The sequence below is a fragment of the Pelmatolapia mariae genome, linkage group LG4 (genome assembly GCF_036321145.2).
Source record: "Pelmatolapia mariae isolate MD_Pm_ZW linkage group LG4, Pm_UMD_F_2, whole genome shotgun sequence".
Lineage (NCBI taxonomy): Eukaryota > Metazoa > Chordata > Actinopteri > Cichliformes > Cichlidae > Pelmatolapia > Pelmatolapia mariae.
Window position 1 is genome coordinate 25,785,955 of NC_086230.1, and position 144,179 is coordinate 25,930,133.

At 37.2% G+C, this 144,179-nt stretch overlaps 1 protein-coding gene across 1 annotated transcript; it reads left to right on the plus strand.

The window, feature by feature from the left end:
- The first annotated feature begins 6,766 nt into the window (after positions 1 to 6,766).
- hs3st4 (heparan sulfate (glucosamine) 3-O-sulfotransferase 4) lies at positions 6,767 to 98,495 on the plus strand. The gene is made up of 2 exons (XM_063472178.1): positions 6,767 to 8,092; positions 95,469 to 98,495. Exons 1-2 carry the CDS (start codon positions 7,497 to 7,499, stop codon positions 96,121 to 96,123), a joined length of 1,251 nt encoding a protein of 416 aa, XP_063328248.1. The 5' UTR covers positions 6,767 to 7,496; the 3' UTR covers positions 96,124 to 98,495.
- The last annotated feature ends 45,684 nt before the right edge of the window (positions 98,496 to 144,179 follow it).

The following is a 144,179-nucleotide window of genomic DNA, read 5'->3' on the forward strand; positions in this document are numbered from 1 at the left end:
TCTCATTACCCCTCTGCCCCTCAAGTTACAGAAAGCCAGCTAGTAAAGGGGAACCAAATACAATTATATTGGTGCAGTTTATCTAATAGACCATAAGTCGCTTTTTCGTAAGATGCCAACATAACCATCATCATTAGCCACTCCTCATAGGAAGGGGGTTTCTTTTTCTGCCAATGTCTTAACAAGACCTGTTTTGCCGTAGTAAAAGTCAGGATGATCCATTTTTTTTGTATAGCAGGAAAAGTCTCCATCAGAAACTTCTGTAGTTATACCAAGTATGGACAATTTTCGTGAGATGCCAAATCTTCTTTTCAAAACACTGATAATGACCTCCGTTGACCTCCCACCAGTTCCGAAGTGCCGAACAGCTCCATAAGATATGTGAAATCGAAGCATTTTGACTCCAGCAATCGTCCATGGGGGCCAAGTTCCGTTTATACAGTTGTTGCGGTGTTCGATGCCACCTATGGATTATCTTAAGTTGGATAAATCTACTGCCTATTTCTTTATACATAGTATTAACATTATGGAGACATGAGTCTCATTCAACTGAAGATATGTCCAATGCCAGGTCCTGGGCCCAATAGCCCATAACTTTAAGGGTGCATTCTACCTTTTATATATGAAGGGAAAAAATGATGAGATAAAAAAAGAAAAAGAGGAATATACATGCTATCTTTAAAACATTTCTGACAGTAACTTCCAAAGTCTCTCAGTTTTCTTGGTCATCCAGTAACAAGAAACCTCTACTGTTCCCCTTCTAGAATCCAGTTGGCTTATGCCTATGTCTGTTCCTCAGTCTGCATTTGAATCTGCATGTAGATTTGTCAAATTTCAGACCCATTTCATGGCCTGCCAATGCAAAGACTGTTCCAGAATCGCTAACATTTGTGTTCACTGATCCTGGAATATGTCTACTTTCATCTTCCCTGTTTCTGAGTCTCAACTGGCAAATGTAGATGGCTCCTGAGTTATTGTTTGGAATTGCTGTTATTTCTTGTTATATCTCTTTCAATCTTTGTGTCTTTCGGTTTTTAATTATTGTTTGTTTTGCCAATTTAGTTTTGACTCGTATTCAATGAATTCATTGTGTATTTAATCCTGCCCTTGTTACTTTGTGTGCATACTTTTTCCATAATTGCCTCTCTTTTTGTTTAGTTCGGTCCTTGTTTTTTTTTTGCGACTTATTTTAAAGTATTCATGTTCTTTCAACAACCTTCCTTCATGTCTCTGTGTCCTGTATTTGGGTCATCTCTTGAACTGAAATCCTTGACAAGACAATTAACTGAAGTGCCAAGTACTGATGAATACTGAGGGCCATAGATGATGTGTTCACTGTGTCAGAACAACGCTGCCTTTCCACTGCCTAATCTGCTGTAGACTTTGAAATAGGACAGACCATGCCCATCCGTTATGATATATTTATTTTAAAAATGCAAACTTTTAAAGATAAAAATTCCACAACTAGGACATGGCTACACGAATCTCCAGTGACGTCTGTAATGCTAGAACAAGCAAATCAATACTGCCAGTTAGTCATTCTGTCAGGTGCCCCAGCCGAGTTGTGCTGGCAAATTCAACACTTGCAAAGCAAGTGTTTTAAAGCAACAGTTATCTGTTCTAAGACAAAACGCTCAGCAATTGTGTTTGCAAAAATTACAACAAAAGCACAGGGGAAAGTGTAGCTGTCCAGTGAGTGCACCTCATAACTATACACAAGTCTAATGACAATGAATCATTTTAGTGCCAAAAAATTTAATATACCTTGATTATTCTGGTGAGTTCATTAAGTTAAATAAAAATGTTGTATAATAATGGATCATTAACATTTAAATGTTAATTTTAATGTCTAAACTTTGATATGCAGATATGACCCCCTCCCCTCGAAACCACCCGTTCTGGAAACAAAAAGCAGCTCATCTTTATTGCCTTTCACACTTATTAAGGTGACTGCATTAAAAATCGATCAGTAGAGTTTTTACACTTGACCTTCTAAACTGAATTAAGGTGCTTCCAAATTCCTTAGTATGCTGGATGAAAAAAGGGACACCACTTTACAGTGCAGACCTTGAGATCAGGTTGTGATTTTGCGTTCGAACAGGGTGATAAATTAAGCTCACTGCATAATCCAGGGATGTAGCTTGGTGTTATAGGATCAAAGCACTAAAGAGGACTCTAGTCTGCCTCCATTTGGTCCTATTCAGTCACTAATGACTCTCTATATTTGTCTCCATTCCAAAATGTATCGTGCATGTGTTACATAACCAATAACTGATTAACCAAAGATTTAATAACCGACAAACAAACCAAAGTTTTTTGAAATGCTTTCATGAGACAAACGTCTAAATGTCTGCATAGAAAAAAAACATAATATTTATTGGTATTTAATTTATCCAAAGCAATAAAGAGACATAAATGCAATACATAAATAAGTAAATAAATAAATAAGTAGATTTTTATGCACATGGGGAATAAAAGTGCACACAATAAACACCAGAAAAAAAGAGAATGTTTATGTCGTACTCCAACTTTGTTTTTTGTTTTTTTTAAATTAAGCAAACCCAAATTTTCATGAAAATGTACAAGACGTTATATCTAAGGATATATTTTAATATTATTTTCATGGTTATGCATCCCAAATTCGGTGTTATATGTAGGCCCACAGGTTTAAGTCTCAACGTGTTTTAATGTGGCCCATGTTATTGTTTACCATGCCTACATAAATGCATTAACCAAATTTCCAATTATGTTTGGGTTGCTTACCATAACCAGATGTTTTTTTTTCCCCACATATGATTGTGTGATACTTGTCCGAATGTGTTTACCAGGCCCCAGAAATAAAGAAGGACAATCTAACGTTTCTGGCATAATTAAAAGGTGATTTTTAAGTGTGTCATTTTTGCATAAGGAAATGTGGAAATCTTTTTTTCCCCCTAGTACTCTTAGGTGCTTCACATTGTTGTTCTACATAAAAAGAACAATAAAAGTAATAATAAAAACAAAATAAAATAAATTCATGCCTTAAAACAATCTTTCTACTCTAGGGCGAACACAAAATCTTTATATTTCCAATCTTCCTGCTGAGAGATTCCACAATGAAATTCATGAGGAAAATGCCTTCAAGGATCACTCAGGGGCATTTTCCTCATGAATTTTATTATCTTCATTAAAGGAAGACAACAAGGCAAGAGATTCTCCTGAACCTGCACCAGTCCTACTTAAGGTAGATTGCTGCAAAAGTTTCTGTATCGAGATTGCACATGCTTATGCTTCGGCACCGTGACATTGCAGTCTATGATTAATTCAAAGGTTCCATGAAAGAGAGAGAATTAAATTACAAGGTCATACAAATATTGATTTACTGATTTGTAGGCCAAAGGCAAGTTTGCTCTTTTTGTGGTATTTTCTACTTTCTTTTATCACTATCAGGATGGTCACTTAAATCCATTTTGTCATTTCCTTTCTAAATGTAGCCTGATAAACCATTTTTGCAGGTACGAGCCCCAGCGGACAGCAGGGTGTGATTCTGCTGGCCGCAGTACTCTGACTTTAATTGCACTGAGCCCCGTAACAGTTTGAGCATATACAGTCTGCCAAAACCTTCCCACAATAGCCGTTCATCTCAGCTCCACCAGACAAGCTTAGACTGTGGCAGAGTTCAGAATCAAGTCATTTCATATTAGTAGACTCAAATCTCAAAGGTGGAGCTGCAGCTCCTGAGCTGTAACTATATTGAGAAAGTGCCACAGGCCTGATGTAGTTTGCACTGGCAGAACAGAAGCTTCGTGTGTGTGTTGTCACAAGAATTATTTTGCAGTCTTTGGGGTTTCAGCATAAGACTGTGTATTGCAACTTCAGATACTCAATCAGACACAGAAGAGCCTCTGTTGTCACATTAATTCACCATAGAAATGATGTGTCTTGCAGGAACTGGCTCTTGGCTAACTAGGCTGCATCCCCAGTACACCGTGGAAAAAAATGCACTGGGCATTAGTTGCTGGTGTAAAAGGCATTTGTTTACATTTTAGATTTAACAATTTGTTGTCAAGATATACAAAACACAATACATCCTTTATGCTGATTTAAATCATTTTAGATTTGCTTTACTTTTAATCTAATTCCTGTAATAAATATTTTGGTCTTTAACTAATAATGATGGCATGTTTAAACATCATGGACTAGATGTGTCCCATGTGTATATAGCCTTTGAAATGACATTTATTTTCTGAAGATCCAATATGGATAATTCATATCCAAATACTATCTAGACATGAGGCAAGTGTTGATGTGAGCTGCAAGGAGTAATAGCTCATTTGGCTCAGAGTCTTACCCTGATGAACACTAAATATGTGGTGGTTCACTGTGTGGCACTCTTGTGCTAGTTACATAATGAAATAATGAGTTAGGTCTGTTAGAGTAACAGCAATGCTGTAAAACCTGTAGCATAAATTCCTAAAAGACCTACTGCCTATGGGTTAGGAATATATCTGAGTTCTGATTTTGGCCTTTGACACAACCAGTAGATCTGCAGCTCTCTCTCGACTATCAGAAGTAAATGTCAGTAAACATTTTTTTTTTTGAACAACCACTTATTTGTAAATGCAAATAGACACAATCTGAACACTCAGTTTCCAGAGGGAAAGACAATGTCTGAGCAATTTATGAATGGCTCAGATAACAGACACAACAAAGGGAAGATAAAATGACTTAATATATTTTCTCATGTGCTCGTGTGATAATCATTTATCATCAGCGGCAAGTCGAAGCTTCCTTTTGAATACCATTTCACTTGTGTTATTATTAACAAAGGAAAATTCTGCTGCAACTACTTCATGGAGATTCTGAACATGCCCAGAAATCTCTGACAGAGTGACTCTTAGACAGGTAGATGGTCTGATAACAGTGGGAATTCACAAACGGTGCAGTTCGTGTTTGAGAGCTCTCTGATTCTCCGAGTGGCAATTTATGAATACAACAATTTCAACAAACCCATTGAGCTCTCCTACACTCTCTTGACTGCCAAACACCTAGTAACCATTGTGCTCTAAACACTTGTTCATACTTTCTTCCCACTCAGCCAATCACCTGCATTGCTTACATGTAGTTTTGCTTTGTGGGTTTACTTGTTTTGTTTTAATTACTAAAACCCATACACACATATACACACATACATATACATATACATTTATTTATGTGTCTGTGTGTGTGTATTTCAGCAACTTATAGCCCATTGAATCTCATGATACTATCTATTGTGTAAGTGAGGTTTATTTTCCAAGGAGAAACTCAGATTTTTTCATATAAATGTATATTGATAGCAAACTGTTGCTTAGTTACACACCCAAGAGTTAATATTATAACCGCTCTGTTTCTGACATTGTGCTTGGTCATCTTATGGATGCAAAGTTCAATACAAAATTCAGTCTTCTCTTTCTGAGTTTTTGCTTCCCTACTCACTGCTGAAATAACTAAATGACCCAATATGTCAACCAGTCACTACGTGTACCTTTTCTAACCAGGAGTAAATTTTTAGACCTCAAACATTCACAACAACCAAAATGACCAACTCTTAAACCCAAGGTGAGCTACAGATTTGGCTTTGTAGGTTGATTAATATGACAATGTGATTATTATTCGTATTGATAATCACATTGTTTGTCCAAATGTCAATTTACATCACCTTGTAACAAAAGTATAAATTATTACAGCTTTACACTAATATGGCACCTGTAAAAGTCTTAGTCATGGTAACATGTATTTTTGTGTGTAGTAGTAGCTCCCATAATCACAGTTTTTAATTCTTATTTAGTGGAAATGCACTGGCTGAATATTAAAGAGCTCCTTTGCTATACTGCAGTCCTTTACCGACACTATAATATGACTTGGTATCACCCCTGGTTTGCATGCCCAGCCAGCTACAAGCATTAGAAATGACAAATCTGGTCAAGCAACATATACATAGAAATATTTTTTTTCCTATTACGACACAGAGATCTTTAAATATAGCAGGGGCGCGCTGTTCTGAGAAGCAGGCATTGCAAATTGTTTGTGACCCAGTACTTATTGTGACGATGGCTCTCCTGGTGTGTTGGAGGTGTGTGATGAATGAGATTCTCTAATACAGGGAGACATTTCGGTGGCATGCAATTTTAGATCCTCATATTGTGGCAACAAAGTGTACAAGTTAAGGTCTACTGAATATTCTCATCAGTAATTATAGTCTGCAGCCCATGTATAATAAATTCAGTGAATAATACGCCTAAGCAACATCCTCAGCACAATGCAAAACGCGGGATTGTTTTCTGCCTGTGGATTCTTTCACTTAGAAATGTGTTAAGGAAAACTGACTTCACCATCAACGTTGTTAATCTAAATATCCGTTTCCCCTCATATATCAGGTTAAACTTTGTTTCCGTTTCTTTCTCTGTCATACACACTCTCTCTCGTCTTTTGTAAATTAATGCGCCGCAAAAAACCAGCAGGGTGCAGACATGAGCTTTCTGTAAAAAAATAACCTCTATCAAAATAATCTCTCTGATATTGAATTTAATAGTGAACTTTATATGGAGCAAATCACACTGCAATAAGCTCTCGCATATTCCAGCGTCGAGTTTTATATCTCCACGAGTAGGTCTATAAAGGAATAAAGATGAGCTTTTTTCCCCACACAACTCCCTTAGATTAGGAAATCTGACGTTTCTAGCACTACTTGTGCACGGACAGAGGAAAAGTGGGTGTACACACTAGTTGTGCTGTGTGGCTCTGTAGTGCCTCAGCTCAGATGAGCTCACCCAGCCGATGCGCACATCGTAGTATCCTACCAATGTGAGAAGGCGTAAGGACGGCGAGCAGCATCCTGTAGTCAGTGGGAAGTGTGGATGCTTTGGTACAAAGGAAACCGAGTTTCTACTACGCAAAGTAAATAAAGGGACGCGTAAAGGATTGCGCGCCAAACTGCCTCATGTTGGAAAGATTTAGTGGCTTTGTAGGTTGCCTCCACCGATGGGAATCTACTCTTTTGTGGGAGACGGGACTGGACTTCGGGTTGAGCGGTTGAAGAGAAGAAGCGTACTTTAAACACTCTGTTTTTCATTGCCTTTTTTCTTTTTCTCCTCTTCACAAAATGCCAGGATTTCGTCCATCATACGCTGCCCAGTTCCAGTCAGGCTGCTAATTTGGAAGGACGCCAGACCTCCAGCCTCTCATATCTGCAAGTTCAGTCCAATAAATTGTGACATTGTCTGTCAGCCTTGGAATTAGAAATCGATACTCGAGAAAAGGGACGTATTTTTTTCCTTCGGAATTTTTACGGTCTAGTTCCAGCTATCCTTATAAATATGCGGTTTGGTTGGATTAGGGTGGTTTGGTCCAGCTTCACGCTTTTTTAGCTGGAGCAGCGTTGATAGTGACTGATTATTGCTGTTGAATTTGTCCATGCAAGACTCGGGGTGGAAACATGTCTGACCACTTCTTTGAGAGGATCGTTGCTATCAGAGATGGCATTTTGGTCCAGCACTTCGGTTTTCACCTCTAAAGTGCCCCGGAAAATCTTATTCATGTTCACCCTCTCCCTGTCTGTCACCTACTTGTTCTATAGCTTGATGAGCTGCTACAACTCGCTGCAGTTCCCTCTGCAAGAGACCTATGTGTATCAGGGGAGGCTGGTGACAGAGGAGACAACTTTTGTGACATTGAGAGAGAAACTTTATTCCACTTCCCAGGGCTTTTCTGAATTCACCGAATCCGAGAGAACAACCCCGGTATCCATCGCGAAAGAACATGCTGAGGCCGAACAAAGGACAGTGGAGTGGATTAGGACTCAGCCGTCTCCAACTAAATCGGCGGCGGCGTATCATACCACTGCGCTGGAGAGGGAGCACCAGGAATTCAGCACCACGGACAGCGAACTCAGGGTGAACTGCACCTCGGATTACGGAGAGAAGAAACTTCCCCAAGCCATTATCATCGGGGTGAAGAAAGGGGGAACCAGAGCCCTGCTGGAGGCTCTCAGGGTGCACCCGGATGTCAGAGCAGTTGGAAATGAGCCACATTTCTTTGATAGGAACTACGAAAAGGGGCTTGACTGGTACAGGTGAGTTACCTTTTCAATCACGTGCAGTTGTTTGTAGAAGGTCACGCATATACATATATATATGTATATATACATATACATATATATATATATATATATATATATATATATATATATATATATATATATATGTATGTGTGTGTGTGTGTTTCATTAGTTAATTTTTCCGTGTAGAAATGACATGTATATAGATGACCGTGTATAGATGACATGTAATCCCATTCACGGAACATAATTTCAGCCTTCACGGCCAAACTTTTCCACTTGTCAATCTGCACTTTCAGTTACATTAGCCTACTTACGCTAAAATTATAAAGCAGAGCCTAAAAGGAAAAGCATCGCACTGTTATTCTCTATACCGATTTTTCGTACATACACATTGGAGACAACGGCATTGCTGAAAGTGTCGGAAAAATCGAATAGAGCAGCTTTAGAGAGTGGTTACTGTACCAGTAATACACACATGATTTATGACATTTGTCTAGAACATGATGTGGTCCTTTAAAAGAATCAATTTGAATTCTTTTCCTTCTCCACTACATGGGTTAAGTGAGTTCTATGACTTTTTATCAGACAAAAACGAGACGTGGTTTTACTGTTTTTATTTGAAGCTTCCCCTGGCTTAATCATAGGGTTTATAATGAAAACATATTTAATCCCATTAAAGACCCACAATAGTATTAAAATTAGCAAAGAGTTATACACTGTACACCTGGTGTCTGCCATATACTAGTGGATGTGCTGTCACACAGGAGGTTAAAGGTTAGACAGGGGATCATCATCATATATTTTTTAAGATTTTTAAGCTATTTATATTCATCTTATACAACATTTTATTTTTACATTTTAGGTAATTTGTTTTGAAAGAGCCAATGTGGGCTCCATTCGTCTGCCTTTATCGACCAATAAAACTGAAACACACAACACTTTGGAGAAAAAAAAGATTAAAGAAAGCCTATCATAAATAAACAATACATCGTCGATAAATTGTAAGAAATTTTCACATTTACATTTTGACTGTGAAAATATGTAGTTAATCATTTCTTAACTTTAGTTTTTCTTACAATTCTGTACACAGTCACACTCATGCACACAAACCGTTGCCGGTTTTTTAAAAAAGGGTCAGATTGGTTTTTTTGTACATATTCTTCTTATTACATAAAGATATCCCACACATATTTAAATATATGTCAGTTTATATTTTGATTTTATGAGTCAAAACATAAAACCAATAAAATGAAACCATGAATTGCTGTAACAACTGCTTTCTTTTATTGTCCTTCCATCTACTTGACGAATAGTACCATAAAAGCTTGATTTCTTGAAACACTCTTTGTTTCCAGTACAACCAGTTCTCGGTTATGTGAGAATTATTTACACAACCTTTCATGTGTGGTAGTTGACATTCACTTTGACTCCAGGTTTATTTGCCAGTGAAGAACCTGTTTATCTCTAATGTGTTTATAGGAGAAAAAAAATCAATTTAGGAGTTCATTCATGGTCAGTTGGTCATGGCTCAGTTAGGCGTTGTTTTCACATAATGATGTTTGACCAGGGGAATTTTCTAATGGAGTCAATGAGCTGATGAGAATGACACTGACTCAAAGTCCCTTCTGTTCCTCTGTAGATCTAAGTCTGTTACACTGGTGTTTGGGTTGTGGAACATCTGCTTTCATCTCACTGCGTAGACATGGGAGCTCTCAGGCTGTTCATTTATCCTGTGCTAATGCAAGCTGTTTCATTATGCTTACGGTGAAAGGCTCATTAGACAGGAGGATGACATGCTCACATAAATAATAATAAATGCGCCTGTGTGTTTTAGGGCCCCTGGGCTAAATAATTCCTGAAGGGGCATTTCATTTTGAACATTCACCTCAAAATGACACAAATAAACACGCAAGAAATATTTTACGTCGATGGATAGGTTTCATGGAGAAGGGTGTGATTTTGACTTGTTTCGATGATCAAAGTAAATAGACAAATGGTTCAAAAGTAATTATGAGTTGAGTCACCCTTTTGTCATTGATTTAAACATTAATTCAGGCAAAGTTTGTTTGTTTCTAAACACTAAATGATGTATTATATTGCCTCTCTCTTCCCTGTCGGTAATGCTCTGGCTAATGCGCACTTAATGGAAGTGAAATTATGATCACATACTAATGTTTGCAACAGTTTGACATTGCTGTAGTTGAATGAGACCAGTAATCTCACAAAATGGAATTCATAAATTTGGGCCTGTCTCACTAACACCTGCTCTGTATTTTGACAGCTATGATAGAAGATCTATAGGGAATATATCAGTCTGACGACATCATATAAGTACATAATGAAATGCCTGGGCTCACTTTCTGACCATGTGTTTTTCTGCTGAGGGCTGGTATAAATACAAGATAACAGAGCTTTACGGTTTTCTACACATATCCTACAAATGTTGTTAAAGTGTCTTTAGAATGAATTGGGATTGTGTTTGTGTTTTTCTTTTTTTTTGTTAACTGCCTATGTCATATCATGGCATTGCACAGGTACATTTTACATTTACATATGTCTAAGCATTTTGATATTTTTCATGCAATTTTGTGGAATTAAAATAGGAATGAAGGATTTTTCTTGACACACAATGCATGTCTCTAGTTTAGTTTGGAAATACTGGTAGCACTAGCTTTTTTTGGTATATCATGCAAAAATGACAGATAAAATTCCAAGATTTTTCTCTGCGGTACCATCTATGAATATAAGCTTTAGTAAACTCTTGCTGGAGATGTTATCTTGTACACAGCCATTTTTTTTCTGGTATTTTCAACTGTTATACAATGTTTCTTTACAACTACTCTTACGGAATAAGGCATGTTGTAAAACAAGGTTATATGCATAATTACATGAGTCTGTTGGAGGCACAATCTTGCTAACCCCAAGTAAGTTTTGAGATTTGGAAGTTTAACTGTGGAGTTTTAGGACTACAGTAATGGTAATTTAGTTGTTGGGGCATAATGTTAACTTATGCGACACACGTAACTTGCTCTAGAGTATATTATATTCAACACAGCAGGTTAATGCATATGAAAACCAGCATCTACTGACCAATAAACTCTGCTGGAAAGAAACATTATCATCCCAGGAAAATCTCTTGGACATCTATGTCCTGATAACAGATTATATATAAAAAAAAAAAAAAAATTCTCCGCTCGCCCCTGCGGGCGGTTAATCCTTCAAGCTCGGGTCCTCTACCAGAGGCCTGGGAGCTTGAGGGTCCTGCGCAGTATCTTAGCTGTTCCTAGGACTGCGCTCTTCTGGACAGAGATCTCCGATGTTGTTCCTGGGATCTGCTGGAGCCACTCGCCTAGCTTGGGAGTCACTGCACCTAGTGCTCCGATTACCACTGGGACCACCGTCACCTTCACCCTCCACATCCTCTCGAGCTCTTCTCTGAGCCCTTGGTATTTCTCGAGCTTCTCGTGTTCCTTCTTCCTGATGTTGCTGTCATTCGGAACCGCTACATCGATCACTACAGCCGTCTTCTTCTGTTTGTCTACCACCACTATGTCCGGTTGGTTAGCCACCACCATTTTGTCCGTCTGTATCTGGAAGTCCCACAGGATCTTAGCTCGGTCATTCTCCACCACCCTTGAGGGCATCTCCCATTTTGACCTCGGGACTTCCAGGCTATACTCGGCACAGATGTTCCTGTACACTATGCCGGCCACTTGGTTATGGTGTTCCATGTATGCCCTGCCTGCTAGCATCTTGCACCCTGCTGTTATGTGCTGGATTGTCTCTGGGGCATCTTTACACAGCCTGCACCTGGGGTCTTGCCTGGTGTGATAGACCCCAGCCTCTATGGATCTTGTGCTCAGTGCTTGTTCCTGTGCTGCCATGATTATTGCCTCCGTGGTGTCTTTCAGTCCAGCTTTGTTCAGCCACTGGTAGGATTTCTGGGTATCAGCCACCTCCGCTATCTGCCGGTGGTACATACCGTGCAGGGGCCTGTCCTTCCATGATGGTTCCTCGCCTTCTTCCTCTTTCTTGGGTTTCTGCTGCCTGAGGTATTCACTGAGCATGCAGTCAGTTGGGGCCGTCTTCGTGATGTATTCGTGGATGTTCCTTGTCTCATCCACAGTCCATATATATATATATATATATATATATATATATATATATATATATATATATATATTAGGGGTGCAACGATACACAAAATTCACGGTTCGGTTCGGTTCGATACTTTGGTGTAACGGTTCGATATTTTTTCGATACAAAAAAATGTTCATGCTTTTTTAATTTGTCATTTATTAAAATTATAAATATATATTTTAACTCAAAAGTACAGTTTTTAAATTTAATGTTGCTGAAACGACAAAGTAATAAAAAAATAAATATCTCATGGAGAAATCACTCATCTTTGGAAAAGAGAGTTTATTACAGAGAAATGGCTCTTTCCAAAATAAAAGCTATACTATACGCTTCTTCTGGGCTATATTCTCAGCAGCATATTAAACATATCAGGTCCCCATAAGGAGAATCATGTGCTAACCGCTGTCTAAATGACACGGGTAAAGTTCGTAGCATGTGTGCTTGTTGTTTTTGTCTGCTTCCACTTGTCTTTGCACTAGGATGATGTTGGAGTAAATGTGCAGTCATATTCATTGTGTTCCCACTAGTGCTGTCAGCGTTAATCTGAAATGACGTTAACGCCACAACACGGCAAATCTCCGTTAACGAGCTACCGCGGATCGCCCCGTGCGTGGGGCTGGATGGCGTCAAAACGTTAACGAGCAAACTGCGCTAACGCAGTAGTTCCCACCCATGTAATTGAGCATTGCGTGTGACATCCGACATACTGTTTTACTTTTGTCCATGATGCGCTTACCTTCAGGGTCATACTTCACATGAAGACCAAAATAGTTCCAAAGGCCATATCTGAATGAGGGTGGGGGAGGTTCAATTTGCCATGCTGCAACAAGCTTAGCTTATGTCTCGCTAGCTTGCGCTGCGCTCAGTGGATCTGCGCTCGACAGTGTAGCCTAGGCGGAGTAGTCGAACGCAGATCCACTGAGCTCTCAACACAGACAGCATCGTCAGAAGAAAAGTTGATAAAATAAATTAAAAATTTTGTATTGTTCAATACACATGCGTACCGAACCGAAAGCACTGTATCGAACGGTTCAATATCGATACGAGTATCGTTGCACCCCTAATATATATATATATTAGGGGTGCAACGATACACAAAATTCACGGTTCGGTTCGGTTCGATACTTTGGTGTCACGGTTCGATATTTTTTCGATACAAAAAAATGTTCATGCTTTTTTAATTTGTCATTTATTAAAATTATAAATATATATTTTAACTCAAAAGTACAGTTTTTAAATTTAATGTTGCTGAAACGACAAAGTAATAAAAAAATAAATATCTGATCGAGAAATCACTCATCTTTGGAAAAGAGAGTTTATTACAGAGAAATGGCTCTTTCCAAAATAAAAGCTATACTATACGCTTCTTCTGGGGTATACTCTCAGCAGCATATGAAACATATCAGGTCCCCATCAGTGTTGCCAACTTAGCGACTTTGTTGCTATATTTAGCGAGTTTTCAGACCCCCTAGCGACTTTTTTTTAGAAAAAAAGTCGCTAAAAAAAGACGTGAAAGCGCGTATCGCTTTTACTCTCAACAAGCAGCGGGTGCTGTAACGCAGTCAGTTCTTCTTTTACTCTTTTACTCTTATGCTGTTTTGTGGATCACAAGGTTTAAAACAACTTATAAACACACACACACAAAGTAACTCCACCAGAGTGCCTATTTCGGGTCACTTTTGCCGGTCCAAGCCCGGGTAAAGGAGCAGGGTTGGAATTGTGACATTAAAAAAAAACAATAATTGCTAAAAGAAATTTAATTTGTAGTTCTAAATAAACTCTAAATGTATTTAGGACGTTTTTTACTCACTTTATGTCTCTTCCACGATGTTATTTCTCTCTCCAACAACATAGGTTACAATTATATTAGCATGACCAATTATGCAAATTAGGTGATGACGTCATTTAGCGACTTCTAGCGACTTTTAGGACAACCAATAGCGATTTTCCTTACTGAGGAGTTGGCAACACTGGTCCCCATAAGGAGAATCATGTGCTAACGGCTGTCTAAATGACTCGGGTAAAGTTTGTAGCATGCTGCTTGTTGTTTTTGTTTTCTTCCACTTGTCTTTGCACTAGGATGATGTTGGAGTAAATGTGCAGTCATATTCATTGTGTTCCCACTAGTGCTGTCAGCGTTAATCTGAAATGACGTTAACGCCACAACACGACAAATCTCCGTTAACGAGCTACCGCGGATCGCCCCGTGCGTGGGGCTGGACGGCGTCAACACGTTAACGAGCAAACTGCCCTAACGCAGTAGTTCCCACCCATGTAATTGAGCATTGCGTGGCACACCCGACATACTGTTTTACTTTTGTCCATGACGCGCTTACCTTCAGGGTCATACTTCACATGAAGACCAAAATAGTTCCAAAGGCCAGATCTGAATGAGGGTGGGGGAGGTTCAATTTGCTATGTTGCAACGAGCTTAGCGTCTGTCTTGCTAGCTTGCGCTGCGCTCAGTGGATCTGCGCTCGACAGTGAAGCCTAGGCGGAGTAGTCGAACGCAGATCCACTGAGCTCTCAACACAGACAGCATCGTCAGAAGAAAAGTTGATAAAATAAATTAAAAATTTTGTATTGATCGATACACATGCGTACTGAACCGAAAGCACTGTATCGAACGGTTCAATATCGATACGAGTATCGTTGCACCCCTAATATAGATATATATATATATATATATATATATATATATATATATATATATATATATATATATATATATATATTATATATTAGAGTCAAATAAATCCCTGATCTTACCAAAATCTGTGCTACTACATGTGTTTACATTACACCTAATAAACCAATCGTAATTGCTTCAAACACCCAAGCATAATAAAAATGCTCCATAAAGTCAGAGTAAGCAGGTCCAGATATTTCACAAGGTTGGTTTAAACCTTTTAATAAACTGATCCGAAGAAAAAAAATGTCCAGTGTCAATGACTGATCGTGATTACTTTCTGGCTGTATTCCTTCCGCACAGGACAGATCATGTTGTAAATGTGTGGGGACATCTGCTTCTCCACGTCCCAAAAATAGCAGCTTCCAAGCTGAACTTCTTCATTGCAGAGTTTCCTTTGAATTCAAGCTCGTAAATAATTAAAGAGCTAAGAGCAATGCAATAATGGCAACTGCTGTGCTGAACAAGTGATACATATCCATTTTCAGGGAGCTGATCGAACACATGTGAAAGAGAAAAGATAGCGAATGATAAAGATGGATGCTTAACATATTCATCACTTTTATACATGTCACACTGTTCTGCATCAGTGCACGTAAACACCAGAGCTTATTAAAGCTATATTCCGTGAAAAGAGCTGACACAACATTTTTAATTGGAATGATTTCACTCAGAATGAAATGTAAAAAAAAAAAAAAACACATGGATATAACCACAGTCAAAGGGAGTCATAGGTTCTCAGCAGGAATAAATTTTGTATTTTTTTTCCTGCTGGCTTCAAGCAGTTCATAAACAAAAGTGTAAAGCTTTGTGTATCTTGCCTTGATATTAGAATTTAGCAAGCCTTTCACTGGTTTCAGTTTTTTTAACGTGAATTTGTTAGTTATAGGACCCTCTATCTTGACAGAAATGGCAGGGCTAAATAACGCTAAAACCTTCTTACACACAATAAGAACGCATCTAGGCAATGTAGTACTTTAATTGAAAGACAAGAGTCAGTTGTATCCATCCTCAGTGATATATTTTGCATTTATTTAAATGAAAATAGCTTTTTTTTGTAGGAAATGTAAGGAATGCACTCATATAGACAAATGTATTGGACCATCTACTTATTACAGCTACAAAGCTGTGGCCTATGGCTAAGCAGCAGAGGAACTGAATTGAATAGTTATTGATCCAGCTGCATAGACATAGTATAAAAATTGAATGTAGCTACCATGATGTCACCTGTTGATGTCTGATATCCTGTTCTGAAGTCTTGAAATAAACACTTCTGTAATCGTGATCAAGAAAAAGGGAGGGTCTCACAGTTGAACCATACACTTACTGGCTAATGACTTGTGATTTACATTTTGTTAGCCAATGAGCATGCAGTTTCATAATCCTTCATTTCTGAACCATAGTTAGAGAAAATAAAACTTCCTTTTTTTAAATTAATATTGTCCAAAATGAGTGACTGACCCTGCAAACTCTACATGAAAGTTTCTACATGGGTCATGACAGAAAGCTAATTTCACATTGACTTCTATAGGTCCAGCTGTCTTTTTGCAGCCACAGTTATTGCCGTCAAGTGGCCGAGAAATAGAATGAATGTTTAATGCACTTCCACATTAGCTTCCGATCCAGAAGCTGCGTGCATGTTTTATACTGTCCATGGACAGCAGAGCACTGGAGACACACTTTACGCCTCAGTACTTGGCGATCCTGCTCTAAACTTTATGTCGTTTGCCATTTTGTGGCTAATTTGCTTTGGTTCCTAAACACTTTCACTTTGTAATAATACCACTTACAGTTGATTGTGGAATATCTAGGAGGGAAAATCTTTCTGGAACTGACTTGTTGCAGCACTGGCATCTTATTACAGCCAAACTCGATTCAGTGAGCATTTTAAAATGAGCCATTCTTTCACAAATGCTCATACAGGCAGACTGCATTGCTGTGTGGTTGATTTAGACACCTGTGGCACAGGGACTAAAAACACCTGAATGCAAAGATTAATAGGTATGGCCCAAGACTTTTGTCCATATAGCGCATAGTTAGATTTAGAAAAAAACTTGAGTTGATATGCCAAGTTGATAACCACTAGTGTTTGCTTACTGTTCATAGCTTTAGTGATGTAAGTGTTGAAGTATAGAAAATATATGTTGGTTAATCTACGTTGAAAGGGAATACATTTTTATTTAATCACTGTGTCTGTGTCAATAGGCTATGAATAAAAAAAACAACACAAAAAACACACTACATTAACAATGTGTTACCATGAAATCTTTCACTAGTGTCATAAAAAAGTCTGTAAATTATGGTTAATTTTCTTAACTCAGTTTGTATGTATGGTGTACATAACCTAACCACTTAAATCTAAAATTACACATAAAAGAAAGAAACAAAATGAACTTAATGCAGTTTTCTATGCATTTTCAATTACCAATTCCAGTATTTAGATCATATGGAGATCTAAATACCTTCTGAAATATCTATCTAGTGTCCTATAGTCTATGTTTTAGCGAAACAATATAAAATACCTTATTTATAATGTAATATATCATACTCTTAGATTGCTTAATTTGCATACAATTATACTAATTTATACTGGAGAAAAGTAACCCATTGCTAAAACCTTAGCAGCTGGAGAAACTTGATGGATCAAAATGCAAAACTAAGCTTTTTTTTTGTAGAGAACTTGGAAGGAAAATTGTAATTTCACACATTTTGTATATTTCAGAAGATTTTTAACTTTCTGAAATTGTAACATAAGCATACATTTCTTTTGCAAAAGATTTCTGACTGGATTTGAGGTTAAATAAGTTTTTAAGTTTTTCAAGACTATAAAAGTTTAGTTTCAAACCCACTACATGTGATATTCTGATTAGGTTTCCAAGTTTAGTGTAGGCCTGGTATAAACCTCCATAGACAGTCCCAGATTGGGGACTGGTGCCGCGTTCTTGTTTTTAGCACTCTTGGATAGTTTCTCCAGTGTGTTTTGAGCTTACTTGAACAAGCAATTTGCAATGTAGTGCCATCATTACTGCTCACAGAGGACTTTCATCAGCCAATTGGCACTTTTAATGCTGCCTCTATTTCTGAGGAAAGAGGATAAGCCATCACCACAAGGATTTAACTTATCTGTTCTCTTGAGCTTGAGTCAACCTGGTGCAAACGCCCATGCTGGAAAAGGAAGTGTTAGATGCTTGGTGACCAACACAGCAACTGCTGACTCCAGCTCTGCCTGTGCTCACGCATACAGTACTTCGGTGGAAAAAAATAATGTGCATCATAAATTGTGCTAAAGAATTTAATTGATTACCAGTCATTCATTAAGATTTGTGTCTGATGTGGGTAAACACTCAGCAGGAATTCACTTTACGCTGATTTAATGAGCACCTATTAGAGAGGTTGACTGTTTGGTATTTTCGTCACTTTTGCAAAATGTCAAACAATGGTGTTTACATTAATGTTAACTAATAGGGTTTGTGAGAAGTGACAAGCACAGCAAGAATCTATAAAGAAAACAAGGATGCTAAACTGCTGTCAAAAAAGCTTCAAAAAGTCATGTATCAGTAAACAAGGCAGAAAACTATCCATTTTTGGACTCACAAATGGGAAATGGACTAGTACTTACATAGTGCCTTTCTACTCAGTTGAGCACTCAGAGCTCTTTCTACAAGTCGCATATACCCAGTCTCACACACACACACACACACACACACACACACACACACACACACACACACACATTCATACAGCACTTTTATCTATGCCTGAGTGCTTTCTAACATTCACACAAACACTCACACTTTGATAGATACATCAGGGAAAATTTGGGGTTCAATACTTGCCCAAGGATATTTTGGCACGTGAACTAGAGAAGTCAGAGATCAGTCCGCTGACCTTCCAATTGTTCAATGACCTCCTGCACCACCTGACCCACAGCTGTCTGATTTTTATTATGCTTCTAATTTAAAGATAGTTAAAATATTAAATTCCAAAATAGAAAAGATATATTTTTCCAAACTCTTTAACATCTAAGGTGCATAGAATATTAATACTAGGAGTATCTACCTACTACACAGTGAAAAAAAACACAATTTTGGAACATGTCAGATTGTCCATTTCAGATTAATTCTATTTGAAAAGCATGTGTATCCAGATCAAATAATACAGCAGAGAGCATGAGGTTTCCCAATTATTGAGGCTCAGTGTAATTCTGTTCCACACTGATGAATGCACTGCAAAGTCAGTAGTTAGATTACTCTTTTCAAAAATCAGAATAGCTTTCTGCCTGCAAAAAAGAACATCATATGGAGCAATTATGTTGTGTATTATGTGATAAATATGTAATTAAATAATGTTAAATGTTGAAGCCAGAATGCAATTTGCGAGCAATTCCAAGATTCAAGGTAATTAAAAGTGAAATGCACACCAGTTCTGCCTGTAGACTCATATTAAATTTGTGCAGCCTATCTGTATTAGGTATAAAGGTGAACATTCGATAAGAGTCTGCTGTACAGCTACATCAACAGAGTAGATTCAAGCCAAATCCTATGTGAAATTCATCAAAAATCAATATGACTCTGAAACAAAGATGCTGGGTAAATTTCAAGTAGCTCTGTCTCTGTGTGCTAGTACATGCACCTCATGAGTACATGTGCTGTGTTTTTAAGGAATCCACCCTCCATATGTTTGGATAACCTGTTACATATTGAGTTTTCTTTGGAACACTGGATGTCAAATTTGTCAGAATGACCTACTTCACAGGGGGTAGGGTTATTGCCCTACCCACTTCAAGAGTTTATCATTCATTAACAATAAAAAATATATATTCAAATTCCATTCAAATTTTATGCAAATAAAGGTTACAAATAAGAATCAAAAACAAAATGTTATTTATTCTTTTTAATTTCCCAATAAAAACATACACATTTCCCTCAGTTTTGTGCCAAATTTTTCCTCTGAATGTCTGTGCTCAGTCTGCAGTGGCTCTATGCCCCACCAGTGGGTTCTGCCCCACATGATTTTTTAAACAGCTAGAAATCCACTTCCTGAAAAGTATGAAACTGTTCTGTGAAATGTGTCCAAAAGTAAGACTTATTGAACCATAAATAATAAAATAATGTAATACAACATAATTTAGATGTGAGGTACAGATAAACACAAATTGACTAACTTGAATACTGCAATGTACAATAAAAGAATCCTTGTATATGCCAGTTAATGGTTTTACTCACAGTCCCAGTCACAAAATAACTAATCAAAATATAGAATGTATCCTTTAGTCATATGGGAAAATATTGGAAAAATGTAATTCAAAGGTTTTCTACAGGTTTTTGAATCAACTTTGAAGATAATTAAATATTAATAAAATTTGTAAATTAAAAGAAAGTTCATGAAAATTACAAATGATGACATGAGTGGATCAACAGCTCAACACAGGTCTGCATGACTGTAATGTTTAAATATATTTAACCATATGATAAACTGGTTACCTGTGAGCCAGAACCAACATTTTTCTGAGATTTGGAAACTGTAATATGTCTGTGTTATTAAAATGACACTTTGCAATAAAAGCTAAAGAGACATACCCATAAATCTTTGGGAGATGGCCCTACCTTACCATCTCTGTGCTAAAAAAAACAAATCAGCATAGCTTTCAACTCTATAATTGTCCCAGCAGATGTAAGTTTTATTCCAGCAAATTTGAAAACTATTTTTGTTCAGCATCACTATGCATCACATTTAAATGTACTTGCTAAGTTCCATCCTTCTAAACCCAAGATTATTGTCGTGAAGATTCATCTTTCAGTCCAAATTATAATATTTTTCTGAACTTAATGTAGCTTCTGGTGCCTAAACCTAAATAGAGATGGACCGATCAGATATTACGTATCGGTATCGGTCCGATACTGACCTAAATTACTGGATCGGATATCGGTGAGAAATAAAAAATGTAATCCGATCCATTAAATATCAAAAAAGCACCTCACAAAACTTGCGACGCGGCGTAACTCGGCTCATAACCGGAGCACGTCGGAGCAGTATGCTCACGTGATAGAGCGGCTGTGTTTATTTGTAGCCTCGCTAGCAAACCAGCATTTCATCAAGTTATCCCAGAGAGAAGTAAAGCAAGTGTGTAAGTTCATCTCTGAATGTTTGTAAAGCATTCCCATGTTAAGCTTAACAACCGATATATGGAGCGACTGCCTCTCTCTCCCCCTACCTCTCCTGCTGCTACTTCAATCGATGATCAGCTGATCGGCTTTTCTGTCGCCAGTCCGTCTCTCTTCTTTGTTTTTGACCCACTTTGCACCAGAAAGAGGAAACCAGCGGCTGAACAACAGCAGTGCGTTTAAGCTTGATAAGCTGTTGTTAGAATTTATTTAATATCACTTTCTACACCAGGATCCTTTTCTACGTAGCTGACGGCTGGTAACTGTGCAGGGGCGGATCTAGCAAAGTTTAGCCAGGGGGGCCGATGGGGCATGAACAGGGAAAAGGGGGCACAAAGACATACTTTTCTTTCCTATTCTCATTTAAAATATCTAGCTTTTAATAAATAACTATCCAAATCTTACACCCAAAGTTTTAATCTGATGTAAAATGTATAGAAGTCCATTACTGTATATAGTAACTGTTAAGTCTAATATACCCTAGTAAGCTATAGTACATTTTCCTTTGGGAAGATACCATCTGTGAATTCTGCAATTCTGTTGAAGAAAGATGTTGAATCTATTTAATTATTCTTGAAAAATAATTGATTTCTGTGCATTTTTTTTCACCCTGCATCAAATTAAAGTTGATTAGGTCGATTAAGCATCATGAGGTGGAGGGTGGGGGGTGGTTCCCTATTTTTTTTTGCTAGGAGTTTGCAACCCTATTAGTTAGGTTGCTTAATATTTCTGCTAAGTACTCTTTGAAATACCAGAATAGGGAGGATGGAGTAGGTTTAAGTTAGGTTTTAAGTTAGGTAAGGTTTATTAGATTGATCAGTGTTGCTGAACTATGAAATATTTTGGGCACAGTGTATTTTTTACATACAGGTATAACAGAATAGCTTTAGTGTTGTTGTTTATTTAAACTTGAGTTTGAACTTATACAAAATGCAGCAAGATATTAAAAAAAACAGTTTTATTGATTAAAAAACACACTATATCGGATTCATATCGGTATCGGCAGATATCCAAATTTATGATATCGGTATCGGTATCGGACATAAAAAAGTGGTATCGTGCCATCTCTAAACCTAAACAAGTGAAAGTGCAAAATGCAATTCTGTCAAACAAGGTTACTGAACGACCACGACTCTAAAATCCGAATTCACACTTTGCTGCACAGGACAGGTACTTTTGCATCCTTCATTAACCGATTAATTCTTTTACTTACTATGAGGTTTGAAATGAATGAGGTTTTCAATTTTTACAAAGAAATGCACTATAATCAGTGAATCCTACACAGCTACATCCCTTTACCTCATCCAAGGTCATACAATAGAGTACGTTCAATCCTTGCCTTATCTTATCAAAGGAACATATCTATTTTCTGCACTGCACTGTGAAAGAAATCTTTCTTTTTTTTTAAATATTAAACTCAGTGGAAGAAGTGTCAGTGTACAATGTCTGATTTAGCTGCTGCGGCACGTCAAAGGAACAGAGTGTAACGCAGAATAGGCATCGGTGTACCTGCAACCTTTGGTCATAAGACAGGATTCGAAACAGGAGGTGTGTAATGGAGATGTGAATCCATGGCCAAGCACAGCAGCAGAAAGTCTAAATCCCGCATTTATCCCTTGTTTAGACCTGCTTTCCCTCTCTCAGCTGCTCCTTGGGCAGCTTAGCCCCTGACTCTTGCCACCTGACTGGGAGCCCATGACTCCACTCAGTGGGGAGATGGGAAAGAGCACGGTGGGCCAGATCCCCGAGTAGGCAGGATGCCATCCATTCCAGCTGGGCCTGTGTGCTGCTGCAATGCTTCCCTGTCCTACGCATTCCCAACATGGCAGAATCTGCCTACGCCCGATAAGACAGTGCCAAGACTCGCAAGGACGCACCTCTGAGTGCTCCAGTGCCAGTACTGCAGTTGTAGAATTCAACTTTTTAATTAGCAGCATACCCCTGTGCTGTAAAGACAGAGGACCGCTTCACTCAGGTCTTTCTCAGTGCCCACCCTCTTTCCACTTGATTAAACTCTCAAGGATCACAGAGCTCTGAGGTACCAGTTACCACAGGAGCAATCATGTTTATTTCTTGTTTCAGAATCTCTTCAGAACCTGCATAGCACAGAAAATTTGCTCTTTGGATCCTACAAACAGGAAGAGCAGCCTTTTCTTTTTTGTCTCTCTAATACACAATAATGTATAGGTCTACAACACTCGAGTGTTAATCTATCTTGTTGAATCAACAAAGCGATGAAGTCATTCTTTTTGTATTGGAAATGACTTCTTATTGCAAAAGGACAATCCTTGGTAATTTATAAATATGCTGCTGAATATAAGAGTGTAAAGGTAGAGTACCAGCAAGTAATTGTGCAATCTGAAATATGAAATAGTGTTTCACACTCTTTAATTTTAAGAAATAATCAAACTGTTACATGCCTAAATTTCAGAAACCTGCACTGTCATGAACAAATGGATGTATTTTTCACCAAAAATTTGAAAACTCGTGTTACATGGATTATTAGCCTAATAAATAATCTGTGTGTGCGTGTGTGTGTGTGGGGGGGGGGGGGGTTTATATTCAGTGTTAATTGAATAGGCTCAAAGTGTTAATGCTAGCTAATTTTAATAAACGACATTGACAAATGCAAAACTAGGGTGGCACTGGGATTGTTTTAGGGTGGTACATGGCACCCCATGCCACCACATTAGATCTGCCCCTGCTCCTGTTTCCTTTGAGCTGAACAGAGCTAGAGTGAAAATTGTGTACGCTCCGATGGGCTTTGTGTCGTTAATGTTCGCTAACTAAATGCAGTGTTCTAAAAGCAAAACACACGTCTTGCTGTTATTGTGTGATTTTATGCAACATGTATCATCAGGTTGTGAATTAGTTAACCTCGGGTGAGACCTCTGAATTTCAACAAGAACAGGCACTAAGCTACAACTATTCAGAATCGCTAATTAGTACGAGTATTACAACATGATTCTCTGGTGTCATATTTTCTGCAGCAAATATTCTAATACAGTGGATAAACACATACTGTACATACCTCAGTGTAGAATTACTTTTCAAGAGGTTTTTTTTTTCCACTGGTGATTTGTTTTGACTGAATAGAGGCTTCTTTCATTCCAGGACAACAGATAGGCTTGATCTTATTCTAGCCATCTGTAATGTGTCATGGGAATTATGGAAGAAGTAATAGCGCTTCATCTTTTCTGCATATAGAAGAAGGGGAAAAAAAACTCTTCAGCAGTTAATGGGTATAGCCAATTTCATCCTGCCTTTGGTTCTGTTCAGAATTCATGCACATACCTCCTCTTTTACACACACATTTGTCTCTTTCTCTTGCTCTGCTGTAGCTACACTCCAGTGCTTTCAAGTGGAAGTCTATTTTACTTATGGTTAGATTTTAATTCTCCATTTTTTCCCCTTCCATTGCTATGAAGTGGCCCCGGGTTATGGTTCGCCATAAAGGCTCATATCCACTTTTTTGTGTCCATCAAAAATAGCTAGATACAATTCGCAGCAGCCTTCTCCTCTGTTGTTGCTGGGATAGAAGGAAGGACTTGGGCTTGTGTGTTTGTTCCGCAACATGGACAGATTGTCTGAAAATGAAAGACATAGCTTCATCTGTTAAATTATTTATTTTGGACTGAAAATAAAGTATAAGCTGAAGTCATTTTATGCTCAAAGGGATTCATTTCTCCCAAAAGATTATTTGCATGCGACAGAATTGCCGTGATATGCTTCTAGTCTGGAGGAACAATGACTCTGTTCGGCAGAATGCTGGTTTACAGACGTCTTTAAATCTCTGCAAATAAGACTACCTTTGGGACAAATACGCATGTCAATCATACTTGTCAGGATTCCAATTTTCCTTTCCACATCTCCTGAAGCACTTTTGCTGCTCACGCTCCTTATTGGCTGCGAGCGATATGGTCTCAAGACACAAGCTGATGCATTTGTTCAGTCAAAGGGAAAACCTTGACAGGAATGGACATAGAGCCAAGATACAGGAACTGCTGGAGATATGTTTCAAGCATGTGTCTATGGGAACTGATGGGTGCTTTTGTATTATAGGCTGAGGGATGAAAAGAAGGAAAGTGCATATGATGATAAACGCAACGCATTAGGTGTTTGCTACAATGCATTAAATATCTTAACATATAAAATGGCCTGTTTGCTAAACATAGATGTCATAATTTTTAGAAACCATTTTTCCCCCACTAATTGCTATTTTTGGTATTTTATCGGAATGAAAAATGACCGTTTCTAGGGGTGGTCCTTAGAGTCAAATGTATCTTGTGCTCCTCATAACATCTACAGTTCAGCAACGACCTGACAGACTTAATTCAATTATGGCTGTGTGATGTGTTGAGACTCCGGAGGTGTGAGCTAATTCCTCTGTTTACACCCCTGAGTCACTGTCACAAACAAAGACAAACACATTCATTGGCTTCCAGGATCTTGTTTGCTGTGATTGTCCCACCGCCTTTGAAGTTTCTCATCGCTTTATGTTGTTTACTTATTCATGGTCTTTCTTTCCCTCAAATCACCATGGGGTATTCCGTTAGAAGAATTTTAGCACAGTGTGAAACAAAGTATGAGCCGAGTATTAGATGTGTAAACTGCTCTCAACACACTTCTTACATACAGTCAAGATGTTGCTATGCTGGATTGAATAGTGAGAAAATATTTTCACTATTATCCTGATTTCATAACTTGGTTGAAACATATTGCTGATGCAGTATGTGTTTGGTATATTGGAAGTCATTAACACAAGCTGTGGCATTTGCCAAACTCCTCTGAGACTTGGATTAAGCCAATGGAATGCAAAAGGAGGCTTTTAGGGATTATGCTAATTGCTAATTGCTATATCAGGAGGTGATTGTTTTTCCTGGGTAATTTGGATTATTGGTAATAGAGATTTAGGAGAAAGTTGACGAGTTCTGCTTTTCTAATAAGGCTCTTACCTGCTCTCAACCATAAAACCAACTCTTCTCTTGCAGAATCTGTGACATGTATTTGTATCATTTCTATGATTAATAATATAAACAGCAAAGCTGGTAACAATTTATATAACTGAATATTTTGGTTCCAACAGAATGTTTTAATCACAGCATAACATATTGTGTCTAATTGGAGTAAGGGTGTTTTTGTTTGTCTAATAAAGAACATATTGTTCTTTATTTTTTATTTAATTTTGTCTAATTTGATACAAACTATGGCCTGGAATTCTTTATTATTGCAAAGCAAAACAGAATATGGATAGTACCTTTTTACACCTAGACTACTGTCAACAACACAGAGCACAAAAAAAACAAACAAAAAAAAAAAAACGCTCAACACTCGTGTATAAATAAGAGTTAAGAAAAAGGAACGTTTACTAAAGAGGTAAAGTCAATTTCTTTTATTTATTTTATGGAGTAATAACTTCTTTTGTGCAAATTAGTAGCTAAAGTAAGAGCTTGGTTTCAGGGGTGTACGGGGAGCACAAAACATTAGGGGAAAGAACCCTAGTTTATTTTTTTAATTTTGTTTATAATGAAGCCCATACAGCCGATAGAAGTTCTTCAGTATGTGTTGAGTAAAATCAGGTGCTAACTTATTATACTTAAGTTTCTGTATTATTTAGTTTTATTATGTTTTTATATAAACTGAAAGAAACTATCTAACTTGTTAATATTAAAATCAACAAATAGAAAATATGCTGTCACTGTCTCCTAATCAGAGACATTTTTCCTTTGTTTCCTGAATCAACTTTTGTTTTCCTGAGAGATTTAGTAGTCAGACACAGACAGAATTGCAAAATAAAAACGGAGGCTTATAAAGAGCCTATCTAGATGTTGGTCATTGTTTTATGGCTTCAGGACATTTGTTGCCTAAACCTAACAACACGAGTGTCCTTTAAAATATCATATTCTTAGTGAACACTGGACTAAATGAATAGACTCTGCAACTAGTAAGATGAAGTGAGCGTTGCTTGCTCTCAGAGCCATGCAGTTCTGCACTGTCTATGATGAACTGTATACAGTTTACTTACAACAAAAGTATACAGCTTGCCGGCATTAGTCAAAGCCAGTCCATATGAATATTTTGTCTCATGAGAGAATATTTTTGTTGGAAAAAAAACATTTTTGCATTGTTTTTTTCTTTGCTTTTAAAAGTAATCTGTGATTTTATAGTGCTATACAGTTATTCAGTTATTTTGTAAAGTGGGAATGATTCTGCTGAAAAAAAGGCGAAGCTCTGGGAAGCTCGATTAGAACAGTGAAAGAAATGAACATGAACTCATTTTATATTTGTAGCTGTGAAATTAGATCAAAATGATAAACTGTGGAATGTGAATGTGAGCTAACCTGCTTGTACTACTTTTTCACCTTGTTCTTAAAAGTGTGATATTGCACTCAAAAATAATCATATGTAATGTGTTTTAATTGTCTACATATTTTCCCTATATTTGGATTTCACAGAATGTCTCATATTGGTCCGAAACAAGCAAACACAACACATTTTAACTGCATAAAAAAATAAGGCTTAATGACTCGTTTTAAATACATAACGCGTTTTTAATATGTAAACACACTGAGTTTATATTTATAATTTATTTATAAAGGTAACAATAACAGTGGATATGTTTTAGCACTTATTCACTTATTCATTAAGGGTTCATTTTAGAATTTATCAGCCATAAAAACCCATTCGTCCAAACTGTGATGAAGATTCATAACGGCTATGTTACATCGAGCTTGCACTAGTAAGATAAGAATAAGAACTTCTCTGCTTTCAAAAGACAAAGACCAAGTAAACCCTCTCCATCCTTCATTTATGAATAGACTGTTATTAAACTACTCATTGGCTGACACTTAATGGCTCATTTTAGCCATTTTATTGCTTTTATTTGAAAGAATATATTTATGACTTTTAATATAAAGAAACACTATTTTTATCTTTCAATATAGTTGAGAGTGCTTTGCTATTTCAAAGGCTTTAAATTATTGGATTTGACTGTACTGCTTCTGATTAGTAAGACACTGACCTCTTAAAAAAAAGAAGAAAAAAAAAGGCATGTCTATTTAGGTGCTTAACAAATACCAAATGGTGGGTACCTCAACCTCACTGCCAGCCGGTCAATACTGTGAGAGTGCAGTGAAGCACACCTCCATGTATGACGCTTTTTAATTTGTCATTTCAACCCTCACATGAGAGACTACAGGTCAGATCCCACATGGCGTGGGTGATATATAAATAATTTTTTTACACATTACTTGTTGTTTTCTTTTTAAAGTAAAACATTATTTTATGTAACTACTCACCTGAGAAAATAATTGGCTACATTACTTGTTATATTGTTTTCTAGTTACTTGTTGTAGCAAAACTTGAAATGTATTGTTACATAATTAACAGTTAACAATATAACCCTTAGGCTCCATTCCTATACACTGACATCAATCCCTATTCTAATGATCATGTACATGTGATCTTTTTTTAGCATTTAAGAGTAAAGACAAGGCCATCAACACAAAGTAAAACCGAAAACGAGCTCAGAGACTTCAGTTATTGCCGCTGGGATTCTACTGAAACATATGCAGGTAGAAATGGAGGCTGCAATGAAGGGTGGCTGGTCATCACTCTCTTTGTTACCTACTGAAGATCAGACTCTGGTACTGGTCTGGGACTGGCAGACACTCAGCCTTAACAAAACTCTGGGTTCTTCACAAGCTTTGTGCTGCTTTCTAGGAGCCAGTGTTGTGCTGTCTGTGTAATGTAGTTGCTACTGTTCTGCTTGCAGTTGGCACCACTCTTGCCATTTTATGTTATTGTAACATAAGTGTGCTGGTAAAAAGGCATATTTGATTTTTTTTTTCTATCCATTCATTTAGATAATTGACGAACCTTTGATACAATAGGAACATAATGTTAGCTGTAATGTGAATACTGAATTTAGTAAATCAATGCATAAAATGACATTATGTTACCAAAACATGTTATGCAATTACAATAATATATTTTTTGTAATGTGTTACACCGACCATTGGTCATTTGTATACTTTATTTCGTGTTACTTTTGCTCTTCAGTCGTTCTCTTTAGCCACTCTTTGGCCTGTATCTGTAACACGTCGTCCTGTCAGCATAGGAACAACCTGCACATCAATATCCATGAAGAATTTGTGTGACCGGCTTTAATTTTAGCTGTATAGTCCAGACTATGGCCTTCAAAGGGATATTCCCATCTTTGATTGGACATCTAGAAAAGCTCTAAATTATAAATCCCATAAATTCTGAAGTCTTTATGCACAATTTTACTGTTTTTCTAGAGAATCTATGACCAGTTTTTATATATAGGTTCCCTTATACCTTGTTATGTTATGCCAGCTGGGATGTAGAGGATAAATTATTCTGTTGCAAGTTTGAAAAAATGGGATTTTAGGTGTGTGGCTTCAGATAATGCCATTGTTTCCAAAGATACTTCATGCCAGAACCTACAAAAATGCTGTTGCATTGTTGAAAGTCCTACAACTTGATCAAAATCAGCAAGACTAAATTGGCTGCTAGCTCAAATGGCCTTTATAGCCTCTGAGGAAAATAAAATACTGACTAACGCCTTTAAAACTTGATGAGCTTTTAACATTAGATTGCAGTGACTGACATCTTACTATTCAATCAGTATCCACAATTTTGAAGGTGTTTTATTTGAATAATTTGTCGGGACGAAACCAGAAAAACACTTCACACAAGCCAAGAGCTTTAAGCAGATTTGTGAGTAAAGTAGTCAGGGATCCAACAGGGTCAGCCTGGTATCAGGCAACAGAGGATGAATAACAAGTCAAGATATTTTACATGGTTTCACTACTGATTTTTTGCTTTTTGCATGTCTTTCACACCATGATTGGCAGCCTCACCCTGACCCCAACCCTAACCTTTTCACATGCAGAGTTAAAATATGCGTTATTAATTTACGCGATATGAAAGAATCTTTGACTTTTAAATATGTGCCGCACGAATCTCCCAACAATCAATTTCTACTTATTAATTCAACTTATTTATTTTATGTCTATCTGACAAAAACATGCAAACTAACTACTAACTGATTTTTGAATAAGCACATATGTACTTTTAAGCAACTGCAGAATACATTGGTGCTGTGGTGTGCAGGAAACATTGTGTCTTAATTGATGTTAGTAATGAACAAAGACATGCCTTCCATCTTTTGTTTCAAGGTCACTTTGTTATTACAGTCTTAAGCTGTGTCCCCTGGTCTTTATAAAGGACCAACTTACCATGAAAGAGTATCTGGGCCGAGGTGAGAAGGTGGCTGCTGTAACTAATGGGTTTATTTAATTCAATTTATTGCTCTGGCTGAGGCATCATATGAGACATGCTGGTCACTGTAAGATTGAGAGTTTTTTCCATGAAAGAAAGAGAGATTAACCCTCTTTTCAAAAGGCCAGAATACACTCTCATGTCATGCTGTAATTTTTTTTGCCTAGATAGCTGGATGTATAAATCCGCAGAACTAAATGAATATAGGTTTGTGGTAAAATAGGGTTCTCAAGCGTATTTTGTACAAGCCTTCTAATCAGCGTCACACTGGGGCCATGCATGCTGGGCTGGGAATCTGTAATAAATGAGGGCTTTGTCAACATGTCCACTGTTGGATGATGTGAAGTTGCGTCTTTTGATTTCAGTGTGTAAGCTGAAAGGCACTCCAGCATATTTTTTTTTACAAGTAAATGTTTAGCATTCACTGCTATCTTTTTCATCTGTTAGGTATTTCTATGGATTGAGGAAGGCATTCTCTTTTTTTGCCTTGGGCGTATTAAAATAATTAATCTATCCTTAATACCATTATGGTGGCTACATGTCAGACCAGATCTCCCTCTTAACACATTGTCTCCAATTAACATTTTCCAAATTTCTGATACAATCTGCAGAATACAAATGAAGCAGTACCAACAGCTGCTAGCTCTGTGTTGTCTCTGCTCAGGGCAAATAGGGGTTTTTTTTCTTTCTTTTTTCCTAATCTGTTTTGTAGTACACCTCATTTTTACAGGAATAAACATGCATGCTCTGCACACTGGGTAAACTCAACAAAGGCTTCGGGGTTTAGAAAATTAATGTGCCATGATAATTAGTTAAGCAATGGAGCAATGCCAGAGGAAGGGATTTCACACCTTGAGTCTAATAATATATACCATAATTTTCCCTGGTTGTAATGTGCATATGTTTCTTCATGTTATTTCATGGTGTCAGTGTTTAGTGATCATCTCTTAACGAGAGAATGGGAGCATTTTTTTAAAACATTTTTATATGTAAGAATATTTTAATCCGTATCTAATAATGTTTGGATGTCATTAACAAATGTTATTGTTATACTTCATATATATGTATTCTATTTGGGGTGTCTGTATTTTTATTTTTTGGAACATCTAAACTCAAAACAAATCATATGAAAGTGTAAAATGCTAAAACATCTAGTAACAGGATGTTCAATACACAGCACATTTTCAATGTAAAACTATTTGTTATCTCATGGACAACACTGAATACAACTCCAAGGACACAAACCAATACTTCTTTCTATCCTGCTAGCTAGCTGATTGCATGTAATTTCCCTCACCTGGCATTCCAGGTGTAAAACACTTCCTGATTACATCTTCAAAGTGAAAACCAGCAGGCCTTTAGGTGCAGAGGGCTTGGAAAGCGAAGTACTGCCTTAAACACTCAGCTGCTTCCAGAACCATCAACTCTAATTACTATCGTCCATGCCAGTAAATGTTTTTCTTTTAAAAATGTCACTTAGTATTAGATTTTTTTATATAAATGAAAGACCAATTTTAATTTATTTTATTGAGACTTGTCATTCTTTACTTCACAGAGAAATGTCTATAGAGGTGCAGTGGCAAATTATTCAAATGGATAATGAGACAGTGGGTTGCACAGACACTTTGACATCAGACAGGCTTTGCCCCCTGCCCTGTGTAAGTGCTAAACCACAGAGTCAGGCACAGGTCTTTTTCTCCATAAAATCATTGCTTTTTGTTTCCTTAGTTTTTTTTTTTTTTTCCTTTCATTTGACTTTTGAAAGCTCTAACACTGAAAAGCACAACAATGTCCACCGCATGTTCTGCCAGTTTTTGAAAGTCGCCAGAGAAATCGTGCAGTGAAAATGAATGTAATCGCCTAACCTCCCATTGTTTTGATACCATTTAAAAAGAAGAACAAAAAAAGTTAGGTCTCAGAGCTGTGAACATGTAAAAAAAAATCACAGCCCAAGTTCTGTAATTATGTCTGTTTGTGTTCGCTATGCATTTTTTGTGTCTTTGTATGCCTATATCCTGCAGTTCATGTGTGAACCAAGAGTGAAATCTGACATATTACACATATTATTGACTTTTTTTAGCAAACACCTTTATACCAAACAACAACAATATTTAAATCACCAATGTTCTTTTGGGCAAGTCCTTCATGTGCATTTAGAACATCTCAGATCCACCAAGTGGGACTTCTGGAGGTATCCTGTGGTGTCAAACATGAGTACTTTGAATCTATTTTAATTCTGGTTATGGTTATGTTGCATTGTGGGCTTCCACATGAAGCACTAGATCAGACTTGTTCCAATACTTCCTGTGGAAGCTCGATCAGATTAGGATTTGAGGCCAGGCAAATGCCCTGAAGTCTTTGTCATGTTACTAAAGCCATTCTGCAAAGCTTTTGTAGTGAAGTTGCACACATTGTCTTGTAGGGGAGGCCACGTGGTCCAGTAGCACCATTGAATTAAAATTTGTTTATCTAAATTTCCTTACACACCTTACATACAATTTTGATTCAACTTCAAAACATTCTGGCCATGAAAAACAAAGAACTGTTTGGCCAGAGGGAGGGTAACCTCTTTGACCAAAGATAAGACCGTACTACCATATATTAGATATTATGATCAGCTTTGCCCCCATTATTGAGACATAAAAAGATTCAGTGCTCTTTTCCTGTTTGAATATTTTGGATATTGCTGAGGTGAATGATTGAGTCAGTGATTTTTTTCATGCATGTAAAGAAGAGGTTAACTCCATTTCTGAATCTGTATCGATGCCCACTCTTGATCATGATGTGGCTGAGAGGGCTCAAGCCAATGCAGAACAGCTGTGGTTGTTAGTAAACCTAAGTCATAGATTTCTTTGTAGTTAGTTCAGGAAGTGTATAGGTTAGCCTGCCTAGTCAGACTCTTGGGTGATTACTTTACTGAGCAGTAGCTGGTTTTCTAACCCTGATCCTGTTGTTTCCAATGCCCTTCTGAGCTTTGTTCATGCTCTAATCCCTGTGCTTACTCAGTGTTGCTTCCTGTGTTACTTAACAGAAGCCTTCATATTGTGGAGTGGCAGGTTATCACTCAGTATGTTGAAGGTGTTGTACCTTTGTGAGGATTCTTCATGGAAAAAACATGGTCTTTCTTAGCCAGGCTGGGTGAGAAAGCACACTTCCTTGTGCTGCCAGGTGATCATGTCACCTTCTTCAGCCAGCAGGAGTGGATCATGTTAGGTCCTGGTGCTGCCCAGCTCTTCATGCCAGGCTATTTATTTTCTTGGCCTCTGCTTCTCTTCTGTGTCCCACTAGCCTAGCAGCCAGAGCTGTGAGACTTTTGTTTGGTGAATTCTAAAGCCTTGTATTTCTTCATCTTCTTGTATTTCTTTTCCATCTAGCAATTGTCTATCACAGCACCCTAATGAATGAGTAACATCTTTTAGGGCTTTCTCGATCCCAGCTTTCAACCTGTTAAAGATCCATAATTTATATTGCAATGGTATGGCTGAGTTAATTAGCTTTCATGATTGTGATAGTGGGTTTTATTAGTTACTTTTGTGGTATAGTTCGAGCATTGATTTTTTGTAAGTTTTGCCACATATTTCACACTTGATCCAGTGAATGTATTTGTCATAATTGCTGGTGGTGTATCATCATGTTCTTTACCACTGTTCTCCTATATCAGTGTCACCTTATGATCTCCATACTGTTCAGTGGGGACATTACAAGCTCCAGCTGTAGTAGTAACATCCTTCTATGAGGTTCTGAGTCAGAGTGATGTAAATCTGGTCATTTTTTTTTTCCCTAGTGGATATTTTAATACCTGCCAATTTTTTGCGAACAGGTGGACTCAACCACAGACACTCTGTTATAATTCACTAACTACCCTTTGGATCAACTTCAAGCACACTTCGAAGAAATAAGAAATGACTATCCTTCTATGGTGTCTGAAGGCATCTGTGTCTGTGTTGATAGCCAAGTATTACCAAAGGTTTGCACTGATTGGAATTCAAAACCCATTCAAAACTCATTCCATTTCAATACTAAATAAAAAAACAAACAAACAAAAGATGGTTACTATAGTTATATTATCCTCTACGGTAACTGGAGTGATGTCCAGTTTTAATTTTAATAACTACCTAGACTGTGCCTGTCTAATATCTTAATAGTTTACTTTAATTTGTTATAATTTAATGTGATTGAAATATCTGAAACATTGCTGACTGTCTTAGCAGGATGTAACTTGTTCAGCAAGCTTAACAAGCATTTCAGATTAATTAGATTCTTTTCACCCTGGCACTGCTATGTAACAGTCCTACTTATTGTAACCAAGATCTTGTATGATTTTATAACTGAGGAATTTCATAAAGCTGCTGTTTTAAGCTGCTGTGTTCATCACCATAACATCAGATTTAAATATTTTGGTTTATGAAGCCTGTCAATGAAATTGAGTTCAGTTTTATTTAAAAATGATGATAACTGCCACGTCAAGGCACTTTATTTCATAGGGAAAAGACACTGGGATATTAGAGGGAAAACTCCAACAATGGGATGACCCCCTCTGAGTAAGCACTTAGTGACAATGGGAAGAAAAAAATTCTGTTTAACAGGAAGAAACTAGGCTCAGGGAGGGGCATCCCTCTGACAAATTGGAGGTAAGGGAAAACAGAAGAGAGCAGAGGTAGATAGGACAAAGTTAAGACATGGGAGGGAACCAGAGTTTAAAATTAATTAAAATAGATGCAACAGTGGTGTATAAATGCATGGACAGTGAAAAAGAGTGAAGAAAAAAAAATGCTTGCATCATGACAAACCCCAGCAGTCTAAGCCTATTGCAACATAACAAAGGTATGGTTTAGCATCACCTGATCCAAACATAACTACAAGCTTCATCAAAATTCAAAGTTTTAAGGCTATTCTTAAAAGTAAAGATGGTGTCTGCCTCCCTAACCCAAACTCAAAGTTGGTTCCACAGAAGAGGGGACGGGGGGGGGGGACAAATGGTCATCCTCTCATTCTATTTTTACCAAAAGTAAGCTTGTAATGTGAGCGTAAAGCACTCTATTGGGACAATATGGTACTAAGAGTTCTTAAGATATGATAGGTCAAGACCTTATAAGTGATAAGTAGGCTTTTAAATTAAATCTGGATTTTACAGGTAGCCAGTAAAGAAAAGCTAATATGGGAGAAATATGGTTTCCCTTTCTACTCCCTGTCTGAACCCTTATAGTCTTTTTCCACTAGTACCTAGTCGGCTAGTTACGCCTTGGCTTGGTTTTTAGGGTTTTCCTTTAGGTACCTGGCACCAGGTACTTTTTCGTACCTACTCAGCTTGGGTTCTAAGCAGGATCTCAAAATGTGAAGTCAACAGACTGCATGCCACCGATTGGCTAGTCACTTGATGAGTGTTACTTGATGAGTTATGATGGCATCTCCTTCACGAAAATCAAAGTAGGTACTAGTAGAAAAGGGTGATTACTGCCATTACTGAAGGCTTTTTAAGGAACTTTTAGAACAACCTGATAACAATGTAGTAAATGCAACTGAGTGTTTCCTCTTCACTCACCTTTTTTTTTTTTTTTTTTTTTTTTTTGTTTGGTTTTTATTTACTATATGTTTATACACCGCTCTGCATTTTATCATTAGTTATTATTAATCTATAGCTCTCTTCCACAGCATGTCTTACTCCTGTCTTCCTAATACCTGCGGTATGTTATAATTCTATAGCAAAATACTATAGTGCAACATGTATTCAATTAATTTTAACAGGATAAAAAACCGCTCTGAGAGTCCACTCTCAGAGGCCATAATAAGCCATTACTAACCTTCGCTAGTGCTGTATCTATACTGTAATGAATTCAGAAACCTGACTGGGATTCTTCAAATAAATCACTCCTCTACAGATGATTAGTTAGCTGTTTTAAAACTGCTCTTACAAGACTTTTTGAAATAAAATGAAGATTAAAAATCAGTCTATAATTAGCCAAAACACCTGGGTCAAGTAAAGGCTTTTTAAGTAATGCTTTAATTGCCACCATCTTAAAAGCATGTGCCCATAATAATAACCCATTAATAAAGATAAATATTTAAGGCTGAAGCATTAATTAATGGTAGGACTTCTTTGCTGTTTCCTAGGAATGGGGCATGAAGTAATTACTGAACTGAACTCAGAACCATCAATGTGTGAGAAAGATTTTAAATAAATATCAGCAGATTTAAACATTGCTGTACACAATATATCTGTGCCATGCGCATAATTTCTATCTCTAATGTTGAAAATGTAAATTTTCTTTACTAGTTAAAGACTTTAAAATGAGATGAATACTCAGTTTAACAGAGCTCTGACTCTTTTCCATCCTGACTACATTGCTGTACAGAAATCTGGGGTTATTCTTGTTTTAGAGAGAAAGAAATATTTTTTCCCAGCCAAACAACAGTCTTCTAAATTAGTGAAACTCCATTTTTCTCCTCCAGCTTATGGGTTATCTACTTTGCTTGTGAGTTATAACAGGCAGTCAAACACCTCTGATTTGAAGCTTTGTTTTTTAGAGGAACCAAAATAACCAGAGTGAAGATGTAACACTATTAACAAAACAATCGACTTCTGAGGGAGTATGGTTTAGGTAGCTGCTCCTCAGTCTCAGTTGTATGTTTTTTTTTCTAAACTTTTTATCACTAATACAGAATGGTTAGCATGGTACAGAATTTTACCTGCCAAATATCAACCTGATAGATTGTTGACCCTGTGTTTAAGAACACCCTAACACAGGTTTTACATGGACACATAACAGCTGCATGGCTGCCTACTGTGTTGGTGTCTTATGCATGAGATAAGCCTCTGGGTGTGAGTCTATCCTCTTCCGGGCTAGTGTTGTGGTTGGTTATTTATTTATTTACTGAGTGGATTCACTGACTTGCCCGGCCTCTTGATTACTGCATTCCCTAATGCCTTGATTTAATGCACTCTTGGAGCTCAGATATTGTGCTGGCAGCCACAGACCACTTCCTTCAACACTGCCCCATTAATAACAACAAATAAATCAGGGCATACTATGAATTTCCTCACTTGCATATTGGACCTATTTGAAAGTGCAATGGGGCCATCTTTATTACACAGGAGGTATAATGCCAAACAGTTATCTGTTTATACTTCAATCCCAAGTCCAAACCATGAAATGATCCATATCTGAATTAATTAAAGATGTTATTCCCCATTGGATACTTAAATTTATATTCCATTTAAAATCCACAGAGCGCCCAAAATTGATGTACTAAAATAAACTTATTTGATTTCTAAATGAATTTAGTGAGAGAATATAATCTCACATATGACAGTATATTTTTTTCTATGTAGCTCAGTATGTGCAAATATGATTTCTTTACTGGCCTCCTTGAAATCTAAAATGGGATTAAAAAAAAAAAAAGAAAAAAGAAAAAAAGAATCAGGTTTGGAAAACTGACGTGCAATAGATTTGCCTTTGCAGGAGCCTGCTTTCTGCACATACATATCAGATTTAATTTATCATCCAATGATACGGATGTGGTGAGACAGAAGAATTATTATTGTTGTCAGCATGTGTTTATCTTGATTTGGCCCTGTATAATAAACTTCACTCAGCAAACACCTTTCATTGTATTCAACTGCAAATGTGGGATCGAACCTTGTGTGTCTTGAGATGAAACTGTAAACAATGCCAAATATCTTCTTCTGTTACCTACACAGTCAGTTTCTTTGTAGCATGGATGCAAATTGTCTTTAAATCTGCAAAGCTATGTGTCTGTAAAGGACAGAACTGACTGAAAACAGGGCACCTGTTTAAATGAGAAACTTCTTAATGACTGAAGGTGTTCATAATTCCCCAAACTTAGATCTGAGTTATGCATATTTATTCAGTGAGCTGGTATTTGCTCTAGCTATGGCCATAAAGCCCAGCATACCATTCAAAAATGATATTAAGTAGAAATTTATAACAAATTTTGAAAAAGTGAAATTAAGGTCTGTGTAAACAAGTAATAGAAGATCAATAAATACAAACAAAAGAAAAAAACTGGACACCACTTATGTACTTATAGTCATTTGTATTGTTTATATACCATTAATCTCCCAAGTATTCCCTTTTTCCCTCTTCACGTTAAAGCATAAACTGCTGCAGGCTGCTCTTATGCAACTAGCTCTGTCCATCCTGTAACAGAGGAAACACCATGTTCACATAATCCTCCCTTTAAAAGAAAGAAGAAAAAATATAACAATATAGGACACTATTGTTCGTGGATGAAGAGATATTTTTATGTATGTAATTATGGCGTTCTGATTTTGCCTTGGGTCGAATGTCAATTTCAACCGCCCATTGAAATAAAGCTGAAGTAATTAAAGGCTCTGCATTAATTACATAAATGAACAAAGGGTTCTTGGTAATAGACATAAACACCATCAAAGTAACAGTAGAAACTTAATGCAAATGGGATCCTTAGAGAAATGGTGTGCGTAAGTGTGGGTGTGTGATTGTGTGTGTGTGTATGTGTCCGTGTGTTAACATGAGGACTTCTATATGATTCCTGATGACGATGATTCTGTTTTTTTTTCAATGAAATTCAAATATGTTGGCCTGCCCAGCTGAATAATCAGCATCATTAGCCATTCTTTCTTTTTTCGTTCTTTGCCATTTAAAATGTACAAACCCACTATAGAACAGATGATTCTAAAGTGATTTAAAGGTTAGCCAATGAAACGGCTTTAAGAGAGCAGATTTTCTCTGAGATGTTAAGATATATGAATTATGTAGAATGCAATTATTCCAGTATTTATCATTATATGTGATATTCTTTTCTGCATTTGGGGAGGCAGGGGGTGCATGCATGACATTAGATATATTTAGGTTTCAAAATTACCAACAGTTGATTTAAACACTTTAGTGACAAAAAAACATTGGCCAATTATCTGTTTTTCAGTTGTTCAATCACAATAATCTCATTACAACTCTGCAGTCAATGTAAGTGTATGCTAAGAATACAATTGGGAGACGGAGAGTGAATGGATCTCGTGTTTTCACTTCCATGCTCAACTAAATTATGCACTGGAGCATTGTTTATCCATCAAACTAGGCCCTGTTCCAGCAATCCACTCACAAAGAAATTCAGAATTAATTGGCAAGACTAAAGTAGAGGCACAGCAAACAGACAACTTTCTTTCTCTGTCCATGAGGCAAAAAATATCCAGTAAGGGAAAAGCCAGCACTTGCTGTGCTTTATGTCTCATCCTCTCGGTTCTTATGCCAGAACACAGTTGCTCTGTAGAGTGTTTAACCTCTGCACCTCCAGTTCCCTAAGACTCCAGCTGGAATATCCTGAGTAAAATTAATGTCATATGGAGAGCAGCGATTGAGGAGCCAAATGAAGGATCATGAATAACGGTCTGATAATTGGGCTCTGCTGCTGCTCTCTGTCGTCCCTTAGATCTGGGGACAGAGAAGGAATGGGAGTCAGGCAGGAAGAAAGTAACAGAGCTTACTCAGCAGAAGACCCATTTGAAGCAGAGTCACACACCACCTTCTACTTTCTACTCTTATAATTGGCCTTTAGTATACTCTTAAAGGACCTGCTGAGATATATTGCATGTAAGTCACCTGTTTGTTCGTTGTTGTTGTTTTTAAGTAATTCTTCAACTTTGCTGTCAGTGGACCTCGTAGACTGTATTGTTCATGCTTGAGAGAAAGCAGAGGGGAGGGACTGCTGAGGAGTGCACCTTGGTGAGAACTGTGTTTACCCATAAGTCACTCAGCACAGTGACACATGCTTTCACTTTGACTAATAAATCATTGAAAGTCTGATGTGCATCAATGGGAATGCAGTGTCAGTTTTGATACTTGATTAGCATTTCTGTCACTTCGCCTTACGTTTAACACAGCTCCAGCTGTGCAACTCAATTGACATTGCTCATGGTCATGACTATGACGAGCTATTCCTCAATCTGGCAGCTGATCGTGGCAACACATTGGCAAATGTGTAATTTCACTGAATATTTGAAAGAAAACGGTTTGTATCCAGTATACTGTAGTAATTAGAATATCTTGTTGTTCCTGGATTCTATTAAAGCATTTTTACATGATTTACAGTTCAAAATAAACCTTATTCAGCTTATGTTTTAAGACGCCTCTGTCAGGGCTAGCGGGTCGGACTCAAGCGTAAGCAGCGGGTCACGTTTACAATCTTTAACTTTATTGAACACCAAGTGCTATTTACAAAGTGAGGGATTTAGGGAAGGGCTCCAACGGGTCCACGAGTTGATGGGGAAAGGGACGGGTGCTCCACACTCGCGGGGTCTGAGCCCCTCCTCACACTCCGCTCACGCTCTCAGCTATCACTGACGCTCAATCCTCCAAACTGCAGGGAACAGGAAGGGTCCGGGAATCTGAAGACAGGAAGGGAAGCAATCACTAAAGGTACGCAATATTGGACACGAGTCTATAAGCCGGGATTCACACTAACATGGTAATTCAATATTCCAGTGACGAGAGGCTCTGAGCTGCTGCCTTTAGAAGTGTCCAGAAACAGTGATAAGCTACAGGTGAGTGATTAGTGGCAGGTGTGCATGCCAAAGGCAGGAGCCCGAGGAGAGCTCCGCCCTGGCCGAGTGATGCAGAAGCAGGAGGGAGGAGAAACGAGAACAAAACAAAAACACATGTAGCCTAGCAGGGCTGGCCGGGCAGACACAGGGACCATGACAGCCTCAGTTTATCCCTCGTCTCAGTTCAGCTGTTTTAACTTGTTTTTGTTAGTTTTTTCTTGTTTTTTGCTTCCCAGTTGGCTGTCCCTCACAAACTGAAAGTTTGAAAGAAAGGTGGCCCTGTAGCCAGAGTTGCTATTTATCCTTCAGCTGCTGATGTGACTCAGGTTTGTTTGTAGAAAATGAATTTGCTCACAAAAAAGTTAAAAATGTCACACAAGGCTTAACAACGATACTCATCTCAATGTCCTCAACAAGACACCAGTTCAGACGAGACAGTGTATCTAGTTTTGAGAGGACTCACAAGATCTTTTAAATGTTCCATAATTCACTAAGTAGCACAATTTGTTTTAAAGATTTTTGGAAGAAACATGTTCCACCTCACCCCGACAAGGGCAGTAGCTTTCAGCACCTTTTCAAACATTTGTTTTAAAAGAATGCTACTAAGCTTAGGAAAATGATGGCAGGCAATCAAGGTTTGACATGCTTAAAAAAAACATTACCTAGATAATTTTATTCATCATTGTGTTCTGATGGTGCAATATTCAGTGCAATTTACCACGCTATCCTCAGTTTTACACACCACAATGTGCCAAAATCCCTGAAGATTCGCTATTTTTGAAAGTCTGGTACCAACAGTCATGACACGTTAAAAGTTGTAATCGCACATCCTGCCCATTCTAGCGTTTCAATGAACGGTAGCTGAACTTTTTAACCCCGTCTTCTTGTTAATACTCATGCTTTATTTATACACTTTATGACTCAGAGATTAAAGTGAGCTGTTTGCGTGCCCAGTAATGTGGAAATTGTGGAGTGTATATTAAGCAGCATGGAGTATGTGGTTCACAACTCCCCTTAGAATATTATGTAAACAGTGTGCCTCTGTACACATATGGGATTTAGCATCCTGTCTTAGCATATGTTAACCTAGACTCATCTACCCCATCTGTTAAACTCAATTCAAAACAGCAAAGGATGTAGTGGGGTCTGTGGCACAGACTATACAGTCAAACTGATGAAACATCAAATGTTTCTACATACACTGATAGACAGCATCTTAGCTTACACAACCCTGCTCTTAGCAGAAGCATAAAGTGAACAAAATTATGAAAAAGAACAAACATTGTCACAAAAAAGACTCCTTTATTCAAATGGATAAAATAGCACTCTCACAGCTGACCCCTTTTAAAGTGAATATATATCACTTTTGTGCTTTGGAAAACAGAATTATTTAGACTGTTCGTAGGATCAAAGGTAATGTAGCAGTGACCTTGGAATTCAACTATAATTTAATTGAGGTAAGTGCTTGAGCCACATTTTCATGCACACTGTTAATATGGTAATGAGAGGATATGTTAATATCCACCTTCATTCTTGTCCTCATTCATCCTTGCTGTAGTGATACCTGTCCGTGGTAATGCCTGCTGCTTCCCTCCTGATAGAGGCTGTCCTGCCCCGTCACTAACAGTAATGCTGTCACATCAGAGCTAGAGGCAGCATGCACTTAACCCTTTCATGGGCATCACCAGCTTCCACTTAAAAGTATTATCTGCATATATGTATGCAGCTATGCAGCATTCCATAGCTAGAGGTTTAACAGAAACATATTTGAATTAGTGGCAATATGTCTGTGTAGATTCTCAGTCATCCAGGTCATGGTAATCTAAGGAGCTTGAAAAGAATAGAGACTGGACTTTTGCCTCTTATCCGAGAAGCTTCTTCAGTTCTACGACTAAATGATGGAGAGTCCCAGTTTTTTAAGTCGTAGTGGGAGTTCTCCACACTATTTATCATGTGGCTCATCAGAGGTTTGGGGTTTTGGGGGAAACCACTGTGAAACCACTGCAATACCTTGCCTCACCCTATCATGTGACTTACTGAGATTGTCTGGTGCAAGATGTGAGGAAGGGATCTCAAACCTGGATTATAGGTGACAGACAGTTGGTGTCGTAAGCCATACTGTCTGTTCAAAGGTGGTCGTTCACAGTGGACAAAGATTGATTCTTTAACTCCTCTTTCAAGCCATCTATCTTCTCTATCCAAAATGTGAACATTAGCATCCTCAAAAGAGTGACTTTTATCCTTTAGGTGCAGGTGGACTGCTGAGTCTTGTCGAGGAGGTTCTTCGATGTTGCTGCATGCGTTTATGAAGTGGCTCTTTGGTTTGTCCATTGTAGAGGTCTGAGCACTCGTCACTGCACAGCACAGCATAGACTTCATTGTTTGGTTTGTGTTTGGGAGTTTTGTCCTCAGGATGAAGCATTTTTTGTCTGAGTGTGTGGCTGGGTTTGAAGTGAGTACACCGTAAGGGATGGCTAGGCGGGGTCCCTTTGAAAGAGCCGAGCTTTACTTTCCACTTCCCTAATGTAAAGGTTGGCTACAATGATTGACACTGGGGAGCCCATGACACATCCATGTTTTTGTCTGTAGAAACTCTTGATTTATTTAAAATATGTGGTGGTCAGGCAGAGGTCTAACAATGCGCAAATCTGATCGGCGTTTTCTAAAGAGCTGTCCTGCTGTAGTTGTTTTCTGTCTCTACTATCTCAACTGTACGTATGAAAGTGAAGTGAAGAGTGAGACACTATGGTTTCATCTGTATTAAGTGTAAGTTTCTGGACCTTGTTGGTAAAGCAAAGTCCAACTGTTTGAGGCTATATAAATGTCAGTGGATAAAGCAGCCATTTACTTTTTCATTCATTCATTCATACATTTTGTACAGGCATTATCACACCTTTACGGCGATAACAAGTATAAACTATCTGTTGAGGTTATGAGGTGTATCACAAAATCAAGTTATTTAATTAACTGCTGTAATTACTGTAATTACTGTGTGAAGGTTCAGTGTGACATTTTACAACATTAATTCTGTCCATTTTTCAGATCATCTTTAAACAAGCATACGAGAAAAGTGAAGAGGCATTATAGTATTGCTCCTGTGTTTGCACAGGGAGTAATATCATACTATATTTCATAATAGAATCAGCAAGAAGGTCCTGAGTTCAATTCCACCATCAGGCCGGGGTCTTTCTGTGTGGAGTTTGCATGTTCTCCCTGTGTTTGTGTGTGGGTTCCCTCTGGGTACTCCGGCTTCCTCCCACCATCTAAAGACATGCAGTTAGTGGGGATTGGTTAATCCAAATTGCCCATAGGTGTGAATGCGGGAGTGAATGTGAGCACGAATGGTTGTCTGTCCCTGTGTGTTAGCCCTGCGACAGACTGTCGACCTGTCCAGGGTGTACCCCGCCTCTCACCCTATGACAGCTGGGATAGGCTCCAGCGTCCCCTGTGACCCTGAAAGGGATAAGCGGAAGTGAATGGATGGATGGCCTTTTTAATATACATATCTCATATGAAACACTGAGACTACTCAAAGTTATTTACACTGACAAAAAAAGGCATCAGAACAACATTTCAACAAGGTACATAAAACAGCTTCTCTTCTCCAAAAAAGAAAAAAGCCAAGGTCAATGATTTACAGAATTATTTTTGTAAATCAACTAATTGCTCCCATTGGTTTAAAACATATCTAGTGATTCACTGACAACTTCTCCTCATCTCTAATCCACCTGCAACCCTGAAGTATACATAAAGAAAATGGATGGTTTCAAACATTGAAAAGTAGTTTATTTTTTTTTTTTTTTCAAAACAGTCCTTTAGCATCCCATCTCAGCATCGATTCAGTAAGATAGTCATTTATTTGTCTTGTGTACAAATAAAAAGGGAAATGCAGGATCTATTACAGGTTCTGCATCACCTTGTATTTTCAGTCTTTCATTGTTTCATGTACTCGCTAACTTTATTAACAACACTGGTAATGCACTCAATAGTTACAATGTTCTTGTTGCATTTTTGCACAAGGCACCTAGTCTCCAAATATTTTTGATCACTGTGATTTCCTTGATTTAGAATTGTTAGTACATTACTGGAACAAAATCCCGTTGATCAATGTGTGACACACAGTTTTCCATAGCAACAATAAACGACTTTTTCACTCAGCTCTAGCTAATCAAAATCAGCTCTTGACACTGCACAACAGATTAGCAAAAGAACTACCATTAAGTCAAAGAAAATAATGAGTCTCACTGCTTCCAACATTATTCAGCTCAAAAATGTTCATTTAATTTAATACTCTCTGATGGTGGGTAAATAGTCCTACATCTAAATGCAAAATGTGCTGAAGATAACTGGAATGTCTTTTATTATATTTTTACAATAGGAATCAATACAGATGCTGAGTTGGGCGTTTTACTTAATACTAACACCCAGACTGATCCAGTGATTAACATTAAGTGAAGTCTGTTGCTAGGTCTATTGCTAACTCATACTAATCTGCTTTCAAAGAGGCCTTGGTGCCCATCAACTAAGACTGTTTAATAAAAATGTAGCACAAACTACTGCCACAGGGATCATTTTACTGCCTGCTCTATTTTCAACACCACATTTTTTGATTTTTTTTTTCTGTCTTAAATGTGTAACATCACTGTTTTTCTTGTGAGCTGTAAGCACTGAGTTTATGCCCACAGCAGTTTGATGACTAAATCCTTCCAATGTAGGCAATAAATTGAACAATGATGAATAGTCCTCCTAACATGCTGCTTATTTTATGTGGCCAGTGTAGACAAGATGCTAATTTACAAATGCATAGCATACAGTACTTGTTGAGATTACCTGAAGATAATGCTGGTGATCAAGGGATATTGCTTTACTAGGAAAGACAAACCATTGTGAAATCTTTAAATCAACTTTTTATATTATATTTTCACGGCAAGATAACATTAAATGCTGGTCATATCTCTAATAATAAGGATTCATGTTCACAGATTCCATTTTCTACGCAAAAACTTTAAAGTTCAGTGTTGGTGACTCTCTGGTGACTCGATCTCAGAAGGGTTTTTTTTCTAATCCTTTTTTATGCTTGCACTGCGAAGAAATAGCTTGTGACATAAACACTTTCAACCGTAAGTTGCTGAACCATTTAACCATACCTGCACAATGAATAATGAAGGAGAAACTGATCCTGGCTGTCAGTGGCAGCTCAGTTATTTACGATCTAACAACGAAAAAAGATAAACCTGTAACCAAGCAACATGAAGCACTTTTGAGAAGTACTCTGAAAATGAGGCCATGGGAGGCCTAATGGATACAAAACAAGGTTGCAAAACTTTGCTTTCAATGGTAACAGGCATACGGTTGCACGGGTTTCATGTTCAGGTTATTTCGCAACGTTTAAAACTGATTTTTCAGTGATGAGTGTATTTTTCATAGATTACAGGCTACAGTTTGAAGGTTAGCAGAATTAGCAACTACTTAAATCTAACAAAATATAGATACTTTGATACTATAACTAAACTTGACCTTGTTAGGGTTAGTGATGAGTGATTATTCTTTTTTGTGATTTCACAGCTTTCAAGCTTTAATCTTTGTGTTTGAAAGCCTTGAAATTTTAAATAAATCTGGGCTTTCTATAGGATAACTAATATAATTAGGATCTAATAGAGCAAAAGTAGTTTTTGGTTAGGTTCATCAAGGTTTTTAATTTGAAGAACTGCAAAGTTATATAAATTCAGGGTTTTATTGGCAAGAATAAGCTAATTACCACAAACATGACTTAAATGTTTAAATTATTTAGAGAAACAATTATACTGCTAACCACAAATCCTTAAGGAGACAGCCATACAAAAGGGAAGTTGGGTTTTTTTTTGTTTTTTTTTACATAATGCAATATTGTAATTATTTGTGCTCACTCATGGATTTGTTTGTTTGTTCTGCATGTAATAGCACTAGAGCATGTTAAAACCCCACTAGACAAGTCGAGGTTTGGTGGTTTTCTCTGATTCTCTTCCAGAGTTTATCAAAGAATACTCTGTGTGGCTTGACCCCTGCTTTAAGCATTTTGGCCTACATTGCGCTGAACAAAGTACATCTTCTTTGTCTTCCCCTGTGAGAGTCGCTGAATCAGAACATAATGGATTCAAAAAAGAAATGGTGCTAGAAGAAAAATGCTTTTGGCTATGTCTGCTTCGTTCTGCGTCCTAATAATTATTTCTTAGGTATACTTATTTTGGACATGGCTATGTGGCTACACAATGATCCTCTTAAATTGGACCAGCGAGTGAAGTCAATCAGCTTAAAATTAAAGTGTGACATAGTTTTCAAATCTTCTTATCTTTACAACACAGACAAATCATACAGTACTGCCACACAGTCTACAATCAGTTGTAATTTTGTTGTTTTTTTTTTGTTAAACAACTCAAGCAGCTGAAACTTTGGAATAGATAGTTACTACATCATTTTGATTCTTCTTGAAAATACAATTGCATAGCCCGACTGAATTATTAGGTAACACTGAAATTCAGCATTCGCCATTATTAGGCAGAAATTTAAAAGACTTGGTTTAACATTGTCCACAATGGGAAAAACATAGCTTAATGTTGAGTGGATATTTTTAAACATCAGGTTTACAAATCACTTTGTGTTTGTGGCTGTCATGTAGCTGTTGAGTGTTGCAACAGTAATAGCATTTTAAAGCTAGCAGCTGTGAATCTGCCCTACTGTTAGAGGCTCTGACAGGTTTAGTGGCACAACTGCATTAACCCAATACTGAGGGAAAGAGCTGAGTCTGCCAGTCCCCAGCACCATTTCCACACACTGTTCTCACACTGGACAAAGCCTCACACTTTGATCTGTTGAGTGAGTTCTGCCAGAGAGTCTTAACTGCCTCTGACTTTCCTCCTCGGGCTCCTCTCCAGCTCAGATGTGCGCTTATGGAAAATAAAGAAAAGCTGAAAGGTTTAGGTTGAATCTGTTTTACTGTCACTGTAGGCAAATTAGTAATTCTCACTTAATGTTCATCACTATGATAACTGACATAAATTCAATTACGTTATGCCTATATTAACATCTGTTATTGAAGGTGTAAAACTCATATTTTAGATAAGCTGGCTCATGATTTGCAGGAAATGAAAAGCCTTTGATGGTGTGCTCAGTTAACATAGCTTTGTGACATTAAATTACTCTTTCTACACATGTTTGTATCACGCATTGTTCCTAAAGAAGAATCTAATGAGGTTCACTCCCATTTTTGCCACAGTATTTTAGATTTTTCATAAAAAAAAAAGTCTTCATAAAAAGTCAGTGGAAGCAAAGTCAAAGAGGTGTAAGCTGAAGAGGGGGAAATTCTGTCCGTTATCATTTTTAATGGGGTATAATTTCATTACGAAACAATTTCTTTCTAAGGACACTATAACTATAGAATTGCAATGCCAATTTGGGTTTACTGAAGGTCAGATATTTGGAGTGATTATTGCTCGGTGTCTGTGTAATTATATAGTTGAATAGCTAATTAAAATCCTTGTTAGAGGTTACGATATTCCTTTTATTTACCTTCTCTCTGTGGACTTCTTTGGTCTTGTCAATCCTTACAGCCTTGCACGAGTACACCCCTCTACCTACACACACACACACCAGCTTGCTACCATTTCTGTTCATGTCATTCTGGTTGAATAAGAGATAGCACTGAATTACAAAAAAGACAATACTGGATGTTTGCACTCAGCCATACTGAGGTTATGGTCTGGGGAAGCTGATTAAATACCATGGGAGCTTCTTTCCAGCCAGCTTAATCAGGCATACAGTATGTGGGTGAACACTATCCCATGGTGTTCACACCCGCCTATACTAAAGAATGAAATTAGCCACACATCCCACATCCCGAAGTCTTTTCTCTGCAGTTTCTGTACATTTATTTTTTGCCACACAAAGTAATTGCATTTGTTATCTATTATTATCTATTAGGTTGTACTTTGTGTTATTTAGAGAAGTGCAGGCACCAGACACCTAAAGCTATAAGAAGAGTCCCCCAAATGAATGCGTCAATGCCTGCACCTACAGTACTATCAGTACTGAAAATCCAATTCCCAGGTGGAACTGTGGGAAGGTAGGAGGAAATGTGTGGATCTTAAAATACATCTTTTGTTGCGTAAAAAAAAAAAAAAAAAGTACACTGAACGAATGTGAATGGATCACTCATTGTATGTGACCTATTTGTGTTTCATTACTTCACTTAGAGATAATTTCATGATTCCTTGTGCCTTAAAGACAGAATATATTGATTGGCAGCAACTCTTGAAAGAAACATTTGTACAAATTTGTAATCAGTTTTTGATGATTTTGCTGCACTCCCCATTCCTCGCACTTTTTGTCCAGAGCAAATGATACAGTCGCCTACAGCGCATTTCTTTTTGAATGTATTGACCGCAGGGGTCAAATTTTGCAACTTACTCTAAACACCTCACTAGTGCTGACTTAAGACAGCTAAGATCTGATCAAACCTTTAAATGCACAGCAACAAAGACACGGAGAGACACGGGTGTTAAAAACGTGCAACATAGGCGTCGCGCTGGTGATGACAATTTCACAGATGTGGCATTTTCATGAAATGATGGAGCATGGGCGTATACACCTGCCTGTACATGTAATCTCAAGCCTCAATAGCTGCACACAAGAAAAAAGACATTACAGGCAGAAAAAGACAGTCTACATGCATTTATCTTACTGAGATGCACACAAGGACCTTTGCATGTTCGAAAGATGTTTTGTGCTTTTGAGTCTCACCTCATTTACTTTGCTCTATATGTTCAGATCTATTACAAAATAAAATGTCTTTAATAATACAGGTTACCTTGGTGAAGATTGTCTGTAACAGGTGAAATTATGAGGTCTCGAGAGTACGCTATTGAATGTATCTTCATCTTAAATAAAAACATTAGCAGGAGTTACATTTTTGTTTAACTGACTTTATTTTATACTTGCTGCTTTATACAGCAGTTCCATCACAGTGCTTTGTGCGCTCTGTGATAACTTGAATCAAAAAGGCTGAAGAGAGAAACCTTATAGACTATTGGTGTCCTTTTTGTAGCATCTCCACTCTATGTAACTATGGAGCATATGTATTTCTCTTGAAATGATACATTTAACCAAACAAAAAGTTAATAATTGCTTTTTAGTACTTGCACCAGCATAATTTCTCTTTCTCAGTGGTCCTTAGGACCAGTATTGAAGAGCTGCAAAGCTTAGCTTTCAGGTACTTCTTCTATTCTGAAGTGGAGCTCTTTGCTGCTGACAGTTCTTGTCCTTTTCAGCCATGAAATCAAAGTAACTCAAAAACTTCGAAAACTTCAAGGATGTCCTCTGTGCCATTTCACCAGATGAGCTATGCACGTGCCCACAAACAACTGTAGTATGGAATGCTTTCCTCCCAGAATTCAGCTATCTGCAAAGAAATAGATATGAAGCAAACACACTACAAATGCTTGAGTGATTTTATTTTTTGTTTCATGTTTTGTGGCAACAACCCGAACAGTGAGAATGTGATATCACCTTAACAGTAGCAAATTGCTTATTTTAGAAAGTAACTATATGGCTACATGCCTCATGAAAATCAGGATTATTTAGTACAATAAAAAATCTGTGGACTCTGATGAGATGGTTTACGATGCATTCGCCCACAGAATTCTTTTTATCAGGATAAGATAATTAATTTTGTCACAATAACCCCTTTCGAAGGTTAACCACTTCTAAAAGGCCAACTTCCCCAATTATCACAAGCTTCTCCTCTGTTTTTCAGTTCCTACATTAATGAGATCACCACAGTTTTTCTGCAAAACTTAGACCTTTAACATGCACTTACTCACATTACCACAAGAGGTTGCCTATGTAAACAGCAATAGTTTTTAATCCCCTTAAATACATGACTCCCCATGAAAAACTGAGGATTCTTTCTGTCTCAATATGAAGAGAGATATTGCTTTTAATCTTCAGTCTGTATTCTTATTGTTAAACTGTATTATATGTAAAGCTGTCATGGATTTTTATCACAGCTTACCTTGTACTCCTATATGAACAGCCGTGAGTGACAGTTCACCAGCATAACATTAGGTACTGTACAGCAATATCAGAAACTGATAAAATATATATGATGTATCAGATTCTTTTTTTATGTCACAGCTGTTGTTGTGTCCTCCCCCATATACCAAAACGTATACTGTGGTGGTGTTTACCTACTTTTAACCAATCAGAACCACACCACAAATGTACTGCCACAGCAGCTCTGCATGGAGGGGGGGTTCTCTAAAGATGCCACACTGTGCACGTCCATTGATGCTTTAGAAAAAGCTCGAAAGCCACAGCTGATCCTCTCTCATTTCAGTGCACTCAGCACATTGGGCCCATAATGCCTTGAGTGCTTGCCTGAGCTACATGACATCACTCAGTGCAGCTACTCTCCAATTCTTAGTTTCTCTTCTGATATCCAGGGCAACAGGAATAGAATAACTGGAAAAGAAAAAGGGGTCTTGGCAAGGGGAGGCAAAGCAAGAAAAAGCTTGCCCCGGGCATAGCACACCAGAAAGCTCTCTGTGGTACACACTAATCTGACCACCCACTAGTGGTGACCCATGTATTCCCTGCGTGAGCATCATACTCTAGCGCAAGCCCACCCCTCCATCACTGTCACATGCTGCACTAATGAGTGCCAGGAGGCATGAGGTCAATGACTAAGCTGATTTGCCTACTGATAAGTGATTGCCAGGAGGTACAGCAGTGGAGAAACTGAAAAAAAGTGTTCCTGCATTTGTAAGGATGAGTTTGACTCCTTTCTCCTAAAAACATATTGCTGAAAACCGGGAACAAGGCGAGCAATTTTAGTAAGACATTACCCCAAAAAAACATTTAGTAGGACTTTCAGAGAACTAAACCAACCAATAAACCAAATCGGAGGTAATAATACATATTCATTATTTAGAAAGGAGGATGATACCATTGGTGCAATCATAAACTAGACATTTTTAGCCTTAAAAAGAATTTGGTGCATTTAGGATCCAATTTTTTAGCATTCCCTGTACATGTGTCTTCTAAGCTTTTTCAGATTTAAATTGCCCCTCAGTGATTTTTAGCATGCCATTCACATAGGTACGTGATAACAACCCCTCAAACTCATTTACATGTGATTATGCAGCTGTTACTGTAGAAAGGAAAGTATAGCAGTAATTCTCTAACTTTTTTAGCAAGCAATTACATAGCAATTTGCTTTCTGTAATCTGAGATGCTATAGTGTGCACTGTGTGGCAGCATTAATTAAAGACAGAGAGGTGTATTTCTTGATACTCCTGATCCTTTGTTCACATCTCACTACTAAATTTATGTTTTCCACCTCTATATAAAACTAAGCATTCTTAATGGACACCGGAATGGCTTCTACATTTCCTTTTCTAATACACATATAAGGCAAAAAAACAAAAAACACCATTGCAGTAATTACCATACACCTTGTAGATGACAAGGTCTTTTTTTTCCTCGTTGTGTTCTATGGATAGATCATTATTTTTCCAGGTTATCTCTCACTCGCTTTCTTAACTCCACTAAAAGCAACATCAAGATGCCGATGACTTTAATCTTGAAAAAATGAGGCTCAAATTCAAAAGAAAGATGAAGCCTGGAGCATAAAATTTCAGACATCAGGTAGGGTTAACTTTGCAGTCTACTTGCAGAGGATCAGAGAAACACTTGATGTCTTTATTTTGGCGAGACATTCGATATTGGCAGTTCTCAAGGAGACTGACAGTAGCTGTAATCAATCAGGTCATCTGGTGTCATGGCGAGACAGCCGCGTATAGAGGTGGGTTGTCCGTCAGGGACCATGGCAGCCATCCCAGGCCACAGGACTAACTGCATCGGTAACAGTGCAGATGTGCATAAATGAAAAGGTTGTTTAAATTAGTTGGTGCCTCCTTTTTGTTTATTCACTTTCAGACACCTAGTGCCATTAGACAAAGGCTAAATTATGCATCAGGTACACGCCACAGAGTCGATTTTTGGGCTCCCACACGAAATATTTAGAAGTATTTTTTTACGTTTGGCAGTTTACTCATATGAAGCTTTTATCAGAATGGGTGCAGGCTACTTCACAGAGACCTCGTGTTTTGTTTTTTTTTGTTTTTTTAACTTACCATTACGTAGTTTTATAGCTTCGGTTTAGGGTTTTATTAAAGAGCTTTCTGGGTAAGACCTTGTAAATAAATAAAAAAGGAAAACAAAAATCCTTTATCTTATGAAGCTTCACAGAGCAGAGAGATTCTGCATAACTACGCAATAGTGTGTTTTTGCATTATTGTATCTTTTTTGGGGGTGGGGGGGCGCAAATGATTTATTCTTGCAGGAGGACGGAGGCAACATATGCTGTCACAGGTGTTGTTTGTTGTGAACCTACCCAAGAGCAAGTCTATAAAACTAAATCCATCAAATTTACACTTGATTTTGTTGCCATTGAGCAAATACACATTCAAACATCTCATAGCTGCTGGTTACTTGTAAAAGTAACAACCAATAATAAAAACATTTGTTTTCATGCTGCTTTTTTTCCTCCTCTGCCACATTGGAATACCCTTAAAATGCAGTATTGCTAGACTATAATTGCAATCACCTAATCTTTTTCTTTGATTTTTATGTAGAATAATAACAAGTCAGCACAATGTTTAGCTTTTAGGAACCAATTCAACATTTAGGCACGTAGACATGGTCAAGATGACCTGCTGATATTCAAACTGAGCATCAGAATGGGGAAGAAAGTTGAGCTGAGTGACTTTGTCAGTGCCAGACAAGCTGGTATGATTATTTCAAAAACTTCAAATATACTGCAATTTTCCAACACAACATTCTCTAGGGTTTATACAGAATGGTCTGGAAAAAAGCACATATGGACTGAGTGGCAGTTCTCTGGGCGAAAGTGTTGTATTGTTGTTGGACGTGAGAGAAGAATGGGTAGAGCAGCTTTGAGCTAATAGAAGGGCAGCACTCAAATAACCACTTGTTACAACACAGTTATGCAAAAGAGCATCTCAACAACAATACATTGAACGTTAAAGCTCAGGAGACCTCCGTCAGCTAAGAACAGGAAAGTGAGGTTAGAATTGGAACCAAAGGCTTGCCAAAATTGTAGAATAGAAAATTGAAAAACTGCTGCGTGGTCTGATAATTCCCAATATTTACAGCATCATTCAGACAGTAGAGTCACAATCTGGCAGAAACAGCATAAGCATGGATCTATCTTGCCCTGTACCACTTGTTCAAGTTGGTGGTGGTGATGTAATGGTGTGGAGGATATTTTCTTGGCATGCTTTGGGCCCCTCAGTACCCACTGAGCATGGTTTAAATGCCACTGCCTGCCTATTGCTGCTGACCACGTCCATCTCTTTATGACCAGTGTACCCATCTTCCACTGGGGGATTCTAGCAGGATAATGGACCATGTCAAAGCTCAGATCATCTCAAACTGTGTTTGAACTTGACAATGAGTTACCACATTGTCCATTGTTACCACAGTAACCAGGTCTCAATCCAGTAGAGCACCTTTGGGAAGTGGTGAAACGGGAGATCGGCATCATGGATGTGCTGCTGACAAATCTGCAGCAACTGCATGAAACAATCATGTCAACATGACTAAAATCTCTGCAGAATGTTTCCACAATCTGTGCCAAGAAGGCACAGCCCAGTATTAGCAAGTCATGCCTAACAGAGTTGCCAGAGTGGAGTCGCTGTAAAGTGAGTTAAATTTATGTTTTTTGTTTGTTTTGTTTTTTGCATATTTCTTCTGAGAACTAGCGCACTGTTCCCAGCTGAATATTTATGTATCCATGAACTATGCCAACCTTGACGATTAAGGACAGACTGCAATAGGCTCAGGGACGGCTAAATAAATACATAACATAAATACTGGAATTGATTTCTTCAGTAACATAGTTTATCTCTCACTTTTCAAATATATACACTTAAACACGCTCATACAATATTTATGTTTTCACAAATATTATCCACTATGTATGGGCTGAAGATCCTTTCTGATAGTCACCATGTGCTTCCTTGCTCTAATGCTGAAAGGAGAAAAAAGGGAGTGTGCTGACATTTTAGAGTGAGTGATCCACAACAAATGTCCATTAATAGTGTGTTGCATTTCATGGATTTCTGTTGTATCCTCGAAGCTCAACACAGGTCATCTGCACCATGCCAGGAAAGGTGATGCTTCACCAGCCTGCACAAATCAGTTTGCTATTTCACTCTGCATTACAGGTGCTATTTAAAATGGTTTTCAGTTCATAGGTTCTTTCCGCATGAAAAATACAGATAATACTTCCACTATAATTAAACAACAAACACATAATCAAAGTCTCATATTGCCATGATGTTGTGCAGGACTCTGTCTGCAGTGTTTGGTAATCAGTGTTAAGAACTGGAGCACTGGGAGTCTTGTTTCATAAAAGATATGAAACAAGATGTTACTATTTTCTTTTTGTCCCTAAAGAAAAGGACAGTTAATGAGAAGATGACCTTCAGAATTGAGCGACTGGCCAAAACACTATAACTTGCACAATGTACTTCTTAAACAATTTCAGAGCAACAAAAAGCTCCATTTGGGGGCTGAAATCTCTCCAAATGGTGGTCCTACATCATACACCCACCCACCCTTTTAGAACAGGCAGCTACACAAAACAACCAGTGGCAACGTTCATGATGTACTTCCCATGTGTATTGTGTATTCAGGCCTTTTAAGGTTTTCAAGCCTTATGGGCAAACTTTTGATGAACCCTATTTTTAGCATATATTGCTTAGAGTTCTAGAAATCTGCATCACAAATGATCAGCTGTTTGATCATGCATAATACACACAGATCTAAGGGTGACAGCTTGAGTTACTTACATAGCATTACCTAGAAGATTAATGAATTCATATATTTTCTTATTGATTTCGGTCACTTTTAGTTATTTGAGTCATTTCGTAAGCTTTGCTGGATGCATTTGTATTCTATAAACTGTCTTTTGGGCTTTTGGATATTTAAAGGAAGATTATTTTGAGAACCTTTTCTTTATTTTCAGAGAGGTAGCAGGTATAATCAATTAAGATAATTATTAAACAACTTAGATAATAAACAATAATTAATATAATAATTACCTTTATCAGTACAGTATGAGGAAAAGAACAAGATAAACATATGTTTTTTATGATTTCTAAGAATTAGTGGGCATATATACTCATTTATGCTAATAGCCATTTCGCTTATTTAAATAGCTAGACATTTGGATGTATGTCAGGGCTGTTTCAATCATATCAGCTTGTTGACATTTAACGATGGCCTTGAATGAATGGGTGTGAAAGAGGCAATATTTTTTTTCTCGGTTTCTTGATCACCCTAAGCAACTGCTTGTAGCACATATATCACAACCCCCTGCTGAGTCCTCACCCTAAGCCACTGCAAAGACCATAAAAGCCTCCCTTATAGATTATACTTAATTTGTAGCGTTTTTCCTCTGGGAGAGTGGGATTCACAGATGATATTTCTTGAAAATCTCCCAATAAATCATGACAATAAGAATAATGTTGGCATTTTCAAATAGGATGAAATAGTATTCCCTCTCATATTCAGGCAAAATAATGAATAATGCGAGACTTCTATCAAACACCTCAGCCATTCTCCTGGAAAACTTTGGTTCTTAGAAAATTATTAATCTTTTTGGTTTTAATTGAAAACATCAGTAATGCCCAATTGAAAATTGTAATTGTTAACACGTTTTAGAGAGAAGATAAAATGAACCTTCAGGTGGCAGCTTTTGAGGCTACTCCCAGTTATCTTGGTGTGTGAAAAGAATTCTTATATTCTCTACCTTCATGCATACAAATAGAAGCAACACAGGACATTATCCTGCCAAAGGTCCAGAAATACTAATTACCTGCTGTTTACTGGGCTTTATATACCCCACCTTTCTTGGGGAAATCAATAATTACACACAAAGGCCGAGGGAATGAATTCACCCTGATAACCATTAGCATGAAACTGGATGAAGTTCATTAGCGATTCTGTGGGCATGGTGTGTAATATCCAATATCGGAGACAACCAACTCTGTTATGCCTTTGTCTTTTGTTCTCATCCTTTGAAGAAGGTACACAAGTTGGTATTCTGTGACACTTCATTACAGCCTTACACAATACGCAGTCTAATATATTGCTTCATAACAGCACGGTGAGCTATTTTTGATACATCTTTATGTCTTTAGTAGATGCTCTATCTCAAACATTTCTTATTTCAAATTGTCAAACAATGAATTTTTTGTGAACTAAAATGCTACGATCATTTTCATGTGCCAGATTCTACCAACTTGGGGATAACTGCCAATGTAGAGGTGATAAGTGGAGGATGGTATAATCATAAAGGGGGGATCACAGTGTAAGGTGAAACCGGTGATTGCGGTACCTCATAATTATCCTGGCAGTTTGCATACATCTATATCATTGTTCCATTATTGTGTGACAAGTGCCAAGACCACAATTACTACTTTTTTATTGTCAGAATGTCTTCTAATGCCATCAAATGCATTCTGTTAATGCAGTCTTTCAAAGGGATTTACCAACAAGCACATTTACATTTGGGAAGGAAACTGATCAAAATGTATATGCCCTTAAATGTTAAATAATATAATAGTAGTGTAATAAATGTAGTGTCATTATTTTCATGATTTGGGGATCTGAATCATTTAAATTAGTTCAACTGGATTTTTTTAACAAGCTTTTTACACTGTGTAGATTTTACGTATGAGCATCTTATTGTGTCGCACATACCCACTCTTATCTTCCAGTGCACTCTAACATGACACTGCATGACTGGTTCCCTATGGCAGTGCACAAGACAGCCCCTTTCAAACTGAGATGGACGTCACAAAGGGACCGTGCGGGCAGAAAATAAATAAATGAAGAGATGTTAAAAATTAACCTCTGCTTTTCCCTCCATTGACCAAGTGCCTCAAACCACCATGAAAGCTTTCAATAAGAGAAGCAGACCTAAATTCAGAATCAGCATTTAGCCTCACTGAATTTGACTTAACTGCAATGTTACTGAACATAGGTGAATACGTCACAACAGATTTGTGAAACTTTCTTGTTTCTGGTCAGAAGAAAGCTCATTTTCCCTTCAGCACACTTCATCATCTGTATGTACCACATTTTCACAGTCTGGGGAATGAACCTCAATTTGTTCCCTGTATAACCCACTGCAGTCTTTTAATTAGTTTGTGGAGGCACATTTACATTTCCTGAATATTTATATTGAATTGCATCCTATTAAATCTTGTCAAAATATCTTATCAATTAGAATAATTATATGCACACACTGCTCATTAAAGAGAGTAACTGTAAGGCATAACTAAAACACAGTGCAAACACAGTCAAAACACTAGGAAATAACATCGCAACACTTTTAGCGATACCAGCAGCATTGCTCGTGGAATCTGTTGGCAGGTCTGCCACAGTGGTTAAAAATGGGGCCACCCCTGGACAGATGCTGTGTACACAGTTAAAGTGAATTTTCCTATAGTGTCAGAGACATTATAGGAAAGAGACACTCAAAAACCAAATCTATGAGACTCTGTAACACCAGACATAACAGTTGTATTGCACATGTCCTTAACTGTATTCTTTACAACAGCAGGATTGTCCAATCAGTATGTTGGTGTGTTGATGCATAACCATGCATAGTGGAACTGCTGACGGGTCTTGATATAATTGGCTAGAGGCGTTACAAAGACAGGTGCTGCTTAGGCGAACACTTGCCTTGAAGGACTTCAGTAATGCCACTACACTGGTTTAGAGTGGTCATGAGTAAAACACCTCAACAACTAACGCATGTTTTGCAATAAAATTGTACATGTCTACAAAGTTCCAAAATACAATGATAACTCAAATGATTTATATACATAGTACCAATGTATATCATGTGGATTATATGCAATGTATATTATAATGATGCAGATGCCTGCCGTATACTATAAACAATGGCAGCCATTTGTAGCACAATTTTGGATTAAAGAATGCAACCAGAAAGACCGAAAATGATAAACTTGACATGAGACAAAAAAAGGAGATATTTTTACTCTGCAGAGTTAATGATTTGGAATTTAATTTACAGTTAAATGAAATTGTTCTGACAGCTGTGATGGAGCACAGGACTCAAACTGAGGATGGCACCTCTAAATTATTTGACTGTAGCCAGGAAACTGTAAATTTGTCTGTTACACCTCACCTGTCAGAGCTGTATGCCATCAAGAATTTTTTTTGTTTAGGATACTTAAATCACATTTATAATAAAGGAAATCAATGTGTCACTTGTATAAATGGGAAATTTACAGCTGTGTTACCATGGAAATGTACATATTGATGGTACCAGTGTTTATCTATTATCAGGGGAATTTAACCTTCAAACAGCTGAAGCTAAATGAATAAATATGTTTTGTCAAAGCCTGATTACATGTAGGAACACAGGAAGACTTTACTGGTGATGCTAACTGGTCCAAATTATTAATTGACACGCGATTTTGGATTTCAATTCTAAGTAAATGAGGAAGCGTTTCGTGTCCATGTTTCCCTTTTAAAATGCAGCATTCTAACTCTGTTTTTTATACCATTTAAAATTTATGTACCGATTTTTTTTAGTGAAATACAGATAAAGCCTAATTTGTCAACACTGTGTTATTCATAGAGAGGAGCTGTGTTTTTATCAATATCACTGTTTTATTTATGAAGAAAGTCCACTCAGACTTTTTTAAGAGAACGAGAGCCTTAAACTGGTTGTCTAACACCAAAAACACAGGAGTTGGCAGCACTGGCTTAACGAAAGCATGTTAGTATTGTCTCTGTGTTAGCATGCAGATGTGAAGTGCTTGCTGATTGGTCAAAATGCTTTGGCCACAACAAAAAACAAAAAACATCACCCTATGCACACGAGACATTAGCTGGAGCTATGACAATTCTCCATATTTACACAGTAATGTGGCTGTTTGGAACAAACAGTGATTTCCATCACAGTCAAACACCATGTCTGACAAGTGAGAATAACCCGACCCTTTGTCTTCTGTGCTTGTTCTGTTTTTATGCAGGAAAACACTTGACAGAGGAGAGAAAAGTAGAAGCGTTATTGGTAGACGGTTGGTCTATTGTTGTTTTCTTATCGTGCTTTTTATGATTCGTCATTTCAGAAACACCTGAGTATAGAATGCACCTTTTTAGTATGTATCTTTAAATGCACTGGTTTGAACTGCGACAGCCATTTGCATATTTATCCAGTGACTCTGATACTACGTAATTTTCCTTTATAGTCAGTTTCTTATATTCATACCTCTTTGTTTAGGTGAACAGGTGAATATTTTTTTTTTTTTTTATATATATATTGAAAACCACAATCTGTGTAAAATGTAGAATTTAAAAATGTTACGTTAGGAGCAGTGATTTTAATTTAAATGTTAAAGTATTTTGAGGAGAAAATATAGTGCCGTATATATTTTTGGTATTCAGCTATAATAACACAGTAAGTTAAAATCCTTTCAGCAACAATACACCTGAATGGTGCAAACTATCCTATTATAAAATATACAAAAGTCTGCATCAACTAGGATACTTTGTCAAACAGTATTAATAAAAAAATACAAATTTAAATACAATTTAATGAACTTTAGTGGCAATTTGAAGAATTCCCATAGTACATACAAAAACATATCATTCCCCATAAATATATCACTCTTTAACAGATGTCCATCTTTCCCCCAAAGACTGCTTTCCCTAGTTCTAGTTCTGCTTCTAAATTTCAAAGTGAAAAGGATAATTTACTGTGTGCCCGGGGAAGCCTTGCTTCACTCTAGTAAACCTGTGTCTTTCAAGTTTTCTCTTTTGCAGTCCCTGCAGTAAATCAAGTGAGCGCACTTCTCTTTTTCTTCTCTCCTGAGACATATTTTGTTTCAGTTTTCTGAAAATCACACAGTTTAGTCAGAGTTTGAGGGTGTTGTTTACCGCAGTAGAAACACTGCTTGGGAGGAAGTCATGAAACACAGCACGCTTTTCAAAATGAATAAACAAACTACGTTTGACTTTTTTTTTTCTCTTCAATACCACAACCACATCATCCAGTTCATGATGTTTGAACTGTGCTCATGGTGTTATCCTGTAATCGCTGTATGCGATGTCCAAATATAACCTCTAAGCGCACTTGTCCGTGTCTAGTTGGATACTTGATGAGAGAGAAAGAGTGTCTCAAGAAGAGAGGGTGTTAAAGTGCTCAGCATACCCTTTTTCTCTGACACTATCTTAAGTGAGACTTACGGCGAGTGGACAGGAACAGAGTGCAGAAAATATCACAGAAAGAAGAAAAGATAAGATTGATCAAGGAGAAAAACAGGATGCTCCTTCAGAGTCATTCATCATCACCTTGTTTTTGTTAATTTAAACTCCCGATTTCTCTGAAGGATGTGCCACAGTGATTGCTGATTCATATAAGTATTTGAAACATGCTTCTTTATAAAAGCGAGTAATTAAGTGATCTTATCTGTCTCTTGTAAACCCTTTTTAAATGTCTACATAAATACAGCACCACTAAAATAACCACAGTAAAGGAAACACACTTGGTACTAACTGTGCAAGCAGTAAGACCTTCCACTGTGAATGCAGTATCATTTTTCTCAGCCGCATGATTGTCATCCTGGAGGCCTAGCAGAGGTGGCAAAAGTACACACATTTGTCACTTAAGCAGAAGTACAGAAACATGTGTTAAAAAATGGCAAAAGCTCTGGTGAAAGTACTGATTTAGCTTTGCTACTGAAGTAAAAGTAAAAAAGTACAAGCTCTGAAATGTATGTATTAATTATTAAAGTAAATAAAGTAGATCTTTACATGACATTTCTGCTAACAATTTGAAACTACTATTAACTTTTCTATTCTTTTTGCAAAGCTAACTAAACCTCAAGTCATAGTAATATTATAATAAAATAATACATGAATACAAGAGAATTTCAACTTTTTTCAACCTTAATGTCAATTCTAAAGAATTTACCCAGCTTGAAAAGAATAGATAAAAGAATAGAAAAGATCTATATAAATCTATAAGAATAGATAAGAAAAGTAAAGCCACCAAAGCTAAGGTAACTTTGCTTCCACAGCTAAACAGAAAGATGAGTATAACCAGTGGGATTCGGCAGGCATAGTAATGCCAAGGTTGGCTGTAACGGTGCAGTGTGAGGAAAATAATCACTTAGAAATTAGAGACAATAATTTGTGTTGTGAATCACAACAAAATCACAACAAATTGTGATTTAGTTTTATTTGTAGTCTTTTGACTAAAATATCTTTTGGTTTTGGTCATTACTTAGGCATCTAAATTCTTTTAGTTTTAGTCTAGTTTTAGTTGACTACATTTTTTGTGTTTTTAATAGTGAGAGTTGATCCACACAGTTCACAAAGGGTCTTATTTTCATTGATATTAAATGCAAAATTTCTACGATTGTCTTTCTTCCGAGCACTGATATTTTGCCACGTTTTCATGAGAAAGAAGTAGCATGGGAGGGGGGAGCTCTCAATCTTTTTCTCGGCAGCAGCTCAAAATGTGTGCATTTAACCTTACTGCACATGGAGAATATTTTTGGATCACTTCCAAACTCGTCCTGCCTTACTACACAACTTAATTAGTTCTGATTGAATCTCGTCTCTGCACGACATTTTTATCTCATTTTTATTTGCTGATGAAAGTGTCAATACATTTCATCATAGTTATTGGTCAATGAAATTACCACTGGAGTCCAGAGTGTGGAATAACTAATCCGACCAAGTAAAATTCAGGGTACACCAGCCAAACAGGTTTTCAGGCCTGAGCAGGAGAGATGAGTAGGTGAAGCTGCAGACTGAGATGGAGCAGTGTAGATGTTGGATCTGAGGCTGCAGGCTTGGTGATAGTAAGCAGGTATGGATAAGGTGATAAACTGTGATTGTTCAACTTTTACAGTAATTATTTAAAATGTGTTTCTTGTGGTTTTGTAGCTAGCTGTGGGGTTGTTCAATCTTTTTCACAGCTTGTTTGTATTCTAACTTTACAATCTGTAATGAATGAACTGAATTCGGGGAGGAGATAGCTCAGTAGGTAGAGAGTTCGCCCCATGATCGGAAGGTCGGATTTTCAAATCCACTGAATGAATCCACCACTGCTTCACTGAGTGAATGAATTAAATGCAGAGATCAATTTCCCTGCAGGGGATTAATAATGTATACAAAAAAAGAATCAATGAGAATGCTAAAAAAAACAACAACAAAGTGATCTTGAATACTTGTTTTGTCAAATCTTATTTCAAATTTAGAAAAATTAAATGAAAGTGAGCAACTGAATTTCATCAAGAAATGATTTATTCGCTATTACTGCTGTTGTTGCAGGGTCAGTCAAAATGACCCCTTCTGGTCCTTCTTTTTATATATTCCAGTTGCATTTTGCCCCCTCCCCCCCTACAATTCTACAATTTTAATGCAACTGTTGAATAGCACAAAGTAAGCATACTTAAATTTGTTTTGCATGCACGTATCACAACATGACAAAAGACGACTTCAGCGGCACTTCATGTAGGCTATAGATTGAATATTGGTTTAAAGAATTCTAAAACAAATGAGGACATTACATGTAAGCTTTCAATTTCCAGTTCAACAAATATCACTGTGCAGTTCTTACGTTTAAATCTAATCTCTCTTCTTCCTCTCCTGCCCTGCCTTTCTTACATCTTTCTCCATCTTTGAGTGAAGTTATCTCACACATTCTTTCTCTCCAAGGGAAAAACAGCAACTGCGCCTTTAGCTAGCAGACACTGTGTGACAAACTGCACAGAGACAGTTAGCTGATAATTTTTAAGCTGTTAGAAACATTGAATTTGAAATTACCTGTCAAATTACTACCTTTGTGCTTGCTCCTTACAACTTATTATTCCATCCATTTAGGTTCAAATCAGTTTGATGTTTGAAGGCATGCAATGACGGGAATTAATACCCTCCCCTTGTCTTAAACCTAAAGTAACGAACCCGGTTTGAAAATGTAAGCACAAGTGAGAAGTGATTAGAAAGTGTAGACTTTTCTGTTAAAATAAAGGGATTAAAAAGTTGTGGGAAAAGTAACGTATTTTACACACTTTACCTCCCAACTCTAGCCCTAGTGGTGTGCTATAACTACACTATGCACTTCAATACGTTTGACCTAAATAATTACTCAAGCCCATGTCATTTGAGAAGCTCCATCATGACAAAAATAACCATATGAGCTTAAGTACTACCTTTCCCTCGATCAGTTTCGAGCAGACCTCAGTTTCTAGAGGCTTTTCACCCCAGGCACATTTCTTACAATAAGAGAGCAGAATATTTTTATTAAAAAAGAACCCTGTCTTATTCAGCTGATACTTCCAGCCATTCTGAGTCATCTGCAAAAATGTTCCATGTCAAATGAAAAACCACTGTAATAAATAAAACAATATTCTACTGTGTGGTTGCCCACCTAATCTGAAGTGAAACGACTGTTCTACTTTTTGGTAACAAAGACAGTTCAAGAGCATCTCTGGTGCTTTGACGAGGCTGTTTACTTTAACACATGATTTGAACAGCAGCTAAAATTGTTTGCCTGCTCAGTTCTGTTCAGTGTTTATCTATCCAGACTCCCCTTCCCACCCAGATTAGCTTTAAATCTATGTCCCACTTTAGAGAGGAGTTAGCTCTACTTGACAATTTTTGCTATCTCTCTAAAATGACAAATGCCATCAAAGAATCTGGAGGCTGGAGTAATACTGTTTGCCTTGCAGTTTGCCAGGTAATTAAAATGGGAGGGCAGCTTCCTCCCTAATGTCAAAGGGATTTCTTTATCAGCTTTGCAAGGTGCTATGAAATGAGTCTCTCTGAGCCATAGTCTTAACCGTTCATATCACCTTCCTCACTCTGGCTTGAGTTGCAGTTTTAGACGAGGTTGCTATCCCGGGCCCATGACTCGATCATTAGAAGGTCAGAGACACACAAAAAGAGACAGATTGTGCAGCCACCTCTCAACAGGACTCATCTCATCTCGTTTACAGCACAGTGTGTTGCTTTCACGGTGCTATGCTCAGGAATGTGACATGGCTAACACTGACAACTTGAAATGTACATAAAACACAGCAAGAGTCAGCGATCCACCCTGCCCACTAGAAGAAAAAAAAAGAGTTGTTTTGAGATGCAAATTTTTCACTAAGTGCAGTCGCACTTCACATTTCTGACAGTGTTGTCACATGGCTGAGTACTGCTCTTAAAGGCTTCATCCTAATGATGCTGCTGTTAATGAGGCAGCGTTTGATGACACACTATTTAACGTTCACTGAATATGAGCACACTACATACTAGTCATACAATATGTAGAGAGCTGGTATGCAATGCAGGCGATGGAAATGAGCATTTAAGAATAAGTTCAAAAAACTTTATTTTGTTCATGCAATAGTTGAAGGAACGGTATGCGTCAGTTAAATATGGCACAGAAATTGTGTGTAGGATTTAAAGAAAAACTCCATCAACTGCATTTGCTGTCATTAAAGTTCAGGTAAAGTATACTGAATTTAAAAAAAATTAAATTAAATTAAATCACATAAAAATAAAGTCTACCTATTGTGATATTTCCATGGTTGAAAATGGCATACACAAAACCGTAAAGAAGAATGGAATTTAGTTAAATAAAAAAAAGAAAAGAAATATACAACATTTGAATATTTAAAAACTATAGCATATAAAATATTTTAACTTTTTTTGGTAAAGGAAACTAATGTAAAACTGCCATTATGAAGGTACATCAGTAGTCCATGCTCATGGTACAGTATAATTTGGCCTGCAATTTTTGTGCATTGTTAGGTGGGTGGTACAAAATCTACAAATGGATCACCATTGTTCAATTTTGGTGGTTGGTAGGCAACACAATAAGATCATAATAGCAGATATAGGGTAGATAAGAACATTCAGGGGCCTAAAATATGATACCTACCTACATACCAGTTTGGTTGCTCAATGAGTGCTCACGAAGGAGGAGTTTCCAAACAAACTAATAAACAGATTTCATGTATCTTGGAAAGGTAAGAGAGAGAAATGTCTAGTTAGGATTCCGTTTGAGTGAGTGAATACGAATATTCTGTCATTAATCATCATGCTCTGTCATCTGTATAAGATACACATTACATTATGCTTTATAGACTAAATTCCACATACATCAAGTCAGGCAAATATGTGGTTCAGACTCTGTCAAAGAAAACATGCAGAAAGTTTCAAGCCTCTGATTGCATGTCTCCATATTGGTTTCCCAAATCAAACGCACGCATTCACACACATGCTGCTTGCTACCAAGAATATCCTCACACTTAGTAATGACTTGTAACATCTCGAAAAATGGCTTTCCCACCCAGGCAAATTCTAACTGGTGGTTCTGGTTGTTGTAATTTACACCACAGGTTTCTGGATCTGAGCAGTGCTAAAAGTGACTCTCTGCAAGAAGCGCACACATAACACAGTACTGTGTTACCTAGTGACTGGGCCCATGACCAAAGTAAAGCGTCATCCAAAAAAGTGCTACATCACCAAAAAAAGCAGTCCTCTCTTTATCTACAGCTCTGGGGAATAATTAAACCTGCTGCATATGTTGTGACAGAGTATTTAATTATATCAGTTGTACACTGTGAGGCACTGCTCCTTTGGGCTAGATTGATGTTTAAATAAAATTAGCCCTTATTGTCCAGTGTTAAGCAGACACTTTGTGTTATTTATGTGTGTGTGTCCTGGGTACAGTAACACAGATTTAATTGGCATTCGGGAAGTGCTGTCTTTTGTTTCCTATCAATTTTTCATACTTGGGCTCCTGTCTGCTTTCGTAGCTATGTGAAGTAGCTGACTTTTGAGACACAAACTGTCCAAAATGAATAACACTGGCTTTTAGAAAAAAGACATTTTAGAGATAGAGGCGGAACAGTAACCAAAAAGCACCATCTTTTTTTTTCTATCCAGTTTTCTATTCCCCAAACCCAGCTTTTTCTTTCCATGATCCTCTCTAATAGTGTTTCTCTCTTGCTTTTACTTCATATGACAAACCTCCTCTCTACCTCTTAGTCTCTCCATGCTTATAAAGCTTTTAAACATTGATAGTGCCTGCAGAGGGCATGGATGCCCACGTGGGAGGACAGTTGGTGACCTCAGGTGATTTTGAGCACCTGGCTCTCAGAGGAGATGTGTGAGGAGCGGATCCACAGTTTCTACTTTGCTTTTAGACAGACGTGCACTGCAGACCCACTTTCTCTGACTGCTGATGAATTCTTTTTCTTCTCACCAGTCCCAGATGTGCCTTTGATCACTGTGTCTATTTTTACAGTCTTTCCTTGTCACTAAGAAATAAAACTAATACAACACATAAAGAGACCACTATTTTGCAGTATGGAAATGTGGAGGAAAAGAGTATCTTACTCAGTGGATCTCAGGCTTATCTTAGATGTTTGACATCAACCTTGTAAAAAAAAAAAAAGGTGATATTATTTTCATCTCTGTTTCCTGTGTTTGACTGACTTCACTGCTCGTTTGAAATGTAACAGACAGCACATCACGGTGTAATGAAAAGGACAGGCAAACACAGCACACAGCTTATTTAGGATTCCCAGAGAATTTAGAAATCATGGGGTTGTTCCTTGGCACTCTGTATTCTGCTGATTGCTGTTTTTATGAATCTGGCATGAAACCATATGCCTCTGTGTTCTGCAGTGTTTGGTAAAGAATGTAGTGACTGTTTGTTTTCCAAAACCTAATGCGGCTTCATATTTCCAAGGATGCATTTAGTCATACCTCATTTGGTTTGAGGACACTTAACACCCTCAATTAGTTTGTCTTTTCCATCATTCATTTTGATAATGATTATTGTCTGCTACATTCTCAAATAAAATAATTATGTCCTACACAGCACAGCCAATGCTCACAAGTGATCTCCCCTGGAGGATGTTTTCCAACAGTCTGTTGTAGCCGTGCATTACAACTGATTTTCTCCCAACACATGTGCTGACAAACAGTGATTTAGATGTCAAAATCGGCTCTGTTCACTACACACGCTAAAGCAGCATAGGCGTATCAGAGCGGTCAAGCATGGCATTAGTTTTCCAAATTCCCTGAATTTGTCGGGTTTTAAAGGATTAACAGGGAGTACACAGCTCAGTGCTGCTCTAAACTTTCCAGATTTTGCATTTGTAATGATTGATATGTTGAGCCTATTTTAAATCTGTGGCTGCTTTTAAATGTCTGGTAATCTATATTATTCAGGTTATATATAAATAACAAACTCCTGTTCCAAAACAGTTTAGGAAAAAATGTCAAATTTTGGAAAGTTTCCACTTCTACCTGTCTGGACAAAAATAATAAGCCATCACTCTGTGACTGAGCTGCATGGCACGATCAATCTTTTAAGAGAGACACAACAGAGACTCCATAAGAAAAACATATTTCCCCTTCTGGTTACTGGAATCAGATCGTGGCTGAGGAAAAGGTAAATCATTTGTATACACTACATAATATATAACGTTATCCTTCACAGCCACACTCATAAAGGTTTATAATTCAACAGCAATCCGAGCCTTCTCTAAGCTCTTGCTCATTAATAGTTGCTGAAAAATTCATGGTGTTAGCATTTAAGCATCAGTTTGCAATTAAGTTGGGAGAGGTGCTGCAAATTTGCCTCAGGCTATGAATGCCACAGCATGATAAAGGGCTTCATTCAAGTCGGTGGTTATTATGTGTTTATGTCCATATAAAAATAAACAATTCATCATATTGATCGGGCCTTCTCATTAACAGAAATAACAGGCCACTTTGTTTGAGACTTGTTGTATTATTAGATTTAAATCATTAAAAGGTCTTTTGGCTTTAGATAACTTTAAATCACAACTCCTAGTTAGAAGCTGATTGTTTCATACTGTGTTTTACAATTTGAGAATATGAAAATATCATTGTCTGTGGTTTCTTAGATCCAGTAGCTGTTTACTGTACTTCCATGTTTGTTACATCTCTGTAAAAAGAGCTTGTTTTTCCTAATTAGTTGTCAATATCATTTAATTGAATATGATTTTATTAGAAATAGTTTTCTTATTGTAACACAATAAGTAGGGTTGTCTTATTATGAGAATAAATCATCCAAATCATTGAATCCAGGTGTTCCAGTCACTTCCATGCTGATTCAAATCAAGCACCTAGACATACAGATACATACAGCTTTTGTTAAAGAATGGGTTGCACTCAGGACCTCAGTGAATTCTAGCGTGGTGTGATAGGATGCCACCTGTGCAGGAGCAATTTTTCAGGAGTTGGACTTGGCCCCTTAGTTTTAGTGAAAGAAATTCTTAATGCTTCAGCATAGCAATTTCATGCTCCCAACTTTGTGATAAACAGTTTGGAGATTGCCCCTTTTGTTCCAACATGACTGTGCACCAGTGCACAAAGCAAAGTCCATAAAGACATGGATGAGCAAGTTTGGTGATGAAGAACTTGACTGGCCTGCACAAAGTCCTGAACTCAACCCAACAGAACACTTTTGGGATGAATTGGAGCAGAGACTATGAGCCAGGACTTTTTGTCCAACATCAGCATGACCTCACAAATATGCTTCCGAAAAGCCTTCCCAGACGTGTTGAAGGTGATATAGCTGCAAAAGGTGGGCCAACATCCTAATAAACTTCAATGGATTAAGAATGGGATGTTGCTCAAGTTCATATGCGTGTGAAAGCATACGCACAAATTCTCGGCAATATACTCTAAATATAGATACAAAGAAACCTTTTGCTTTTTTTAATCTTAGATCTTTTTGGTTTGTTTTATTTTTTTCAGCAATAAATAGATGGCCATACTGTGAGACTTTATGTAACCATGGTAACCACACAGTGCAGGGGCAAACTTATTGTTCATCTAGGTCTTGGTGCATGTGAAGCTAGAACAGGTTTATATAGAGAGGGTATGTAAATATATTGTTCTTTTGTAAAACATGAGCCATTCTTTTCTTTTTTCTAAACATGGCTGCACTTGTCACTAGACATGACAGTATTTACACACATTGCTGTCATCAGCCACCTTTTCATTTTTCTTTGCATCTCTGCTACACACTTCACACTGCTACACACTTTGCACAGGATCTCAAGGTAGAACTGAACAGTGGTGACAATGTCTCTGAAGATAAACAATGGTGATCAGCAAGAAGCACGTCATCGCTTTGATTCAGTCCAATTCAATTCAGTTTTATTTATATAGTGCCAAATCACAACGCCTCAAGGTGCATTATTATGTAAGATAAAGACCCTACAATAATACAGAGAAAATCCCAACAATCCTCTATGAGCAAGCATTTGGCAACGGTGGAAAGGAAAAACTACCTTCTAACAGGAAGAAACCTCTGGCCTAGTCTCAGGAAAAGGGCACCATCTGCTGCCACTGGTTGGGGGGATGTCAAATTATTGAATGAAAAGAGGAACATTTATAGGGAAAAAATGTATATCTAATTGATATGTAGAAAAAAAATATATCAACATGAAAACTAAGAATGAGCTTTGTCCATTATATTTACATTAGCCTGAGATTGCTGGCTTGTCTATTAACCTGATTTTTTATGCCTTTTACCATAATAATGCATAAAAGTTTTGCTTTTATTAGTACAGATGTTTCAGTCGAGATTCCAGTTTTGAATTAATATTGTTTAGTGCCTAGATAATGACCCGATAGCTCAAATATAAACATTTTAGTATTTACAAACACATTTTGGAAACTGCTAAAATTTCTCTTGGGTGTAAATGCGTATGCAACAGAATTCTGCCCTTTCTGAAACATTCAACTTTTCTAAATTATTTTTTCAATCAATACAAGTCTTGCAAAAGTGCAAGTCTTTTGCAAGTTTTTTCAAAGGCACTTCATTAATTTCAGATATTCAGTGGAGTGTAAAAATATCCATATTAGGCACAATTGGCAAAATTCCACCAGTAACTACCTACAAATAATTTATCACAGAGCCTAAAAAGTAATAGTCTGCTCTATATTACTTTACATTTTTAATGTTTAATGATAACTTAATAAAAATAATCATAATAATAAAAACCTTGATTACTGCACCTAACAGCTAACTGTGATTCAGGTCCTTCTGATCACAAATATTTTCACCCATTTTGATTCATTCTGCTTAAGACACAAAACATCTCCACATGCTTCTTATAAACTCTCAGCATTTTGTTTTCTACCTCCTGCCTGTTGATGCATTTCACTTTTCAAGTCACTCACAAACTATCTAAAGATGGATGGAGAGAAAAATGGAGGGGCCCTTTAAAAGAAAACCCTGTTTCTCTGAAAGCCGTTTTTATTTCCAGACTTAATTAATGTTGGGCATCAAAATAAAACACAGAAAAAAGAACTCTTACAAGTTAAACGAAAGAAGATTTTAGAAAACTAAAATCTTGTGTTTCCGCACATGTGCAGCTTTCTCAAGCACTTAAACTATCTTTCAGTGCTGTAGTAAAAGTAATACGTGAGGAATACACTATTTTTCCCAGTGATCATATACTCTCAAAGGACTGCATTGTTTTGCTTGAATAGCTTTCGTCTTTGTGTTTCAATTGCTATGTGAACAACCCATTTGGTCAAATACACTATTTTAGTAGAGAAGACAAACATACATATTTAATGATATTGTTTGTCTCTGAATCTGTTGTTCTCTCTTGAGTGCCATTCTGGCTAGTGTAGTGCATGTATAGTGTCAGATCATCCAAATTCAACTGTATTTTTTATGCAACATCCAGTGAAAATTTAAGCTTAACTGCGGCAAAGTGATTAACCTGTTGATTACTGCCTCGCAAAGCTGTTATAAATTGTCAATAATTTATGTGGTGTGGTGAATGCTGCTGCTATAGATTAATGTTGCATTCTTTATTTAACTATTGCTACGACAGTACATAAACTCAGGTGTTGCACAGGGAACATCAGGTTTTATAATAAACCAGCCACAGGAGCCTCAGCATCCCCAGAGTGTGTTTTTTGCAAAGGCAATCCTGAATACAATAAAAACACAGTCATGTATATTAAAAGAAAATAATATTCTTACATAAAGTATAACAGTTGGCATCAACAGTGTGGATATGATGTTTCAAACAGACAGAAGAAGCTAAGAAAATGTAATAATCCTTCCAGCGTAACACTATAATTTATAAAAACTGTAAACTAAAACCTAGTCCTGACATCTAAGATATCCATCACTCTGTTTATATTCAGTCAGGGTTCCTTAGTTTATTCTAACCAAATGTTTGCCGATATCTTAGAAAACTAGTGTGCCCCTGTTTCAACCATCCAGTGAGAATTCCATCAGCTAAATGTTGTCAGTCTAGTTGTTGCTTTATGTCTTTTTGCCACAAGCGATTCCTTCAAGTGTAATCAAGCAATGCTTTTAAAACGTAGTCTCTCCTGATTAAATTACCACAGACTGTCTGCCACTTATATAATAATGTCACACGAGTTTAAATATGTGATCATTTTTGTGACATTCATTATCTGAGAACTGTGTGGAACAGGACCGCATGGAATATGTTACACTGGCTTTACTGCACTGTACAAATTGTACAATTTTCAGTCACTATTGAAGTTTCTGTATTAGCAATGCTACCTTTACATCCTAAACCAGAGCAAAGGTTAATCCAGAGCTGACAAAAGAACAAGGTGAAACTGAACGCTGCCTGGCTCACATTTTGGTCTCTTATAACAAGGTTGATACCACATCATATTTCTACTTAAGTCAATATAACAGTCGCTTTAAAAAAAAAAAAAAAAAAAAAAAGGTTAGCTGTCTTTCTACGAGTGTTGTGGTTGGTATTAACTTCCCACTTTTCTTTTTTTTCATGATGGAAAACAGGGTAGGCAAATAAATATAAGCAGGTAAATTAACAATAATGGTATAATATTCAAAAGGTCATGCGAGGTGTTGATTTATTTGATTTTTTTTCAGTCTGTAACAGCCAGATGTTGTTCAGCATGAATAGCATCAACAAGCAAGGGGGCAAAGGGTAGCCAGTATATCAATCCGGGTCAAGAGATCAGTCTTCACTGTGATATGTAACCCACAATCGTAGAGCAAGCACTGAAAAGAAAGCTCAACACTCTTTGAGGCAGCAAAGGTCAGAGACTTGGATTCCAACTAACTGATGTCATGTGCCAGGAGCTCGTCACATTGTGCTGAGCAGCTCAGCCCTCACTTTGAATCTAGAACTTTGACTCTACAGTGGGCTAATTGCTATGAAATGGAAGTAACCTGTTAACCTAATGTCTCTCATATTGGTCTGTGGCATATTTATCTTTAATTGGCTGCAATGAAGTTTTATTCCCTGATCTGTGATGCATGTTAGATGACATTTAACCACTTTGACTGACATTTCCTTCATATTCTTTTTCACAAGATTTCACAAGGCCATCCTATCAAGGCAGTTATCAAAACACTTCTGCCTATGCAGATAATAACCTCGGCATCTCCTTTGTGCAACATTTGAAATAGCTCTGCTTTATATGAATGACAACCTTTTAGACATGATTTATTCTAATGTATGACAAGTAGTTCATAAAAGTGCAGGGAAGAAAAAAGAGCAGGATCACCTTAAAGTCAGACTTGTTCCTCTTTGGTGCCCCAAATACGAGAGGCATAATGACACTATACTAAATTTATGATTATAAGACTAATCCAGAAGCATTTCTTTTTTTTTACATGCTATATTGAAAATATTTTCATTTTGTAATTGTATTAAGGGATTTTTTTTTTAAAGTGAACATTTTTTTCAGCTGGTCATATTCAGCAGACTCTTGACTGTGAGGCTTTGTGGAATGTGCAGTCAGTCTGCTGAATCACCAGGATAAAACTACTCTTTGCACAGTAATTTTCTTCTATACTGTAAATTTTTACTTAAACAACACATGAAGGCTTAAGTCTGTATTACTATTAGAGTGACTGCAGTCCTATTAATGTAGGCAGTAGAGTGACACTAGGTTTGCCTGAAATTTGTCACTGTAAAGTAAGCAGAAATTGGAATTTTCATTAATGGTAATATGCATATGGTAACATATGTGTATTACCAAGTGGCTATTTGTAACTGCAGTAAAGTCATGTTCCATTTTGAACATATGTTTGGAGAAAATGTTCGTTTTTGGTATTCCTGTATTTTAGAATATTATGGTCAATGTTCTACCTTAAGGATATCAGGGATTTTCAGTATGTTTGTATGAGAATGCTTTTTCTTGCTTTTTGAAAATTTACACCCAAATACCAGCCGACGAGCCTGTCAGCTGTGGGGCAAAAGGTTTAGCTAAGCTATATGAGGTTCTATTGTGTTTTTTGTGCACCTGCTTTATTTAAAATGGCCAAAAGGCACACCAATGATGTGTCTTGACAGCTATTCAGACCCACTTGAAAAATACTTTTATTACAAAGAGTACTGTTGGGTTTCAGGGTGTGAACACAGCTCATTCTAGCTGAGATAGAGTGTCAGTGGTGTAGGCAGACTCTGCGCAGAAGAATGTGTATGCAGCTCACAGCCATGTGCTTCTCTGTCATGGTCAGGGCAAATGACAGCCAGACTGCATTCTCTGTCATATCAGCTCACAGCGAAGGTTGGGGATTGTCTGGGGCCAAGAAACACGCACTTGAAAACACGGCAAGAGAGTGTCATACCATCAAAACATCACAAAACGCTCTGTCTTCAAGTGAAAGTGATATTTTTAAAGAAGAAGGGATAGAATAGAGACACAGTTTACTGTAAAATAAATATGTAAACATGTATTTACCAAACTTTAGTGTCAACTAAAACTGCTAGAAAATAACATGAGGACAAAACTTTAAAAAGTCAATTTTGCTAGCCCAATTCCAAAAAAATGTGCAAGCTGCATAAAATGAATGCTAAGATTTGCAAATGACAGAAAAGGCTGACAGGTAACAAAATTGAACTTAAATTTAGTCCTGACACTAAAATATCCATCACTCCATTTATATTCACTCAGCATTCCTTCATTTCTTCTTACCAAGTGTTTGCCAATATCTTAGAAAACCAGTGTGCTCTCTGTTTCAACCATCAAATGAGATTTACATCAGCTAAATGTTGTCACTCCAGTTGTTGCTTTATGTCTTTGGCCAAAAGCGATCCCTTCGAGTGCAATCAAGCAATGCTTTTAAAATGTAGTCTCTCCTGATTAAATTACCACAGACTCTTTGCAGCTTATATAATAATGTCACACAAGTTTAAACATGATCAATTTTATGGCATTCATTATCTCAGAACTGTGTGGAACAGTTCATCACCATCTTCTCTTGGTCATTTAAAATGGACTGAGGAAAAACAAAAAGTTTGAAAGTTTGATTTTTAGAGCAAAGTGGAGATGGACCATCCAGCACTCAGGTCAAAATCTTGCATATCTTATTGTATGGGGGTACTTTGCTTTTTAATCTGGCATCTGGAAAGCCATTATTGGTGCTAAAATGTCCATACAGGTTTTGGAGCAACATGTTCTCCCACCCAGATGACATCTTTTTCAGGTCTTGCACATTTCTGCAAGACAATTCTGAACTGCATGCTGCTACTATTAAAACAGCAGCACTTCACAGTAGAAGAACTGTCCGGCCTGCAGTATAGACCTTTAATCAGCTAAGACCAGGATGGTTGAGTAGCTAGAATCTTATATCAGACAAAAATGGGACAACATTCCTCTCCCAAAAGTCCAGCAACTGCTCTCCTCAGTTCCCAGAGAAGACTGCTATTAAAAGAACAGGAAATTCAGTGGGAAACATGACCCCACACCAACTTTTTTCATGAATTCAAAATTAATTTTTTTTAAAAAATGGTGCGTTTTCTGAATTTAAACATTTTATATGTTTTCTATACTCTATTGTGAATAAAATATGAGTTTATGAACTACAATACAAATGACTGCATTCGGATTTGATTTAAATTTTATTTACTACGTGCACAACAAAAATAATCGAAAAAAAAATGTAAAGGACTCTTGAAAAGTAACTATGTTCATAGGTGAACATATAAGCTACCTAACAACTAAATGCAGACATAGGTTAGTATACAAGACAAGACACAACGGGGGAAGCAGTTTCCCAAAAAGCAACAGGGAATAAATAAGGAAAAAGCTGTATTTTTGTATGCGTGTGTATATATGTGAACTATATGAAAACAAAAGGCTTTCAGCCTATGAAATACTAATACTGATGAAATACTGACATTGCATTTAAGTACTGTTAGTAAGCAGGTAATATTTAAGGTACAAAGCCTGCCTGGTATCTTCCTCCTTCACTGCTGTGGCAATGGCTATGATGGTACGGTAATAATAATAATAATAATAATAATAATATGCTACATGCTATCAGTTGAGTCAAATATTTATTTTTTGCCTTAGGTCTCCTCTGTGTTTTGCTTTAAAAAAAATAGAATAATAGCTTTAGCTCTTACTGACTGGCTATGACTCATTTTTATTTATTTTTTAAAAACAATATAGGCCAGCATTGTCAATGAGGGTTTTCTATAAAACACAGACATTAATAATAAAAATCTTTTTTTTTAACTTCCACTAATGTTGTTATAAACTATATGTCTAAGCACAAAACTTAAGGACTTAATAAGCAGACTTACTGCTTATAGTCATTACAGACTATTTTTCCTACTCCATTTTGAAGCTTCATATGTTTGTGACAGTGTGTAATATATTAATTGTTATATTAATTTTATATAGTCAAACCTGTAAAAGTGCAGCTTTTTTACAGTAGCTTTTTCTCTTAACAGCCTCTTTTACATTCCTGCGGCGCTCCATCAGATTGCTCTGAACATCTGCTCTGAGAATTACAGGGAAATATCATGGGTGCACTATGTTGCTAAATAGTAATCAAATCAACATAATAAGTGCCTGATTTGATTACTTGCATGTCAGGGACATCAAAAAACACACTTCAGTATAACAAACTTAACCTTTAAGGTATACAAATACTCTAGTTAGACATTTTAATTACCGAGCATCAATTAGAGAAACCAAGAAGTCTTTGCACCATACACGTCAACATCGTAGCACTTGGGTTTGCCGGTGCCTTGGGTTTTTATCTCAATAAGCCATTATGAAATGTACAAAGAGCCCAACTGTGTTGTAAAGAAAAAGACTCAATTTATTTCAAACAGGCTTTAGTAAAGTAAGTCAAACTGGACACTTTTCTCTTTTGCAGCACTTAAGCAACACGAATAATTACAAGCTTTACTGAGAATGTCTGACAATGTGATCATGAGACTGGCTGTGCTTGTCACAAGCAGCACATTAAGTCATCAGGAATACAGAGCTGTCCAATTGGGACACGTACCATATCTTTATCAATAATAATGTCTTTCTCTAAGACGTCATCATTCTGGCCCTGAAGTGTCTGAAGCGGATGTCTGTTGTTGTTTTTTTTGTTCTCCTCTTTGCTACATTATACTTATGATACGTTACATGTATAGAATGTGTTTCATTGAAGGGATTAGTCAAGTCTAATTTAACTGGTTGTAAAAATGAAAAGTACAAAAGAAGTATGTTCGTGAGATTACATTATCGTGATGGTGCCTCGTCAGTTTTGGTAGAGAAAATGTATGCATATGAAGCTTATCTAAATTTCCCCTGACAGGCCTGAGGCTGGTCACTTCAGGGATTTTGTTTGAGATGTCAACATCCTTAGCTGTGCAAAATAATGAACATCCAGAAGGAGAATAAAGCATCTTTTAATAGCCCTCTGTCTTGCTGAGGTAAAAGTCAATGTGCAAACCATTTATAATGAGGCAATCATCAGGTGGAACTTGCGATAATATTGTTTCTCATAATATACCCTGAAATTTTTTATGGCTTAAAAACCCTTCCCAAGACAAGAAGAGGAATTCTTACTGAGCTTGTTACAACCCGAGGAATGAACAACACATTGCATGCATCCACAGTGTGTGAATATTCACATGAATCATGCAAATTGCCAAGGTTTTGAACACAACATTCAGCTGGGCTTGTAAAGATTAGTAAGACCTGCTGACTTGGAAATGCACATTTGAAATGTGATCATGTGAATAACCAAGCAAAGGATTTATTGCGGAGAAAAATTCTTCCTGACAAGCTTTTAACTGCTGTGCTCAACTATACAAACTGTCCATTAATAGCTTTACCCATTTAAGTTCATCTGAGATTATCCTTGGTTAAACCACTCTTGGTTTCATAATGTCTTCAGTATCTAAGTGGTGAGAGAGGGCAACACTTTATATTTTCAGATGAAACCAGGAAAAAGGCATCCTTATGTGAAACCTGTCTCTGATGAGTAATATTAATGGCACTCTGTCTTCATAGAAACGAAAGTAATTTACAACAAATAATGCAATATCCCAAAGACGAACCAAAAACAGCAACATTATACTTAATGATTTAATGTAATTACTTACTTTATATACAAAATATTATACATAATGGCTTTGTAGGTTTGAATATGGCTGGACTGCTGATAAATTGCATTTGTGATGCCTGCATGGGAAATGGTGATTAAAATACTACTCTTCTGTGAGAGCTTTTTAGCAGATTTTGAAACCAGGGCAAGGGGATCTTTGCTCTTATTCAGTCACAAGAGCATTACTGATGTTGGGCAATAAAGCCTGGATTACATTCGGCATTCCAGTAAAACCCAGAGGTGTTGGATGGGATGCACGCTGGACAGAGAGCCCTGACTAGGACTCGTGAGGGCTCTGTGTCCAGAGTGTCTGTCCTCAGTCCAGTTTTGCCACGACATTCTGATGAAATCCTGTTATTTATTTATTAGTGTTTACAATCTTATATCGAAAAGTACCAATTTTCACTATGTCTTAAGGCTCAGTACTGCATACTGACAGGGTCAGGTTGATGTTGTGAGGCCTTTTTTCCCCTCTCTTTTATTCTAGAAAGTATTTATATATTAATCAGTACTCCTTTGCCCCCTTTAAACAAACCCACTATTTTCATTGTGCTTGTTCTTGGCATTTTTTTTCCTGTATGCCAGTCTTGTCATATTCTTTTGTCTATAATTTTTCATTTCATGCAGTTTAATTTAGGTATTCTCAAAACCACTGTCTTTCTGGCAGACAGTTGCTCCCTTGTAAAAAAAGATAGGTGTTACACCTAATTAATGACTGCTAAACGAAATAGCACCTGGATTTTCCTAGCCCCTTTTCTATTCTTCACACCAAAGCCTCATTTACGCCAAATTTCAGAGCAGTGGAGATAATCATACCTTGCTTTTACTTTAACACATTTCTGACATTTGAATGAGCTGATAAAGTCACTAGAGAGGGCCTTTGGTGAAGCTATTTTGATTTCTGCGCACATTTATTGCCTAAATAGATTCCTGTTGAAGAAAATATCAAGTCACATTGTGTTGTGAATGATATCTGAACCACCATTACAAGATTATAAGACGTACCTGCTAACAAGGAGCTACAAAGAGCTCTTGTTTGCTGCTTTTGTGAGCTTTCAAATGAGGTGCTTGCTTTTCAGAAGCCTTCTATTCTACCGCTGGAATCATATGAAAATATTGCTTGTATGTGCAAGAGTCATTAAGCAATTAATTTATTGTGCAACTTTACACACCCCGGAGTCCAATTCGATTTATAAATGCAGATTGATTGGGAAATTAGATTCTTTAAATTAACTGAGCTTTTCTTTTATATAAAGGGAGGGTCCATAATCACTGCAGCGTAACATGGAGAGTTCAAGTACTGGTCAACTTGGTGTACACACCAAAGGCTGTTTTTCGTGGATGATAAATCAGTGAAGAGCTCATAGTGGTTAATGATGTATGGTAACACAGAACTCACTGCACAGAAGAAAACTTGACTACTGGCAGAGATAAGACAACAGTTCAACTTCCAATTGAGTGCTCAAAATGTGACGATGGAAATGCATGTCCAAAGCATTATTATTATCATTATTGATTGTTAATTACAATCATCTATATATCCCAGATTCATTCACTAGAAAAATACCTTCTTTGTAATATACAGCTCCTTTACTCCTTGCATTTCAATGCCGCAATGCAGTTTGCCGTGCCAAATCATCTGATCACAGTGCTTAATTGAATACTGATGTGAAGAGAACAAGAGATAGCAGAGCAGGCTTCACAAGTAATTAAAACATGCAACTCAGCCCATATGGATAATTTGCTTTAACTCATTTATCCTCTGTGTTGAAGTGTACCTGCTTTAGCTGGTGGTTATTGATAAGGCACTCCCATGTCAGGAGTGCATTTGCTTTTTGGAGAATTTAATTTCCAGTCAATATACAATATAGAATGTTGGAGTGAAGGAGTAATGGGTCTGTTATGTAACACCAGGTCAGCATTTGGAAATATTTCCCTTACCTTTGTCTGTATCACAGGGATTTACTTGGTAGCAGAAGCTCAAAGATTTTCCACTGTACAAGGACAACAGGAACTATAGCACACTACACAGTGAACTCCCAGCTTTGCAAATATGCATTTATCAGCTAATTTGAATGTGCATAGGGACAGTGTGGTGCACAGTGTGCCTCTAAGTGTATTATCCAGTCAGCAAATTTTCTTTGGCAGGAATGTGTTCCAAATAAACAGCTAAGCTGTGGCACAGATTTGGCGATATATACAACCCAGATGTGGTTTATATCTTTTCAGCCAAATTCAAACCATAACACCGTCATGCCATGACCACGGGTAACTGGTTTTTTTTTTGGTGTAACTGACTCGGGATGCATCTGGACTTTGTACAGAATCCAATTTTATCCTTTAGCCAATGGAAACTGTTAAACTGATGTAAATAGAGGCAAAAATAAAAAAGTTAGTGCTGAGCGGGTAGAATTACTCTATAAATTGCTGCATACCTGCCTGTTTCAGGAGTATGTGATACAGCATGGTTTTCTAAGAACGTATGTTTATGTTCTTATCTAAAAGTAAATGTGCTGTAGTGCTGTAGCCCTGGGCTGCTTGTTTTTACATGGGTAGTTTGTTTCAACATATTCTGTTATATTAGGAGAAGCCATCTGAAGAAAGATGACTTTAAAACACTTTTTCTTTTTCCCATATTTTCATAAAGCATGTATTTTTATGTAACTTAGCTCTTTACTATTTATATAATGGTAAGTGATACATTTCAAGAATAGTGCAAAACATGTGAGGACAACAATATCAAAAAGCCTTCTGAGATTAAGGTTTAATATTTGGTTTTATTCTATCTATAAACATTTGACACATTTCTCTTTAAGCTCTCCCTTTGGCAGCCTGGATTACATGAGCAAATCTGTATATCTCTAAAACATTATCCTGCGTTTGTGATGTGTGTTTATGGCAGATTCCCTTGCTGTGTCAAACTACCTCTGCTGGGGAGATTAAGGGTGTGTACAGGGTTTACTGGAAGTGCTCAAACAAGCTGCTCAAAAGGCTGAGGGCTATACTGAGATTCATTCAAGGATTACATCCTCATATCTCCTCCCATCTTGAGTATTGAAAACCAGAGAGATGTTCAATGACTTGCAACAGCCATTTCACAGCTGAGGTGTTGTCTGCCCATTTCCTCCACGATAAAGACTGTCTTTCTGGTGGTTTGGGGCTGTAACCAGCAGAAATAATGCGGAACTGACAAAATAAACAGGTCTTGCAGAGTGGCTCTGCTCAGTGAGATCTTTGCTTGATGTTCAGCTAATATTATAGTTGCAAGTATTTGAGTCCATGAGACTGGGAAGGAACGTGCCACGCTTTGATCTTCAAAATGATTAAATATACATGACAGAAACCAGAAAGCTCAAAAGCCATGATACGAAGCTATTCCTCCATAAAGAGAGACACTTAGCGGAGCGGTTGTTTAGTAGCTATTTTCGTGTTTTCTTTCTGACAGCACAGCGAAGCCGCTCACGCTGCAGAGTTGGGTCCTGTTTATAGTGGACTCTGTCTAATCCTGTCTCTAATCCCTTCAGTCTTTGCAGGTATGAAACTCCGGCAGGGGAAGCAACCCTGTGAGATTAAGGTGTTACATTAAATCTAACAGTGATTAAATAACCAACCATTATATGACTGTAGCAAATTAATTTCCCCAGTGTCATGTCAGCTGGGTAACACAGTCTATCTGTGGAGCCAACTCTGTGCTGCTGATTTTAGATGAAGTCACACCATGCAGAAACATAATAGATTTGCCTCTGTACATAAGTCACAGTGAAAACAAAATTCCCCTAACACAGGCAAGAATTCCGGCCTGCCAAGTTGTGCATTTGCATCTTGAGCATTCCAGCAGGGCTTTAAAACACCTTTTTTGCCAGATATAAGAAAAGGCCCCTGCAAGTAAACACATACATTTAACAGCACGTTCTGTGCTTTCCTCTGCCTGCAGTTGCAAATATAACTGACACAGGGCTGGTTTGAGCATGATGTAAGCACGGCAGCTGGGCTGTTAAGCCTATATAAAATGAAAGCACAATTAAGGCACTTTGAACTGACCATAGCTGGCATTTCATGGCAAGCAAATAGAATGAAAATAAACTTTTTTTAATTATAAAAATACATTATCTCTTGTGCATATATGATACTAGGAGTTTAATATCTTATAAGTGATAGCAGCTCACATGACAGGTGAATTATTTCAGCTTTTCAGCCCTCCCAACAGACTGTCTGAATTGAGCAATCTCTGCCAGCTAAAGCACAATTTGGATTAGCAAAAGCCCCACTGATAGGTCAGCTTAGCCCGTAATGGAGCAGCTTAGGCCTTGTCTGCATGATTATAACATTCTTAGCGGCCTATTGCCTTGCTTCCAGATGTTACAGCACAAACATATCTGCCTCACTTCAAGTCCAAAATAAAATGTAGATCAGAGGAACAACAAAATGACGAACATTTTAAAAACACCTTTGCATACGTGATACATTTTTCAAGAACCTTAATTGTCAGCAATGCTGTTTGTGATAAATGTTGAAAGGATCTTTTAGCTGTAAAATATGTCAAGCAATGCTTCTTCCTTATTTGGCACAAATAATTTATTCTAAAAGTTATCATCTTTGACAACATTTTCTTGTTTCATCTGTTTGCTAAATCAAAGCATTATAATGTCAACTTTAACAACATTTTAACTACATTCGACTACAGCAGACATTTCATTTCTGATGCTTCTTTTTGAAATGCTGGCACGTGACGAATGCTTTATAGTTAATTGATATTTAGCAGCACTGTTATTTTGCACTGTCTGTGCATTTAAGCAGCTACACATTCAACTTCAAAAACCCCATTTCTCAGACCTTCAGCAGTAATTTATTTTCAACACTTCAATTTCTGACTGCTCTTTAAATTAGAGCTCTCAGCCTGTGCAAGTTGTTCTCATGAAACACAAATGACAAAGTAAATTTCCTCATGTCGCGACAAAATGACACCGTTCGTGTGCATATGCATTTGTTGGAAAGTGCTCAACGCACCACCACGTAGTGATTCTCTTCTTAGCATGTTGTTTGCATTATCAGTACATTATATAAACAGGCCAAGATCAGGTTAGAAGTTTTAAAGCTTTATGATGGATGCTGTCAGTGATGCAAATGGGTTTAAGAAGATTACCTGAAAAATCAATGTTTTATTTTTCCAAATGACAGTCCCAGTGTTTATGCAAACTGCTGTGTGGTTTAGTCATTTTCAAAGGGCTGTCTGTCTTTAGAAGTCTCTCAGACTCTTCTGATCACAGGTTTCACTCAGGGGGCTTTCATCATTTACCTTTCTCCTTACCCAACCATGCCAACACTTCCACTGTTAATATTAAACGAGACGTCCTCATAGAAATAAAACACGTGCCAGAATGTTTTCATCAGCTCGTCTCTCTTGCACGTGAAACTTTTTGTTTATAAGTTCACGGCTCATTTAAAAGAACTTTTGCCGCTAGCTTAATTCACATGCCTCCGCCATGAAAATGGACACCTACGACCAGCAGTTTCCACCACATTATTGCAGGGCACCCTGCTGCTTTGACTTCACACTGTAATTGCTTTAGCTCCGAAATGTCATGAACGTGATCTGTGGCCACATCTTGTAGTTTGCGAGACAAAAATGTCACTTTTATTCATTATTATTGTTTTAAAAAATATCTTCTGCTTCATCTCAAATACTCGCATACTAGCCTTTTTACTGGATTAAGTTAGCTGTCTTTTTTAACAGTATACGTAGTTACTTCCATTGCGATATTGAAGTCACGAATTGATAAGGATCCGAAGAATGAGGAACATAACGGGGGCAAAGGGAGTCTATCCCAGCTGCCTTTTCCAGGGTACACCCTAGAAAGGCTGTCAGTCTATTGCATTGCTAAAACAGAGACAGTCAGTCATTCTTGTTCACATTAACACCTTCAGCCAATTTAGAATCACCAATTAACCCAACAAAGAGGAAGCCAAAGAAACATATGGAGGAACAAGGAGAACTTGCAAATCTCAGTATAATGTATTAAACATATTTTGGAAAACACATTATTTATTTAATAATTTATTTTTAGACTCCCTTGGGTGTTCCAGGCCTTGGCTGATCAGTGTTGTTGTTCTTGTTGTTTGGAGGGGAGATTTTATTTTCCCTCTCTCGCTTTCAAGCATCCTAAATGCTTGAAAGATTCATGTTGCTGTTGATACGTTTAATTTCAAGCTTATTTGTATGGGCTAAAAAACAAACAAGACACTAATAAAAGTGCTCATCGATTAGTTGATGATGGGCTAAAGTGCTGTTAGCAAAAACCTGCATTTAGACACATAACTGTTTTCCTCCCTTTGTCAGGTGCACCGCATACCCCCATATTATACAGGAACCTTTCTCATCTGTTTTCCATCCTCTCTTCCCACAGCCAAAGGTAATATTTTACAATGAGTATTACGATGGGCCAACCTGCCCAGATGACCAAAAGCAGCTTAAAAGAATTTGTGCCGCTCTGTTTGATTGGTATTAAAGGTGCTTTTGCACCACACTACACACTGTTGCACCGTGTATAAGCAGAGACAGGTAGTGGGTAAATCTCTCAAACACAGGTAATAGATACAGTTTATTTCATGCCTCCCTTATTTTCTTTTCTTGCTTTCTGTTTTGCCTGTTGGGAGCAAAAATCTTAGAGGCTTTTTTTTTCCAAATGCGAGACAAAAGTGAAATATACTCTCAAGCACTCGTAGGAGCCACCTGCACACTGAAATATGGAAGTATATACAGAATATGAAATGCCTAGAACATGGGGACAGAGGTGCAGTGCAAGATGTGAAAGACACAGACCATAATAAAAATTGTTGGACAGGACCAACATGCTATACTGTGTGATACATGAGTCACACCATATTTAAAATGAAATACAATGTTTACAAAGCACTATCAGCAATGGCACATTGCCCGAAGTCATCTAAAATCACGCACACCAGCAGGCTGCCACACTCTCCAGACAGAATAGACTCACACCCTTTCTCAAGAGAGAAAATCACTTTTAGTTGCTGACCAGTCGCAGCTATGAACTGCTGACCCAACATTTCAGATACTGCACGTTTTACTTTGTAAATTTGATCAAAGTCTTTCAAGTTGCACCAAAGCTTAAAGAGTAGGATCAGGATCCATGTTGCAGAGCAACTACCATGTGTTTTTGCTGCCGATCATACGATCATAACAGGTCAGACACGAGACAGAGGAATGAAGACAGAGAAAATACAGAGGAATTGCAATTAAGTGATATTTTTAATCAGTTAATGTTTTTTTCTATAAATCTTAAAACTGCTACAATGATTTAATTTATGTTGAAAGAAATTAAATAGAAAAGAGGGACCTGGTAGATAAAACAGTGTTAATGAGTGTTAAGACTTGACCTCGTCCTCACTGGCTCAGGCATAAAGACAGTTAAATGCTAGAGGCATTTCTCATCTCTTTTGAGGTTAGAAATTTTGCACCACAGTTGACTGAGGAATTCACTTAAAAGCTCAAGGATAGAAACTATATGAACAGATTCGTGGGTCATTGTGTATTCCATATTAGCTACAGTTTAAAACTGGACAGTTAAACCTGCACTTTAAATGTATTTTTATTGTCTGTATTTGTCCTCACCACGAATCTTTCTTTTGTTCTTAGACAATAATCCTTCTTCTGAAAGCTGAGTTTCTTTTCTATCTGAAACATCACAAGTTTTATTTCTAACCCTTTCAAGTCCACCAATAATTGCAATGTAAAATGCAGAGATACTGGGTTGCCAGTGTGGAAATGTGGCAGGACACACCCAATTTAAAATGTTGGTTAAATGCAAATTACAGAGAAATTTATCTGGCAAATATAGGCTTAATGACTATTAGTTGGGTCTGCACAACTTTAAGCTTTAAAAAAGCAATCTTGGAGCTTTGACAGTAAAAACACGAACTTATGTCTAATGTAAATGCCTTAGGTCTACTCCTTTTTGTCCCTTTACTCCTTGTGATATGTCAAACTGATCCACAGTCTAAAAATATGTAAAATAGCCTTTGTCAAGTCTTATAGATGCATTTTTAATAAATAATTAACACAAGTGCACAGCTCATTGATAAACACATTGCCTTTTCTGTTTCTAAATCATAACTGATAAATGGATGGATACTTTTATAGCAATTTTCTGCACAATTTTAGAATTCAAAGCACTTTCTTACTACTAGCCTAATTTACCATTTATACAAGTGGCTTTTTTATGCCTCAGCATTTTGACCCTAACATTCACACACACTGATGGATCGACGACACTTCAGTATCTTGCCCAAAGATACTTTGACATTAGGGTTGTAGTCGAACAGTAGGATCAGGTAGCGGATCCGCTGTACCTCCTGAGTCCAACACAATACAATTTTGTTTTGCTGGTTAATGTTTTTAATGTGAAGCTGTAGCAGTTGGTAGTATTTGGTGTGCAAATTAATAACTTAATACAATAAGTTAATAAAGCATTTGTCTCTTGGCAAAGTCACTAGATTTGTAATATTCCAAATATATGCTGCACCATTTTCATCAGTCGGCAACAGACTTAATTACGATTGTGATACCACATTAAGTGATTTATGGGGGCTTCCAGACATTTATTTGAATGAAAATGTTCAGGATTGCCAAGATTGAAAGTGGCTTCATGAAGCATTTATATGCCATTATGTGTGATGTTCCTGCAGTTCTGTTGGAGCCGCTGAAGTCCTTGATTAATGTTAAACAGGAAAGGCAAGAAAGGAAACACAGTACACACTTTTGCTTTTGCTGGATTTCTTATTGATGCATTTCAATATCTGCTGTGTAGTAACTAAGAAATGAATGCAAATGTGCTCTGAAGAGTGCTATTTCGGTTTGGGTTGAAGCATCAAGACAAATACACGTAGAAAGAATTGATGGTGAACCAGTGATCCAAATACTAGCTTTGAATGGAATAATCCCTACCCTAATTCAGCAGCGACTTAATTTTTACTATATACATGTTTCATTTTATTTACTATATTGCTTATTATTCATTTTCTATAGCTATGACAACTGTGGCCAGCTTAACACATACATTTGAGGGAGAAAATAGCCAAGTACTCAACTCAGTCACTTGCGTCCTTTGTTGTAATGTGTGAATAAGGTGCATTATATAGAATCAACAGAGCCCAACACTGACATTTCTGTAAGGCTTCATTGCAAAGATTACCGATTTTTACAACATGAGAAATGACAAAAGTAAAAAAGTCTGCTGAATAAATTTTCAAAATATTCATCTTGACATTTTGTGAGTTAACTCAAACTTCTAAAAGGAAAAAAACCGTCAAAGTTCTGTCTGTGTTAGGGTAATGTCTTGCACACAGATAGTAAGAGTTTGTGCAGTCTTCTTTTTCGTTGTGTCACGCTGACCTACAGCCTAATAATAAGTTGGGGAAAAAAATTCGAAAAAAGTAGGAAAAAATACTGCCTCTGATAGGTCATTTCTGGAAAATGTCCAGGTGTTTAACTGATCGAGCTGCCAAAAAATCTATCATTTAGATATCAAATCTTTTCTTTTAAGTTTTCACCAGTGTACTTATGAGCAATGCAGACCAATAGTGTCTGTAATGTATATCTAACAAAGACCTACATATTATACTCAAAATTAAATAAAATACAATTTGTGCTTTCCGGTTATATTAAGTTATATCAGCCACACATGCAAATATGGTGACATTAGTTATCCATTTTACATTATTTCTTTCTTCAGTCATATGGCGTTGATCTGATGACATGCAGCAGCTCATATGTTCATGTCTTCTTGTTTAACCACAATAATTGATGCCTTTCAGTCTTGTCATTCTGACAGACACTTTATCAAAAGTTACACTTCAGCTACCTCATAAATCCACTTAGAAAAAGCACGGAAAGAGCTCATGGATGTGTTATTTAATCAAAATAATGAGCATTTTAATAAAAGGTTGCTTTCCATAATGCAGCCAAACAAGTGCAAAGTTTTGTCTGTGGTCAACTTAAACTGATTGGATCCTGAAGTGTTGCCCATTTTTTTCTCTGGCAAGGAAATCTATCATGTTCAAACTGTCATATTAATTGGTTCTGCTTAACTGAGCTGGATCTGCAATATAGCCAGGATGTAAATTTTAGCCTTTGACTTTGACGTATTCAGGTGTGACTTTCAATTAGAGCTGCTGTTTTGTGCATTTCGTTGAGCTATTAGACATTTGGTAAGGTTTTAACGGTGTAAGCGAATAAAGTTGGGCTAGGCAGGCGCTAATGAAAACCCCTCTGTTCCACACAGAAGAAAATGCAGAGCTTTACATTTTTAACATAAATACCATAAAGTATTAAATGCAAAAAAAAAACAAAAAAAACTTTGAGGTCACACTCTGTCCACTGGCTCATTAACATTGATATTATCATATCACATTGACCTGCATGCGGTTGTTATGTTGTGTTCTCGCTTGTGCTCCAACTTTGTAAATAAATGAACGTAAAAGTGGTGCAGCACTGCTGGGACAAGCACATAACATAGACTTGTTTCTGTAGTGGCAACATCAATAATGGAATATTGAGGGCAATTGTGATCAAATTGAATGAGTGTTGTCTGAAGTGCTCTCATCAGTTCATTCAAAGGCAGATAAACAAACAAGTAAAGAACAATAAAAGGAGACAATCGTCTTTCAGAGGAGTGGCAAACTGCTGTTTTTTATTAGACCACAGATGAGCCATTATGTAAGGATATTATTTTGGGTTATGTACTGTGTGTTTATTTCGAGATTTATGATTAGAAATCAGTTCCTTTTTATAGCCAGCAATGTTAAGACAAGACAGTGAAGTTGAAAAAAAGGCAATATCCTTGAAGTTTGATTTGAGATAAGATTGCTTCCATTCTCTCTCCCAGACATTAATACAGTTAAAAATAGACTTATTTTCTGGCTCATATACACTGTTATGTACTAATGTTGCAGGTCGGTACAGCATTCCAAACATCCTCATAGTCTCCTTCATTGCCACACTTTATTTCATGATGTTTTATGTCCAAAGGGCATCTGAGCACAGCTTCAGATCTCAGCACTGCAGTCTGGTGATGTGGGCAGAGAAGTACCTGGCTTGCCCACTGTTGGAATGGAATGGTCTTTAGGGGATCTCAGGAAGGGGGTGGGGAATAGGGGTTTGATCAGGACCAGCTGTCACTTCTGTCCTCAACTATTTCTCAAAGTCTACAGTCCCGCAGAAGTACAAGTATAATAGGCTTATTTAGAGTAGGGAGGCTATAGCAGTTTTGCTCTCCTTGTCATGTTACAGACATGATTTGCTTGTCTTTTAATCTCTACTGAGGAAAGACTGACAATATTAACATTCAACAATTTAGCATAACTCTGACCGCCAGGCTCAAAATGTTGCATTTAATTAATGAATGTGGTGAATTTGTGAAAACGGCATGATGAATGTGGACAGATATACAGTCTATATTCCGTGATCACGGCATTGCAGGTGATAGAAAGCAATGCACTTGAGAAGAAAGCCAACAGTTTGTATGACAAACAGCATTAAATCTGAAATGTGTTTAAGCTGTTTAGAACTTGGTTCATAGTTCAGTAGGAGTCCATGTTAAGGTGTACTTATTTACCATTATTATGCACATTAGTAGCTTAATGACTCTTTAGAAATAATTATAAGTCACTTATTAATGACTTATTCGTCACAAAAAATTCTCCAGCTACTAGACCATTAACTTAGAGTTCTCCCTCAATTACCTCCTAATTACTACTTAGTAAGTATGAGAAAGCTGTTATATATGAAATATGATTTTAATCTGCTTTTCTTATTTTGGCTCTTAAAAGGTGGTAATACCACACCAATAGTAATTTTCACATAATAGCAGTTAATAAATTTAGTGTACTATTAAGTGATAAAGTGACTTTAAAAAAAAAAAAAACTCAAACAGTGTTCCTCATTCTATCACCCAATGTACTGTTATGATTAAAGAAAGGAACAAAAAATCTCATACTGCAGTTTGGCATGGTTTCATCCTATTGTCTAAACAGCTTTGAAACAACCTAGCAACACTCTTCAGTCAGTATGGGCCTGGTTTCATCGCTGCTTCTTTGTGCATCAGCCAAACTGGGAACTCTGAGTGAAAAGAAAAATAAATAAATAAAAATAATGTTCTAATGCAGGAGGCCATTGCTCATGGTAGTCTTAAAGGTTTTTCAAATAGCTGGTAATAGCTAGTATTTTAGTTGATTAACAGACAAAAAACAGTTTAAGGGAGTAAAAGGGGATATTGTAGAATAAACAATAATAAACAATGTTGTAGTATGGATTTATTTTTTTATAAAAATGCATTTATCGTTGCTGATGACCAAGCACCTGACTGCATTTTGAAATACAGTTTTGTTTGGTTTCATCTTTCTCATGAAACTACCTTATATATTTGCGTTTTTAATAACAACAGGCAGAAAATGTAAACAAGAAAAAAAAGAAAAAATGAAATAAACTGGCAGTCAGTGAAAGAAAATAAGTGTTTAACGTAAAACGAGTCAGGAAAATTCTAAAAGTTAAAATAAACCATTTCCATATTGCCCAATGTAACAGTAAAAGCTCTGCATCTGAGACTCTACTGCACAAAAAAGTAGCATGCAGAGCTAATATTAAATACATTCAACCATATCTTCTCTTTTACTGGATTTCAATAAAAGGCTTTTATGCCTATTATGCATATACATATCTTTCTGATGTGAAAAGCCTCTTGGATTTGAAGATAATGAAAGAAAGACATAATATGTAAGTGATTCAGAAGGAATCATTAAAAGCAAGAAATGGATTAAGTGTGTGTCTGTATATGCAGACATGTGTGTCTTTAATTATTATAATGTAAAACTTAAAACATGAACAGAAAAGAATTCATTAAATATATATGTATATAGGTGTGACACATGTGAAAAGCCTAATGTCACTTTTTCAAAGCTCTAAATGACAAATTACATAATATTCTCATTGTAATTGTAAGTAGCTCTATGTACATTGCATAACTAAATCCAGTAAATAGCTTAAAGGCAAGGCTGCTGAAAGGATACTTTCACTACACAATCAGGTGGTTAGGTCAGATTCAGGTTGAGAAAAACAAAAAACAAGCCAAACTCTCTCCCATTACTTGAACATGATCTGATGGCTCAGAATGGCAGCCTTCTCTGTATTTATTTTCTTCCTAAAAGTTGCACCTTAACCGTGACAAAACAATGCCTCCCACTCCACAGCAGACCCACCAGGACCCCTTTGCTCTGGCCTGTGGGCTTGTTTTTTTTGTGTGCCAAACATGTACGCATCCACTTGTTGAGAGCCAAGCAAAGAATGACTCATTTGACCAACCTTTGTTTTCTCTCCACTTTGCAGTAAACCCATGTCTTTGTTCTTTGTGCCGCTGTAATCACAAACATGTCACTCATGGTGAAATAATTGGATTATTCATTGCAAAATGACCACAGTATCTCTCATTGCAAATGTCTTGACTGTTTTTGATGAAAAACGCTTTTACACCCTCGACTGATATTTGTAATTCCAATTGTAAGTGTAATACATTCGCCTGTTCTGTTATTGGTTTGTTTGTTTGTTTTTTTGTTTGGGGGTGGGGGGGCTGCCTGTACTAAGCACTGGTTAACTTATAAAGGTTTATCAAAGCCATTTTTAGTAAATCCGAGTACAACTTCTGCTTTCTCTATTATAGGACTAAAAAGTATGTTCCTTCATAAATGGCAAGATGACAAGATTTTGACACCTCCACGACAAAATGATTATTCTCTCTTGCTGAGTCAATATTGGCAGACAGCAAAGAATTCCTGTAATTTACACCTCAATATCATTATGTTGGTTTTTAGGCGTTATTGAAAAAAAGGAAAAATCACACAAATCTGCCCACAACATTGGAGCCCTCTCCAAAGTACACTCTCCAAGGAGTCAGAAGCTTATTATGAGTGGACTCCTTTAGAATAATTGATTGTATTTGACATGACGTGGAGGAAGCACGGCAGATTGATACTCTGCAGCTGAGATGTGATCAATCCAAATGAGAGACTGTGGGAGCGTTGATTCCTCTGCCAGAGTTTATTAGAAACAGCAAAGCTTCTCTGGAGAAACTGCATTTCTCCATAAACAGCTTGGACCTATTAGTATCTGGGAATGTAGATGAGCATCATGCCTCACCTCATCATACCTCAAAATATTCCCCGCACAACTGTTTGACAAAACAGAATGAAACATCGAGTTAAATGCTCACATATGTTGTAGTGGGTGTTTAGGAAATAAGACTTGTGATTATCTACTAAGATTCTGTCTTAACAAACACACACAACAAATTTGATTTGATGTACTTCACATTCTTACTAATGAATCAACTTTCTGAAATGGCATCCTCCAGATCTGAAAATTATGAGGAGTGGGTGTGAAATGGAATTCCTTTACAGTAACCTTGGTGCAACTGGAAAGTGAACTTGTTTTAAAGGTTGATTTTCTCTTTTCATCATTTATTTCACTGTGGATGACTTCTTTCTTCCACTCAAAGTATCTGATTGCAAGATGTATTGTTACTATTTGATGGAAATATTTTTTATGCCATAAATTGTCAGAGGATCATATCTTGACAATGATTTTATGAGTAATTTTATATTATTTCCTTAGCTACTTGTAATGCAACACAGTTAGAATTCCTCAAATGGTATGAGAGACCTTTCCTCTATCTTCAAACTTCTGTTTGCTATGTAAATAAAGTGTTAGGCATGTGTTGAAATGCAAGAAATAAATGTTATGTGGTATGTTCTCGGTGTGAGGCAGTAAACAGCAGATGGTAAGCAGCGCCACTTTAGCGCTATGGATTTTATTTAGCTACCCACCTGAATGACCTGCATTGAGCTGAGCAGCTGATGTGGAGAGAAAAAAAAAAGTAAGAGTTAACTGTTTGCTCGTGTTTACTTCAGTTCCACTAGACTGCAAGGCCAGAGGAGTCATTTGAAATGCACAGTAAAATTAGCTTGCTTATCAGTGTTTTGATTTCCTTCCCGCCTCAACATCCAACTGACATTTTAGACGTACATGGTCCATGACTGATTCTCAATCAAAAGCGCAATAACAAACTACCTGGCTTATGTGCTTTCGCTCGCTTTTTAATTAAATGTATGATGACAAGCAATGAGCGTGATTACAATAATAGCCTGCTATGTTTGTGTTTTCAAAAAAAGTAACCTTGAACACTGTATAACTGTCCTTTCAATTGGATATGCTCCAAAGATTGCCAGGGAGACGCTGCAGCTAATGTCCATACAGTAGGACGTCGGTTGTTTCAAGGTGATTCGCTGTGGTGTGTATCTGAACTTTTTTTTCTGCATGGCGATGTTGCTCTATTAGACCACCTACTGGACTTTGGAGTTTAATGGCAGACAGACCTAAAGTCCTTGAAAGGTTAAAAAAATCTTTAGCCATTTATTACTGGAAGGGGGAAGTGTGGAAAGTGATTGAATATAATGAAAACTAATACTCTTTCTGGTCACTATGCTATCTGTAGATATGTTTAATATCCCATTACAGGCCCAGAAGTAACCACAGTTCTATACTGTCAAGAGACAAACATAATCCGGAGGGAAATTACCCATCAGGAAGGCAATACTGTTACTGAGATGCAATTACCAGGCCACTTGTGAGACTTTCCGCCCAGTATCCGTGGGTACATGTGTGTGGTCGATATGTGCATAACAGCTCTTATGTCTAGCAGAGTAAATTGGATTCTTTGCTGGAGAACAGTTAATTTAGAATATGTCCAAGATGCAAATGATTGATGTGACTATATCGTTACAACTGTAGGTTTGTGGTGCAGGGCAGCCAAATGGAAAAAGAATATTGCAGGGAGAAGGAAATAGCTTTTATCCCAGAATTATGGGGAAATTTCTCCACTAAATCAGTGAGTCTCCAGAAGAAATAATTTGGATTTTGGTCGGTTGTTCGGACATTCATTTCCAAGCAAACATTGGTGAATTTGGAAGGAAGCAGCTTTCTACGTGCTTGGATTCTGCTTCTTTTTTACATTGTATTACACAGCTCCTGTGCTTGTATTCGTTAGTAGTTAAATAATCTGCATGTCTCACAGAGGATTTAATGTACCAATTTAGCACTGAATCACATAGCCTACAAACAAAGAAAACAGTACGGATTGGAATGAACATCAGTGTAAACATTTGATAAGGGTTTGCTTGAGGCGATTGCTATGCTTTATTACTGATACAAAAATAAAAGCTGCAAAAACAAGAGTTGCCTCTGTGCATTTGATATACTTGCCTCTGCACTGGCCTATCCTACAACTCAGAGACGAAACTCATAATATTGGTGGCAATGGCACATGGCTTCCTGCGACTCCCTGGATAAATTCATCAAGTCTGGGACATTTCAACTGTACTGCAAATTATCACCTTGAATCTGATAATTAATCACTGCTGCTTTAAATGATCGGCCCCTAACCTTAAATGCAGCAGAAAGAGCAAAAGAATAGAGCTGCCTGCACCCATTCCAATCTTCTCCTGCCGGGGAAGTGCATGTGCATTAGAAATAAAACTGCCTGCACAGAGTGTGAGCCTAGCATGCATAATAAATGTATGACAAAACAATACCCCAGGCACCCCAGTATTAATGATATGCAGTGAACTCATTATTAAAGTTCCAAAACAGCTCCTGGAGTAACACAGATGGAGTCAATTAAGCAATGAGCATACTTGCTTTCCTGCTGTTTCATCTTCCTTCTTTTATCTCTTGCATATTACTCTATGGATGTAATTAGCTGTATGTTTCTCCTCACAACATAATGTCCAGTGATAATAACGGTTATTTTCTCTTGTAATTTCGAATAATGTACTGCTTAGTAAATGTACCAGATTTGCTTGCACCTTGTCCTTGGGTATGTTATTTGCACTGGAAGAGGTGTTGAGGGTAATACCATGCTAAGCTGTTTTTTTTCCCCCTCTGCTGTTTCTGTTCCCAGAGACCTGATGCCTTCAACGCTGGAGGGCCAGATCACCATGGAGAAGACACCAAGCTACTTTGTGACTAACCATGCCCCCAAGCGCATCCACTCCATGGCAAGAGACATCAAGCTTATTATTGTCGTGCGTAATCCTGTCACTAGAGCCATTTCAGACTATACACAGACTTTGTCCAAGAAACCCGATATCCCCACCTTTGAGGTTCTGGCTTTTAAGAACCGGACGCTGGGTCTTATAGATGCCTCATGGAGTGCGTTGCGTATAGGAATATATGCGCTTCACCTGGAGAGCTGGATGCAGTATTTCCCACTCTCCCAAATGCACTTTGTCAGTGGAGAGAGGCTCATTGTGGATCCTGCTGGTGAGATGGCCAAAGTGCAGGACTTCTTGGGACTGAAGCGGATTGTCACAGACAAACACTTTTACTTTAATAAAACGAAAGGATTTCCATGTCTAAAGAAGCCAGAGGACAGCAGCACTCCCAGATGCCTTGGCAAGTCTAAAGGGAGAACTCATCCTAAAATTGACCCGGATGTGATTCGGCGGCTGCACAAGTTCTACAAGCCCTTTAACATGATGTTCTACCAAATGACTGGTCAGAACTTTGAATGGGAGCTGGAGGAGGACAGTGAAACTCGTAGCTCTCAGGACTAGCATGGCACGGCTCAGCCACACCACCAGCCTTCTCACTAAAACTAATCTTGTCCGGCTTCATCTTCAGAGAGTGCTTGAGCACGCCAATCAATCATGGCTGTCTTTGCAGTGTCTGTACCCATTAGCAAGAGTTTACTGACATGCTTTTTCTTGATGATGGCAGATCATTATTGTATATACTAAACATAAAATATATTTATATTTGTGTAAATGAGATGATTTATTCCTTTTGGGTTTAAAGCATAGAACTGATATAAAAAAAATCATGTTGACTATGGCAATGCATGCGATGAGTTAAGTGTCCTTACCTCATGAGCCCTAAGGGTAAACTCTGCCTGTTTCTTCTCCCTTTACTTTCCTGCAGTTTGTTGCCCTCACGCCCACTCACCAGCATTCAGTACAAAAAGATATTCTATTTCAATGGCTAATGCCATGAAGTGTTCTGTATTACTTCTTTTAAAAGAGTTCTGCTGCTTTATAAGAGAGAGAGAAAAGAGGACATGATAGACATAGAACTATAATCCTTTGACATGTGCTCATCTTTTCAGTTGTCTATATCTGAGTGGAGACAATCCTTTTAAGTTTACCAAAGTGTTAATTTACTCTGTGTCACTGTTATGGTTGATCTGCACTCATTAATTGCATACATATGAGAGAAGATGTACAGTGGCCATCATTCAATAATTGGATTGTTTCACTGCACAGTTGAACATTAGCATACTGACGACCATGTGCACCAGTGTGGTGCACTACGAGTGGTTTTGGTATAGTATTACAAATGAATCTGTTTTCTCTTTGTGCATCAAACAAGTCTGCATCTAGGCAGAAGAAAAATTTGGTGCTGCCAAAGCATTCCCAAAAATAACAGTTGACTTTTGTGGTCCTGCTTGCCTTGTGACCCTCCTCTTGTCACAGTAATACATGTCAATGAGGGTGAAGAAAAACACCAGAGGACCGAGCAGAAGTTTGTTACCAAACATCTGCTGCTATGCAGTCTTCTGTCGTTAGAGATTAATGGCGTGTTAAATAAACTGCTGCTGCTGTTGGAACAATGTCAATGTCAAAGAGAATTTGCTGTCAAGGAAAAGCTACATACATGCCCAGGTAAATTACCAAGCCATTACTGTATGTGCTTAACTTGAATGGGATAACTCATGCCAGTCAAATGTGCTGTAACTAGACGTTTTACTAGCAAACACTTAATCACATGATCAGCAGCGCTAACTGATTGAATGCTTGTATCAGATATTACAGGCTTTTGCTGTGAAATGTTAATTTACTCATACAATGAAATAACAACATGACCCATCATCTTTCCTTTATTATTTTCTGATTTTGCATAATCTGCTGTGCGTCTGTCTGTTGTCTCTGGACTTTTCATCAATTGAGACAATCAATACAGCCAATGAGTCAATAAATACAGTCTGCTACACATCACTGGTTGCTACAGCTATGATGCATTGCTCTGTTAATCTTCCCTGTTCTCTTGCCATGGATGGTTGGATTGGTTCGCTCTCTGTAGACCTCTCTGTCACCCAGGGGAAGCCAGCACCAGCAGCTACTTACACAGAGCAATTGATTCAATCAAAGTAAGCACTATACTGCCCTTTGTAGCACCAAGCCTGAACACTTACCTCTGAGTCTCACTATCCCAGAGTCACAACTTCCACTTTGAGGCTTTTCTGTGCAGCCATCCCTTGGTGTTTTCTTGACAATGTCTCTGCACTTTACCTCCCCCCATTTCTATCTATTTCTCTCTCCTCACACATGTCATCCTCCAAAGCTGTGAAGTGTGTTGGCTGTTTCACAAAGGTGAGGCACTGAATAAAGATAAGTGAACTGCAAGCAAGACATGCTAATCACACAGTTAATAAAAGCCCTTATCATCATTTATTTATTCACATTTTTGCTAAGCTTAAGAACAAGCATTATCCAACTTCCAAGCCAGACAGTCCCTCCTACTCAGTGTACAGATACTCAAAGAAATCCGCAGAAAGCACCCTACAGGGTTATTAGGACAGATGACGACTCCATTTTACATCTTTGAATATGCAGCCGTGTTGTCATTTGCATTTCCAGGATCGCACACTTAAGGGAATTCCTTTCCAAAGTGAAAACTTGGATCCAATTGCTCATTAACAGAAACACGTGCACCTTTTTTTTTTGTGTCTCTTGCTTGTTTTAGGTACAGGAGGAGCACTGTGATACATCCGACAAGGCTTACCATGCATGAAAGACATGCTAAGCTGTCCTTCATGTGTTCCTCCCACTGGGGGTCATGCTGTGTTAATGTGGTTCCACAGTGTTTCCAGCTTCAAGTAAAGAAGATTGTGATGATAAATGAGCGTCACCTACTCATCAAACTGTCACTGCTTAAGTGCCATCATTTCGGAAATGAGGTACAAATTCATATTTGTCAGACATTACTGAAAATTTGGCAGGAAGTTGAAACAGTGCTTTGAATAAAAAAAAGAAAGAAAGAAAAAAAAACACTTGGACGTACCAACAAATGTTTTCGCAGTTGCCTTTTGTGTGTTTGCTTTTTGGCTGAAGGGCTTTAATCTGTGCATGGTAAAGTGCGAAAGTATGTATTCACTTTTCTATTTTATGAGCTCCAATTATATACAGCATAATGGAAGGGTGCAGAAAATAAGCTCAGTCTGAAAAAAAAACATACAGTGTTAATAGTTTGCTTGCGGAAACATGGATGTTTGAAGAGAAGTCTCCATTACTACCAACTAATTGGTTTTTCACTTCATTTGAGTGAATGATCACCAGCTGTGTAAAGAGGCACAATAGTGTCAACTCTGACAACTTAGCACTCCTCCACTCTGAGTAACTCTCTAATGTAGTCTCTTAAATTGCTCATTTTAATGCCCACTGACATTCACATTAGTAAAGGACAGATTCATTTGGGAATTTAGTTTTAGAAAAGGTTTTAAAATCTTTTTTTCAGCAACTTGTTTGCTAATTGTCAACAAGCAATAAAGGTTTTTTTAGCAACTGCAAAAGATCCACAAAAAATTGCTGAAAATTAGATGGAAGTTTACATCATGGTAATTTTTATTCATTTTTAGTGAAATAATTCATCTACAGTGCAATTTTATTTGCATGGAAATGTCCCAAGTGTGGTTTAGGCAGTCATTGATTTGAGATGCTACCCATGTATCTGAACCTGATTCTGCATCTGATTACTAAAGTAAGGATTGCACAAAATCCCTCTCCCATTCTCTACAGTCATGTATTTTTTTTTAAACAGTGTATATCTTCAGATGGATACAAGGGGTGGGTCAGACAATGAGAACAATCAGTTGCCAAGGACAACCCTTGCAGTAGTAACCGAACATACCAGCACCTGCAATTCAAACATGACGTATGTTTCTTTAGCAATAATCGACATTTCCATCTGAAATGTATGAAAGTACTGCCCTGTATTGTGGAGAAGAAATTATATTCCAACCCATTTCAGTCGAAGCTGGTGTTGAAGCTCGCTCTGAAGTTGCTGTAATAATCATTTCAAGTCAATAACAAAAGAGCAAAAATTATTACAGAAAGAGCGTTCAATCACACATGGTTCCAATATCCTGAGATCAACAGTTCCTGCCATTTCCATACACCAGAATCAGTGCTGGCAGTTACGACCAATCATTTCATGTAATGCCGCTTTCCAAATCAGGAACTTCCTCCTAACCACCTCAGTGGAGAAAAAGCATCTTCTCATAAATCTTGACTCAAAACCCGTTCTCCTCTCCGTGCTGTGATGGGTGATTTTCAATCCCTGCTGCCCCAACACATTCTCTGTGTCTGCCTCCTCTTGCGTGCAATCCTGTGTGATGCTTTTTACAATGACTCAGATATGAATCATCTTCTGTTTTTGCAACTGTCCACTTTATTACAAATTCTCATGTTTACGATGGAGAAACTGTTAAAAAACGACAAACACTTTTGATTCACAGCACTTTAGCAAAAATAAAAACTGACAAGTAATTGAATCTAAAAGTCAGGGAAGTCTAGTAGAGTATTTTTACCACCGTGCTGTTGTTTGTTATTAATTCAGCTTTCTGAGCTCTGTTAATTGATACTGTCCTTTCAGTGCAGGAATTGTGTGTCGTGTAAAAAGTCCGGATGAGCAAAGACGACTTCAAAAGCAAAAAATGCCATTCACTATTAGAGCTCACAGTTATCATCTAATCACCAATTAAACAGTAATCACTGACAGATAAACATGTTGATATTGTAGACCAGTAAATTAGGCATACATAATTAATGTATGTTTAATGAAATTGGCAGAAAATCACATTGCCTTCCCAAAGTCTGCTATGGTAATGCACAGTAATCTAGTTGCAAGTGAATACTATTAACCCAGTGGTTTTTCCCCTACCCATCATTTATTAATGCTCACAATAACAACAACAACAACAACAACAACAACAACAACAACGCCCTAACTCAGACACACACACACACACACACACACACATACAGATGCTGTGGTTTTAAGTTAACTTATTTTTGGTTGCGTGGTTGTTTCAAATAAACAATGAGTAAGAGTGTAAAAAGATGACATGACCCAGAGCAGCAACTTCTGTTCTAATCAGAGAGAGCCAGGTGACTGCAGTCATATGACTGATAGGGGAAAAAAAAGAAAACAACTCATACAACATTCATACAACATTTTAAAGACAACTTTGACCAAGAAATTATCAAGCCATGCCAGTAAACAGAAGAAATGAAAATAAATTAAAGGTATATGACACTGAAATATTTCTGCTTCAGGCCCAATAGATACTAGGTGTTCTGCAGATACTCTGGTCTTTCCTGCTACTTTACAAGCCACACCTGGTCTTTATCTACTTGGTACCAAATTTATCTCAGTGAAGATCAGAAGAAGGATCAAAAATGTAGAGACTAGCCCTGCAGGAACAGACCTGAATGTCTGGACTTTAGGCCAATGCAATGGATCATTTTGAAATCTGGCATTCCACTAAAACTTCACAAGCTCTTTTAAAGACATCCTCTGTCACTTGAATTTGAGGACATTTCATACAGAAGAAGTATAAGCAGCAGTATTAAAGTCCAGTTTGTGTGGAAAGTGTGGAAAAAATAAATACATATGTCTATGGATAATGAAAGTGTGTGTCTGTGGCTTGATGAACTTTGGATCCTTTTCCAAAAAAGGCTAGTTATCCTGAAACATACCCCAAATTAATATTAGCTAAAATATTTTAGCAGGTGTAAAACTGTGTTGTTCAGGTAGTAAGACAAAAAAAAAGATTCAAATCAATACTAAAATTGACAGGTTTGTTTCTTTCTAAATAATTTACATACTGATTTTGATTCTGATAATAATAATAAACCGCCAATAGGCAATAAGAGTAGGCCTGAGGCAGCCACGTCACAGTTGGATTGAGCTGTATTATATGCCGGAGCCAAGCTTTAGTGTTAATTAATATAAGGACTGCAGTGTTGGCTGAAGGAATGTGATAAGCTGTTGTCAAGCCAAAGGACAAATAAGCAAAAATCAATTTTATGAAATAGTAAATTTTGAAGCAACTTGTTTTAAAAAGAGGCCAAGTACGGCATTAACAATGTGATGTTTGTGTTAACAAGCAAACTGAGAAGATGTGTGATTAGTAGTGAGTGCTGCTTCTTTCCTAAACTGAACACTTATTTGGTTTGAGGGAGTGCTGAAATCACTAATGGGAAGATTTCCCTTAAGAAATTTGGATCTCGGCAGACAGTTTATGAATACAGAAAACAGGGAGAAACATTTGCATAACTGGAGTCGTTCAGACCGGTAAAAGGAAATGAAATGGATTTTTAAATGATCCTATTGGAGTTGGTATGGAACACTATTTGGAAGGAACAAGTCCAATATATAGATAAAATAGAAAAAGAAATCCAGTATGTTTAAGTATATAAGTGTACGTAGAAGTAAAAAGCTTAGACTTGTAGCTAAATTTGATACTAGAAGGCTGGTTTGACTTTAATATTTACACAAGAATGTTATTGTTTTTTATACATATATAGTGTTTATTGTATATTTATCTAGAGGACAATAATATTAGAAATATAGGCTCAAAAGTAAATAATTGAGAAATTTCATTAAATAGATTCATATTTTAACATTAAAATACTTTGTGAAAACTACCTGTACACCCTTTGAAAAACGTCATTTTAAACAAAAAAGTACTGATGGCCCCTCAGCCTCCTGGTTGACACACTTGTGGAATCAATTTCAAAATAGCCCAGGCATCATTTACACAGACCAATAGAGTGGTTGGTGATTCCCCCTGCAGCCTCACTTAGTATAAACTTAGTATACCCCAACCAGTTGGTGAGTGGTTGCTGGAGGTTGCTGTGAAATTAGTTGCTAATGCCCCAGTTGGGCAGGCCTAGAGACGAGTCAGTCTCCCCCTAGAATCCACAGGTTGATATGGAAAAAAATTAATATTCACTGGTTGGTGGAAGTTGCTCAGAGTCACTAGGTTAAATTTATGGTAAAGAAGTAAAACATCTTTAGGATTTCCTTTGGTTGCACAGTCGTAGTTTGCATGGAAGATGTCAATTTGTGTGCAAACACTGTTCAATTACCATTGAATGTGTTGATTGCAGGTAAGGGACAATTTTTTACTTTGGGGCCAAACATTCTCTGTTTCAGGTTAGTTTTATGCTGCTCAGGATGCTCACAGTGGATGTAAGCGGTTCCAAAACAACGTGTTACTGCAATTACATTACATTTTTTGTTTTCGCAATTTTGTAAGGTATTTCTGTGCTAAATTGAGTAATAATATTACAGTTACAATTATGTCATTGTTTTTCAGGTTTTTCAGTAATCTATGGGCTGGGCAGATGGGGGAGCGGTTTACAGAAGAGATATGGACATTATTTTCAGTGATGAGCAGTCAAATTTGAAATCTCAAGTTTTACCTGTTCCTGTTCTTAAAGTAGAATAAAGTAATCTCTTTGGGTTTGTTTTGACCTTCAGCTCTCTTTTGTTGACGTTGTGTTTATATCTAAAAATTAAAAGAAAGATTGCATGTCTGTTGTCACTATAATAGGGATTTGTGTTGGTGTCTGGAACTGTAGCAATCGTCTAGCGACTGCCAACAACCACTCACCACCTGGTCAGGGAATACGCATGTTTTTTTCCTTGGCAACCTAAAGTTGCCAGGGTGTCGCTAATTGGTATATAAGCTTGTGTGACTGCTAATCCACAGCTAATCATTTACATATATAGATATAAACGCAAAGAGATGCTGAAATGACCAAAGGAACTAGTAGCCTTAGACTAAGTGGTAATTTTTGCCCAATAGATTCAATTACATTACAACTGTATAGCACCATATATATAACAGTCAGGGAGGTGTAGCCAGAACAAAGAGTGGACCCAGTATCCAGACTCAGACGGAGCTGTAGTAACGTAGCGTGAACTTGGTAACAGGATTTTAGACAAGAGCTGTGGCTAGGGTGAGAGTCTGGGGCAGCAGCTGAAAACCAACAGCAGGGTCTGCAGAAGATTTTCAGCACAGGTATCAAGGCATAGGGTTCAGTGGTCTTAGTCACTGTTAACAAAGGGAGACAAGGGTCAGGTGGAGTACTGGTTGAGAGACCGGTAAATATATGCATGTGCTGCTCTGTCTTACTTGCAATCCAGTAAGCAAAGGTGTGGGGCAAAAGGACTGACGATGAGGTCTGGGTGAGTGTCCATTTGAAGTGAATCCAGGGAGCCCAGAAATCCAGAGAGGCACTGGCATGAACAGGGACCGTGATTTCATCAGAAGACCAGCGGCCAGGGAAACATGAAACTGAAAAGGTGGTAGATGATCCAGGGGTTTCTACAAGCACAGGAAACAAACAGTTAGTATACAGGAATTCTAAGCTTAACTTGACTTGACAGGCTGCACTAACGAAGGTTAGCAGACATTCTGGCGATGACTCATTGAGAGCGCTGGTCTTTTATTTATATATATATATATATATATATATACATATATATTATACAGCCATGGTGATTGGTAGCAGGTGTGGACAATGAACAGGTTGTCGAGTCTCCACCCAAAGGCGGAGACCAGCACCTGGTGAACAAAACACAGCCACTTACCCGGACCATGACAGATAACTAAAATCTAAAAATACAAAAATGGTTACAATAAAATGAATTTTCTCACAACAGAAAAAAGAAGATCAGAATTAGATATACAATATTTTAAAAAAACAAACAAACAAAAGCAAAAAGAAACCCTCAACCTACAGTCTGCAACTAATGTAAAATTTCAGCTCTGTTGCAGATTCAATTTGACTGTGTTACTTTGAAGTGCTGTTCAAATGAAGAATTGATACATGAATCAACCCATCTCCAGAGTCTACTCTAAGTACTGTCTTACTCCCTGCCAATTATTAACCCAGTGCCATTTTCCACAGAGACATTATTTCACGCATATGAATCACTACTGGTGGGATATGCTGATAGTTTAGCTCTTTAAAACAGCAAAAAATAGGATGGTACAAAAAACAACACAAAAGAAAAACCCTGGAGTCTTCTCAAAAACAATAATGTTTCAACTTTTAGATGTAGGAAGGAATGGTATTGTCTTCCAAACATTAAATATAAAGCTAAACACCATGCTTTTTTTTTTTCAATCGTTATCCATGGTTATTCATTTTGAAATCATAAGAGAGGGGAAAAAATCTTATGTGAAGGACATTTCGTTCTACTCCAAACCATTCTTTCATTGGCTGCAACCTTCAGCATTAGGGATCGCTCAGTGAAGGCCATCTGGTCAAGGGCTTCAGTAACAGATGCATTATTTTTCAAATCAATACCACCGCATCCCAGAAAGCACTGCTTTGAAAGAAGACTAATTTTGTTATCAATCCGTGTAGGTAATGATCCCATTAATTCAGTGTTGATTCATTTTCAGCTGAGTGGATATTAACCTTTTGCCAGTAATCATTAATTTTCTGTGGGAGAGGTGTGGTATGTTGTGATTGGAGCGCCATAAACAAACCAATTAATAGGCTCCTGACATTAGAGGTCCTTCATGATGTCCAGCTGACTTCTTAGACTCAAATGATCGATTTATTGATCCCTTTACGCCTCAACCACAAGGACTGCTAATCTCTCGCCCCGCATGGTAAATTTTGCAGAAGTGACAAGGGGGTTTATTTGTTCTGTTTGGCCGAGCCATGCATGCAGTTTAAATTATCATGCTCTGAATACTCATAAGTTTTTAGTCAGGGATTACTGTGCAACACCTGGTCACCACATCCCAGTGTGCCTCAAAGTAAGTGCAGTTAAATTGAGGGCACTAATTATAATCCTTTTAAAGTTAAAACATTTAAAGTGTTTAATTTTAAAAAGCATCCTTGTTATCTTCCACATGTTTATACACAGTAAATTCGCATACACTGTCATTACACTACAGCTATTCATGCACACTCTTGCATAGTAATTAAACTCGCCTCTGAAGTGAATTTCTTAAAATATGCCTCTCTGACAACTCCCTGTATGAAAACCCAAATGTTCACGACCATGTGAGTTTAAGCTCACACTGTGGATCTTTGCTTGGGATTCACCCTGCATTTCAATTTTGGATATTGCCTAATGTAATGCTGTGAATAACATTTAATGTGTGTTCCTTCTGTTCATATGTGCCACACTTCAGCTTATGGGCTTCCCATAAGAAAATCGCACTCACTCATTTTTTTTACTGACTCTCATGAAAGACCGCTACAGCTAACAGGAGTCCAGTAAATCCTGCACCAAGCAGGGAGATTTACAGAAACAAGACAACTGGAGAAAAGGGTCCATAAACTGAATGTGCCATGAATTCTAAGGTCTGATGTATTGCTGTAAATTTTAGTAGGTATTGGTAAATCCAACATTCTGGTTGTACGTGCAGAAGAAAATGTTTATTGAATAAACTGATTTTTTTTCCTTTTGCAATAAATTATTTAAATGTGTGCAAAGTTTGAAGAAGACGAGGAACACTGTGTACTGTATGTCTAACTTTAAGTCATAAAAAGAGACAATAGCTTAAAGGAATCAGATCACAGTGTTTGGGTGGAAGAAGAATTGTCTGCGTAGGTAGAAGAAAGAAGTGAGTGTGTTGCTTAACAGCAAGAATTAAGACAGGCAGAAAGTTTCACACTTCAGGGAATCAACACCCAGTGGCCCATTGTCTAGCACTAATGAGGGTATTGTGTGTGGGGGGGTGTAGAAATTTTATGTATTTCTTTTCCAAATATTTTGCAACTTAAACATATTATATATCTCAGCAGGAAAAAAAATAAAGTGGAAAATATTATGTAAATATAACATTTTTGAAAAAATGACTTAAAGTAATGGTCTGTCAGAAATGTAATATTTTATAGAAGCATATTGTACTCTGTAGTTTTTTGAAAACATAATGTTTGGCATAAATTCCCTGACAGACAGACAAGAAGACAAGGGAAGCTACAGTGTAGGTAGAAAATACAGGCAAAACGTAAGTTGATCCATAATGGACTTGCACTAATGAAATATAAATGAGAGATAAATATGTGGAGGTTTCCCACCATATTAAATTGAACCCCAATCAAAGTTGAACAATGAGGCTGACAGCTGCATCTTTTCATCCTGTTTGATCGCTCACTCTCTCATCTGGTCATGACAACTGCTTACATTTTCTATCAGCACTAATCTAGCCCCTAATTGTTGGTGTATGATAAACTATCCACTTCTCCAGTAGCAGTCTGTCAGTCTGGAGATAGTGTTTGAAGGAGTATGCTTGACCCCGCAAGTGGCAGGTATATTTCTTAGGTTGTGTAAAAGCATCACAGCTCTGAATGCAAATGGGGCCTGAATCATGACTTGAGGCCTTGGGAGATGAAGAAACTTCACATCTGGCATTCAGTTTTTCTCTGACAAGATGGTTGAACTAAGGATCAAGTTATTCCTCCACCTTAAACCACGACTTTTTTGCATCTTAATTCAAAATGTTCATGCATTTTCTTTTCAACTCAAACTTTTTATTCCTGCTCTCTGGTCTCATAAAAGTGAACTTTAACAGACTTAATGCATTTTTAAAATGTATAATGATTTTGCCCGTACATGCAGTAGGTTCGTTATCAGACTGACTGGGACTTGCTGTTAAAATTAATGCAATTTAAAGCTGTGAAAAAGTCTTGTAGTAAATTCTTATGTAAGGAAGTTTTGATTAAACAACAGAAACACCTGTCAATCTTGATATTAGCAATCAACTCTTAACCAAATAAAAAAAACTGTACTGTGCATTATATAAAACTTTCAAAACCCTTTTTCATTCTCTATTAAAATTTTTCTTAGTAGCGTTACTTCCACTCTTGCTTTATTTCTTGGTTGTTTAGTCTCTGTCAATGCTGAGAGTTGTGAAATACTCTTTAAATAAAAATGTGATTATTTTCATTGGAACAATATAAAGCCAATGATGACTCTGATTCAATCTTTTAGATGGTGGCAGCACGTCAATATGTTTGTTCACTGGACTGAATCTGTTGCAGCTACTGCATGCCAATGCTGACAATGCATAAATGATGCAGGACTCAAACTCATGTCAGATTTTTGCCTCAAGCAATCCAACTCCTAAGCAGAACACTTGAAGAGCTAAAATGGGAAAAAAAATGGTTAGTGCATGAAAACATCATTAGTCTCCAACTAGCATTCTTGCTCTTCTGAAAAACATGCTTGTTTATAGATAAAGTTATTATAAGATAATAGTTTTAGCATCATGAAGGCATCAGACATTGCCAACATGCTAAATAACAGAAAAGATGAGTACAGCCTTTAAAAACACAGTAACCACTAGCTACTTCATTAGGTTCATGTGTTCAAATATTTTTTTAACGCAAATATCTTATGAGCCAGTCACTTTGTAGCAACCCGATGCACTTAGGCATGTAAACAAGGTTTAAAACAACCTGCTGAAATTCAAGCAGAGCGTCAGAATGGGGAAGAATTGTGATTTAATAGACATCAAGCGTGGCACTGTTGTTGCCAGCTGGGATGGTCTGAGTATTTCAGAAACTGCTGATCAATTAAGCTACTTATAGCAGTGTATGCCGACAACACAACCCAAAAGATCAAGCTCTTGTTCTCATGTGTGTGTTTCTTAGACTCATTGAGTTGAGAATAAGATTTAGACAGGTTTAATGAACCTACTTGAGATTACAGAAGCAAGTTGGTATTCCTGACCTGCTGTCCGTACTGTCAAACAGAGAACACTATGTTAATGTTTTCAACAAATACTACCACTGGCCATCTGCTGGAAATGCCAATTTGTGTATTTTACAGCAAAGAGTTGCTCTCAAAGCCTGTGTTTTTAATCAAGAAAAAAAGAAACGGATTCCCAGGAGATGCAAAGATTCTGCAAACCTATTGATTAAACTTCTTGAGAGAACTGAAATGGCACAAAGTATAGCACAGGTAAAAACAGCTAGGAAGTTTGGAGGTTTAAAGGTAAATCTTTCTACCTATAAAAAAAAAAACACACATACTGAACTAGAATATAACCCCTCTTCCTGAAAAGAGTTTGGACACTACCTTCATTTGAAAAGTGAAAAAAAGCTTATCATTTAATTGAATGGAAATGACAGCAGAAGAAATCATAGCAGATAGTGAGAGTTGGAACTGTGCTGCAGAAACAACTGTGTCCCATAACAGTCCAAAAGACAACGCAGTGCAGGCAGGGACATATGGAGGAATGAGCTGTGGTGATCCGTAGCTAGTAAAATCACCCTTAGAGCAGATTTATTTGTTATGAAATATGTGGAAAACAGACCAGACTCTTTTATATTATTACAGTAAGCATACCTTGCAATTATTGTGCAGATGCATAGCTTTCATTGATCTGCTTCAGCAGGATGGGTTTTTTTTTTCCATGCATAGGCTACAAGGTTAAAATCCTCTGCGCATAAACACCGTTTGTTGTTTGCCTGATATGCAAACAGAATATATAACAAAGAGAATATGCCCTTACAATGAGAAATAAAATCATTTAGAGTAAGTCCGTCAACAGTGAGCTGAATATAGCTCATCCCTATGAGTAAATGTCCAAAGGCATTTACAGTGTTGTGACTAGACTCAAATGGAAGCCTGCGGCCAAGAGCAGACAAACTAAAACATTTTGAAAACCATTTCAGCTTCTAAAAAACAAAGAACCCTTCAATATCGCACCTTAAAATGTACTTTATTTCCTGACCTATTTTTTAAAGGTAGCAAAAGAAAACAAGTTGATGGCGGTGGCTACCTGGGCTACCAAGGACAATGGTGTTATTATGTGTGTCACATCATGTGTATATGCACCAGAAAAAAGACTTGTTTTCACCCTGTGGGAAATGGTTAATAAATATACTGTAATAATAGCCTTCCATGTCACGATACAGAAATTAATAACTATTAACTATGTGGCACCATAGGGAAAATAAACACACATCCCAAACACACAGCCAACACACAGCCTTTCACCTTCCTATTTTAACACTGACTCGCAGGCAGTGAGCTTCTAATTCTGAAGAATGTGATGTGGCTCAGAGTCAAACCCCATGAATATCCATTTGCAGTGCACATAGGTATAGTCATCATCACTAATACCAAGAGTCAACAGTTGCTTATGTAGAAATACTGCTGTTTTAATTTCTTTTAATGTAACAACTATGAATAAAATATCATCCTCCAAAGATGAAAAAACACGATCTCTCAATAAAGCAGACACCATCTCTTTTTTTATTAGTTTGTGTGGCTAAATACTTCAAATGAATACACTGAACATAATAAGGTCAGAAAAAAAAGAAAACCTTCAGAGTGTTAAAAAGGTCAAAATATTAATAGTTATACAATAGTACATCAGAGAGAGAACATTACATAGAATGTATGTTAAAGCGCACCATTCCTGATATCGTTTAATGAGCGTGATACAAAATGTGAACCCATTTCCCCGCTGTCCCAAATTACAATGGACTTTGATTGTAATGACATTTCCTTTCACTTTGAATGAAAATCAGTAAAAGAATGCAGAAATCATTTTACAATAGGTTGTAAAATAGGACAGATTATCCCATTAATCAGATGTATTTAGCAAATATTTCACTTTTTTTGTCTCTGGAGACCACTGCTGTTAGCAATGTAAGTGTGAATCAGTGTACATGTATGTTTCAATGTTTCATTTTTTTTGCGGAGGCTTAAATCAAATATTCGTGAAAGAAGCACAAGAAGTGTCTCAGCTGTTTATCAGAATTAGAAGTACAAGTGCTGAGCTCTGTGAGACTCGTAGAACAAACTGTCCCGTGCATGGAAGAATATGCTTAAAATGCTGTTGTTACAAAATACTATTTTCATTCATGGCAGGAGTCTTACCTTCAGCAAATCAAGGTTATACTGAGCGACAGAGGATAACTCATCATCTGCTTTTGTGGAAGGAGTGTTCGCTCTTTCAATGACAAAACATCAACTCTCACTGGCTGCTGTGTGCTATAGATGACGAGGTCAAAAGGAGATGGCAGAGGAGTCTTAATTAAAAGTCACTGGTGATACCACCCAAATTCAGCCTGTCGAGTCATTTCTTTACTGACAAAGAATCATTACATTAGATGTCAGAGTGGATCAATATTCTGACAGGGTGAGCTACCCCCAGTCCCATCTCTCTCTCCAAACCTGTGCATTGACTGTAAACCTTAAGCAACAAGAAGGATGAGGTCAAAGATTTGTTCAAATCAGCACCTCCATCCCCGCAGCTAAGACAGGGGGAATCACTCTTCGTTTGTTGAGGCAGGCTGTACCAGCGAGGCATCATTAAATTCCTTCTCACTGCTTATTGTGCATAATTCATATTCAGCCGCTGAAATATAAATGTTGCTGTGTTGCAGAAACTCTGCTAGACCGAGGCACAAGATGAGGGCCAGAATCAAATCCCAAGTGGGAATCCAGGTTCAAGGAAACGCGTACGGGTGAGGGACTCCTTTGGACAGTTTTTGGATCCCCTGCGGCAAAATCAATTTTAATGTTATCCTGAAACGCACAGGGCACAGGCAAACAAAGAGATCCATTTAACTGCTCTTTATGTGAAACATTTTCTTATTCGGAATATGCTGCATAAGGAAAAGATCTCGGACAAATAATAACACTATTTAGATTTCACATATTTCATACACAGCAATATATGAAAATGCATCAAAAAAGACAAATTTCAAGATATTTAAAATAAAAAAAACAATAAGTGAAAGTGATGCTTGCTAAGATGTGCAAACCTAAATACTGATATGCTTAAGAGGTGAGCAGATGAACAAAATCTATACATGTGTAAAAATACTAAACTTTGGGAGAGGAAAATATGCATTTATCAAAATTTCACTTTGGTTTAATCCTGTTCCTGAAAAAGCTGGTACACAAAAGTGTAAATCCAAGTGGAAATGAAAACAAACATAAACTTATAACTTATGTTATATTTCAGGTATTCATATACAGGAGGTCTTGCCTGACCTTTCATTAAAAAGGGTCCAAATTCTATAGTAGTGCATCTAAGTGAGTAGCTACACCACACCAGTACAGTCATCAGCCCCATGCGTAAATGGGATCACCTCAGATGTACCTTTACTAACAAAGAATTCAGAAAGCCAGTGTCCCCAATTTAGCCTTTAATTGCAAAATTAATAATTATTTAAGGGTCTGGACAGGGGCAAAGCATGCAGGTCAAGATTATGCAGTCAGATTTCAGAATAAATCAAAAGCCAATTTGTAAAAATCACTTCATAAATCACTAAAACTTATTATAACAGCTGAAGCAGGATAACTACCACTAATTTTGGAAAGAGAAAGGAAAGCTGCACTTCTTGGCAGTAGATAACACCATACAAAGTTACAGAGAAGCAGAGCACAGCAGAGAAGAGAAGTCTTATACGTCCAGTTTATAGAATGCAGCTTTTTGACCCTAGTTAATCCTCCTTATTTTATAATCCAATGACTCTGGTTACACCACACTTGCATCCTGTCTAGTACTGCCTGTGTGTAAATGGTGACTTGCTCCAAATCTGTAAAAGTTGTTCAGCATCAATGGTGCTTTCACAGAGGTGCAACTCACTCTTGACTTTGCTATATTCTCTGATGTTGGTTTTAAAAAGTGTACCCATGCAGTAATTTCACAATTCAGAAACAGTGTCAAAATTAAACTAAGCATTAAACAGCAGACAGATAGAACATAGCGGATAATTTAGAATGCTGAAGACTATATATTATATATGATTTATGTGATGGGCAGGCATATAACTAAACAAATGTTTGGTTATGCTTCACCATAAAAACTTGTGCTGCTATTGAAGTGTTTACAACTTGTGTGCTCTCAGGGATCAAGGTTGCCTAGAAAAAAGGTGAAGAGAATTTTGGATATGAAAAACAGTCGAGATGAAGATGATTTGTTGGGATACTTGGTTGCATGCATCTTCTAATACTATATATACAGAACTCTATATAGTTTAACATTTCCCAACTGCATTCTAAAACTCATTTTCTTTCCATTTCTATATAATGTGTCACATTCTCACGAGACTGTGTAATTTGTCTGCTGCAGTAACTTGTAGATCAATACAATGTTGATGTATTCTTGTCTTATACACAGAAATCTAGCTCCCCCAGCTTTGCTTGCATTTAGGTGAGCTGCCTCTCTTTGTGCACTGATCCCTACAGAATGATTCACTGTCCTGTCGCTCTCCTACATCCTACCAAATCCTTCTGAGTTGGCCTGTTTTCAACCCCCTGAAACATTATCAGTCAACAAGCATCGTGTTCACCATCAACCGCGAAGCATCATTTACGGAAACATTACATTTTCCAGCTGTTGGTGCTTTCCACTACCAAAATGAAAAACTTCCAAGAATGAAGTGCCACCTGTACCCAAAATAATGGACTGGAATTGTATCTTCTGGCAGTATTGTGAACAAAAGATTTTAGAGATTTGTTTGTGTCACAGGTGAATATTGTACAAGCTCTCACATGCTTACAGTATTAGAGTCCCAAGGTTTTTCGGTCTTGTGTGTGTGTGTGTGTGTGTGTGTGTGTGTGTGTGTGTGTGTGTGCGTGTGTGTGTGCGCGCACGCGCGCAAGAGAGAGAGACAGAAAGAGAGAGAGAGTGTGAGAGAGATGGTCAATTAGCAATGGCTTTGAGAGCAGGTTACTTTCTGGCTGTAGCACAGTATTAACCATGGGAGTGCAGCTTGGTGTGGCTGATCCTATCTATGGCACTCATTCATTTTACCTTTCCTGTCACAACACTGTGGGGCAAATGCATGTAATGAATAATATACCAGGAGACTAACAGCAGGCTAATTACAGAATAATGAATGAACCCCCATTTGCCTACAATGTCAGGAAAAAAAAGACTTGCAATATGCTTGAAATCACCCCTGACCATCCCTTGAGTGTAGTCACTCATGCTAGCATATAAGCAGGTTTGTGTGTGTATACAGTACTGTGAAAAAGTCTTGAGCCACTAGTCATTTTTTCATATTTTGCAAGGAAAATTGGAAATTAGAGCAGCAATTTATTGAAGCATGTGTTAACATGAATGGAAATCTATAGTGTATACTGCATGGTGGATCAAAATGTGACAGTACTTTTCTGTGTCATAATTCCATCAATTGTTGATGCAAAAATACTATTTTATGCCTGTCACACTGTATTATCGTTAGCCTTTTTTCGTAGATTTAACATTCAAGCAGTAGGAACAAATTATGGTTTTAGCAAAAGGATGCTAGTAACAAAACGCCTAAAGAAACAATCTAAAAATTGTTCTTTTCCCCTTTTATGCTTTATGATTCATAGGTCAGCGTTAGGTGATTTAACAGACAAAAAGAAACACACACACACACACACACACACGCACACATCCACACCTCAGGGGTTTGGTATGTGTGTGATCCTCAAGCTTGTCCTCTACCAGAGGTCTGGGACTTTGAGAGCTCTATCTTAGCTGTTCCTAGGACTGCAGTCTTCTGGACAGAGACTTCTGATGTTGTGCTTCAGATCTGCTGGAGCCACTCTTCCAGTTTCATGGTTACAGCTTCTAATGCTCCTGTGAACTTTACTTTCCACATTTGCTCCAGTTGTTCCTTTAGCCCTCCTACTTCTCTATTTTCTTGTGCTCCTAATTCCATATCTTGCTGTTCACTGGGATTGCCACATCTATGACAACTGCGGTCTTCTGCTCCTTGTCAGCCACTACTATGTCTGGTTGGTTGGCCAACAGCTGGTTGTCAGTCTGGAACTCAAAGTCCCACAGGACCAAAGGTCCCATTGTTCTCAATCAGCTTTGGTGGTGTCTCCCATCGAGATTTGGGGACTTCCAGTCCATTTGCAGCACAGATGTTCCCGTATACTATCCCAGCCACTTTGTCACCTTTGCATAGCCTGCAACTTGGATCCTGTCAGATATAGGAGACTCCTGCCTCTGTGGATCTGTCATCATCATAGTCTCTGTGCTGTCCTTTAAGCCAGCCTTTTCTATCCACTTGTAGGATTTCTTGTTGTCAGCCACATCCTCTGTCTATTGATGGTACATCCCATGCAGGGCTTTGGTTATCTATGACAGTTCCTCCTCCTGTTCCTCATCACTGTCTGTCTTCAGCTGCCCGAGGCATTCTCAAAACAGCTCATCTCAGGGGCCATTTTCCTGATGTATTTGCAGATGCTTTGTGTTTCATCCTGGATCGTGGCTCTGACATTCACTAATCGTCACTTTGCTTTTTTTCGTTACTCATAGAGCCTCGGGGTGCTGGACTTTGGGTGGAGTTGTTGGGAGTTTTTATGTCCTGACATCAGTGACATCTACATCCTCCTGTGGCCAGCTTGTTTTTTTTTTTTATCTGGGTATCTGATCACCAGTAGAGTTTATTGATAATCCAGGTCCTCTAACTAAGGTAAAAAGAACTAACAATCCTTGTCTAATGGGAAGGTCATAAAAATGTCATCCGTGACATTATATTTACATCTAGGAGTAAACAGCAATGCAGATCTGAGTTAAAAAAAAATGGCTATAGCTGTCATGCCACTAGTGTACCACTGCATCATTCTATTCTATTGTATACAATAAGAGAGTTATCATTATCCAGGCTAGATTTCTTTGATATCCTCTGAAACTTCCTGGAGTTGGAACTTAGATTCATTCTTGACCTGGCGGGTTATGAGTTGTCCAAGGATCTCATCATCCTAAAAACTCACCCATCCTTTCTTTCCCCATTGTAAAACAGTCAGATGGACTAACTGAACCCACATACCGCTGATGGCTATTATAACTGGGTGCACCCACAAGGGACAAACTGACTTTCGACCTGACTAAATACTCTTTTACATGAAGAAACAGGCAGTTATGAAGTCCTGACTAATTGACTGACAGTTGTCAGTGTGCATACCTACTGGAAAAGAACAGAATGAAATCAAAAACTCTATTTAACTTAAAGAGAAAGAATATAGAAAAAATTGTGTTATCCAGTTTGTCTGTTGATAACCATATTCTAGAATCTTTTTATTGAAGTGTTCGTTTGGAGTAACATTTTGTAGATTTTAGCTATGCTGGTGTAACATAGTGTAAAGCACAGTAAAGAATGATAATATTTTAATATAAAGTACAGTAGTATAATGCAACCAACTTAAAAACTTGTTCTTTTGTTTGTCATTTTGCCAGATAAAATTAATGTAACAAACTCAGCTCCAGCTATTAACTGTAATCTCAGTCATTCTAAACGCTACCTCGCAAATCTAAACTGTGGTCCACTATACTGCAGTTTATTCAGAACCACTGGTGAGTCTGAGGGCGTCACAGTAGCACAGCAACAAATGCATCTCCTTTGATGGGACTTTATGAGTGAACTGGAGGAGTCATATACTTGGTTGTATAGCTGCCTGGAGTCTGGCTGCCATCTTCATCCTCAGCTCAGTAGATGCATCTGTTATAGCAGGTGGCTGGGCATCATCTAGGTCAGTTACACTGATCTTTTCTACTCATTATGGTCATGCTGCTCAGTATTGTTCCCATTGTGCTGTTGAATATGGATCTCCAGCTTCAATAGTAGCTCTCTTCTATTCATGTTATAGCTCAGAGCTACCAGAATGTGGTTTCAAATCAAACAAATTTCAATATTAGATAAAGATACAATGAGTAAATACAAAATCCATTTTTTAAAATGGCTAAAAAGTGGTAATGTTTGCTTTTACAAATTAAAAACACTGTTAAAGTGTTAAACACTCCCCCTCTCCATCACCACCATACATACATACACATACACACATAGACAAGTCACCCTCATATATCCAGTATATTATTAAGTCTTTTGAAAACATAGCCTTCATAGTCTGTAGTCATGTTTGTTTGACATATACAACAATATATCAAAAAACAGTATCTAATATCACAGGCTTGCCATCTCTTATCACAAGACTGAAGCTCAACCAGTTTACAGGCAGAGCTAGAAGGTATTTGTATGTATGTGACTTTTTTGTCTCCTTTTGATTATTTTATTGCAGCTAAGAAGCCACATGATTTATAGCACAGAGTCCAGATTGTTAGAAAAATTATTTTACTTCTCTCACAGTCTCAGCAAGGCACCTGCTCAGCACTAACGATTCAACCACCAGCGTTTAAACTAAAGAAAGAACCAAATGCTACGGCTTTAAAAAAAAAAAAAAAAAAAATCAATCAACATTCCTTTGAGTTCAGCAGCAGTAGCCATCATTATGCGATGGTGGGATATGGACATTTTGTGGCTAACTCTGAACATTTTGCAGAATAATTTGTGGAAAACATATAGGTCATGTGGAAGAAAATCACTTTATGCATCCTGTGTTCCACTGGATTCGTGTAATAGAGTGAAAGGCACCATCATTATCCCAATGCAGTCCCTGCTACACAACGGTCACATCAAGCCACTGCTGAGAAATTGAGTGTTTTGCTTTGTACTGCAAGCATGGTGTGCTATTCATGTTTAAAGTCCCATTGATTTAATGCCTGTCAATGAACAGTGTTCTTTTCAATCAGGCCTTGCTCTCTTATATTGCCCAACGTACTGCCGCTAATTCATGTTTGTTAAAGTCAGACTGGACTGACAGGCCTGTTTTGTGTTTCGCTGTGTGACCTAAAAAAAATTCCCTGATAATGGAGTCATAATTGCTCATGTTCTTGCCGTTCTTCCATGCTGTGCCCTGGTATTTTTGATCTAAAGTGTCACAATGATCTTTTAAATGTAAATTATTTGAATCATATCTTTAAAGACAGAGCACGAAAGAACATGGCAAATGAGAACCAATCCTGTGTTTTCAGGTTTGGTTCTCCTTCAGCATGCTTGTGGCTCAGGGGTCGACATTATTTTTCACCACTGACAAGTATCTTTTTTTTTTTCATTTAATTTCAAAAATTTTGCTATTTTGACCTGTATCACATAAAAAACATTGTCACTAGGGCTTCTGTAAATCATTATCTGTAAAAATCGTAACACCCCTTGGTGCAGATTAGTTCAAATTAGTTTAAAAAAGCTAAAAACAAAAATAAAAAGAAATCTGTAAAAAAGTAAAGGGGTTTGTTTTGAATATTTAGTAAAATTGTATAACTGTCCAGATAGTAATCACTTAAAGGTAGCAGAGCTGCTGAGACCTTATTCCAGCTCTCCACCTCTACCATCATACTGTTGTGTGTGCTTATTTCAAATCCAAAGGCTGCCATGTTTTGCATTTGCCTGAACTGCGGAACAGACTTTCACAGCAATGAATCTGCCTTTGAAATGAGTGCTGAAAAGCAAATTTCATAGCTTTTTTTCACCACAGTATTTGCCGATATAGTTCATACCATATGCTGTATGGAAGAATGTATAAATGTGTTGTTGTGTATACAAATAAGAAAATTATTATTGTGAAGCTTATGCACGTTTCCAGTCACAGTTTCAGACTCTCATTCCTGCAGCTCACCTCCTCCCTATCTCTGCCTCCCCCTGGTCACTCAGAGCTTCTTCCAAACCTCCATCTTCAGCTTCACCGCCACCAACGTCTAGACTCTGGGTGGTCCTGCCCTAATTCCTGTCACCACTGGGATTCCGCTCTGCATCTGAGTCTAATTGCCAAATAGCTTAATTGAATTCTGTATCTCAATAAATCTTGTTGAGTTCTTCCAAATCATTTCTTCTTATTGAAATGCAAGTTGCAAGTTGGACGAGTTCATGTTGAATGATGCCAGGCTAAGATGTGAAGTGTGTGCATTTGCAAAATAACAGCAATCCCCTCCACAGTAAGGTATTCTACATTTCTGAGATCCTCTAGCCTGGACAAGTTTGTTTGAAGACCTAATGAGACAAATATTAATATTTGTCCAGTAAATTCATTTCAGTATCAAGAGCAAAAAAGGAAACATGCCTTTTCTGTGTTAAATATCGATGCAATTAGAAGTAAATTGCATGATTTAAATATTATTAAATTAGTTTACGTGTTCAATTTAAATATTCTACTCCCAGTATTTTGCACCTTAAAAAACCAACTCCCAGAAATACATATGCAATAGGGTCAGTCGCAAAAATGTCTCACTACCTTACTCTTACATGCAATGTTGTCACTGCGTTCACTTTGTAAATACCAATAGTACTTTTTTTTTTTACATTAAAACCAAATTTGCACTGGTGCAATGTGTTAGTAAAATTGGCCCATAGTTTTCTAGATAGTGTTTTTTTTTTAATCTCCAACAACAGGAGATAGAACTGAATGTTTATTAAAACCGACTCCACTATGAGGAGCAAATAAATGGCACCGCCTTCTCTAAGCCTGAGCAGAAATTCTCTGAGTCTTCCTGAATGTAACCAGCATAAATCTTTATCAGGACATTTATTCAGGGGCACATTCCATTTAAGAAGATTTGGTGACAGTTTCCTATCTGGTAATAGAAACAGAACTTTCAAAAGATAATGTGTTTTTAGAGAAAGGGAAAGTGAGATGTGTCTGAATATCATTAGTATACCTTCTGTATTTCCCAATATATAACATATGACATCACATTACAATACAGTACATTTGAGTGTCCCTTTAGTATTATCTTCATAGCTGTAACGAAGGGTAGGTATGTTACACTTTTTTACAGTTAGCCATTATTACTGGCAGCATCGGCTTATTTTTCCCATTCTATGTGTGCCTTGTCTTTATCAGCACATACTGTATGTTGCAAAAGCCAACTCCGTTTGTTCAGATCATATTAGCCATACCAAGCATGTGTCTGACCATTTTTGCCTCACTAGCTTCTTGAGATCCTTGTGTAAGATCAGCTGGAAACTACTGGGACACAGTGACTGAAGACTGACCTTGTCCGGGACAATCTTTCAAAGTTATTGAGCGGAGATGGCGGTGACAGTTGAGAAATGCTGTGTTACACCAGTGAGAGTACATCATTGGCTAAAATCGTCTTCATATTGACCTGCCTGAAAAGAATGGGCTCATTTTTGCTGTGGTCAGAGTGGCAAAAATTGTGATGGGGATACAAGACCACTAGAAACAGCTGCTGTGTGTGTGTGTTTGTGTGTATTTGTCGTATCTCGAGCGTTTAGCTTATCATATAACTTTCGGATGTTCTTGACTTACTCGATTAACACAGCAGCAAGAAGTTTTGTCTTTGTGCCATAAAACAAATAAAATTTCAAGGCAATATTAGAGCTTTGAAAGTGTGATGAACCTTTTACTGATTATAGTTTTCTTAAGCTGTCAAAATGTGTTTAGAATGCAGGCCTCTCTCCTTATTAGTGACTCCAGATATTTCTCATGGATATACACCTTGTCATTAGCTGGCAGTTTAATAGCTTTTGAAGTTCATTGTTTCTAGCTTTGAGATGATTTCACATTCTGAAACCTGTACTGTCAACGTCATAGCATTTGCAAGTGGGTGAAGATAAGAATCAAACTGCTGTGGATTCCTAAGTTTTCACTGCATTATAAGCCGTTGTCTACTAAACCAAACTAGTATCACACAGCATCTTTAAGGCACTGTTTTTTGCTCTCTTCTCATCATGCAGGGAACTTTAGGATCATGCAGTGCAGTCTACACAAAAGCTTTACAATTCAATATGTGTACTTTGTTCAGAGAAATGATGTCCAGCATCTGTGAATGATGAAATCAGTTACAGTTGCAATAATATTTGTTTTCCTTTTGTCATATCCCAGGACGTAAGATCATCAAATTTTGACAAGATCAACCAGGTACACCGAAGTGGAGATATGCTTGGATGTTATATAAGGAAATATAAAAGGGAGGCTTATTCTGCTGCCTAGACAGTATTATAGATTAAAACCTCCAGGAATCCCAGTCTAGACATGCAAGAACCAAACATGTACCTATATTATATATAAACAGTCATTTCAACTGTTGGAACATTTTGGAAATGTTCTTTTATCAGCTGTATATTGAAGATATTATTGTATTCTGTTGGTTAAAGCATTGATTTACCCAGCTATAATTTGTTAGTGCTTTTAATTTGAACTTTAATTTATACTTTATGAGAAATAGGGGGAAAACGTGATGTATTAAGGTAATTATGTCATATAATTAGTGGAGGAAGTCTACAGTTTTTGGCGGCAAAAGAGTGGTCAACAAAAATAACACAAAATGCTGTTAGTTGCAACTGATAGAAGTCGTTTAAAATTAACTAAATTGTCAAATACTGCGTTCTGTGATGAGTTGATTTTCTTACTGTCCAGTGTAAACAGTACTGCAATTATATGACTTTTAATGATAGTCTTTGTTAATTCATTCATAAAAGTAAGCACAGCAGTTATCTCCATGTACCATAACACACGGTAAATAAACTGACGTTGTAGATGATGCTGATATAGCAGTGACAAAAAGATTCAGTTAATGCATTGTTTCATTTCTCACACGTGTACATTTCCAGAAAAAACATCCACACACAAAAGCCAATACAAAAATTTCTCCTTTTGTGCTTATGTCACATCTTCTACAACCGTGATTAGTAGTTTAGTATTTCTGAGCCCAGTTTTTAATATTCTAGTGCCCTGTAGGTCTGCATCACTGCCTCTCTGATCGGGGTGGATGACGGCTTTCTGTCCCGACTCTCTGCAGTACAGCTAGGGTGCTGTTTTCCATGTTGTTCTGCACTACTGATCCCTATAAAATACAGCTTTGTGCCAAGGCACTGTGGCCAGAGATAATAGCTATTCCTTACAGGGAGGATAAGGAAGATGTGGATTTTAGTTATTTAAAGTGGAATATACAAATACACAAAACAAGTTAAAGGAACCTGCAAATGTGGTTGGTATAAAAGCCTTGCAACACTTATTATAAGATTATGGTTTCCCTGTAGTAGATCAGGTCAGAGAAGGTCTTGGGTTAAAAAATAATAATAATAATAATGTCAGCAGTTCATTGAAGCAGCTGTGCATTGTGTTTTTGGTTACTCTGCAATTATGATTAATTAGTCACAAATTTGGTAAGACAAAAAATAGAGTATTATCAGCTATTCTGGCTTGCTGTGGATGCTAAACACAATTTGCCATTACTATCAAAACAGACTTGAAACACAGTAAATGAGAAATATCATCAAAAGAATCTTTTATACTCCTCATGTTATCCTCAGAATGTGGATTTTTTTTTTTTATTTGTCCTTTATTTATCCAGGTAAAAAATCTCATTGAGATTAAAAATCTCATTTTCAAGAGAGACCTGGCATCATGACAACAAAAGTCAAAATACGCATACCACATAAATATACAACGTTCAAAACGAATACAATATCCCATAACAACATGTGCAAAATATACAACAGCAGATCAAACCAAGAGTACATTAAAAACAATCACACTGCGTAAAAGAGCCACTCTCTCGTTCCTTTAAAACAGACTTAAACTCTCCCAAAGTAACTTAATTTCAGTGGGTTTGCACTGGCAAAAGTAAGTTGAACAACTGTAAATCCATCTATAAGTCACCTTAAAAGCATCAAAGATCAGAGGTTAAGGTTACTGTGGCTTCATACATACTGTACACCCAGATGGAGTCTGGTGAAGATGCTGACCTCATCTTTTTCTGAGCATACTGTAATGATTTTTACTTTAAAGTTAAGACTAAGAATATATACCAACTGCTTTTGTTGACACTGAGCCTAAAGTCTGTCCTGCAGAGGCCGCAATACCAAATCCTCAGTAAATCCTTGAGTCCAATTAAAATGCACCAAAGAGACTGCTTGTTAGGATTTGGTTGTTATAAGACAGCATTTGAGAAGGAAATGCAGAACAAAACTGCCATGAATTCTAATCAAAAGATAAAGTCTGAGTTGTTATTGTTGAGCAGGGTTTTTTCTTGTTGACCTCTGTTTAACTTGTATGTTAGCTTTAGTTCTTTGGATACAACTTAAGCATTGTCACCATGCTGTTCAATGAGTTACAGTCTTGGTTAAAAAGGCTACAGCTTTAATTACCCCTTAGTAATTATATGCTTTGTATGTTAAATGAAGTGAATCAGAAGCTATTAGAGGCTTTCACCTGCTGACACGGATTACATTAAAATGAGAACAAACTTTACTAAACTTACACCATTTTGTCTTATTTATCAATATGCAGGCAGCATTTAGGGTAAGGATTTACTCTTTTGTTAAAAATGAAACATGCCTTTTATCTTTCTTATTTTTCTGCATTTAGATGAGCTGTGTCTGTTTGTTCTGTTGAGAAAAAATAAATCATGAAATATATGTTTAAAAAAACAGAAAATTACAGCCATCCATTAAAGCAAAGTTGGCTCGTGGTTCCTGATTGCAAAAGATTTAGTCATTTGCAATTTGTTGCTTTGCCTGTCTTGACGAGTAGAGTGGGGGGCGGGAAATTAGTAGTAGCCACCAGGCAAATCAAACGCTTCTGAATCTTTGGCAGTGACAGGAAATCCTGTCAACTCTGCCAGACACACTGGCAGTAAGCCACCTATCATTTCCACAGTATTTTCACCTTTTGAAGTTATTTTAAATAGTGGAATTTTATCATCACGGCCAAAGATAAAATGAAATCCAGTACACTGTAATTATGTAACTAACAGGGTCAAATTGCTAAGAATAATGCAAGTTTGCTAAAAGCAAGAGGTCCTGTAGTTGTAACACTGAAAAATAAGGATTTGCTGAACAACACATTCCAGTGTCCTGCATGCATAAGCAGAACACTGAAACTTGAATGTTTCAGTCTTTCATTTTTGTACTAAAATAGTTATACATAGGTTATAATCCACCGTGAAAGACCTTAGGAAAACAAATCAGCTGTGTACTTTTTCCATTGAGCTAATGCTTGTGGTAATATTTACCATCTCATGTGCAACTGAACCAACTTCCTGTTGTTGATACAGAACTGCATGACCTTCACAGATCCTTAGTCTTAACAGCGGGTCTTCACAGAGTTTTTCTTTTTGGGAAAGGTCACAGCTCGTAAGCATTTGCAACCTAAAGCGATGCAAAATGAAACTATATCTTTTCTCATTAAAAAAATATGTTTACTGTGCAGATAATTAATCAGATGCAACTATACAGTGGTCCCTCGTTCTAAAAATAACCCGTGATAAGTGAAATCCACGAAGTAGCCAACTTTATTTTTTACGATTATAGATGTTATAAGGTTGTAAAACCCCTCACTACACATTTTATACATTTTTCTCAGACAGGCATGAACATTTTCACACTTTTCTCTCTTGTTTAAACACTCTTAAATTTCACACCTTGTAGAAAAATAAGTGCAGTATTATAGAATGAAAACAAAGGCACCTGCAGCTGACGACGTTTCGTCGACATTGTTGTGTTTCTTGGGGAGAAAACTTACAGACATACAGTAGGAGCACTTCAGAATCACACTGCTAGCGATCAAAGATTTATGTAAATTTGACAAGCTGAATGCATTCTGTACTGTACAGGAGACATTGCACGAGACTGATTGACAATGAGGACACAGAACACAATGTGCTGTAAAAAAAAAAAAAAAAAAGCATGCAAAGTTGCACAAAAAAATCTGCGAAACAGCAAGGCCGCGAAAGTTGAACCGCCCTATAGTAAGGGACCACTGTATAAGCAAGATATTGTTTGGTTGACTTTCACTGAGTCAGTACCTAAATTTGAAATGTGGCTACAGTATATTGTACCATATGGCACAAAGAAAAAGACATATGAAATATATCACTGTGGTATTTTTTTCTTCTGTTGTTCTATTCTAATGCTGATATGTGTAATTCAGTCTTTTTATCATATCACAATTGTTAGCCCCTTACACTGTTAAGGACTGGGAAATGATGACTCAAATGTAGATGCTTGGACACACTGAGTGAACCAAAAACATGCCTTTAATTCCATGAATTAAAGGCATGTGAAAAGTCCAGTAAGAAGTCCATATAGAAATCTAAAGTAGAGCAATAAACAAAAGCCAGCCAAGAAAAACACAGGCTAGTAAAACTGACACTGCAACACGCTTGTAAGGGGAAATAGGATGGGTGAAACGAATCAACCATAACGAGACATGGGAAGTAAAATTGAAGACAAGACACGAGGGACAAGAGGCTACCAAAACAAAACAGGAAGTGACTGACTACAAACAGAGACAAGTCCTTAACATATGAAGACTTTACATACTAGAAGGACGTACAAGCTGAAAACCAATGAAAACACAGGAAATTATACCAAATAAACCCTAATCAGAATACTGATATAAATGAGCAAGAACAAAGGCTCACAATACAAAGGATGCAAAGACACTAAGGAAGATGGAAGCAGTAAAGAATCTGAGACCTAACCACGACATCTAACAATAAACAAGAATTCAAAGTCTCTCAAAATTCAGAATTAAGGGACCAAAACCCAGGACCATGACACTAACACATGAGCCTGGTACCCAGGACCATGAACATTTGCTTTGATATTTTTTTCTCTAAAGAGAGATAAAAGCTGAACAACTTAACTATTTTTACATTCAGCTACTTCAGTTAGGCTTAAAAATACTTACTGTGGTTTGTGCCGCTCTGCATATAGCTCTGTTACCATAAGCTGACTTGTCAAATGCAGACAGAGTTTCTTCTTGCAAAATCACATTCAATTAAGAACTGGAAACATGTTCTTTGTTAGATGTTGTGTCATCATCTGTAATAACTTGCATATTAAGCACTTTCCTTTATGGTTTCTCTTTTGTTGTCTATTTCTATTTCATCCACGTTCTGTATCCTGCAGTGTATTTTGATGATATGTTGTTTATGTCCATCTCCACTGCAATTATTGGACTCTCAACAATTTGTATTATTTTTGTAGCCACAGTTTCCGGCCAGTTGCATTACAGAGTGATTCAGACAGTTTTATATAATTGAGTCACTATTATCTATAGCTGTTTAAAGGAATAAAAAAGAATGAAAATGGTAGAGTGTGTCTAATCAGTCTAATATCAAGGGGGAGAATTTTGTAAAGGGTTGGTGAAGACAGATGGCACGCAGTCCCCTCTGATTTATAACCCTGTCCTCAGGACAACCAGAAACTAGTGAGAAGACCTGAAAGGTTTCACGTGGGTTGAAATTTTGAAGTGCATCCAGCGTATTCTCCCCATGCCTCTAAATGCATTCCTGCATGTTTTGTTTTGCTTGTTTGCTTGTTTTAACTTTTTAAATCTTAAGCCATAATCTAAAACAGGTTTTCTTAAGTTAAAAAAGACTGACCAAATTACTTTGTTTTGAACTGAAATTGTTTTCTTATTGTTGTATTGGTGATTTTTGTATATGTGCCAAAAAATTAAAAAAAATATCCTGGCAACAGTATTGATTGGAAAACACTGTAAATGCTGTTTTATGCAACTTTCAGCTAGCCAAATGTTTAACAAATAATTAAGACATTGCTGCCAGCAGAGTATTAAAATTTATATCAATATGCAAGATGTCATGTTGCGGTAGTTCTGAATGCTTGATTTTTCAATCCCTTCCCCCTTTTAACATCTCTTTAAAAATGGTATCAGCCATCCTGTTTGGTGTATTAACATCTAATTGCCTAAAGGCACTAAATTCATTGCTAGATGGATTAGAAATTCTGAAAGTAGGTTTTTTTTTTTCATTTTTTGTTTTAGTTTTTTTTTTTTCAGAGCTTCTTCTTACAATATGATGTGATATGATATGAAGAGACTAGAGGTGGATGGATCAATCCAAATATCCGGAGTATCGATTCCAACACTGGTATTAGTATTGAATCAATACTAGCGCAATCGGATTTGTAGCTTCTAGGTTCAGTGTGCTGAATTATTAGAATTATTATGTTATGTTAAAAAATATATTTATAATAAAAAATATACCTAAAATATACACTATGAAAAATATCTTAACTTTTTTGTGTTCACTGTCACGTCTATTTTATATAGCCTATAGCACATTTAAACAACAGAAGTTGATCCAAAGTGCATTAAAGACAAGCGCAATTACATTCCAGATCTCCAAAAACTCTGTTTACATGAAATGCTGAAATGTGTTACTCACTGTATTAACGCACACAACAAAAAAATCTCAGTGATTTAGTGGTCATTAAATGTTTTCAGAATTATTAATAATGATTCATCTTATACATCATGCCCTACTGCTTTTATAAGTTAAACACATCGGTATTGGCACTGTATTTATTTGTCATCGGATCAACTCCAAAATTTGCAGTATTGAACAAGAAGAGACAGAAATGAGTTTAATGTGACAAAGGTAAACAGATCGTTTTAAAGGAAGCATACTCAATATTCTTCTTTTGGTGAGAATACCGAGTACGGTAGTAAGGTAAAGTATATTCAAGGTATTGAGCAAAAGATATTGCACTAATGAAGCAGATTTAAATGTAAAACCACAAATTATATATTTATGTGTTTTATTAGATATATAGTTTATTTTTTTTCTTCATTGTTTTTAATCACAAAGGTTTTGCTATCGTCTTCTGCTGTGAAGCTCAAAATATAGCATTGTTGTTATTGTAAAAGATTTTAACTTTAACGTTACAGGAAAAACACTGTATAGCATTGCTAGGTGCAATAATGAAATTCAAGCATAATTAAAAGGTTGTAGATTCATAGTGCATTAATCTAGAACCTGTTATGCTGTCTTTTCACTACAGTATAGTATTATATTCCTTCAATTACCATATTTAATTTGCATGCCTCTTGTTAATATTCTATAAATAACAGTTTAATGCACCCTCATAATAGGAAAATTTTACATGTTTTATATGGCATACTTGTAAGAAGTTCAAACCCTAAATGCACACAGGTTAGCATTCTGTCTAAATTATCTTGAATTATGATAATTCATTTTCAGTACTGTTGTACTTGCAATAGTTGAAATGATTAGCGGTCCTGAGGCAACTCTTTTATTCCAATTTTATCACATATATATATATAAGTTTAAACGGGTACAAAGGAGGAAGCTTTTACATCTCAGGTCTCACAAGGTTTAAGATTGTTCTGTATGACACACAAAAGCATGATAGGGACAAGACCATTTTGGTTTGTTGCTTTGATCAGTGAAGCAGGCGAGAGCGTTCAATTAAATATTTTACTTTGACATCTATCAGCAAAATGTAGTCCCAGGACTGTAGGCCATCATACCCCAGATTCTTTTGCAAGAGAAGATCTTCTAATGACAAGAAAGACATAATGGTTCTCTTATTGTCATCACACTTCATATGCCAGCTGAATGTACTGTCTTACTTCTAGTTTTATCACAGATATTATTTATTCAGCCTGGCCTCAGACTGTAAGTCTTTTAAAATGACTTATCCGTATTGCTGCTAGCTCCACATTTTTGGATATGATGCACGCTTGCAGATGCAGAATCCTCCACTCTGCCAGCAATCACTATACCACTTGAATACCATTTAGAATAACACTTTGTTATGCAAATACATTGCCAGATGGCTTAAGATCTTTTCCTATTTGAGTCCTACATGATAGCAATATTAACACCTAAAGAACAGTGTTTGAATGTATGATCATTCCAAAGTCTTTTTTATCTCCTCTACCCTTTTTTTCCTGTTTTGTACTCAATATATATTATTCATGCATTTGTAATCATACAATCATGATGCTAATGCAGTTCCAAGATATTTGCACCATCATTAAAAAATGAAGGTGTCCATATGTAAATAGGCTGTAGGTTCTGTAAAATATCATTCAGGAAGAGAAGAAAGAAAAAAAAGTGCTAACCTTTGTGTGCTCTCACTGCAACAAAGCTGTGTCAAGCTGAGGTTTTATCATGCAGAGTTGAGGTCAGAGAAGTGTTTGCAAAATAGTTTCTCAGTCAGTGTGAGAGCGAACTGAGACACACACACATATGTCTGTGTATACATATAAATATATATACATAAATATACAATATTTGTATAAAAGTGTAAATGTAATTCTATGCAAGAAAAAGTTCATGTTAATGTTTGACTAGAATCATAACCATATGGACAACAGACATGACATGGAATCAGTAGAACACAATATAAAACAACAGCAAGACCCAAGAAGAAAGCACTGACAACACAAACCAAGATACTCATTTTTGTGAAAGCACTATAGTAAACACAAAAGTTACTATAAAGTTATTGAACAATAATCAGTGAAACATAGGCAATGCAGTAACATAGAACAGAAAAAAAATGAATGTATAAACAGGTAAAACATTTAGCATTTGGCCATGCCGCTGGCATCTCAGCAGAACCTTAACACTGTTCTATAGGTCACTACACATCCTTGAAATAACAGTGGACTTTTAGCTGATAAACTTCCTTGTAAATGCTACATGAGCTCAGAGCTCTAACAGCGGTCCAAAAGAGTGGGCAGAGCACCTACTTCTCTGGTCAGATTTTATTGTTTAGATTATGTTTATGTGGGCTGAGTAGAAATAAAAATTACACTATTAAATGAATGACACTATAAAACCCTGACTTCTGTGAACAGCTGCAAATAAATGCGGCAGTAAATAGAAGAATTGATTTTATTCTGTTTGTCTGGAACAGTTAAGTCTCTTCCTAAATCACAAAATTGAACCTGAAAAGAATTGGATGTTTCTGAGTGAATGGTTAATTTTCTGGATGTCAAGCTAGTGTCAGTTGCTAAATACTGTTGAACCCTCCAAGATATTTAGGGGGGGTTGTTTGTTTTTTCCATTAAAGACAAAAAAGCATGCCTTTTGTGGACAAAGTCTGTCATGTTCTAATTTATTTACATAAGTGCACTTAAATGCTTCTTATTCTTTCGCTCCTGCACATGGTTTTGAATGAGGCGCTCATTAGCATTTTATACTCCAACCGCTGCTGCCCCTTGAGGTGGTGGAACACACAGGCTCATATTATTTGCTCACTGTCAGCTGAGACTTCATTAAAAATCTAATTACAGATTTTAATTATAATCCTTGGATTATAGTTTTACATTATCACTTTAATAATCATATTCACTTAACTCTGTGTTAACATGTCATCAGAGAAGGAACTCGGAGTATCTGATATATACAAAGACAGTAGCCTACTTTTGAATAATATATACTGTATGTGTACAGCCATAAAAACCTTTAATAAATCTGTTGAGGAAATAATATTTTAAAATGTGTCAAATAGTTAGATGAAACTGATTAAAATTACAAAAGGTGACATCTCTGTTTTTAAATTACCAAATATTTTCTTTTTGAACTGTGTGACATGTTGAGCCACTGTTATTCTTGTATGAAGATATGCAGAAGAATCACAATCACTTATATCATGTATAAGCACAGAAGCCTGTAAGTGAGTTAATAAGTTATAGGGCTGCAAGTGCAGTGCTGTTAAACTAAGTATCCCCCCCACACACACACACACACACACCCTGTTTCTTGATTTAAAACATGCAAGTGTGACAAATATGTAAAAAGAAAAAGAAATACAAAATCAAGAAACAGGGTGCAAATACTTTTTCACATCATTGTAAGCAGCACCAAGTGGATAATGACTGTTTATCCAGCAGATTTACTGAGAGAAATAAACAAATCCAAAGGTAGAATTTGCTGTGAATGTAGTTTACTGAAAGTTATACTGAGCAACGCTGTGTCCGCTCCTAACATGAGGGTAGTCTCCTGTGAGACAGTCAGCGGCTGGCTGTAACCACTAATTTCCCCTATCGTGCCACGAGTGTGTCGGCCTCTAATGTGATGAAACCAGCCGAGTGCAGAACACTGTAGCAAACTGGCAGCGTGCCAGAGATAACACAGTTAGGGCAGCTGAGACGCTTACCCCTGTTGCAGAATCTCTTAAGAAAAGTTAAACACACCCTACATTTTTGCACAGAGACAGCCAATCATGCTGATAACAGCTGAGACCTTAACACTGTTGCATATTCTGAGGCAAAATTAGAGAATAAAGCAGCTGAGGCATGCAGACACCTGGGTTCTAAGGGCAGAGTCTGCCTGTGGTCTGTCTCTAGGTAGCTTTGCCAAAAGGGCTATAGACGATCTAACTGGACATCTAAATGGAGTGCAGTTATGAGGGTTTTTTAAAAGCAAAAACAACATATAACAGTAACTCAAGGTATAGACGTTAGCCTTTTTTAAAATGAATTCTATGCCAGGTTGGACAACTTTCATCTGAGGTGATGTCCAGAATCCCAAAATCTCATCTTTTTATGACTTTCTAACTTTTAGCATTTTTCTGATACAATTTGTAATCCCACACAAAAAAATTACAGCTTTAATCTTTTTATTTGAAAAAAATATATAGACATCACATGCTAAAACAGTGATCAATAGTTGACTTATTTCCGTTACAGCGTTACACCTGTGCAGCTCTTAATTAAGCAATCAACTCAGTCTACAACCTCTCTCTAATGAATGACTTGCTATTTTTCTGTCTAAAAGCATGATTATGCAAGTGTGGTTTCAATCACTCGGTTCCCCCTTTGCTTTGCTGATACTTAATTTGTATGCAGCCACTTACATTGCTTGCCCCTAGCAGAGCAGAGGTCCATATAATGGTTTATTCCAAGAGAGCTGTTTTGAATATTTCAAAGGGATGCAACAAAACCCAGAGAAAATTCGGATCTGTACAGATGGATTAATCAATGCTTTGGTAGCTCACAAAGGAAGCCTGCATTAAGTTCAAAGGAGGAAACTTGTTAGCCAAATACACATGGGGGATGCTGTATTATCTCTAACTTCTCCTGAGCTGCAGTCTATGCTTCAGGTATTGACATTTTTATGGACTCTTTGGTATCGATCTGTGTGAAATGTAGAGTGTTTAATTAAAGAACAAAGTTATAATAAAAAGGAAAGGCAGTTCACATTTACGTTTGTCTTTGTTTTCGTTGCCCTGAAGTGCCAGGGAGTGGAGTGCTAAAAGTATAAAACAAGGACATATATCTCTTTTTGGTTGTATCCTCCTCTGAGACGCCCCTCTCAGAGTTTAACTGAGATCTTGTGCTTAAATATGCATGTAAAATGTTGTCAGAGGAGTTATCCCCAAAGTATATGATCCAGCTTTTCCCCTGTCGTCGGTGCAACATAGGATCTATTAATTATTCTAAAACAATTTCTGCCACAGAAGTATTCACTCTAATAAATGACTATTGTTATGACACATTCAGGAAAAAATGAAAACGTGGTCAAATATCAAGTGAAGGATCTCTCTGTTTTCTTTTTTTCATTAGAACAGGTATTGTAAGATGCAAAGCTAGAATAAATTAGCTCAAAAAGATTTTAAAGTAACTCAAAAGCTGTTAAATTTTGCTTTTGATTGATGCAAGATGATTTCACTCTGGTTGGTGTTGTGAATGACTAAAGCACATATCACCAGAAATTAATTTGAGAGGATCCTTTCATTTCATTGATCTGTATTCCTCGGCTGACATTTCTGTCTTAGCGAGCTAAATTTTCAGGCTCAGAATGAAAAAAGTGGTTATTCTGAGAATTTATCTCTGCTACAGTTAATTTAGTTTCCTTTCAGACCTGTATGAGGATGCTTCATACACTGTTAGAGTGTTGGAATTAATGTTGGAATTAATGTTGTTAAATATTAGAATTGATATTGGAAGCAGGGTGTGGTGTGGTGTGATTGCAATTATCAGTGAGAGTGTCAGAACACCTGCACTCTCACTAATATCGTTAAAGTTGTCATATAAAAACATTTTAATAGAAAAACTGGCTCTCATATTTATTTTAAATGTTATCTTAGTATGTGACAAATCTGCCTCGTGTTTTTAATCATTCCCAAAGTATAAAAAAAAGCTTTACATTCAAAGAAAATATCATCCTACACTCATTTTAAGCGCAATTCATGTGTATTGAAGTCATTTCAAAGGGTATGACAGCTTTAGAACTTATGCATGAAGCTCATAAACAAGATTGTGGTGTACCTATGGCGCAGTCAGATTTAGTACTCCAAACACGTCATACTGGAGCACAACAAGGCTGCCTAGCCTGAATGCTTAATTTGCGGCCAGTGGGATGCTTTATCCAGAGATATAAACAAGTGCAGGCCCTATTGCATGCACTGTCACGTGGGGCAAGCATGGGCTGAATTGTTAAACAGTATACGGAGCCTCCTTGTTAACCCCCAGAGCCAGATTCCAAGCGTTCATTCAAGAAAGACCCCAGACTTTGAAAATCAAGTTATGCATAGCAATTGAAATCCTAAGTCCAAGGATCTGGGTAGAAATATAGATTATGTTTTTTCTTTAGTTTTCTTTCTTAGAAACACAACAACGATACCCTGTGAATTCAAATGAGATGAACAAAACAACAAATAACAAATTAATAAGACACGACTTTCACTTGAGCATCCAGTTTAAAAAAAAACACGACATAACCTGTCTTGTCTTAACCTTTGTGTCACATTTAGAAATTAATGCACACTGCATGACTGCATGGTCTGTAGTATTTCACTGAAGAGCAAAATACCAGTGGTTCAAGATAATGGGCAGAATGGGAGACATAAAAAAATATCACTCCCGGAAAAGAAAGTAAAAAGTTAGAGCCTCCAATATGAAACTCCAAGCACACACTGATGTTTCACGACTCAGTATGTTTTAAATATCCACTGCTTGTTCCATGAAATCATGTGTTTATTTGCTTTATAGGGATAAATATAAGACATAAAGCATGGAAAGCTAATAAATAAAGCAGTCTTTTTCAATTCATGAAAAACTTACTAACACATCACACAGCCTACAAACAAGTATTGTTATCATTTTGCATCATTATTACTAAGTGACTACAATACAATACAATAGAAATCATCCCAGCACTAATACATGTATTTTTACTTTTAAACATTTGATTTATTGTCAGTTGAGTTCTGTTAAGCTCGACGTATTGATCTTCAGAAGTAAGAAGGACAGCTGTCCAAAGAAGGATTTATAAAAGAACACCGCATGGTCTCTACAGACACACATCTTGACTCACAGAGATAGAAAACCTTAACATCACACTGAAGGGTAACTTAGCTAAAGTCATTAAATAAAATGTCCTTTTAAGAAGTTTTCAGAGATTTGAGCAGGCCAATTGAAGTGAAAGCGGTTGTCATTTCTGGGACATTCTGTTGAGCCAACAAGGTGACAGATAAAGTCTCAATTAAAGATAACATCCATCAAGTTCTGTCAGTCTTTAAATGCTATTGCATCACAGGCTAACTGACAATTTCTGAGAGGAAAGGACTCCAGTATAAAACACACTAAATTATTCAGTCTGCAGATCACATAAGCCGAGGTCTATACAGTTTTAGCACATGCCTGACTAGTGTTGTTGAAATTGCTTAGAGATCCATTATTTTCTTTGGGCTTTAACTGGATTAAAACTGTAACATTTACAAAGCAGAAGGGCACTCTGAGAGTGCATCCTCCACGAAGGCCAAAGGCAAGGCCAAGGCCAACACTGTTTTAGAGTTGGGATAAAAAACTCCACCAAGATTTAATGGGTTCTTCGTTTGCCTCTGTCCCAGCTCTTATTGAGTTTCATGAAATTCAGCTTGGTAACCTTTATGCAATTCTTCTGATATACAGAGAAACAACTAACCCAACAGCAACGATAACATACCGGTGCTTTTTTGTTTGTTTTTAACACATAATGGCAGTACAGATAGCTAGATGGCTAGATAGATAGATATTTTACATTTCACTCGTTCATTTTGAGAATGACAGACATGTGTATAGTGTTACGACATTCTTGGACAACCTGTTTGGCTGATGGGAGAGCGTCTGCTGTGCAATCTGGCTCTGCATGACATCATTCACACAAATGTTCCCTGCCAGTGGTGGAGTGTGCAGGTTTTCAATCAAATCAGACCTCACCCACTAATTTTACTAATCAGCATGCCTTCAACCAGACAGAGAAGAACAAATCAGCTGGTGTTGAATTTGGCTTGAATTGAAACCTGCATATCTTCCAGGGTGCAGGACTGGACCCCATTGGCATAGAGGAAGCATGGCAACACACTTCAGTGATCCATGGCGTATCCATGTACAATGGCTCCACTGAATGTTACATTTGGTGCATTAAATTAATTTCTTGGCTCTCTCCCACAACTCTGATGGTGGTGTTTGATGGGTGTAAACTGACGTCTGTGTGTTAAGAAGCTGTGAGGATTTACACTCAACCATTTCATCCATTGTAGATTTCCAGGTAAATCTACAATGTAAATTTGAAAAAACAATGTTTTAAGTTTCTTAAAAAAAGAATTTTAAGGATATTAGTTTCATTTGTTTTTTATTTTACTTGAAATATTAATTATTTTTAATTTATCTAGAAAAATAATCTCTGAAAGCGATCTGTGAATCTGTGAAGCTCTGTAGAATTACTAGAGTTTATTTAAACATATCATTTCTGAAAGGTGGACTTGATTTTTTTTTTTTATTTGATTCATCAGCTGTATCTTAACCTCCTAGGACCTGGCGTCCACATATGTGGACATCACATTTTGGGTTATTTAGACCAAAATACTCAAATTTGCTCTACAAGGGCCTGATATCCACTTATGAGGACACTATACTGCTACTGTTCTATCAAAATTTTAAACGAATATACTCATTTGTGGCTCTCATTTTTCTTAGAAACAAAAATCAGGTAAAAAAAAAAAAAAAATCTGGCAATTCTTTGTTTTTACATTCATTGGGCCCCAATATGCCCAAATATCAAAGAGAAATTAAAAATGCATGCCGTGGAAGAGTTCGGTTCTTAGGAGTTTAAAGGAGACTACAAGGTTGAAATCACTGTAGTCCAGTGTGTACTGGGAGTGTCTCTCAGTATGCGATTGTTGTTCTAGTGGTGGTGAAATATTGAGGATATTGTTATAGTTAAAGTATAAAAGCTTTATAGCTTCAACTCTTTCAGGACTGTTGAAGTAGCATCTGTTATACTTTTAATTCACCTTAACTGTCTTAGAAATCTGTTCTTGCCTAGAAAACCTTCATGTTGTGCAAGATGTTATATACTATGTGTCTTGTCTGTGTGTACTCACCTGAACATTTAGCCCCTTTTGCCTTCAGAATTTGCTTAATTCTTCATAGCATAGTATCAAAATGTTCTTTGAGTTATCCCTCAGAAACCTTGATCCATATTGACATGATAGCATCACATAGTTGCTACAGATTTATTGGCTGTACATTCATTATATGAATCACTTGTTCAACTATATGCCAATAGTTCTGTACTGGATTAAGATCTGGTGACTGTAGAGAATGAATCGTGAATAAATTGTCAAGTTCAAGAAGTCACTTGAACATGAAGTTTACATTTGGTCACACATCACCAGCTGCTAGCATCTCCTTCTTCATAGCCTGGTTATATTCAACGGTGCAGCATTCTCAGTATCGGTGAAACAAGTTTTTAATTTCCACCTTTAGTACGAACAGTTTTCTTGCATATTTTGCACAGTACGGTGCTTTGCTTAAGGCCATGGCTCCCTATTTATGTACTGAATTGTCAACGGACACTGACATTCAGCTCTTGCTCTCCGACATGCCTGTGTTGTGTTGTTGTTGTGTGCACTAGGAAGTGGAAACACATGGCATCGGTAGAGCAATGATGCAACATAAGGTTTTTCTAAGACATAAAAATTTATACCGGTGTTATCGCTAATGATCTGATGCCTATATATTTATTTAATAAATAAATAAATATTTATATATAGGCTGACGAGGTGCTACCAGATGTCACATCACAAAAAGTATAATTCAACTGCTTTACAAGAAAAAAATTAATTAATAATATTCCTGCAGAACCATTATATGTAATCACTGGTTATTGTTATGAGCAGGAGCTTGCTGGTGCCACAGAATAATTACTGGGGAAAGTATCACTTATCTAGGTGCCCTGCTATCTATAAAGAGCAGGTAATTCATAACCATCAAGCTAAAAGTACATAGTTTTTATTGCTAGTGTTAGAACGTGTGCACTACTCAAGTACATAGCAAAGGTTTATATAATTCATGACTTAGTATTTTGACTTTATTTGAACTCAGTATTTATTCTCTCAGTAATGTGTTTTTTGTTTCATAACTGTTCTTTTGTATTAAAAAAACAAACAGTGTGTTTCTTGAAAATCTAATAGTGGAAATGTGATCCTGAGGCAACTACTCTCTTGCAATCCCTTGACGTTAGCCCCAGTCTGACAGGCATGTAAAATATCTGTTTACATTATAAGTTGACAACAGTATGCTGACATCTCCATTTCCCATGTGACCACACCAAATAACCCTGTCAAAAGTATATTGCAGTCCATACTTATGACATTTTGCTCTCTTCAGTTGTACAAGGTCATTGGGGTGAGGCTCTAAACATGCTCTGCGGTGAGATGCCTTTGGTAAAACTTTAATAAAGCCTACAATCATTGATAGTGACTACAGTTTCCAGGCACATTTTTATCATGTTCAGGGAATAAATGGAAAAAGGAAATCTATTTCTGCTTAAGTCTAAGCCAGTATGCACCACTTATTCAACTCATGCACAAAAAGGAAAAAATAAAAATCTCCCCTAACAGCATTCAGTTCTGTGAGCTTTCAGTCAGCGTGTATTAGATTTATCACTTTCTTGTCCCTACACCTTCTTGATGCCTCCAGAGTACAACTACATTGGTATGGGAGGGGAGGCCTAAGCTGTAACTATGACATCTTTCTTGGTGCATTATCTTCACACTCAATCTCCTTGGGGTAGATGGAGTGCACAGAGGAAGTGCTTCCACCAGTTAAGTCCTAACATGTAACCAGACATTGCTTTTAGGGGTCGGCTGTTAACAGGGTTGACAATGCTCTTTTATAGCCTTCAGATTGAATATTCCCCGAGTCTCCCACAGCAGAGGCCATGTCATTACAGCTGATAGTTCCATTATTTTTGAAAGAGCTGGCAGGAATTTTTATGCTTTGTATTTTCCCTGCACTTAATGGCTGTCAGTGTTCTTATACTTAGTGTACATACATTCACAAGGACATTTCTGGTTACCACATCTGATGTTCTGTGTGGTCTCTGTTTATATTCATATTCAGGTTTTCTAGAATACAACCGACATACAACCCACTGTTTTCTCTGAAAGTAGGGACCCTTAAGGAGGAAGAACACTGACATCATGAATGAAAATTAAAAATATCAAAAATATTGTAAAGTGCCATATGATCTCAGCATTTAATTCAATATTGTGAGGTACAATTGAAGACAGCCTCAATCCTGGTAGAATAGTTGATCTCATAGCCAGCCCCACATTAGCTGATGTCACAGCTGATACAGTTCAACAGATCCAGATGGCAACTGTAATGTTGCAGCACACCTGTAAGCCACTATGCAACTCATCTCTAGCCCACTTTCTTTAATGTTGTAACTTAACCATGTTAATTAAGCTTAAAAAATTGTGCTTGCTACCTACCTATAATCAACTAACCTAGGCACCCATAACTGCAGTGTTAGTCTTGGGTTACCACAGAGAAACACTGTATAAGCATCCTGCAGGTTGAGGAAAAAGGTCAACCTATGAATGTGTGTCAAAACTATGAGTAAATTCAGATATGATTAACTATGCAGGGTGTTTTGCTCTTGGGCTATATGAGTTACGATCGGGTTGTTTCATAAATAACAGAAGTCCATGTTTAATGATGGAGTAGACAATACACTGTGCCAAATGGCCCTGAGTTTCCCTTGTTGCCTCCTCTCTACTGCTTCAGTCCTCCTCTTCTCTGCTCCAAATTACTTCCTGGAGGAGTAGAGGGGAAAAAAAACTGCAGGATCCATCTCTGCTGGGTTCCTCTCTAATCTGTGAAATCAGCACAGGAGGAATGATTTAAAAGAAAAAGTACCCTCTCCCTGGCATAGTAGGAAAACAAACTACATTTCATCACGCAAGCCGACAATATCAGCTCATCCATGAACTGAAACTGATTTTTGTCTTTATTCAGTTATGTAAAGAGGAAAAAAGTGATGGAATGTGATGAAATTAAAAAGGCAAAGAGCACGTAGAGAAAGAAGTGGGCATATTAGAGGAATGTGTAGGAACATAATAGAATGAAAACACAAATTTACACATCTGGCAGTGTACAAATTAGTTACAGGTCCTTGATGATGATGATACATAGTGAATGAGACTGTTTTTCCTTATAGGACTCGAAGGAATGTAAAGCAGCATAACTGTAAACAAAGTATTTCCAAATATTGCCTAAAAATACAAATTTGAAAAAACATCACAGTCCTCGGGTTACAGTAAATAAATGAATAAATAGAGGGCTGAGGGTTTATTTATACTCTTTCTGTGACATTTGTGACTTTTCACAGAGGTATTTCCTCTTTTTTTTCTTTTACAAAGTTTAATTGAGGATGTTTGTACAGTATGTGTCTATACTGGAAACAGGACTATATAATTATAGCTAATATAAGGAGCTCTCTTATACACCAAATAGAGATATTTAAAAGCCTTTTTTAATGAGATCCATAACAAGTACAATTACATGTATTAATTGGCTCCGTGTAAGAATAAATGAGAATGACAGCGTAATTAAAAACTGTGGTGTTAATTTCCCTAAAGATAGTGTACTATACGGTACATTCAAAGTCATTGATTTAATTGCTGAAATTATCTTCAGGCAGTTTTGCTGCTCTCACCTTAAAAGGTTACATGTGTGCAAGAAACCCTGAACAGAATATATTCAAGAAATATCAGGTTTTAAAATCACAAAAAGTGAATAGAAAAACACATTTTCCAGGTAAAAAAAATATATATATTTGGAAACCTAGATTCAGATAGCTAATGAAAATATCATCTTTTATTGATGCCATATACTCAATATTTAGAGTATCTGCTGAATTGTTCACGTAGGCATTAAAAAATTATCACGATCCAAGAAACAGCATGCTTAAAAGGCAGGACCGAGCAAACTCTGTTCGTGATTAGTCTGATATCTATTGACTAATCTGTTTGTGTCTACACATTCCACATCATTTCAATTAAAATAACCCAATAGATAAGTAAAAGTAATGAGTTCTTTAGATTTGTGAGAGAGACAAAAGTCCAGCATATAGTGCTGTTTTCAAATTCCCCAAAGCCTCTTATAGAAGAAGAGACAGTCTTTGGTGAATACTATGCAAACCTTTCCACAGTGTGACTAGATCAAAAGTTGGGACTCGTCTGCTGTACATTGTAAGCAGACTTTAGTGGAGAACAGTGGATAATTAGATAATTAAGCAACAGCTCACGTGATCTGCAGCTGCAGCAGCAAGGGGAGAGTTTTTGTCAAATCAAATTCCCTGAATGTTAATGTTATGCAGTTGTGCCCAGAAACTGCCAATGTTTGTCTGATTATCTACTGTTTATTGCCATGATGGGATTCATTTTTATTGCTACACAATTTCTCCAATATCACTGCAATTATTAACTCCTGGTGAGAAGACATCCGATTTGGACTTTATCAATCGATGAAGTGGCTGATATATATGTCCCACTAGGCACCTTCAGTACATACTACCTGTCTCATTAGAATCATAAACTAGAAAATCAAGTTTTCCAACATGTACTTTGTTTTATGAAAGAGTGTCTTTTAACACCAACTGTGGTTTGAACTGTGAAGGTTCTCAGTCATCCAGGTCATCGTAGTCTAAGGAGCTTGGAAAGAAAAGCGTCTGGACTTCTTTAAGTTTCTTGAAGACGTTTCACCTCTCCCAATCCAGTTTTGAGATCCTTTCCCAGACGCCTTAACACCCACTCACATCCTGGGCCATTTGACCTCAGTAAATCACATGATAGGGTGGGGTAGGGTAGGTTTCACAGTGGGTTCATCCGAAACCTTGGTTGTTGGTGACCCACAACCGTTTTCACACCTTGGCTGATGTGATTAGGCAGATGATCAATAGTGGGTCCACGACCCTCTTAAAGGATGCTGCCAGTAGGGTTTAAATCTGGGACTCTCCACCAATTGGTCTTAGAACTATAGAAGTTTCTTGGTTGAGAGGTGAAATGTCTTCAAGAAACTTAAAGAAGTCCAGAGGCTTTTCTTTCCAAGCTGCTTAGACTGTGGTTTGAACCTAACCAAGTAGGTAAATCTAGCCAAGCACTTTTAGTGCCTAAACTTATGTCCAAGAAGTTTTTTTAAATAGACTGCATCTGAACAAGCAGTTAAAGTAGACGTGAAATACATGTAGGCTTATTTACACCATGGAGCCCTACTCTCATAGATTTAAATCTGGCTGAAGCTGGATTTAAGAAATAACTAATTAAAGTTACAGTTTTTACAACATGTTTAGCGCCATCTTATGCCAGTACAGAATGTTACGTCACTGGGTTGGTTGATTGGTTGAGGCTAATAGACGTACATTAGTTTATGTTAGCTAGCTAGTAGTGCTGGGCGATATGGAAAAAATATTTATCACGATATGAATTATTTTATATCACGATAACGATATATATCACGATATACCACCTGACCTGTGGTCATCTGGAAAGTATGCAGTCTGTAAACAGCGAGTGGAGAGTCTTTGTTTTGAGTTACCGTAAAGCATGTCGCAAATCCGGGTGCACGTAAAGCAGCACCATGTCGCAAAATCACAAGATGGAGTTTCTTTGCGAAAAATATCATTTTTTTATACTTTATTTTCTCTTGCATAAAGTTAAGAGTATGTATAGTGAGAAGACAACACTAATATATTTGCCACAGGCTATTTAACCCTTTAAGACCTACCATAGAACCAAGTCTGCCATAGCTTATCTTTACATTTTACATGCTGTGGTGCCATTTGTGGGAGCATTTCAAGTTGCTATACAACAATGCAACCGTTATAGCCCAAATTTTAATAATATGTATGCATTAAGTCCATAGTAACTACTTAAATTGCAAAAAAGTGCAATAAACTACAAAAAAATTGAAAATCTTTTTTTTACATATATTTCTAGGTTCTAGAAATTTAAGAGGTGTATCCCTCAAAACTGTAAATACAAAAAAGTTGCACAAAATAGTTTCCAACCACGAGAAATTTATTTTGAGTGTCTTAATAGTTTTATTTTTGAGATACACAAATTTTTATATACTACAGGAAAAATGAAAATAAATAAATGCAAATTTGCAAAAACACAGCATGTGCATCAAAATAAACTATTTCCAACAGTGTAATTTGACTTCTAAGCATCCCAGAAACGATACAGAAAAGCATAAAGTCAAACATGACTTTTAAAAACACCAACATAGGCTTTGAAGCTAAAAAACTACATTTTCCGCGAAAATGACGTCACTTCCGCTTTCAGACAGGTAATGGCGGACATGCGATAGTTCGCGCTGACTTATATTTCAACTAGGAAGTGTTATGAACAGCTGATCGGATCGGCAAAGCGTGTTTCTGGAATATTATGTTTTTGTTGCTGGAAGTGCTTTTTATGCAATTTTTGCAAAGCTATATGTGGAAGGAAACCGTGACCTAGGGCAAGCTAATGGAATAAGATGTAAGTACCACTCCTCTGGTTTCATATGCAAAAAAAATTATTGCGCTACCTTAGGTGGTTCCTGTTCTACAGGGATTTAAAAATAGTTAGGGAAAACGGAGTGTGCCTGCTCCGACTGGTTGTAAAGGGTTAATGATATATTTTATGTAATAATTTATTAAATTAGGGTTAGAAACGATAGAAACGATAGAAGACAAATGGCACGATAGACACTTTTCTATCGTCCACACGATATATACCATCATATCGCCCAGCACTACTAGCTAGTAACAGAACTCCTAACTTCATGAAAAACAAGGACACTAAAACCAAAAAGCAGGCTTTGTACTGCCACTGGCTGCAGCAATGAACTTTATGTAAAAAAAAGATTAAGGATACAAAGTCCACTTTCATGCTTTGCATCTATAGCAGTAAGTGGTTCTTCATTGTGGCTAGCTGAACTGAAATGGGAAAATCCACCTACTAATGTAACGGTTTGTAGAGCACTTTATGAATGAGGATGGTGTGGAGGAGCTTGTTTGAGCCAGGTGAACACAGCAGCACAAAAAGTAAAAAGTAAGTCTGTGAAATTCAAAAGATAGATCTTCTACTCAACTGACAGCCAATCAGAGAATCAGATTATCACTTCAAACTTTAATGTAGATTTCTTCTTTTTTCTGTTTTAATTTTTGTTTTATTACTTCCTGCAGCATGAGTGCCTCTGAATTTATTTAATGTTCACCTTACCTAGGTCATATTAGCTGCTAACAATATGTGTGGAACTTATGTCATTTCATTGATTTGAACAACCAGAATCACTTCAAGGTATCAGTGGTCCTCACAGATTATCTCTCCAGTCATTCTTGCGTGTGTTATGTCTTGTCCTTATATATGTCCATTTGATTTAATGACTAGGGTTTGTTTCAGGATATTTTCAAAGTCTGTTCAGGCTTTCTTCATTTCACATTTCTTTTAAAACTGTAGCTTACTTTACTTCATAATGCATGTAACTTTTCAGTATTTATATCTATGTTATATTTTAATGATTGATACCCATGCATAATTAATGCTAGAAAAGATTTGAAGGTCAGAACATGCACTCTATTGGGATAAAATAAAAAGTACTTTGGTGTGAAATTACATTATAAAAGTTTTCCAAACAGAGTTATGATTCAGAGACTACACGTTATTTGAATGCAATACGTTCTTTGTATCAACTAAGCGCTTTTCGCAGAAGCACAGGAGCATGGGCCTCGCTTCATACCTGCAGATGTGCTACTCATTGCATTTACTGAAACTGAAAACATGTTCGGCTGAACTAAAGAAAGCTCCTCTGTATGTTGTATATGAAAATTATTTCTCATTTGTATTAAATAAAAACACTTTGTACAGGAAAGAACTAACTTCTGTCAGTACTGCTCAGTGTCTTACGGTAGAATTTGGAAATATTTGTTCTTTTATTTTTCATTGTTATTTTATTTCTTTTTTTAAAAAAAAAATTGTATACTGGTGCCTTTGAAAATATTGTACAGATCAATGTAGTCCTTTGCATGTCACGGTGATTATTTGTTGTCACACCAGTCATTAACGTAGCCAAGAAAAAAAATACTGTAATTAGCGGTAAAATGCATTGTGTAAGTCATTGTGTAAGCCTGGCATTACCCTGTGCGCTCTTCTGTATTGTTTAGGGAGCTACCCAAGTTTCATTTACAGCAAGCTATCGCCAGGTAACGAGGACCAATTATTTACCAAATGAGAAGAGGAATCTTGGATGTGAATGGCAAAATGATGCGTTATCATAAAATAAACCCATTTATTGAAGACAAACTAGATAGGTTGTGTAAAATTGTATAACCCATGTCTCCAATAAAAAATTAAAAAAAAAGTAGTTTGTAGCAGTGATCCAACTAATTGTTCAGAGATTGTGAATCACAGCTAAAATGTAATTATAATAAGTGACATCTTAACAGTAGTGATTTTTTTTTTTCAGTTTGAGACACTTTCGGCCTGTTATCTCTCTCCAGATTGTGCTGTTTTTTTCTCTTACTTGGTAGCTGCTACATTTCTCCTAACATTTTGTGTGCTTAGTCTCTTTCGTCTTCTTTTTATGTTTATGGTTGCTGCCACATATTGTTTTTCTTTCTCCTCGGAGCCTTTATACCTTGTTGTAT

Bases quoted from the DNA above. Each gene is read 5' to 3' on its own strand.
- hs3st4 (XM_063472178.1), top strand. From the start codon at position 7,497: ATGGCATTTTGGTCCAGCACTTCGGTTTTCACCTCTAAAGTGCCCCGG. The intron at 8,093-95,468 runs GTGAGTTACCTT...TTCTGTTCCCAG, and splicing joins AAGGGGCTTGACTGGTACAG to AGACCTGATGCCTTCAACGC.